General features: G+C 38.7%; 1 protein-coding gene across 1 annotated transcript; it reads right to left on the bottom strand.

The window, feature by feature from the left end:
* Positions 1-64,168: 64,168 nt before the first annotated feature.
* On the bottom strand, positions 64,169-132,356 carry KNDC1 (kinase non-catalytic C-lobe domain containing 1). Its single transcript, XM_072424863.1, has 30 exons — positions 132,114-132,356; positions 117,961-118,159; positions 116,062-116,120; positions 114,946-115,092; positions 113,994-114,108; positions 111,117-112,000; positions 110,404-110,518; positions 108,869-108,940; positions 106,406-106,473; positions 103,699-103,857; positions 101,828-101,905; positions 100,774-100,834; positions 99,767-99,905; positions 98,481-99,181; positions 96,054-96,198; positions 92,951-93,183; positions 90,177-90,580; positions 89,064-89,157; positions 87,409-87,506; positions 87,011-87,210; positions 83,154-83,267; positions 82,583-82,730; positions 80,540-80,695; positions 78,000-78,215; positions 74,642-74,724; positions 71,835-71,985; positions 69,166-69,288; positions 69,021-69,080; positions 67,793-67,950; positions 64,169-66,558 (listed from the first exon to the last, which is right to left on the bottom strand). Exons 1-30 carry the CDS (start codon positions 132,354-132,356, stop codon positions 66,327-66,329), a joined length of 5,655 nt encoding a protein of 1,884 aa, XP_072280964.1. The 3' UTR covers positions 64,169-66,326.
* Between the last annotated feature and the right edge of the window lie 11,823 nt (positions 132,357-144,179).

The following is a 144,179-nucleotide window of genomic DNA, read 5'->3' as shown; positions in this document are numbered from 1 at the left end:
GCTCAGTTCAGGCTTCATGTAGAGAGAGTTGTCATTGGGCCTGATTTAATAAAACTCTCCATGACTGGAGAGAATATACTTTTATCAGTGAACCTGGGTGATCCAAAAAAATCTGGAATGGATCTGGTCCAGGATTGAAAACATTTGCTAACAAATAGCAAATTATTTTTAAAAATCCATTCCAGGTTTGCTCGTTCGCTGATGAAAGGGTATCCTCTCCAGCCTTAGAGAACTTTAATAAATCAGGCCCATTGAGGCTGAGTAGAGTTCCAGCTCTGCTCAGAAGATCCAGAGATTTATACATTTTATATTTTACTTGACTCATATCATTTTAACTTGATATACAGTGGATCTCACTGAACATCTACTAAAGTTCATATTTTTAACCATTTGTTGGCCACAGCAAATCCCTGGTGTGCCAAGGTGTAGATTTGCTGCATTAGGACAAGTCCAGACCTGCAGCATGAGCAAGAGATCCTGCACAGCTCCCAATGGCTGCCATTTCCCAGCCTCTCAAACCACAGGGATGGTTCTTAAAGAACTAATATTTGCAGATTTGCCATTGCTAAACAAATAGTTTAGTTTTTTTGTTTTTTTCAGGTGGTATAAAGCACTAGCATTGCTGAACATTTGTTAGGATCCTACATGGAACTTTTACTGCTCCAGCCTTCTCCATCCATGGACATGGATAGGAGGCCACATGTTACCCAGTTGTGGATCCTGTCAACAGAAGCCACTTGTGCAGAATTCATGTGGGGGCAACAAGCTGTCAGTGTCCCCCCCCCCCCCCCCCAGTGTCCCCCCCCCCCCTATGATCCACCTACCCAACAATGTCATCTGTGGGCAGTTTATTGCCGTGTGTGGAAATGAATGAAATGTTGATGCACATCAACATATGGGCCAGACAATAAGGAAGCTAGAATAGGAGCCAGCTGCTCCAGAGGAAGGTAAGCCTATATTTGCACCTCGCTGCCTCCTGGATAGGCACAACTTCCACATGCACCTGGCTGCCTTGATCACTAATCATGCCCTCCAAATGCACCTGGCTCCTATAATTCCTAGCCATACCCCACACATGCACCTGCCACCCTTACTTCCCCGTCTCTTTCTCCCTAGCCGTAACCTCCACATGCACCTGGCTGCCTTGCTCACTAGCCATGCCCTCTATATTCACCTGGCTACCTTGCTGACTAGCCATTCCCTTTACAAGTACCTGGAACTTTTGTTCACTAGTCATACCCTCAATGTGCATCCGCCTCCTTTCCTCACTAGCCATACCCTCCATATGCACCTGGCTCTTCTATTTGTTAGCCATACCCATCACATGCACCTGGCCCCCCTGCTTGCTTAGCCATGCCTCATTAGCACCTGGCTCCCTTGCTGGTTAATCCAAATCACATGCACCTGGATTCCTTACTCACTAGCCATAGCCTCCACATGCTCCTGTCTCCCTTCCTGGCAAGCCAAAAACTCCACATGCATCTGGCTGCCTTGTTGGTAAACAATTCCCACCACATGCACCTGCCTTCCTTGTACACTAGCCATACCCTCGACATGCTCCCGATTCCTTTGCTCACTAGCCATACCATCCATCTGGACCTGGCTCCCTTGTTTGCTAGCCATACTCTCCACATGCACCTTATTGCCTGCTTACTAGCCATGCCCTTCATAGCACCTGGTTCCCTTTCTAGCTAACCACACCCACCACATGCACCTGGCTCCCTTGCTAATTAGTCCAAATCTGACACATGCACCTGGCTACCTTGCTCACTAGCCTAAACACATGCACCCAACTCCTTTGTTCGCTGGCCATACCCTGCACATGCATCTGGCTTCCTTGATGGCAAGTTATACCCTCCAAATGCACCTGGCTTCCTTGCTCGATAGCCAAACCCTCTACATGCACCTGGCTCAGGTGCTTTCTAGCCATACTCTCTCCATGCACCTGACTTCCTGCTTGCTAGCCATGCCCTCCATAGCACCCGCCCCTTTCTGGTTAATCCAAATATGACACATGCACCTGGATTCCTTGTTCACTAGTCATGTGCTCCCACATGCACCTGGCTTCTATGATGGCAAGACATACCCTCCACCCTCCCTTGCTGGCTAGTCCAAACTCGACACATGTACATCATTTCCTTGCTTGCTAGTTCAAACCTGACAGAGGCTCCTGGCTCCCCTACAATACCCTCCACACGCACCTGGATCCCTTGATCGCTAGCCATACCCTGTACAACCACCTGACAACCTTGTTCACTAGCTATACCCTTCACAAACACCTGGCTCTCTTGCTGGAAAAGGGATACCCACCTAGCCATACCCTTCATAGCACCTTACTACCTTGCTGAATAATTCAAATCTGACACATGCATCTGGCTATCTTGCACACTAGTCCAAACAAGACACTTGCAGCAGCTGTACCTTCCACAAGGACTTTGCTGCCTTTCTGGCTAACCATATCCTCCACATGCACCTTGCTCCCTTGCTAGCTAGTCATACCCTTCATACCACATGGATCCATTGCTGGTTTTATTAAATCTGACACAATGCATATTGGTCCCCCCTGCACACTAGTCAAAACCTGACTCATGCACTTCGCTTCCTTGCTCACTAGCCATAGCTTCAACATGCACCTGGCTTCAATGCTGGAACGCCATATTGTACAAATACATTTAGCTTCTTTGCTTGCTTATCCCAATGTGACACATGTACCTGGCTCTGTTGCTGGCTAGTCCAAACACAAAACATGCACCTGGCTTCCTTGCTCATTAGCCATACCCTCTATATGCAGTTGCCCCCCTTGCTAGCCAGCTATACCCTCCACATCCACCTGGTTTCCCCGCTTGCAAGCCCTGTCCTCCATAGCACCTTTCAAGCTAGCCATAAACTCTGCATGCATTTGCTTTTTAGCGATACCCTCCACATGCACCTAGCTTCTTTGGAAGTCCTCCACATGCAGCTGGCTCCCTTGCTAGCTAGCAATACCCTCCGCATGCACATGGTTCTCTTGCTGGCTAGCCATAGCCTCCACATCCACCTGGCTCCCATGCTCCCTAGCCATACCCTCCATAGCAAATGGCTCCCTTGCTGGTTATATCAAATCTGACACAATGCACCTGGCTCCCTTGCTCACTAATCAAAACCTGATTCATGCACTTGGCTCCCATGCTCACAAGCCATACCCTGCACATGAACCCGGCTCCTTCGTTTACTAGCCATACCCTCCACATGCACTTGGGGTCAATGCCGGAAAGCCATACTCTCCAAATACATTTGGCTTCCTTGCTGGCTTTTCTCAATCGAACACATGCACCTTGCTCCATTGCTAGCTAGCCTTGCCCTGCCCTTCACTTTCACCTAGATTCCTTGCTGGCTAGTCCAAACCCAACATATGCATCTGGCTTCCTTGCTCACTAGCCATACCCTCTATATGCACCTGGCTCCCTTGCTTGCTAGCTGTAATCTCCACATCCATCAGGCTCCCCTGCTTGCAAGCCCTGCTCTTCATAGCACCTGGCTCCCTTTCTAGCTAGCTATACCCTCCACATGCATTTGCTGGCCAGCAATACCCTTCACTTGCACATTACTTCTTTGGTAGCCCTTCACTTGCACTTTGCTCCCTTGCTAGCTAGCCTTACCCTCCAAATGCACTTGGTTCCCTTGCTGGCCATCCATACCCTGCATCTGGCTTCCATGCTAGAAAGCCATAACTTTCACATGCACCTGGCTTTCTTACTCACTAGCCATACTCTCCACATGCACCTGGCGTTATCGCTTACTAGCCATACCCTCCTCATGCACCTGACTTCTCTGCTTGCTAGCCATGCCCTCTATAGCAAATGGCTCCCACGCTGGTTATATCAGTTCTGACAAAATGCACCTGGCTCCCTTGCTAGGTAGCCATAGCCTTCAAATGCACCTGGCTCACACGCTTGTTAGCAATACCCTACACACTCACCTGGATACCTTCCTGGCTAGTCCAAACGTGAAACATGCACCAAATTAACTACGTCACTAGTTCAAACCTGACACATGCACCTGGTTCCCCTGCTTGCTAGCCCTACCCAACACATACACCAAGTTCCCTTGTTTGCTAGCCATGCCATCCATAGCACCTTAACCCCTTGCTGAGTAATCCAAATCTGACACATGCACCTGGCTCCCTTGTTCACTATTCCAAACCAGACACTTTCACCTGGATCCCTTTCTCACTAGCTATACCCTCAAGCACCCCCCTATACAAGCACCTTGCTCCCTTGATCGCTAGCCATACTCTCCCCACAAGCACCTGCTGGCTAGCCATACGTTCTACATGCCCCTTGCTTCCTTGCTCATTAACCATACCCTGCATATGCCCCTGAGTCCCTTGCTTGCTACATTGTTGTACAAGAGTGTGCAGTAGTAGAAATTCCGACTAAATAATTACCAATCGATTATTTACCAGGCATAGGGCTCTACATGAGTACCAATCAGTCCAGGATAGAAACAGCAACATAGCAAATCAATTCTATGCAAATGCTATGTATAAATGAGAACATATAAATATATATATATCACAGGTTGTGACCTCTACCAAAATATCATAATAATTTATTATATGTACATATATAATTATCTTCTGACACACTGAAAACAAGAAACCTAAAAATAGATATAACATTTACACTTTCACATAATTACAAAAATTCAGTTCATTGCAGAGTATTTGTAGGTTGATTGTTGTTTTACATATAAAGATTATTGTAAAACGGCCGACGATATTGTTTAAAATAGTTATGGTTCATGACAGCTTGTGGAGGTACTGCCGTGGGTAGGAACCTTGGATTGGGGGTGTACGATGATTCTGGATAAGAACATGCCTGGGTTTGGTAATAATTTACAGGTACTGGAGGTCCATGAAAATAGGGCACAGGGTGAGGATAGCACACAGAAGGTGCCGTCATGCGGTGTTGGTGGTCTTGCATCTGCCTTTTCAGTTTCATCCTCCGGTTCTGAAACCAAGTTTTCACCTGTAAATAAATATTATATTAATATAAGTCACTTGTAAAGTCTTTGTCTTTAACATTTTGTAATAGAATAAAGCTAGAAAATAACAGCCCTGGAGAAATAATATTTAGTCTGGTCTCCTGATACTTTGAGAAGTGAAATAATAGGCTTACTGCATGTAGCGTCTCCTGGCATCGGTTCCCTGGCATGAGGAAGTAGTAAATGCACCACAATTTTATGGCCAGTGTGAATATATAATCTAATTATTTATTTTTAGAATTGCCTATATTTCAGTTTCAAAATAATGGAGTTTCTTTAAATCACTGACCATTGGGAAGAATATCTCCCTTACAGATAACCAAAAAGATTAATAATGTCAGTGGTAACTGACCCGAGAGGCAACCACTGGAGGAACCCAGTTTGAGAAACACTGATGTGTACTGATAGTATTGTGTGTGGTAACTTCCATAGACTACTTCAGTGACAGATTGGATTAGAATAAGGATATAGGATTGGTATTGCCGAACTGCTTTTGAAGGTTCTGATTATAGATCAAAGTCATAGAACAAATGGAGCTAACAAATAGGAAATGACTTAAGAAATTAATTCCAGGTTTGATGGATCACCCAGCTTCACTGCTGAAAGTGTATCTTTTCCAGCTTGAAGAGCATTAATATATCAGGCCCCTTGGATCTGGTTTACTAACCCTCCTAGTGGTGTGGCTCAGGATAAAATTTCTTTACAGAAAATGTTAACCCCAAGCCACACTAGGGGTGGAATTGACGACCTTACCTGGTCCTCACGAGCCCGTGGCATCCTCCAGCAATGCCGACCTGGCATCTAGGTCCAGTTGGTGATGCCCTGCAAGGGATTTGCCAATGGGAGGCTGATGCCTGGCATCTGCCCCTTTAACCTCACATCCGGGAGTGAGGCTAGGGGATGCGGATGCCGGCTGAGTATGCGGCGTATGTGAAGGCGGTGTGCGTGTGTCAGAGAGGTGGAACCAACAAGAAAGTATTTTTACATGTCAAATGTACCAATATGACATGTAAAAATACTCAATCATACCGCCAGGGAGGTTAAAGCTCCATAGGACTGTAGAAGATAATCAATCATGGGAGAACTTGGGTGATCCAATAAACCTGGATTGGATTTGGTATCGATTTGAAAACATCTGCCAAATATTGGCAAATGATTTTGAGAAATCCATTCCAGGTTTGCTGTATCATTCAGGTTCACCCAGGATAGTCTATCTTCTCTAGTTCTGGAGTGCTTTAATAAATCAGGCCCATTGCTATATACGTCAAATATTGTTGTGGGCTGTAACACAGCTGCATTCTGGATGTGAATTGGAGTGCCATTTAATCTAACTGTCACAGAGTGTCAAAAGGCTGCTTTAAAGAAAAACTCTTTTAGGCTTTTATAGCTGACTTTAAAAGAGAACTAAACCTAAAAAAAAAAAGTCAGCAGGCAGGCTCCCTACTGCAGGAAGGATGGGCTATGTCTCCTTTGCTATGAAACATATCTGTCCATTTACAATCTTTTCTATCATGTACACTGAGCTGTACATGCTTAGTACATGTCGGGCATAGCTGGCTACTGGCAATGAATCCTTCAACCTTGCCAACCAAGGTGGCCGAAGATCCAGAACCCAGAAGCGTACTGGCTAAGGATGCCGGTGAAGAAAGCAGATAAGTTTGTTTTATTATAGAAAAGATATAGCCAGTTCCTTACCCAATAAATACCTTGCCTGTTTGCAATTTTCTTATTTGTAGACTTAATTCCCCTTTAACCCTAAAATACTAGTAAACTGGCTGCCACACACTTTACCTAGATGCCTCTATATATTAGATCACAAAACTCAGAAAACATATCCAGAGTTTTATTTCATTCTTACCTTACATGACAGCATGATTGTTCTGGGTCATTGGCTGGGAGGATACACTTTCATCAGTAAAGTTGGGTGATCCAGCAAACCTGGAATGGATTTCTTCAAAGTCATTTGCTGTTTGCCAGCAAATGTTTTAAATCCTGGACCAGATCCATGCCAGATTTGCTGGATCACCCAGATTCACTAAAGAAAGTGTATCCTCTCCAGCCTTTGGAGAGCATTAATAAATCAGGCCCACTGACTCGGTTAATACTGAAACCAAAGAATTACCATGATTGATGGCAACTAGCATACAAATATGCTACATGTACTTACACATCAACAACTTGTATTGGGTTAATTGTACAACAGCATTTACCTGAATTTCCGACAACTGTAGAGAACTTGCTAATTTCTTTCTCTCCGAGGCCCCCAGGTATCTATGCTTCTTGAACATTTCCTCAAGCTTGCAGATCTGCTGGGAACTGAATGCTGTTCGCATTCTACGTTGCATCTCGCTCTTGAGGTTAGCTTCTCCATGGTCATCATCTTCAGGTTGATTCCTTTCGGGACTCTGAGAACAAACCTGCTCACTTTCATCTTCTGAGCAGTTGGGAGTGGATTCATCAGCACTCATCCAAACCTTGCATGGAACTGAATGGAAAATGCCAGTTAGAGTTAAATCTAAAGCACTCACTAACAATCCTTAATCTAAATATCTGCAGAACTTTACAGCACATGAAAAAAATGTCAAGGTCAGTGTCAAGGTTTTGCAGACACTGGGCCTGATTTATTAAAGCTCTACAAGACTGGAGAAGATAGACTATCATGGGCAGAAACTCAGTTAAAGTCAAAATTAAAAAAACACACTTACCTTAAATCCCACAGACCTATCGATCCATCAGGAGATTTCTTAAATTGGGTCCCGTGTCATCCTGGTACCTCTCCTTCCAGGTTTTTCTTCGTATATGTTACCCGATCGTGCACTGGGCATGCACAAGATTTGGAGACATAGTTCGGGAAAAAGATTGCCGATATCACTGCGCATTGGCAATTTATTGTCTCCCATTAACATCCCTGGCATTATGATTATTTTAGTATTTTTAATTGTCAAACGGTACATTTGACTATTAAACATACTTGTTACTTTAAATTTCCCACCAGTCCCGCTGCTCAGCACACGACACCCGCATGTAGACACATCACATGCCAGCCCGGCATCTGCACCCCATGGCCTTGGATCCCCAATGTTCACAAGTGGGGGATGGGAGGCCAGGGGACACAGATGCCAGGCATCGCCAAAAGGATGCCAATGCGGGCTGGGCATTGCCAAGGGGACGACAATGCAGGTGAGGCATCACCAAGGGGGTGCCAATGCAGGCCAGGCATCGCCAAGGGGACGCTGATGCTAGTCGGGCATCGCCAGGGGGACGACGATGCAGGCGGGGCATCGCCAAGGGGACCCAGATACCGGCCGGGATTTGCCAAGGGGACCCAGATGCTAGGCCGGTGAGAACTACACAAAGCCTTCAATTACACACAAAGCCACACTCAGGGTTACCACATTTTGTAATAAACTTTAACACCGAGCCACACTCGGGATTAGTGCTAGGGTGGTTAAAGAAAGGGCTCCTTTTGCGCATGCCCGAGATCAGGCATGCATAGAAGGACCGGACAAGAGTCTCCCAGGATGCATGGCGTAGGTATCCCAGGAGGCTCTGCACTTCCATTCTGTCTTGTTCGCCGCAGTGTTTAAGACAGAAAGGGGAAGTAAGGCACCCCCTTTTTTTTTTAAAAAAAAAAGGGTGTTGCATGTAAAACAATACAATTTTTACTTATATAAAAGGGGTTGTCTACCCTTTTATGTAAAGTAAAAATTTACATTTTAGGTACGATTTGATCAATATAAATCAATCTATATCACTTGGTTTTGGTAAATTGCTGCAGCTTACTGGGATTTTTATATATCCTAGTAAACACCAGATACTACAATATTCTGCCTATTATGACATCAATACCATATACTTCAAATATGTTTTATAGATATGTTATATACTGGTATGAATAACAAAAATAGTGAATATAAAAATGTAAATAAATTATATCATTTGATATAATTTGGTATGTGAAAAAGGAAGTTATTGAAATTAACTGTTGAATAAATATTTGCAATATCCTAATGGACGCTTCTGTTGCATTACCAATATTTGTTAAATATATTATAGTGATGATAAATGGTAGACAAATTCTATACCACTATACAAACTGAAGTCTGAAGTCTACCAAATAAGATATGTGATATAAATAAATATGCAAAATATGTTATATAAACATGTGATATATATTGAAACTTATTTAGAAAAGAATAAAAAATCTACTTACCATTTGTAGGGGTTTCAGCATACTCCAGGCAAGTCCCCTGCTCATCAGAAGCATTTTTGAAAGATTCAGAATCTCCACAAGTTTCCACAAGTTCAGGTTCCCCTTTGGCTTGATTGGAAGTTTCCGTAAATTTAAATGGTGGTTGTGGTTGTGGAACACAAGGTATGTGTGGTGTTGGGGCATCACTCCTGGCCAAGGTGTCTTTTTTACTCCCAGTAAGCAGAAAGTCAATAGAAAAACTTTGTTTGACCATGATGAAGAGCACTTTGTGTTTGATGAACCTATTTAGAAATCTTGTTTAGTCCTGTGTATGCTCAAGCTGTTAGTCCAAGCTGGGTTTCTGCTTTATAGCTTGTTCTCAATATGCAAGTGTGAAACACATCAAAGGGAGGAACCAAAAACTTGAATAGCCAGAAAGGACTAATTAACCTTAGTGTTCCAGGTTCTCACTTCCGACAAATGTCCCTGGACTTGGCTCCAGTGAGTCTGGTGGCATACTAGGTGTCACCTAGTGATTTTATACCTAGGTTTTAGTCTCCACCAATAGATTTTCCATGTCCTAATATCCATACATAGACAAGAGTGTAAAGACACCCCCCTCCCTCGCTCTTCCTTACATACCTACATAAACCCAAACAATATGATGAGTCATTTGTATGCAACCGTCTAACCGATTTCTGTACTTATTGGTAAACAAAGAAAAATTGTTTATGTCCACCCTAAATCTTCTTTACAACTTTAAAGTGGACATAACATTGAACATGTTGTGCTCACCTTAAATATAGGGTGGAGATAATCAATATAGACCTGTCTGAGAAATCAATAAACAAAAAATTCAGACCTAACTGCGCATGCATGGGATCGAGCATATTTTGTTTTACATTATAGCAAAGCCCCTTTATAACAATCTTGGACAATGCAGAAGGAACAGTTCACAGTCTCCTAGGGTATGGGTTGCAAGTATCCCAGGAGGCTGCAGGTTTCTTTTTCAGTTTATACTGCTGCAGCAGTAAAGACAGAAGGGAAAAATGTAAAGAAAAAGTATTAAAAATTAAAAATTTAAATTCTATAAAATTATTAGCCACCCTTTTCTAGAACGTTAAATATGTGGGGAAAGGTTCACTTTAACCTCCATGGCGGTATTCCCGAGTGTGGCTCAGGGTTAATTCTCAGTATCAAAAGTGGTAACCCCCGAGCCACACAATTGCAAGGGAGTTTTAAAACTTACCTTGTTCCCACGTGCCCGCCGCGCCCTCCAGCGGTGCCCGCAACAGCCTCCAGTGATGGCCAGCATCTGTGTAGCCTGGCGATCCCTACCCAGCATCTCTGTAGCCTGGCGATGCCCGCCCGCATGTGTGTCCCCGGCGTGTGAACGTTGGGGACGCGAGGCCAGGGGACGCAGATAGTGGCCAGGCAGGGCCATGCGAGCGTGCGGTTGGGAGGCGGGAAATTTTAAATATTAGGTATTTTTAAATGTTTAGCTTTGACATTTTAAAAATACTTATTATTCAGATAGTCAGGGAGGGTAAGATACGATGAAGTCAGATTTTCGTCCGAGATGAGCCCAACAGCTCGTATTGGCCGAGAATTATCTGACGTGTGTACATAGACTTATTCTGGATATTTATTATCTCTATAAGTTATAAGAGATAAGGTGAGACTTCATGTAATCAATAAGGATGTTTTTAGATGCATTGTCACTTAGATGAATAAGCCATCTTTCAATTGTTTTATTTATTTATATGGAACCAGTATAAAAGTGGGTTGTCAACATTAGAAAATTGATTGGATGTGCTGGAATGAGGCAGTATATCTGCCCAAGCTAAATTTCAATGGTGCACCACTATGATGTTCTCATGACCCAGCTTACAGATGTAAATAAAGCAAACACATTGGAATACTTGTTCTTAATTCCCAATAAAACACTTAATGAAATCTCGGGGTGCTTCCAGAAACCTTTTGAATTGCCCCACTGGGAGCCCAAACCATGGCGGCCAACCTTAATTGCCTAATTGTCACAAACTATGATTCCAAAGGCAAGTATATGAACTAAGCATAGCTTGTGAAGCTTAGGCCACACTAAGGACACCCCTACTTTTCACAATTTTTTTTAATATTTTTATTTAATATCTACATATATATTTAGGTATAAATTACATCCATCTTCACAAGTAATGCAAGTAATACACACATTTTTCAAATGAAAGGCCTACAGCTCTTCATGTTGGCTTCCTTCTGATAACCAAGAACCTAAAACTACAGTCTATCATTTTGCATTGGATGCCAGGCCAGCAGGCGAATTCATTTTCAGACAAATTAGAGAAAATCTGGCTCAGTTGCTGTTGTTTGCCCTAAGATAAGAGGATAAATTTTATGTGCTACCCCTGCCCTTCTTTATGAACATGGCCGATCAATGATGTTCAAGTGCACAGTGCATGTCATATATCTTAGGGGATCAATCAAATCATGCTTACATATCCGTCCACCTGAAGCCTTGTACAAACATCTGATGGACATCAGAGGCTGGCCGCACTTTTGTGATCCAATGACAGATGAACAAACTAGCGCTGTACTCTCTGTTCTATGGAGAGGAAAGGACAAGTGAGCGGCACCCTGTTGTTGTTCTCTCTTTTTCATAGAATTGCACAGCAGGCATTCCTGGATCTGTCCTTCATCAATCCGCCATGGTGGGTTGATGAATGACATTGGAGGACCACTGTACACATCACCATGGGTACAACCCTTTGTCTAGTGACGATCATTATAAAAACCCACTTGATACGGGGATATTGGAGTCTCAATACCAAAATTAGGTCTACTTGCCAAAATAGATGCCAATAGTTTGGCAATCAAATTTAGCAAAGAAATAGATCTAAAATTTGACCAATTAGTATAATGAGTATCTACCACCTTTCCTAACTGAATTAAACAGCCTTACTAGATATGGTGCCAACTCATCAATATATTTTTTGTAAAAGGATGCTGTAAAGCCGTCTGGCCCAGGCTTTTTATTAGGCTAGGTACGCATGTGCAATAATTATCGCTTGAAAACAAAAGATCAACGCATATTTCCGATTATTTTGAACAATCGTATCGTCCACAATTCTGTACATGCTGTAAGGATACGATCATTCAAATATAATCCACCAATAATGTACACACTAGATACGATCGCTCAAACGATGCAGGAAGTGACATGTAAAGGGGAAAATGTATCACTGAACAATCCACTATCACTGAATGATCATACAAACAATAGATTACAAACGATCGCTGACCAATCAGATCCGCTGGGACGGTCGTTTGTTTCCAGCGGGATTCCTTGTTCATCTTTGACCAGTCGTTAATATTGTTAACAATTATTGAACGATCTGTCATGGATCATTCATTTCAAATGACAATTATTGCATGTGTATACCCAGCCTTAGCTTTAAGAGCTTTGATAGCTACTTTCACCAGTAATCTGTGCTTCCAACTTGACATTTAAACCCCGAAAGATTTCAGGCAATTGTACTTCATTGAAAAAATATTGTAATTGAGTCAAACGGGGGGGGGGGTTCATACAACTTACTGAGATTTTCAGAAAATATATTAATGATTAAGATAGGATCACTAGTAAGAGTACCATCTTCTTTACTTATCTTTCAACAGTTTAAATTGTCTATCTGGCCTTTCAAGCCTATTTGCTAGCATTGTATGTTGCTTATCCACTATATGTATAGTATTTATTTCTGGTCCATCGCCATTGTTTCTCAGCTAATGATACCAGACAATAATTAAGCTAGGTTTGGACCTCTTATAGTTTACGTTTTGTTTTCCTAGAAGGAGACACTATATTTTGAGTGCGCAGAAGATAGCATTTTATTTGGCTGCTTTTAATGTATAATTTGGTAACAATGAGGCTCTCAGGAACATGGAGAAGGTTGTTATCTGATCTCTGGAAGTGATTGCTCCCTCTTCAATGTTGAAGAGAAGAATAAATAAACAACTGAGCCTGTGCCAACGTTACCTGACTGTTGGAAGCCATTGCAGTCCTGTGGTCAAGAACCCAATGGCTTCCAACAATGAGTAGACCTCTGTACATGAACTTGATTATTGCTCTTGAATAGATATCTTACTCATCTATAGACAGCCATATGTTTTCTATTGGTCTTGGTGGTTTGTCAAGTTTAGAATCTCTGTGATAGAGGAATCGAGTATTTCAGGCTCATTCATTCTAGTAACACTCGTCCAAAAATCAACATGTTCCAAAAAAAGAGTACTTGTCATGCTAAGGTAAAATGAGCATCACAAAAGGTCCCAGGAAACTGTAAACAGAAGGTAATTCTAGATACACCCAAACAGCTGTTATTGTCTTTTTTTTGGGCTTTTCAGCTTCATTGTCCATATTTTCCTATTTTTATTTTACCTCAAATAAGCTTCCTTTATAAGCTTGTGTGACCACTTGTTTTAATGGTGTGATCGATGTGTTTATTCTATATACCCACCATTCCAACGATTCTTTTAGAAATTTTATTTTGGCCAAAATGGCTCATAATAAATGGAATTTTAATATAATTATGTGGTATCTGATCTAATGAATAAGAATTTGATGCAAACAAATTTTGTAGTAATGGTAATTGGGATGTGGCATTATATTATTTTATTATGAATTCTCCGTTAAATTGAGTTAATATTTCTTGATACATCTATAGCCATCATTATTAGTGCTAAGCATATGTAGAAGATATCTGTGAATGCTAAATTTCAATGCTACACCACTATGAGGTTCTAATGATTCACAAATGTAAATAAAGCAAACACATTGGAATACTTGTTCTTAATTCCCAATAAAACACTTGATGAAATCTCTGGATGCTTCCAGAAACATTCTGAATTGCCCCACTGGGAGCCCAAACCATGCCCAACCCGTGCCTAATTGTCACTAACTATGAATCCAAAGGCAAGTATTTGAAGTAAGCATAGAATGTGATGCTTAGGCCACACTAAGCGAGCGTCATTCCTAATCTGCCATTCATCAATCCACCATGGTGGGTTTAGGAATGACCTTGGGGGACCACGGTACACGTCATGTATGTAGCTACAGTAGTACATGTGTATGTAGCTTTATTCTAAAGATTCCTTTGGTAATATCTAATAAATAGCTTTGCAAAAATATTACATAAACAAATATTGTTGCAAAATTCTGGGTACAAAAATGATCATTATTAAATAGAAAACTCTGACCTTAATGTGGTAAAATTTTCCAACCAAAAATCATCTCCCTGTGAAATATTATCAGTACAAACAATTATTTTACGCATGGTACAATACAGGCCATTTGAAACTCATGGCTAACTGCAGTGTTCTACCACAGGCTTAACTGCGCTACCAACTACTGGGAGTGTTTGGGGAAAATATATGTGATTGAGCTGTAACTATTTAAAATATTAGTAATGAGTACAGATGCTCAGATATTGTTGCTGAAAACCTTTGGTAATGATCCAGCATGGTAGATCTCTAAACAATGGGAACACTGAACAATTGTTTCACCCAAGACTATCATCCCAGACGATGAATATGTAGCAGGTATACCATGTTTATGTAATATAGACCTTGGGCAGTTTGATATTGTTTACTGTTAGACTTTCTATTGCTCATGGAACCTTTTCTATTTACATTGCACTTTACATAAGAACAAGAAAAAGTTTTTCTTTTACTTTTTGTTCATGGGCAGGGACACCTTTACATTGCATATTGTATACAACACATTGGACTATTAGTTACATACTTAGTGCCTAAAATCTAAATATGTGTATGTATACACTTGGAAATGTTGATGTTTTAGCAATGTTTCAGTACTGAATGACCTTGTTTTCTTTTACTAAAAGGTCTCCTGCTGTTGGCTTTCTTAAGCTATATTTAGGGTGGTTGAATCAGTCTGGGAATGACAATAGTTTCCTGTTTGAATGCAACAGTCTTTTCACACATGTAAAATGGACTCCTGGTAATATGCATATTGTCAAAAGATAAACCAACTAGGGAACTTAGTATTACAGGAATGGAAACAGTAAATTCCATTGGGGTCTTAATTGTGTACAAGATTACTACAATGTTTTCAACCAGTGTTACTCCGGTCAGTTTAGGTGACACCAATAACCATATGTAAAGATGACATCCTTCGCAATACCCAGCATTGTAAGACCCACAAACTTATATTCCCTGAGTTATATATATATAACATATAATATATAACAGGGGCTCTCTGAAGACCTTAAAATTATATCAAGGGTTCCCCACATGTTAACAAGCACTGCCATGTTATGTTGTTAGTAGCCCTGTAGCTTAGTACAGGTAGTCCCCGGGTTACATACCAGATAGGGACTGTAGGTTTGTCCTTAAGTTGAATTTGTGTATAGGTCAGAGCAGGTACATTATTTTAATACATGCAATTAGGACAGATGTTTGTCTCAATATATTATTAGGCAGCGTGGTGTCAGATACTGAATAAAATCCTCACTGTAAGCTAATCACAAAAAATCAAAAACAAAGAAAAACTTTTAACATTAAAGAGGCTACAGAAAGAGCTCACCCCCTAGGATCACCCACAACCTCAGCTGTAATTAGTAAAAGATATCTTCCGCAAGTCACACAAACTGCCCCCTCCTCCTCACCAATTGGGTTTCCACAAATTAATCTGGTTTCAACTTACAATTTAAACAATAATGCTAAAATGACTGGGTTCTGAGCAAATTACCACTAGTTTATATGATGTGTGTGCTTGTAATCACTGGGCCTGATTCATTAAAGATCTCCAAGACTGGAGAAGACAGACTGTCATGGAAGAACCTGGGTGATCTGGTCCCGGACTGAAAACATTTGCCAAGTAGAGGCAAATAATTTTAGGAAATCCATTCTATGTTTGCCACTATCGCTCAGGATCTCCCATGATAAGTCTATCTTTTCCAATCCCATGGAGTTTCAAGTTTAGAATCTCTGTGGAAGAGGGATCAAGTATTTCAGGTTGCAGGAGCATCACTACCTCAATAATTCTAGTAACATTCTTCCAACGAAAAATATTTGTCATGCTAAAGTAAAATGAGCATCACAAAAGGTCCCAGATAACAAACAGAAGGTGAATCTAGATACGCCCAAACAGCTGTCATTGTCTTTTTTGGCTTTTTAGCTTTATTGTCTATATTTTCCGATTTTTATTTATCCCCAAATAGGCTTCCTTTATAAGGCTTTGTTTAGAAGGTGTGATCAATGAATACATTCCTCACACCTGCCATTCCATTCCATACAATGGAGACATGGCTGGCTAATACAGAAGGAGGAGAGGCTCCCATCTGAGCTGGGTAGCTGTTTTACCTTGGCTCCAACCTTGGTCAGAAAAACTTGTTAATTTTCTAATATATTGGAGAATATCACAGCAACTTTACTGATTTTTCCCTTTACTCACAGTTAATTATGCATGCATGTGTAGGGGTGGCTGTAGGGTGAATCTAGAAACTCACACAGACCTGCATAACTTGTCTTTTTTGTATTTTATTATATAAGCCCAACACACACAGGAGGGGGGTTGGGGGTAGCAGAGCATCACAATAGTCAAGTTCAACTGCAGCACTCAAAGACCCTATTCAATAGGCAATAGCAATCAGGTTCATAAAGAGTATGGCACCTCCAAAGCAAAGTGAGACATTGCCCAAAGGTACTTGTCCAGAAATTAAGAGCTACTATGGGATAGTAACCTTAAGGTTTGTAGCTTCCAGTCCCAACTGGCTAGGTACACACGTGCAATGGTTCTCGTCCGATAATCGGCTCAGGGCCAATATTGGACTAGAATCTGGCGTGTGTACAGAGCTCGTCGTCCATTGTCAGAACAACCGTCCTGGCGGATCCACGGACGATGGACAACGAATGATCGTAATGGAAGTGAAGGGGGAGAGTGCGCAGCGGGATGCCGCTCTGTCTATCTCCCCCCACCCCTTCTTCAGAGCAGAGCGGTGCTGTATGTACAACACTCATTCATGAATCATGCAGTCCTTAGTCATTTAAAAGGATCTTTAAAGATCCTTTCCAACAACAATTATTGCACGTGTGTACATAGCCTTAGTCTGGCATACTGAGGCATGACATGGTTTCAGGAGGGCCCCCTGAACTTAGTTCTTCTATATTTAAACACTTAAAAGTGTTTAAATATACTCATCCAAAAACCCACCAAATTGCCCACTGAGCCCAAAAATATAGTGATTTGTTGTTACTTGTGTCCACACAGGTACCACCTATGCAGGGACAGGCATCATTCTCAATATCATTCTCCTGTGGAGAACTAGGTTCTACTACTATCTGGAAACTATATACCTAAAGCTACGTACACACGTCAGATTTTTATCGCCCGATAATCGGCATCGGCCAATTATCGGACGAAAATCTGCCGTGTGTACAGTCGGTGTCGTCCATCGTCCGGACGACCGACCTGCCGGATCCACGGACGATGGACGACAGCCAATCCTAATGAAAGGGAAGGGGAGAGCGCGCAGCAGTGTACATACAGCACCGTTCATGCATCGTGCACTCCCTTGTCGTTGGAAAGGATCGTGAAAGATCTTTTCCAACGACAAAAATTGGAAGTGTGTACGCAGCTTAACTCTTTCACATTTAAAGTGGTCCTGTCTCAGGGGCACTGCACTCTACCCCTGATGGAAATGTCCCTGAATGCCATTGCAAAGACTTTTTTTTAAACAGTTTGAAAAGCTATACAATAAGGGAGCAGTTTAGCATGACAATGTATGACACACTTCTTACTCATATTAAAACCCATTAACACCTAACCTGTGGTCTAACTTTTACCATATACACAATAGTTACCATACTGAATAACAATTCTAAAACAATATTGGAGATAGACACAGACAATTAGCACAACAATTTCTGGATCAGAGATCAGGTACTGGGTAGGTTGAAATCTCTGTAAAAAGTGTAAGTGGCAGGCCAGGGTCAGGGCTGGCAACAGGAGAGAAACAAGGTCAAGACAGTCCAAGGTCAAGACAGTTCGAGGTCAGGTCAGGACAGTCCGAGGTCAGGTCAGGACAGTCCGAGGTCAGGTCAGGAAGAGGTCAGGCCTAGGTCAGATAACCAGAAAGGCAATCAGGCAGAGTACAGCTCGGTAACACAATTAGGATCCAGCACCTAGAACTACAGAGGCTTTAACCTCCCTGGCAGTCTAATTATGCCCATATTTTTATGTCAAAAGTGGTACATTGTTTTGCGTGGAAATTTATTGTTTAATATTTTAGGCCTGTAATTCTTAGAAATAACTCATGAGTATGAAAAATAATAAATTAAAACATAATAAATAAATATAAATAATAATTAGAAAAAATAATTATTTTAATAATTTTATTAAAAATTAAAACATTTAAAATTGTCCAAACAAGGGTTCAATAATAGATAAACTTTTGGATTTATTTTTTATTATTATTATTTTTTACTGTATCACTGTGTGATCAATGTTTTAAAAGCAGATTACAATGTTATCTGCTTTTCAATTTCCCACCAGGCCACACTTCCCCAGAGTACCGATGCGTCACGCATCACATCAATCAAGCCGAGGATGTGACGCAGAAGCCGGCCGGGGATCGCTAGAAGACGCCACTGGATCGTGGTGAGCAGGTAGGATATATTATGCTACCCCGAATGTGGCTCAGGATTACCACTTTTGATATATAAAATTCACCCGGAGCCACACTCAGGATAATCGTCAGGAGGGTAAATAGAAAAGCAGCCAATAGCAGGTAAGGCTCATGTCCAGGAACTAACCACTTTTTTGGCTATAGAATATACTCTCTAATCCTTTTCAACTGTGCACAGTGTGCTGGGGATGCTGAGAAGGGTAAGTGCATCTGACTTAAGGGGGGCTGGGGATGCTGCAAACTGTCAAAAAGTGGAGGTGCGGGCAAAGTTGTAACAGTCTCTTTTAAACACTTAGGCGCCAGTCTTCCCAGCTAGACAGAAACAATGACCTCACCCTCTTCTCTCTTTGGCTTAAAATGACACACATTCCCTCCTGTTCTTGCTCACCAGCCATGCATCTAAAAACCCAAACAAAACCAAAAAAAAAAGGAAAATTAACTTATTTTGAACCCAGTAACCACTTTGAAAATTGGTGAATCAGGGGCAAAGAGGGGCAGCATTTGTCCAGGTCCGCCTGCCCCTGTTCCCCCCACCTCCTCCTCCTCACTTTTATGACAATTTAACTATGGGTATGTTACATGACTAATGACAAAAGGAGAAGCAAGCATAGAAGTCGTAGATACTGCAGAAAACATTATGGCAGAACTTAAGTTTACCTATTAGGATAAATTAGTGGGCGAGCATTTTGGGATGGCATCACATCCTATGTAGATATATCTGAACCCAATTTATTATTTTAACAAGAATTTTCAGGTGCCTACCACAAAAATTCTACAATATTAAAAAAAGTAAAATACAGATTTATTATGTGTTGTTTTAAAAACAGCTTGTATTAGTACATTTTCATCAATACCTTACATATATGTCATTACATGATACATTACTTGTATACCATTATATCATTGCATTCAATTCATATTTTACTGTATTTTATCGTCCTTAAGTTTAGCTGCTTCTTGAAATTGAGCTACTTTAGGGGCATGTAGGAGTTGGCATTTACAAGGACATCATCTGCAGGACAGTGTGATACAGTAACTGTGTCTGTAAAGGCTGCATGTAATATTCTGCAACCTAACAACATTTATATCACCTAAACTGTTTGTTTTGACAACTGGAAATTTTCAGGGTACACATGGTAATCTCATAGCTGAAGGTACCCAAACTTAGCCCCCAACTTTGAATAATGTCAAGATAAGGGTTACAATTTTAAAAACTTGTAAAAATACAACATTGGAGTTGCTGCTTTAAAAGCATTTGCACCTAGGAGCCCAAAATTGAACATGCAAACTGGGGACCCTTGGGGCCAATTACATTGCATAGAGCATTTGGGTGGGGCCCCTAAGTATACATACTAGACAAAATTACAACTGTCATACTATGCAGTCCTGCCCACTTACCTTTTCTGAACTCCACGTTCTCTGAAACAGAGAGGTGTAGGAAACAAAAAAAATTGAAGTGTGGGAAAAACTTGTAGATCCCCTAATTTTTTTCTATGGCATCATTAGGACAAAAAAACTTAACCTAACAAATGAGCTTCCATGTTACATATAACTGTCCACTTTTCTTCCTTGAACCCCAATCTCTGGAGCAGGGAGGTGTGGGCAACCAACAATGTTGGTTTAGATGGCAAACTTCCCATAACATTTCATCACTATGGAATTATTAGATTACGACACAAAAAACTCTACCCATTAAAATGCACTCCCCTGCCACACAAGGCAAAAAACTCTACCCATTTCAAATAGATTGCCTGCTTACCTTCTTTGAACCCTAATTTCTCAGAAAGGGGGAGATGTTAGGACTTGAAGATGTAGTAGTAAGAACATGCCCCCCTTGGCTGTCACATGAGTTGCATTTCTCTTGAATATCCATTGAAAAGATAATGAGTTCAAAGAAGGTCAGTGGCCACCTATAACGGACAGATTGCCTTATATTGTAATTATTTGACATTAATACTTAACAGGCCAGAACTGTATAGCTTAATTTTTTATCTTGGGGGAGGATCCATATCTTCTTCTCCATTATTGGGTTCCAGCAGACCATTTCCACTGCCAAGCCCTCTTTAAGCAGCAAGTGGTCTTTTTTGCTCTCCTAAGCCCTGGCCCATGGCCCATTCTGACAAACAGGTTCCTGGACATATCGTTCAGAGCACCGCATGAAGTACTAGCAGCACACGGTTAGACCACAGGTGACTGCAGTCCAGTATCTATTAATCCATCTTGTTATCACTCTCCTTTAGACTCCACAGCTCAGTCTCACGGTCAAGTGGTAAAATATGCCAAAGTAATACAGAGCAGTACACGTTCTCCGAATAAGCGGACACATTTTTCTTTATTGGTCTGAAGCCAATTTAAATCTTCTACTGCTTGTCAGGCCCTTTTCACAGTGTCATCTTTGCAAGCTTAGTTTCTCCAATCTTGGTTTAGCCTATCAACACTTTGGGTTGCCGAATGATGTCTACTGCTCATCCCTGTAGGGGTTGCTGGGTTCTTCTTGGCAACTCCTCCAGCAACTCACACAGGCCCAAAAAACTTGTCTTTTTGAAATATTAATACATTTTAATACACACAGGAGAGAGGTCAAGGGTAGCAGGACATCACAAATGTGAATCCAACTTCAATATTCAAACACTTAATACAATAGACAGTTGTAATCAGATCCATAGGCGGTATGACACCTTCAAAGCTGAGTGAGAAATTGCCCATCGATACTTGTCCTGAAAATAAGAGCTCCAACAGGATACTATCCTTAAGGTCTGTAGATTCCAGCCTCAGCCTGATCAGCTGAATGTTCTGATGCCTCGCAATGGTTCCAAGAGGATCCCTAGCACTCAGTTAAGAGCTACCCACCCAAAAAGACTCCAAACAGCCCATTGTGCACAAAAACTCTGCATCAGAGTAGTGATTGGTTGTTACCCGTACACAGAGGTACAACTTTTGCAGCAACAGACATCTAACCATCACTCTCTGTTGGAGAATTAAGCTTTAGAAGCTTTGCACCTCCCCATTACTCTAAATAGAAGGATGTACTTGCATGTAAATAGCTGGTGTTGATGGGGAGGGGCCATGGTATTACATGCAGTTGGAGTGGGACTGCAATCCTCATTAATATCAATTGAAAGAACTGGTTGGAGAAGTTCACAGGTGGTATTCTGCCCTAGAGCAAAAGTAACCTTGCCTTACCCCCACTCCCTTTGATTTTTCACCCAGTGCTTTTCTGGGTTTAGAATCTTCAAATGTCTTGATTGGCCAGGCAACAATTATGTAATTTTGTTCCCTTATGCCGACACCGAGGTATGCCAAGAATGTACACTAACCTGGGGCACTCATGGCTAACACCCCCAAAAGTTTCATCACTATGGCTTAAATAAAACATTAAAAAATCCGAAGATTAAAATGCACTGCCCCAAAACACAAAACTGTCAATAATTGAACCCTAATTTTTCTGGAATGGGAAAATGTAGATAAAATAAAGATTTTCAGGGACACCTGTGGCTAACTGTCCCTAAAATGTCATCACTATGGCACCTTTAGAACATAAATAAACTCTACCCAACAAAACGCCCCGCTCTGTTACACATAACTGTCCGCTTCCAAAACATGAACCCTAATTTCTCTGGAACGGGGAGCTGCAGATAAATACATTTTCAAGTTAAAGTGGGGGACACTTGTGGCCAACTCTCCCTAAAATTCCATCACTATGGAATCCTTAGAACATAAAGCACTCTACTGATCAAAATGCGCTGCCCTGTTATTTCTCTGTAACCAGGAGGTGTAAAAAACTGAAAATTTAGGTCCAAGTGGGGGACATTTTTGGCCAACTCCCCCTAAAAATGTAATCACTCAAACAAATCTACTGATCAAAACGTTCTGCTCTGTTATATAGAACAAACCATACAAAAACAGTGAAAAGTGAGTTGATATTTACTAATAGTTGTTATTAACTCAACAAGTTAGTAACTGATAACAATACATTTATAATTTGGCCACCTGGTGGCACTAGGCATTCAACGTCTAGTTATTAGTATTCAGTATCTGGGATTTCCCAATTTGCCCAGATTATATCATATCATTCAGCATCAGATTTGGAATGTTAGTAGACAGTTTTCAAAATAAAAGTTGCAGCCGTCTTTATAGGACCTGACCCGTTTCGCCAGATAATTAGGCTTCCTTAGGGGTATTATTGGCTTACATGTTAATAGTACAGAAATATTAGGATGAGTGTCAGAGGACTCGTATGATCCCAACCATCCAGAGGAAAGAGTGTAATGCCATGTACACACTTGCAATTTTTGTGGTTGGAAAGGATCTTTCACAATCCTTTCCAACGACAAGGGACTGCACGATGCATGAACGGTGCTGTACATACATGAATCAATCATGAATTCCTGAGATATGCTGGTGATGGTTATCTAATTTGAGCATATTGGTCTAGTTGTCTGAGGTGCTCATAGGAATCCCCAGGAAAGTCTCCAATTTTTTTTTATGCTTGGAAGTTTGTTAAAAGATCCTCCACAGGGTCTTAATAGAACACCGGGGTTTGCTGTTCAAGGAGACTGATATTATCTGGGCAAATAAGAAGACCCAGATACTGAATAGTAATAACTAGATGTTGAATGTCTAGTGCCGCAAAATGGCCAAATTATATATGTATTATCAGCCACTAAATTGTGGATTTAATAATAATTATTGATAAATGTTAACATTTCACTGCCAAAAAACCCCTCTCTTCTCTTTTGTACATTTTTTTCTAGATACTACCCTAGGGGGTGGCAACACATATACCTTACAAACCAGTGTGTAAAACTGCTCTGACAACCAAATAATTTATTGTGCTGTTACACATAACTGTCTACTTCCAATACCTGAACCCCAATTTCTCTGAAATGGGGATGTGTAGTTAAACAAAATTATAGGTGCAAGTGGGGGACACTTGTGGCTAACACCTCCTAAAATTTATTCACTATGGTATCATTAGAACATAAAAAACTCATTTCACATAGCTTGCCTGCTTACCTCCTTTGAACCGCAATTTCTCAGAATCCGGGAAATGTGAGGAACTAAACATGTAGTAGTAAGACCCCCTTGGCTATTTGTCACATGAATTGCATTTCTCTTGAAATATCCATTACAGAGTTAATAAGAAGGTTATTGTCTCCCTATAACTAACAGAATGCCATATATTGAAATTATTTGACATATTTAACAGGTCAGCACTGTATGATTATTTTACAAACAAGCCATATCACATCTTATGAAAAATGATCTTTTAGCTCCTAGCCCATGGTTGAAAAAAAGTATAAATCCAGCCCCCATCATAGGGTACAGTCAATATCTTCTTCTTCAGTATTGGGTTCCAGCGGACCTTTTTCACTGCCAAGCCCTACTTAAGCAGAAGGTGGTCTATTTTGCTCTTTTGAGCCCTGATGACCTGTTCTGATTGACAGGTTCCATGCATAACCCTCGGAGCACCACATGAATTATTAGTGGCACACGGTTACACCCCATTTTTTGGAACCTGCATAACAAAGTTTTTTTCACCAACCAGCCATCCTGAGGTGACTCCAGTCCATTATCCACCGATCCATCTTGTTAACCCTAATCCTTTTACCTCCACTGCTCTGAATGATGACCCCATGTGTAAAGCTCATCCCTGTATGGGCAACTGTTTGCACCTGGGTTCTTCCTGGTGGGGTAACTCTAGCAACTCACACAGGCCCGCAGAACTTGTCATTTTGAAGTTTTATTATAAAGATCCACCGCACATAGGGGAGAAGTCAAGGGTAGCAGAATATCACAAAAGTCAATCCAACTTCAATATTCAAAGACTTAATACAATAGACAGTTGTTGTTGGATCCATAGGCAGTATGACACCTCCAAGGCTGAGTGAGAAATTGCCCAATGGTACTTGTCTTGCCTGAAGAGCTCTAACAGAATACTATCCTTAAGATCTGTAGCTTCCATCCTCAGTCTAGTCAGCCAAGAGTTCTGATGCCTCATCATGGTTCCGAGAGGGTGCCCTCTAGAACTTAGTTCTCCCATATTTAAACACATAAAAGCTACAAAAAGGGCAACAAATAGTCCATTGTCTATAAAAACACTGTAGTGATTGGTTGTTACCCATGCCCACACAGGTACAACTCATGTAGCAACAGGCATCCAACCATCACTCTGTCAGATCACTCTCCATTGGAGAACTAAACTTTAGAAGCTGTGCACCTGGCCATCACTTTAAATGGGAGGATGTACTCGTATTACTAGATTGTAAGCTCTTCGGGGCAGGGTCCTCTCCTCCTGTATCACTGTCTGTATTAGTCTGTCATTTGCAATCCCTATTTAATGTACAGCGCTGCGTAATATGTTGGGGCTATATAAATCCTGTTTAATAATAATAATAATAATAAAATGTAAATAGCCATGGTATTACATACAGTTCAAGTGGGATGACTTATCTCTCTCTCTCTGGCAACCCTTATGAATATCAATTGAAAGAACTGGATGGAGAAGATCACAGGTGGTACTTTGCATAAGTAAACTTCACTTACCCCACTCCCTTGAAGAGACATGTGATGTCACATCTGCAATAATAATACCATACCTGTCTGACTGCAATGTTTTGCTTGCACTCATCTGTTCTTGCTTCTATGTGGGTCCCGCAATCTGCTTCCTGGAGTCAGTTCTTCGACCATCTTAATTGACCAAGCAGTAAGGCGATGTACACACGTGCAATATTTGTCATTGGAAAGGATCTTTCACGATCCTTTCCAACGACTAATGACTGCACAATGCATGAACGATGCTGCACATACAGCGCCAATCTGCTCTATGGAGGCGGGAGGGGGGAACGACGGAGCGGTCTCGCCCCCTTTACTTCCATTGCTGTCCTCTCCTTTTGACAATTCTACTTGCCTGATTGGTATACTGACCCAATCGCATTCTGAGCCACAAAGCTACACAAAGTATGCAGATCAAAAGTTTCAGAGAAAAGCAAGAGCAGACAGTAGTAGGTTTTGCCAGTAAAAAAAATGGACACATTATTAACGTAACCACTTGCTCTGCTGAATATACCATTGAAGAAAGTGTTTTGTTATGTCTGTTCAATACGTTAAAAAAATATATGTTAATCTTGCCTGTTTTTGAATGGGCTAATAACTTTCTGTACTCTTTACCTACATTTTTCTCTTAGGAATACAGAACCAATCTCTTGTGTTATGATCAGTAGGAATGGGACAGTGACCTATTTTGTTTCTATAGTTTTGATATAGAAGGACAAGTTAATGTTGTTATCTTCCTAAAAGAAGTGTATTACTGGCAGAATCGCCAAATGGAAATCAAAGAAAAATAGTTTGAAAAAAAGTAAAGTGATGCAGCTTTTATATCAACTAGCCAGTGTCAAAGTGGAATTATTACGTATTAACAGTTTAGGCATGAAATGACAGGTGGCTGAACTAGACACTTCTGGCAATCAGAGGACTAATGTCTATGGTGGCAAGCTTGCCAATTTCTCCTTGGGGTAATAATAATCAACCTTCACTATAACCTGAGTGGTCATCTACTATGATATACTTTTCTCCACTGCAGTTTAAAGAGGAACTAAACTCAAAACTGCTGAAAAAAAAAATACACTTACCTTCAGTCCCGCAGGGCAGTCCAATCCATCCGAGGGTGTCAAGTATCTGGTCCTGCGTCGACCCGGAGCCGGCATTCCTGGGCGCTGCCATCTTCTCCTCTTCTTCCGGGTTCTTCATCCTACGTCACCCGACCCAGGTGCAAGATCGGGTGACGTAGGATGAAAAAAAAAATTGCCGATCTCACTGCGCATACGTGAGATCTGCAAATGTTTCAATTTGCGCGAAAATGCACCCGAGAGCCTCTCGGGATACGTGACATAAGTATCCCGGGAGGCTTTGCACTCCCATTCATTCTCGATTGCCTAGGCGATCGAGAATTAGGGGGCAGTCATGCACTCTTTTATTTTTAAAAAAAAAGGGTGTTGCACCTAAAAAAATGTGTCCACCCTTTTATGTAAAGTGAAATTTCTGAGTTTATGTACGCTTTAAGTATACCGTATCCCCAAAATTTAATGTATTGCAGCTTAGCAGTGCTTATATGTAATAGATCTTGATTTCAGGATCTTATATCCTTATATTTTGACCTAGAGATCCTGCCAGTAACTCCCTTTCCTCCCCAGGGTGACAACACTATACTGTAACTATAGAGGAGCAGTTGTCAGCCTATGCTGGTCTCCTGATTTATTCTGCAAACACCTTTCTTTCACCTCCATTACTTAGGGATGAGATTTCCATTAGTTCACAGAAGATAGCTGGATAGGCTGAATCATTAGTTTTATATTTTTATATATATATCTTTGCTCAGAAAGTTAAAAGGTCAAAAGATTTCTGAAATGATCAACAGGTATTATTCTGTATTGTAAAATTCTGAGTACTGAGACTTGAGAATTACAAGTTAAATGGAAATGATGGTATTTATTTGCTGCCTTTAAAATGATTATAATGAACCTAACTGCATCTATTTTTATTATCATTATTGATATTATTTGCATGTAGTTTAGCTATAAGCATCTAAGCAAAACAAGAGGAAGTTTTATAAATAATAATAAATACCAAAACACATTAATTTGCATCTCTAATTGCACATTGTAAATTGCTTTGTCAGGTGACCATAAGCTCAAAGGCAAAAAAAACATTTATTAAACAGAAAAATGTGCGTTTGTTGATATAAATATATCACTAAAAGTAAAAAAGACATTTTTTAAACAGACCATATGGGATATCCCAGGACATCAGAGATCTATTGCCTGCCCAATAAACTGCAAAGAGGTTTTGAAAATGGATCAAAGGGACTTCTAATGAGAAACTCTCACCTCATCCTGTTTGGCTTTTCATTGTCTCCAAAGCTGGCTAAGTGAAGACAATGGAGTATAGCACTTAAGTGGGTCATTTAGAATAGCACCTAATTATCTCCTTTGAATTGTCTTTTATATGTGACTGATAAGGAAATTGATCACCACTTGTAGCTCTGTCTCCAGACTGCTTGAAGTGCTAAACTGTTTATGCTCCAGGCCATTCCACCCACCCTCTGATGTTAATGTAGTAGAAAGATACTTCCATTAATGAATTTTAATATATCTAAAGTGCTTTGAGTCTTCAGGCTACTGAATAAGGAAAGAGGTCAAGGTGTGCTATGAATGTTTTATGAGAAATTTGTTCTCATCTTGAAATCATTTCTCAGTTTCTAACAGATTTAAAAGATCCAAAGATAAGGCAGTTTGATTTGTACAGTTGCCTGGAGCTAGTACAATACCTTCAGATAAATGTCTTCTTTGTTGGAATCACATTTGAATTGTCTATTGGCTAAGCACACATTGGCACGCCTAGATACCCAAGACCAAAGACTCCCAATTGTTCTATTAAGGTGTAACTTCAGATCATCGGCTCCTGATCATGTCTTTTTTGGCTAGATCAGACAAAGACCTAATGTTTATGGATCACCTGGCAGCAGAAAAGCATGGATAGGTTACAAGACCCGGCCCATTTACCACTAGTATCCTTCTAATATCCAATATTGTAACAGAGACTCATTCCCTTTCTCACTAAATACCAATGTAATCAGTGCAACCATTCATGACATCAATAGAAAATTACTCTGCATTAAGCCTTTATGGAAGCAGTGCATATAAGACTAACAGATGACCCTGATAGGTGTAATATTGCATGGACATAGAAATATCATCATGTAGATGTGAATTCACTCTACAAAGGAAATAATTGGGCGATTTACATTGTTGTTATTGCCATTTTCAAGACGTGCAAATTAGCAAGGCAGGAATGATATATTCCATTAAAAAAGGGGTAAATGTTGGTGTTACAAGAATTGGTACTGGGGGAAAGGGTTACCCTACATGATTTTAGTGTTTATTAAACAAACAGTTTGAATGTCACAACATGGCCAGTGGATATACATGATGCTAATTTGGTTGATCATAAAAGCATGGCCAAGCTCAAAATGGGCCTCAGGAGGACTAGGAAAAACAAACCTCTGGTGGGCCCCCAATTGATATGCCCCCAACATGCTCCCTGATGGGTGCCTGGCCCCAGCTGTCTTAGAAAAAAGCCCACGTTTCCTAGAAAGTTAGGCTATGTACACATGTGCAATAATTATAGTTGAAAACGAACGATTAATGACCAATCGGCCAATAATCATTAACAAAGAGTGCATAATGACGACGACGAACAAGGAATATCCCTGGAAACAAATGACCGTCCCGGTGGATCTGATTGGGTGGCGATTGTTGACTATCTATTGTGTGTACGGTCATTCAGTGATCGTGTTCTGTGATACACTTTCTCCTGTACATGTCACTTCCTGCATCGTTGAAACGATCGTATCTAGTGTGTGTACATTATTGGTGGATTATATTTGAATGATCATATGGTTTCAGCATGAACTCGTTGAACGTTCAAAATACTCGTTCAAAATAATCATTGCTCGGTCGTTAATCGTTGGTTTTCAAACGACAATTATTACACGTGTGTACCTAGCCAAACACATTCTCTTAGACTCATCTTCTCACTACCTCTAGTGGGCTCCAGGTCCCAATCGAACCCAGGCTTTGACCCAGCAGGGATAGGTGTGATTATGGGCACACATTACCTTTGCCACCACAAGGTACAAAATGACCAGCTACAGTTCTCAAATCTTTCCAAATTAATTTTTATTCAAAGCATGATCAAATCTTCTTCTGCCACCACTATTTATAGCTAATCTGACTGCGATAGGCTACAAATAGTTCTTGGTTGTCATTTCATTGGATATTTAAGTCTGGATCCAGTATTATCAATCTACCACAGCCGGAAAGCCATTGATTTGTCAGGCCTATGAATGTACAAGTTATTTTAGAGAATCAGAAGTCTAAATCATATTAATTGTAATGTTGTTAAAACACAGCAGGATGGTGGCTCCAGTATTGTTCCATTTACAATTGCAAATGGTAAAGTCATTACATTAATTGATAAGGTGATATAGATAGTAGAAACCTAATTTTGTAACTTAGCCTTGTCTCCAAGAAGATTCTTTAGCCAAATCAAACATGTCCCGTAACCCCCTCTCCTGCTCTGTACATAGGCAATGAGCAAAAGGCTAGGGAGGTAAATACTAGCTGTTTTTAGGACTGTTTGCCATCTAATTGGTCATCAAAGGGATAGATAATGTGGGGCAATAAGATCTAATGTCTTAGATGTGTGATATGTGACTAGATTAGCAGGTAACACTTTGGTTTTGCAGATGGCTATTCAGTGGCTCCACTCTGTCTGATGAGGCTTTTCCACAATCTGATGTGAATGTTAGTGACAGTTCATGAGCTGTGATAAACATTAGCATTACATCCTGCCTTCCCCATTTATGAAGAACCTGCATATTCTACATAATGCCTAAGCTTGTTTCAATACAATACTATAAGAAGGAATGAATGTGAAGAACAATGGCATCTGGGAATACCAAAAATATCATTGATTACATTTCTAACCCAATATTCACAACTGTTGATTGTATGTTTATATTCAAATACTTAAAATGCCCTATTTCTTAACCAATGTCACATGCACTAAAATATATATTTAGGATTTTGTGAATTTTTATAAATTCCTATGTTTATTAGCATTATGGTAGTCATGGGCTTGCCATCATTTTTTTCTCATTCGATATTGGATTGTTCGTCTATTTGATTGTTTCATAGGGTTCTATATATAAAACAGGAATTCATACATTCTCAAAAACTTTCCCTCATGGAATCTTTCTAGGTCCACATGTTTCAATGATAGTAATTCATTTCCACAATGGAATTTTTTATTGAATGCCAGATTCCCTGTTTTATAAATAGAGCCCAAAGAGTTATCAATCATTTCTTTATTTCTGAATTTGATTTAGCAAAAGTCATCAATATCGAGAATAGGATCTAAAGATTCTGTAGAAAATAGCCAGCTGATATACAAATATCTGACATGTTTCTGACATATTACAATTAATATGATTTGGACTTCTGATTTTCTAAAACAAAACATGTACATAATTGTGGTGTATTTTAGGCCTGGTATATCCCTCAATTTCTTGTTTGATCAAATTTGGGAGATAATTTTCATTATCTAAGGGATTGATTAAACTGAAACTATAGTGATCAATATTAATTTTAATTGCAAAAAATCCAACATTGCAGTATGGTAGTACAATTAGATTTTTTAGTTAAAAAGGTTTCATACATGGCTAGCTTTAGAGACAATCATGGGAACAATCAGCAGTCTTGTGTATATGCATGATGGTATTGTCTTCAGACATCTGTGTACATGAAAAAGAATGGGTTGACATAGATATATGCATGATAAGATACAATCTTGTTCACTTTTAGTTTTGAGGTTTACAGTACATACAGATACATTTTTGACCTATGTTTATGGGCATGTGTCCTATTATTAGTACTGCATAGGGTATGTAAATAAAATATAGTGTGGATAGATATGTATAGAGGCGTCTGAGCAATCCTAAAGCTACATATACACGACCAACGGTTCTCGCCCGATAATCGGCTCAGAGACGATATCGGGTGAGAATCTGGCTGTGTACAGAGCCAGTCGTCCATCGTCCCAACGACCGTCCTGGCGGATCCATGGACGATGGACGACTAACGATCGTAATGCAAGGGAAGGGAGAGCGTGCAGCAGGGTGCCGCTCCATCATTCTCCCCCTTCCTTCTGCATAGAACAGAACGGTGCTGTATGTACAACACTTGTTCGTGCATCGTGCGATAATGGTCGTTGGAAAGGATCTTTCGTTGGAAAGGATCTTTTACTATTATTGCACGTGTGTATGCAGCTTAAACAAAAAGAACCTTGAGTGTGTGTCCATCCTTTATTGCCTTCATGTTGGTATGCAAGTGGGTAACTCTTTCATCCACTGCTGCCATATGACAGTAGAGCAATTTCAGTAAGCATTTACCTATTTTCAATGTATCGGTTGCATTCATTTTCCTAATCAAGCTTGTTGAAAGTGCCCTAAAATGGCCAACAATAGAACTCCTAAGTTACACAGGGGAGATTAGTATAGGTTTGTGTGTATGAGCAGAATATAGATATGAAGTGGACAGGCAATCACCAGTTACATAGATTTGGTGACCATTTGGGTCTATCTTAGCAAATGATGAGTAGCTGGCAACTAAACTATATCCAAAGCCAAAGTTGTGCATGGTTTTAGAAGGAGCGGTGAAGGGTTATAAGATCTGTAAGATTTTTATTGCAGTCTGCGTCCTCTCCATGGCAGTGAAGTTCACTCTCCTTATTTGTCCTGATAACCATTTTAATGTAGATGGAAAGAGATAGGAAACCAAAAATTTGGAGTTGTCACCAAAGCAGAGAACAATTCTCATTAGGTACACTAAAAATATTCGCCATGTACCCCAGAAGTGATTTTTATTTCTGATCTGATTTCCAATCCAATAAAATGATAAAACTTAAAGTGAATATTAGACCAATTCAACATCAAATTGATCATAAGCAATTGATTTTTTTTCTAATGGGAATAACAACAGAATGGCAGAATATTGTGCCCTTGTGTGCTTCTTTTTAAGGTAGGCAGGCCCCGTGACCTGGTCAGTCAAGGTGGACTAAGTGTCAAAACCTGGAAGGAAACCAGGGGCAAATACCGATAATGAGGGGGGCTACAGCTATCACATAGTTAAAGAAGGGCACTGACAAGGTAAGCCTTGTAATATTTGCCAAAACTTATATGGCAAATATTTCTGCATGCCAACATTCCCAAGCAGTTTTATCATAAACTTTAACTGTTATGCCAATAGATAAAAGTGGATGGGATAACTAGGTGAGGAAGAAATGGGCCCATTCATACCATCATATTGCTGCAACATACACCGTTACACCAGACAAGTTGTACTAAGTTGCAGTGCTATTCATATTGATTGGCATCCCAATACATCAGAGCACCCCTGCACTACATTGCATTACATCACAATGCAAACTCTGCAAAAGAAAAACAGAAGGAAAGATTTCTTTTTTGTTGGGGGCATTTACAATGAGTCAACTATGGGGGTGAACACAGCATGCTACAATGCATGATAATGCAAGTTGTGATACCTAAACAAAATCAGGTGTGAATGGTATCTTCTATTACAATGCCACACAAGGTATAACACATTATCAATTCAAGCAATAACAACAGTATTTAGGAATCATATATCATTTTATTTGCTGAAATGTAGAATAATTTATGCATAAACAAGAACAAACATTCCAGAAAGTATTAGTATGATATACAACTGGCCTGCTGAAACGTACTGCAATTCCATAACAGCTTGATGGCCATAATTTGGACAGAAGAAAAGGTAAGTGAACATCCATTTCTGACCGGATTGTAAAAAAATACAGTTTGCCTTATTGGTGTTCTGATCCAATTCCTTGAAATACCTTTTAAGTCACTGACCCAATGACAAAAGACTGAACGATGCATGAACGAGCGCTGTACATACAGTGCCATCCTGCTCCATGGAGAGGGTAAGGTGGAGAACGACTGAGCAGTACCCCGCTGTGCTCTCTCCCTTTCACTTTCAATATGATCGTTCAGCGTTTGTGAAGCCGCCAGGACGGATCCATGAATGACTAGTGCTGTACACACACCAGATTCTCAATATTAGCCCCGAGTTGATTCAGATGAGAATCATCTGGCGTGTGTCCATAGCCACAGAATCAATTAAATGCTGATTAAATGTAGACAATTGACTAAACCCAATGAACCACAGAATCTTTACGACTTTCCTAGTAATTAGTTATGGTTAGTAATGTTAATTTATGTTAGTAATTAGTAATGAGCTTACAATTCTACAATAAGAAACCAAATTGTGCATAACACAAACCTGCATATTATAAACATCCTTAAAATCCAAACACACACAAACATACTTTAAAATAGCATTAAGTATCTATTTATAAATATATAATATTTATCTTAACACAACATGAATATGACAAAAAAGAAACATATAAAAATACAAGATATATGCATAAACTATTCAATATGAATAATGCTTTCTGTAATAAATTTTGTCTTAAAATATGTTACACATATTTGCCAGTAAACAAAGTCCCAGTGCAAATGTGCAAATGAGAGTCTTTCAGGAATGAGGTAGTAAAAAAAAAAAAGGCTTTATAGTCTTACGTGTGTTCAGCTTTATAAGATATAATTCTTTGGAATTTCAGTATCTTCCATACTGCTGTTCTTCATACTGGTAAGACGGTGGTAGAACAGACTGGTGGGGCATGTATATCATGGGCATTGAAGGGTGGCTGAATGCAGTAAGGGGTTCCAAGGTAGGTGCTTGGCTACCATAGTTAATAGACATTGGATCCAGTAGAGGTTTTGGTGCATAGAGTTGTTGCATTGGCTGGGCATAAGGGTAGGCTGGCAAAGATGGTGCTGGATACCCATATACACCATAGAGGTGAGGAGCAGGAAAGTGGCCTTGTCTCCCTTCTTGCACCTCACGCTTGTGTTTCATCCTTCGGTTCTGAAACCAGGTTTTGATCTGTAGAGATAAACACTGAGATTAATATATTGTTTTGTATGGGACATTATGGCAAATGTTTCTGCATACTAACATTCACAAGCAGTTTTATCATAAAGATTAACTGGTATGCCAACTTTACGGTACAAAACGGTACAGAGTACAAAATATTTTTATCCACTTAAACGTGCAAGCAACACGTCATGCATCACTAGTAGGCCACTAAATTGAGTCTACACATCACGTTATCAAAACTATAATGGATTTTATACGAACAAATTACATGGCATTGATTTTTATCTACAATACTATTCTAAAGTAAAGAAATAAGCACATACCTGAACTTCAGACAACTGGAGTTTGCCAGCAAGCTTGCGTCTTTCTGATGCACCCAAGTATTTGTGTTTTTGGAAGGTGTTCTCAAGGGTAGTGATCTGTTCAGTGGTAAAGGCCGTTCTCAGTCTACGGCTCAATTTACCCTCTTCATCAGATGCATCACTTGATTCCTCTGTTCTCTCTGCTCCTGGGGTTGTAGAACCAGATTGACTGGTTTCACTCTCATAGCCAGATTCACCATTAAATGTGCAGACTACTGAAATGAAGAAAGATTTACAGTTAATTTAAAACATTAACAATGAATAATGATATCATGATAATGATAGTAAGCAATGATAGTAAAAACAAACAATGCAGCTATGTAAGGCTGTGTACAAACGTGCAATATTGTTCTTGGAAAGGATCTTTCATGATTCTTTCCAATGACTAACAACTGCACAATGCATGAACTGTTCTGCTCTATGGAAAGGGGAGGGAACGATGGAGCAGCACCCCGCTGTGCTCTCTCCCCCTTCACTTTCATTACCATCCTTCGTCATCCATCGTTTATTGATCTGCCAGGACAGACGATGGACAACGAGCCATGTACACATGCAAGATTCTCGTCCGATATCAGCCATGAGCCGAATATTGGATGAGAATCGTTGTATGTGTGTACCTAGTCTTAGTAATAACTCAAATCCTATGGTTTGTCCTGCACCTAGACTAAAAACAGAAAACATCAGTAGGTTCCTATAATTGGGTTTATTTTTTAACTGCGTTGTTAATTTACTGACCCTTTAGTAAAGTGCTGCATGAGGTCAATAATACATTTAGCGATGTCATCTTCTCTGTAGGACCTGGATGAACTGCAAGGGAGTTCATTCATTCCTGGCATGTGCAGGGGAAGCTGAGATTGCTAGGTATCCTGGGAACAAAATTCAAAGCTGTAGCTTTTTCTCCAGATACCCGAAGCAATCAGGCAGGTATGAAGGATTATTGCAAGAGGGACATCCCCTGTTCCTTTCTTCAATAATGCCATGCCTGATCCTGTATTCTTAAAAAAGGAACTTATAGTTCCGTTTAAAAAAAAAAAAGATTGAAAAACTGTTCATAAACTCACCAGAATGAGTCAAGTCTTCGTTGAAATTTTTTTGTTCTGCTTGTTTCCCGGACATCTCTTGGTTGCATGTAGTAGTATCTTGAGAGTTAGTGGGTTTTTGGCTATCATCGAATAAAATATTTTCTGACTTGTTGTACAGTCCATTGGAAAGAGATTTCTCGGAGGCATCCTGGTTTCTCTGTGGTAGATCCATGCAAGGTAAAATTGGAGACAGTGTTGATTCTTCCAATGTAGCAGAATCTTCATAATCACTGGAATGATTGGAAAGATCACTAGAATGACTGGAAAAATATGAATCCCACAAGCTTTGAGACCAGGTCTGTTGCTGCATTTCTTGGTATGATACCACATGGTCAATATTAGATTGCATTATAGGGCTCCGGGGATCATTGGTAGTAGTTTTTCCATAACTTGGTTTCTCAGGAGAGCAGGGAGGGCTCATGGTTTGCTTCTTCTTTGAGCTGCTTTGAGAAAGCCATTCCACAGAGGCAAAATTGTTGGCCATCTCCTTGGAGCCCTTGTGCTTGCTGGATGGTAACTTCTTGAATGCTTGCTAGGAGGAGATCCTGACTCTTTTTATACCCTGTTCTAGGAGAAAGGCTCTGCTTGTGTAAACACACTTCAAAGCAGAGATGAACACCACCTAATTGTCATCAATTACCTCAAACAAAAGAGATTTCGTCCCTCTATTCACACATTGAGCACCACACTGGGGCCTGGCTCCGCAATGTCTGGCTTTAGTTGGTTTACTTACTTATACCAGATTTACATTTAATATATTACATCCTCTCTTGTATGCACTTTAGCAGGACGGACACTCTCACACTGCCAGACTGTATAGTCAGAAATCATATATAATTAGATTGCTTGTAATAGTATTATGTCCCATGCACTTTACCAGCTGTAAACTTGAAGCATACAGAAAGTCTGCAATGCTTATCTATAGTAGCATTTTTCCACTGGCAACAGACATCAGAAAGCATTTTATTAATATTATTATTATTATTATTATTATTATTAATAATAATAAACAGGATTTATATAGCGCCAACATATTACAAAGCGCTGTACATTAAAAAGGGGTTGCAAATGACAGACGAATACAGACAGAGACACAGGAGGAGAGGAGAGTCACTGGCCTATGATCATGGCCTAGTTAAAATGGTTGATGATTATGTGAAATGAAACCTTTTAATTACATTATAAATATGAAATTGTTCAAGGCAGGTTGAGTAAGGCTGCGTACACACGTGCAATAATTGTCATTGGAAACGAACAATCCACGACAGATTGTTTGATAATTATTAAAAAAAGTGCACAATGCCGACAAACGAGGAATCTCGCTGAAAATGAACGACTGCAATGGCGGATCAGATTGGGCGACGAACGTTCGTAAACTATTGTATGTACGGTCGTTCAGTGATCATGGGTTGTTCTGTGATACACTTTCTCCAGTACCTGTCACTTCCTGCATCGTTTGAACGATCGTATCCAGTGTGTGTACATTATTGGTGGGTTATATTTGAACAAATAGTATCGTTACAGCACGTACAGAGTTGTGCACAATACGATCGTTCAAAATAATCAGGAATACTTGTTGACTGTTCGTTTTCAAATTATATTTATTGCACATGAGTACCTAGCCTAATATTTAAGCTTTTCAAATAAAAGGTTTAAATGAGCAAATAGGAAATATTGAGTTTTACTCGTGCGTGTATGAGCTTTTATTGCTTGGGATTGGCAAGTTTATATAACAATGATACAGAGCAAAAAATGTAAAATGGCCTTTATATTATAACAATTTGTCATTTTGTCCTTTGGCATCTGATCTTGCACAAATGTCTCAATATCCCCATGGAATCCTCCTCTCCAACATTTGTAGCAGTGCAACAAGAAAAATATTCCATCACATTGGAAAATAATTCTCTTGAGATATGCCAGTTATTTTTTTTAATAATAAAGTGACGTATTTTATATATTCTAACTGATTATTATAAAAATTTGATAAACCTTTCATTACATCTTTGGTCAGTAATTCCTTAGCTATGACTAGATATACAGTAAATAGATAAATAAGTGTGGTATATGCAAAAAGGTAAATGGATAAGATGGCTTCTAATCATTTCATTGGTAATCAATTGAATACTTTATTCCTAAGCGACCTTTTGTCCGCAATACTCTCATGATCTATGGGTCATCTCTTGACCCAGCCAAAACAAGCATTATAAGCATAATTGAAATCTACTGAATCACAAGGTGGATCCAGTTTGAATATAATTATTGAAAACAATAAACCCATTTAGAATAGGATCCAGTCAATGATAACCATAACAGTAATATAAACAAAAAGCTATGCATATGCAAGCATGTGTATGCAGATCTGCAGACTTTGTGTGGTCTCTTAAAAAAATAGATGTTTGCAAACAACTGTTCTGTCTGAGAAAATTATCATTCCTATGCAATAATAGACATGCAAATGAAGGCAACAAATTGCAGACTCTGCTTCTTAGGACACAGTCTGGATCCTGTCTGGTACTCACAATGGTGCCATCCATTTTATGTGCAGAGTCAGCACTTGGCCCAGGTATTCTGGTAATTTGAACATTCATAAAAAATGGCTTTCTCCAGTATACAAGGTCATTAAGATGATTGAAAATAGGCAATCGCCCAGACCTACATATACAAGGGAAGTAACCAGAGAGTCTTGTAATACAGTAATACAAAGGGAAATGTTGTATATTTGGGCTTTGGATATTTGAACGCAGGTTGTTTTACTTACAATGACAACACATATTAGGCTACCTACACTTGTGCAATAATTGTTGTTGGAAACAAATGACTAACGACCGATCGTATGATAATCATTAACAAAAAGTGCACAATGTCAGGTCAACGACACGAATGAACGAGGAATATGTCTGGAAACGATTGACCATCCTGGCGGATACGTTTGGGCGACGACCGTTCACTATCTATTGTGTGTACAGTCGTTCAGTGATCGTGGATTGTTCTACCATACAGTTTCTCCTGTACATGTCACTTCCTGCATAGTTCAAACCATGGTATCTAGTGTGTACATTATTGGTGGATTATATTTGAACAATCATATCATTACAGCATGTACAGAATCATGCACAATAGGATCGTTCAAAATAATCGTGAATAATCTATGAATGGTTGTTAATTATTCATTTCCTAACGTTAATTTATGGCACGTGTGCCTAACCTTAGACCTATCTCCCCAATTCAAGTGTTCATGTTTATGCAATGCGCAGAAAACCTCTGCTCTGGTCCTTTTCAATAGTAGCTGTGCACATTTAATAAAAATATTGAATGAAACAAAATGTATATTAAAAAGTATTGGTCAGGAAATTAAACATTGGTCGGGAAAGGTTGTACATTATTACTTTATATCAACCCATGAATTTAGTAGGTGGTCGAAGCTGTGTACATAGCTGTGAACCACATTGAGCAATATAAAGTAGGTGGGTAGCAGCACTGTGATCAATTATTGAAATAATATTCCCTGACTGATTATCAGGAAAATTTAAATCACTTGTAGGATTCAGAAATATCAGGTTTGAGTTTCAGCTTGAAACGCAACCTAACTGGTCTAAAACCAGTTGTGCACACAGCCAATGGAAGGATCAGTAACTGTAATTTGCAGTTATGGTTTACTGGCTAGGAGTCTCTTTCGGGTTGGCCACAGACATTAAAGAACAACTGGGTGTATAGACACGAGGACCACCACCAAGCCAGGAATCAGCAATTTCAGCACATGGCGTCAGTTATCAGTTTGTGTTTTAGCCTTTTAAGCAAGGTAGGGCGGAGTTCTGTTGAGGCCTTTGATGCCATCTTATCATAAGAAGAAAGCCATACCAATTATATAGGACACAACCTCCAAGACAGTATTACTTTTGGTGGTTTTTAACCAGTGCCGTCTGCAATTTTCCAAAAGGAATTGGATCAAGACACTATAATTTAATAACTATAGGTACTTTTTATTGGCACTTCATTCCCCATAGGAAATTGGTGCTTGGGGTGCCTACAAGAGATTCTACCTTCTTTTGCTATGCAAAGATCAAAGAAAGCCAAATGTTAGTGTTTAGGTAGATCTCATTTTGGTAGATCTCATTTTATAGGTAGATCTCATTTTGTATTAAAAAAAACTTTATATATTTATACTGTTTTTATGGTAAAAACCTGGCTGTATGTTAGAGTATTAAAAGGTCACATGTTGTGAATCTTGAACTATTGATCTCATCTACCTAGGTTCATTGGAGAACATCCCAGATACTTCACTGGAGTCTCTTTGAAGTCTATTCACACTTATCTTAATCTAAAGTCTGCCTAGTAGTATTTGCATATCACCTATCATTTTGAATATCTCCATGTCTCAGCAGTTCCAGTAACTGATCAAGCAATACATGATTTTTTTTGCAGTGATGTGATTAAAACATTTTACCTGCCACATATGACAAAAAGAGAATTTCCTGGTTGGACCTTAACCCAAGTATTGGTTTAAAATACATTAAGCGTCTTATCAAACTGCACACAATGGTCACAGGCTAGAAGAAGAGACCATTTGATGGTAATTTAATAATCCAAGAAGCACATCCTCCGGGTAGTGCCTATGTGGTAATCCCCATTGTAGCAATCTATAATAGGCATTGCCCAATTTCGTTTTCTTAAGATGTTTAAACAGCAATGGAATGATGGTTGACATATACGTGGACTGTTAGCAATGACCTTTTATCTGTGTGTACTTAAATCCATCAGTCCACATCTGGCTATTTTACGTTCTAATTGTCTTCTCATCCTACAACAAGCTGGCTGAAATGGGTCATTATGGGCCTCAGTTATTTCCAGAACCAGACAGGAATGAGGACGGCTCTATAAGTCAATCATTCTATAATGTACATACTTTGCATAATGTTGCAGTGAAACAAAGACCTGGAGGTATTATCGAACATTTATCACAGTTAAAATTGACGTGGTGCACTATCAATTCTATAAGTGACATTTATTTTCTGTACTATACCTGTATATGACTACCATAGGTATGCAGTCCTTACTGTTTAATAAAAGTGGTGCTTAGCAGATTTAAAATACACAATTTAAAATACAGATTTAAAAGTCTAAATAAGGTTTAGGTCATTGAGAAAATAATACCATTTTGTCAAGATTTTTTGGCAATATTTCTTCCAGGCTATTTATAACCACAGCTATGGCTACATATCATTGCCCAAGATGAGTATTTTTGATGGTGGCTATTGTTGAAAGTGTCAGGGGGGCCATTTCCCAAATGACCTCATAATAGGAAACAGGACTTTATTAAAAATATCACCAGATATCCTTTTAAACAGGTTTAAGAACTCCATTTGAATTACAATACATGCATGCTTCATTGCTCCTATAGAATGGAGATATAGGTACAATCCATGATAGGTGTAGACAACCCTAGACCTTTCCATTTAGGAACATGGCCTGATCTTTTTTGCAGAGGCCATTTGCATCACATTTGCACATTTGTAGGCACAGACTTCTGCATTTATTACCTTAGCACTACCACCCTCTGCCATACCTGGTTAGATTGTCAAAGGGCTCTATTTATAAAACAGGGAATCTGCCGTTCACTCAAACACTCCCTGGTGGGAATCAATTACTGCCATTGAAACACAGGAACCTGAACATGTTTATGGGAATGTCCGATTTCTAGTTTTATAAATAGAACCCAAAGAAAGCATTATAATCCATTGGGGCCCTGAAACAATCTTCTTGCGTGCTTACTTTAAAGGCCCATTAACTATATTATCAGGAAGTCCTATTCTCATGCAGCAAGTTGGATAGCAGTTTAGTGGCAAGGTTTGCACATGAATAAAAATCACACCTTAACTACTGGTCTCATTATCTGTAAAGGATCAGTTTCCCCAATTTAAGGTGACATTGGAGAACATCACAGATAAACCAATGGAGCCTCTTTGAAGTTTATTCGCAGTGATCCCAATCTAAAGTCTACGTCCAGCTGTGACTGTCCCCATGCCATATATACAGTATCACAGGGGTCAAAATGGTTTAATGAAGAAAAACAGATTATATGTGTGCTAAAGTAACTGTGACAATTTATTTGCTGATTATAGAAGTGGTGACAGGTGTTTATTCTGGGACAATTTGTGTCCCTGTGTCACCCACAGCGGCTTATGCAAATGTCTCTTTAATGGACAAACCTGTCTATCCCCAGGAGGCTGGAGCCAGCATCTTCACCATAGTAAGAGACAGAGACAGTAACAACTTCCTATCCTAAACACTGTACATCAAATACATTAGATTAGAATTGCCAAAGTGTTTAGCACCTAGAATCCAAACAGAAAATCAAAGGATTTCTTTGTCGCCCTACAGCCTGTGGATGTGCATTGCATTGGTGGATTTACAACATATAGAGATATAATATATTATTATACATATTACAGTATTTTACTTTGGGCCAAACTAGGTGGCACATGACAATGATAAATGAAGTTTATCCAAGTTCAAAATCATAAATTCATAATTGGAACTAGTAAAAGGTCTGGCACTGCATCAGACACAGATCCGACAAAATCAATGAATTGATGAATCTGATTTACGTTTTCAGTCATATACTACTGCCAATCTGTTTTAATATTAGAATATTGACCTATACCATTTTTATTTTGACTTTTTTTTAAACTATACTTAAATGGAAATATATATGTTTACTATTTGTTTTTATTTTTTAAATGTATTATTTTACAGCCATTGTTTGTCTTTATATGGTTTGTGGACATTTAGGTAATGGAAATAGTTAAACTTTTCTTGGTTACTTTTAAATTAAAGGCAGAGGAACACCTTTTGTATTATATACATGCTTCCAATCTAACCAAACCCCACCAATCCCTAAAGCTGCGTACACACGGCAAATTTTTCTCGCCCGATAATCGGTATCGGCCAATTATCGGGCGAAAATATGCCGTGTGTACAGTCGGTCGTCGTCCATCGTCGACGACCGTCCTGGCGGATCCATGGACGATGGACGACGACCCATCCTAATGAAAGGGAAGGGGAGAGCGCGCAGCAGGGTGCCGCTCCGTCGCTCTCCCCCTCCCCTCTCCATAGAGCATGAACGGTGCTGTATGTACAGCATCGTTCATGCATCGTGCAGTCTTTTCTCGTTGGAAAGGATCGTGAAAGATCCTTTCCAACGAGAAAAATTGCAGGTGTGTACGCAGCTTAACTTTATGTAAGAAGTCTACAATAATGACAGCAATTGTTATTAACATTAAAAAGGATTTATATAGCGCCAACATACTACGCAGCGCTGTAAATAGGGGTTGTAAATGACAGATGAATACAGACATCGACACAGGAGGAGAGGATCCTGCCCCAAAGAGCTTACAATCTAGGAGGTGGGGGAAGTATCACACAATAGGAGGGGAACCCCCAATGACCTCAAGTCAGCCTACAGCAGCCTTATTAGGTTGATTGGGTAGATTGGTTAGTTAGTTTGCATTTCTATACTATTCTAGCAACCAGTTTTGTAATTAAAATATTTTCAAGTCTCATTTTTACTGACATGCTGTGTTTATATAATGGAATGAAGCAAACCAATATAATTGAATAGCAGAGTCAATAAATACTAGGAAATTGTATAGAAAAGACATTAGGGCAAGGACAAGACTAGACACGCCATAGAGGATTTAAGAGATTCTTAGACATTAGATGCCCTCATTATGGTAATTCATCAATATCAATCAGGGCAGTATCTGTAAGTATCTTTTGACTTCAATTCACCCAGGGCTAAAGTGTTTATTATTGCCAGTTTAGAACGATTCTTTCAGTTTACAGAGTCGTGCTCACCAACAATTGTGTCATGATTATGTGGAAATGCTAGTGGAGAGAGAGAACACAGAAATGCTTTTCAAATGTCTATTACCAGATATAATATACATTACATGCAATAGTTTATTTGTTGTCCCACAGCACCCTTACGGGTACTTTTAAACCAACCCATTTCAGTGGTTTAAATGGAGATGTTTAAAAACTCTGGAGACTTTATGACCATAACACACCAATTTTTCCATTATCCCTTATTACCATAATTAACCTTCAGATTAACCACACTTAGTGGCAATAGTGGTCACAATTTGAAAAATCAGATACTATTATTATTATTATATTATGAAAGCCTGATGTGGATAACCCTGTGAGTAACCCTGCTCTAATAATCCAGCAGTAATTCAAGCAGCTAATGCCTTTGTCCTGGTCACTGCTGGAAAAGTGAAATGCTTTCCTTTGGATGTGAGCGGAGATGCCACTAGGTCTTGGATCATTTAGCTAAGGTTTCTTTACTAATAGCTTGATAATATGCTACATTGCAAGACAAAGGAACTTGCTAATTGGCACTCCATTTTCCAGAAGTCCTCCTTTGAAAGAGAAGCTGTGCTTACAATTCCAGATAATCTGCTGTAGTTAATGAGTTATTTAACATCTCAACAGGATACTGATGAGATGTGAAGCAGAAGTCTGTGATCTCTGCTTAGTATTCAATTAGTGAGGCTTTGAAGGGACTACACCTTTAGTGACTGGATGCCTGGAGCTCACCCTACAGCAAATCAGCTCTGTGTTCACAATAATCACTTGAAAAGAGGTAAATTTAAAAAAAAACAATAAAATCAATCCCTTGTTGTTTCTTTCCACTGGAAATATATTCTGTAAGTGCTTACTGACCAATGCATTCGGCATGGTAAATGTCCTAAAGTAAAAATATATATTTCATAAATAGAATTTGTTTTTTTCACCCAATTCAGCCAAATGAACAGAAGAATATTTGTATAGTTTTGGGTTCCTTTATGATCTGTCTCCAACCCAACTTGTTTGGGGCAAAACAAAGCAAGAAACTGTTCTTTCTTTTGTTACAGGCCAACACTCACATTGTTCCCCCTCCCAGCTCCATAAACACAGAGAATCATTTAACCTGAAATTACACATGTGGAAATACATGTCATTCTGACCGCTGTAGGAACAGCTGCTTGTACCCGGGCTCTTCTTGGTGGAGTGATTTCGGAAACACACAGGCTTCCAGAATTGTCTTTTGGACGTTTTATTATAAAAACCCAGGACACAAAATAAGAAGGAAGAAGGTAGCAGAGCATTCCAGGTTACAGTCCATCTGGAAGCAAAAACGGGTCCCAAATAGAACAGATATTTGTGCGTAGATCCAAAGGCAACAATAGTACTTCCTGAAATTAGATTTCCTGTGGGTTACAATCCTTAGGGTTAAAACTCCCAACTTCTAGCAGCAAAGAAGGGTCCTGAATACAGTGGAGCTCTGAAGGCAACAATGGTACTTCCTGAATTACGAGTTCCTGTGTTTCAATCCTTAGGGTTATAACGTCCAGTCTCAGTTTTACCATGCTCCCGTGGCCTTCAGGACCAACAGTGCAGGGTCGAAGTGGGTCCCCGTTTTTCTCAGTTCTCGAATACAAAAGTTTAGTTCTTCTCCAAAATTTTGCATCAGAGCAGAGATTGGCTGTCACCTATGCCAACACAGGTACCACAATGCAGCAAGACATCCAGCCATCATTCCCTAGAACCAGGTTCTAGAAACTCTGAACTTAACCTTTAAACTAACCATATAACTCTTATTAACACATAAAAGGCTATACATACAAAAAGCTGTAGAATTTGTGTGGTCCATCTTATCCTCTGTGCACAGAAAATCAGGCACATACGCTGAATTCATTGGTTGTCTTTCCTTTAGGAAATTTAAGGAAATTGGGTTTGCAGGGTCTATTAGCAAGAGTTCTAGTTTTCTTTATATATTCTTCATTGGTGGACTGGAAATAGCCATCGACTGAAATAAGGTAGAAGAATCCAGAACAAAAGTGAGAAAATGCTTCCACATCTTAAGAAGGTTGTGACATTTGTTCTTTTATTTTGGCCTGATATATTAAAGCTCTCCAAGACTGAAGATGCACGATATTGGGTGAAAATGGGGTGAAGAGCTTTCCATTCAGGACCATTGAGTGAATCAAAGATATAATTAAGTCCGAAGGACACGGGCAGATAAAAAATCTTATCCTTTTAGAGAAGATGTGGCAGCTCCTCTGCTATTTCCCTCAATGGTTGACACCTCTGTTATGAGACTGGTGAGGTATGTCACTTTACACATGAAAGGTGCTGTTACATTCAAAGGCTCAATCATTGACTTTGACCTGTTCAACAACTTTTATTCCTCTCCTTTCTAGTCAAAAGTAGCCAGAGCCATAAGTCCAATGCTGAACTGGAAAGAATCTTTCACGACCTTCAGAAATGTTATATTAAAGACATCCTTTTACCAAGTTTTGTAGGTAACTGCCCATGTTCGTGTGGGTTTTCCTCCTAGCATTCTCCTTTCCCTGACACCTCCAAAGACATACAGATAAATTGGCTCCCCTAGATATTGTCTTTAGTAAATTCAGCAAATATAATAAGTGCATTATCTCACATGCATTAGAAAATCCAGAAGAAGAATCTACAAATCTATGATATGTTTAAATTATAACTATGCAAAGCAAGCTAGCAAAATGGGATGAACACAAACCCTATAGATATTAATAGTTAATAATGTGTGCTTGCTTAACATACATCTGGGCTCCCCTTTAACTGTAACCTTCTACAAGTGAACAAATGTTTTAGAATAAATATTTTTGTGGGCTTTGGAAGTGCACTTACTTCCTGGTGCTATCTACAGAAATAATGAGCAGAAATGCAGCAAGCTGATGGAAGTTCATAATCTTTTCCCTTTATGCGTTATCTTTTGGCATTCATTAAATTCAAGGCTGAAAGCAACAGAGAGATACAGCGAATCCACAGAAGCCAGGGGATTTACTAAAAGCTATCTAGTCAGAGGGCAGATAAAAGGGACAAGCAGAGTAGCAGTGAACATTTAAATAAGACGCTGAACTATGGCAGAAAAGGCATATGATGAGAAAATGACTGCAGTCAATGAGCACAAGCTGCTTGCATGCACTGATTGGATGGCTAAATTACGGTGATCCTTCTTTGATGACTAATAAAATCTGCAGGCTAATCTTTCCTAATGTGTTACCTTCCAAAGCACAGACACTTTAAAAAAAAAAATGGAACTCTGGGCATCCACATGTATGCACATAGGTGGGAATGAGCCCCAAATAAAAAACTGTATTAGTTTATAGTATATGCGTACAGACATATTTTCATATATTCTGCCCTGCTGTAAGTGTGGCATGATAGAGTTCATTTTTAGAAACATTTTTAATTATTTTTTTCTCAGGAATATATCATTTGGCAATAATTGACAGAAAACCCAAAAGTAATATTTCAGGTGGAAGTGACATCTGGTGGATTTAACTGTGTTTTGGGGACACAAACCAGACCTCCACTAATATGGAAAGAGCTTCTATTATTTTTTCCTTTCCTAATAATTTACTCCTAATTGCTTAAAGATTAAAGAAAACAGTCACAAATAAAATTATCCCCATCTTCTGCAACTATGGGTGTTACATCCCTGTCCTTCCAGGAAGATTCCTGCATAGCAGCTGAAGTTTCCTGAGAAGATCTTCTTGTCATAAACTAAAGCAGTGTTTCTCAACCAAGGTTCTGTTGAACCATAGGGTTTCTCCAGAGGTTTCCAAGAGGTACTTTGACCAATGAGCACTCTCAGGTCAGTTAAAGTGACCCCCCTCATTGAATTTTTTAGCTGTCTGTAAAAATGAAATTATGCCTACTCTCCACCATGTTCAAGTACTGTGAGCGGTGGATATAATAATTATAGCAGGAGCTCCCTGAAAACCAGAAAGTTGTTTGAGGGGTTCCCCCAAGTTTAAAAGTTTTGGAAACACTTAACTAGAGTGTCTCCTTGTGAGCTTTTGCCCTTTCTGGATTACACAGGAATCCACTTGGGAGTATGGTGATGTCATACCAAGCGATGTGAAAGTCAGGGGTTAAAGGACAAGTTCTTTTTTTTTCTTTTTAGGTACCAGAGAGTGTTCATGGACCTTCTATTTCAGTTTAGCAAAGGTTCACTTTACGCCAGAGGTTTTACTAAGTGGTCACCCTTCAAGTCCATGTCGAGTCCCAAGTCATTAACACCAAGGCCCAAGACAAGTCTCAAGTCACCAAGAATTCTCCCAAAGTCACTTCATTTTTCAAGTCGCTTTACAAGTCGTACTTAGTCTGTTATAATGCCTTCCTCCCCTCATTCCTTGAATTCAAAGTCCACTAAGTTTGGCTTTCTCCGGTGACAGCTGAAGGGGACAGGGAGGAAGGCAGTGAGGTTTCTGTAACACCACCTTCCTCCCCGCCCCCTTCAGCTGTCAGAGGAGAAAGCGGTGGACTTAAAATGCAAGGAAGGCAGGGAGGAAGGCGGTGTTACAGAATACTCACTGCAAGTCGCTGGACAAAACCCCCAAGTTGATTTGAAAGTCGTGGACAAAACCCCCATGTCAAGTCATAAGTCGTTTATTAGGCGACTTAAGTTGGACTCAAGTCTAAGTAGCGCAACTAAAATTCCAACCTCTGCTTTACACCACAAGATTTCTCCACCTAGATATAACCTACATTAATAATACAACATACAACAGAGAAAATCTATTCAGAGTTGGGAACAGGAACTTACCCACAATGTACCCGATCAGAGTCACCAAAAACTGTGGATATTATCCTCCTGATGTCCATGAACTTGTAAAACTTGGAAGCCCATAAAAAGAGAATGACTTCTCACTTTCTAGGTAGCTGAAGCCCACAGAAATTAGCCTCTTCTGCCCAGTTCTGGTAAAAGTAGTCAAAAGACTTTCTATATTTCAAAATTTTTAAAACAGTTTATATATATTTTTTTCTCAAACAAAATATGCGTTCACAAATTTACTTTGAGATCTGAAATATTTTACATTTACTCTGAGCCAGATAAATATCTCTAGCATTTTCATACAGTTTGCCTTTAATAAAAGGGGTACAGGTGAATCCAGGTCACACATAATTCTGATGATAGGTCCATTCCTGGGACACATATACCGAGAACTGCTCACTTTAGTTCAAGATGGCAGAAAAAAGAAATGTGTCAATCATGTATAAGACAAAGGTAACACTAAACAAAATTCAAACATATAGGAAATATGCATAATGAAGTCAAGAAACAATGGAAAATTTTAGGGTGCACAGGGCACCCTCATAGCTATCTGTACCCACAGTTCCATCCTAGCTTTAAAGAATGTGGGGTCACTAGTTAAAAAACTTGTGAAAATACAACTTTGGGCCCTATATTGATAATGAAAATTGGAGACCCCTGGGGCCACTTACATAGCAAGGACATTAGGGATGGGCACCTACATTTTTACCTGTCAGCTCACAAAACTCTGGTATACTATGCAACCCTGTCCACTTCGCTCCTTTGAAACCCAATTTCTCTAGAATGAGGAAGTATAAGAAATGTAAATGCAAATGGGGAGCAGTTGTGGCCAACACCTCCAAAAGTTTCATTACCATGGCATCATTAGGACATAAAAAAACTACACCTATCAAAACACACTGCTCTGTTACAGATTACTGCTCACTTCCCTGCTATGAAACACAAACTCTATTTGGAGGGGGGGCATGTAGATAACCAAAAATTTTGAAGCAAAGGGGAGACTGTTGTGGGTAACAGCCCCTTTCATCACTATTGGGCCATCTCCAGATCAAGAATCTCTGGAACGGAGTGATATTGGTAAATGAAAATGTAGTAGTAAGCAAATCTCACATTTTAGCCCATTTAGCCCAAAAATAACATTTCTATGGAAATAACCGTTGCAGAGATAATGGGGTTCAAAACACGGTTAGCAGCCCCCCTGGTCTCATGTATGGTGCGCATTGTGTGGTGCAGGTAATTTCTGTATTTTAGTTCAGAAATGGTGATTAAGTGGCAATGTTTGATAGGCTAGCACTGTATGATAACTTTAGTTTTGAATCCTATGCTGCAGGTAAGGAAGGGGCACAAGCTCCTGGCCTAGGGGAGAAAAAAGTATAAATCTTGGGCTGCCAAAAAGAGCTATCAAAAAGGCATAGCAGTGTCCAATCTCTGAAAATGTTAAATTAGTGAAAGAAACTTGGCAGAGCAAACAACTTTAGAACAGATAAAAAAAAAAAATCATACTAGTTACGCAGACTTGAAGTGGACCCATCATTGAAAAATGATGTAAGCAGCCATTGCTGAACTCAATGTAAAGAATGTCAATTGTCTGGATTTAAAGTTGATCTTTTGGTTTTTAGTAGTTGCAGACACACACAGAGAACAAGCATTCAGATAGCTGTGTGACAAGTTGTCTAACTTATGTCTAATTAGATGACCATCTGAGATGTATCCTTATTCTTTTTCCATGATTCAAAAGGTATCAAATACAGAATATCAGAACACCAACATGGCAAGCCAGATTTTTTAATCCAGGTCACAGATGGCAGCTTTCATATCTAAATGAAAGGTCCAAATATATCAGGCTCAGCAGAAAAATGTATGTGACCTTCCCTTACATGATTGAAGCATGGAGATGATGTGATTACGTTTCCACACCCAAGTTAATATTATTTAAAACTCAAGAACATTTTCACTTCCCAAACAAAACCTCCTCACTTTTTTTTCCAATTAGCATACATAATAATGATGACATGTTCTCTAACTATTAATGTGTTGCTGTGCTGTGTATGTGTAGATAGGCAGCAAATATGTAACCAACCTGTGCTGCTGAAAAATTTGAGGATATTATCACACAAGCTACTTTGCTGACACATTGGCAGAGCCACCCACTTACCTCTGTAGGATCGCACCCCCACTGGTTCCAAACAAAGCTTACCCTCTATTGCAATAGGAGTAAGATCTCGCTGGGCCATCAAGCAAGCAGTTAATTCTATAGAGACAGGCAAACAGATAAGACACAAATAAATGCAGCTCTGTATTAATGAATAGGTGCTTAATATATTTTATTTATTGCCCACAGTATGAATACTAAATTTAATATCCAGCTTTTGCAGCCCCTGTACAGAAAAACTCCGGGAGAGAGAGGAAGAAGCCGCACAAGGAGCACAAGTTCAGAGGGACAGAGAGATGAGCTTATCATCTGTTTGTTTCTTTTTTCATTGCCAAATCCCAAGGTAAGTGTGTAGAGACCTGTAGGTATTACATAATTGCAGCATAGAAAAATCTTATCTTCTCTACTGCTGGACAAGACTGTGCAGCGTGGCAAATTTGTATAAAAATCTTGAGACATGATGGAAAGAAGTTCAAATCGTTTGGCAGGCTAAACAACCCCCTTACAGCGGTGCTTGAAAGTTTAAACATTATTTGATTTTCAAACAAGTTCTAAAAGTAGATCAAGAAAACCTAGTTAAACAAATGAAACAAAATTTTGTATATTTGGTCACATACTCAGTGATAAAAGCTCCAATAACACATCTATGTGTGGCAAGCGTAAGTCAATCCTTAGAATTAATATAATCTGAAGGTGATATCGGAGCCTTGTGTTTTTATTCAATGGGGTGACAATCAGGTGTAAGAGACCCAATTTTATTTAGAGAATGGGGAACCAAAAAAGTCTGATCATACAGAGAACACATTTGTGGATGTGTATGATGGCTCAGAGAAAGGAAGTATCTGAGGACCTCATCAGAGATGACTCCAACTGCATGACGTGTAATAGTTTGAGAGGTTACAAAGGAACCCATAGTAACTTCTAAGCAAATGAAAGTGAAATATGATGGTGGGAGTGTTCTGATTTGAACCTGTTACTGTATCTGGGCCCGGGTCATTTGCCATCATTAATGGAACAATGACTTTAGAACTATACCAGAGAATCCTAAAGAAGAAAAATATCAAGACATCAGTCTGTGAATTGAATCTTAAGAGAACATGAGTCATGCAACAAGACAACTAATCTAAAAACACACGACATTCTACAAAAGAATGTAAATGTCCTGAAATAGCCAGGCCAAAATCTTGACCTTAATCCAATTGAAATGTTGTAGAAAAACCTAAAGAAAGCAGTTCATTGTACTAAAATGCCACTGAGTCAATGGCCCTGTTTTATTAAAGTTCTACAAGGCTGGAGAGAATACACTTTCATCAGTGAAGCTGGGTTATACAGAAAACTTGGAATGGATTTCCTAAAAGTCATTAGCTATTTGTTAGCAATTATTTTCAACTCTGGGCCAGATCCATTCCAGGTTTGCTGGATCACACAGTTTCACTGGTGAACGTGTATTCTCTCCAGCCTTGGAGAACTTTAATATATCAGGGCCACTGTGCAGGACTGAACAGTTAACAGTATAGTTGCAGTTATTGGCACACAAGTGGGTCACAGAAAATACAGAGAGCATGATTTACTGTGAAGATAGTGCAGGATTACTTGAGAAACAGAATCTAAGTGACACCTAGTTTTTACTAGAGCACCTCGCAAAGGGTAATGGGCCAGTAACCTTAGAGGCAGCCCGGCTCTTTGCTGCAAGGTATCACTGGGTCACAGCCAGTGTAATCCAGGTTCAGTAAAAAAAAAAATCAGTAATACAAGAAAATCATATTCCAGGTCCAGGCAAATGGTCAGGGCAGTTGGCAAGCAAAGCGTAATCCAAGTGCAGGCAAACAGTCAGAGCACAATAACAATAGTGTACAAATGCAGATCGCCATGACAAGCTTCTAGGCAAACTAAAGTGCTTTAGAAACCAAATAATCTTTCTTTCATACTTCTCAAGGTCACTCATTCTTGAGAAGTTGAGTCCCGGGTTACATGGGTGGGAGCAAATAGCCCTCTTGATATGTTCTAGCAGATCAGAACAAAGCATCAGGAAATTCTTTGTGGCTAAAATAGTATCAAGCTAAACCGGGGTTAGGGCTTTAGTATTCTTTGCCCCAGGGCAGAAAGTCATGAAGAAATGTAAATGAGAAAACAAAAGAGCCCAACTGGACAGGCATGTTTAAAGCCTTTGACCGTTTTCAGGCATTTCAAGTTTTTGTTTCAATGTGAAATTGTGAGCATCGTCAGGGGGTAAAGATGGTGGAAAACCCCTTAATAAACTTCCATTAAAGACTGGCAGGCCCCAAAAATTATAGTATGCTTTTATGGTTGGTCTGAGCTGGCCACTCCATTACAGCCGATACCTTCTCAGGATCCATGGCTTTACCTGGGGTTAAAATGATGAGGCTCAGGACCTGAATAGTGATATATTAAAATGTGCATTTTCCAGGCTTGGCATATAGCCCATAAACCCAGGGGGTGAACCGAGGAGACCTTCTTGACATGGATTCTGTGCTCTTCCAGGGATGAAGAAAAGGAAAAATATAATTTACAAAAGGACTGGAAAATAGCAGAGGCATTGCAGAGCCCAAAGGCTTGCATATTCGAAATGACTGAAAAAGGTTCTAAACGCTGTCTTCAACCCCCCCCCCCCCAACACACAATTTCCTACTAAATTGTGGGCTCCATGTAAGTCCAATTTCATGAAGGCTGATCTCATAAAGTGGCATGGGACCAGGCAAAGAGAAGAGTTTCTAACCTTTCCATCTTGCGCTCCTGTAATCTGGTCGATTTGGGATACAGAGCCTGATTAAGTCATTAAGGGTCTTTGGAATACATACTTCAGGCCAAAGGTTGGAACTCAAGTCGGACTTGGGTGCCTAATAAACAACTTGCAACTCGACTTGAGACTTTCAGCTTTCTCCTCTGACAGGAGGAGTACGGCAGTGTTACAGAAGCCTTACTGCCTTCTTCCCATCCTCCTTCAGCTGTCAGAGGAGAAAGCCGTGGACCTAGAATGTGATCCTGTGCTCAAGAACAGGATCAGAGCTCTGTTTCTTTATGGGGAAAAATGGGGATAAATGAAGTGACTTGACTTGGAACTCGACTTGAAAGAATTCTTGGTGACTAGACTTGGTGTCAATGACTTCAGACTTGGGCTTGAAGGGTGACAACTTAGTCCAACCTTTGCATCAGGCTAATTGAAGTACCCGTCTTCTGCCTTGTTGAAGGCTGCAGAGGGCTGCTTCAGACGTGGAGGCACACTGGGGTTCATCAAAGAAATTCTGCTAATCTCTCACTAGGCATTGACATTAGACAGGATCTCATTGCAATGTTCCAAAAGTTGGACTTTGAAACTTGAAGTTTAGTCTGTTTGTCTGCAAAGGTTCTAGATTGAAACGAAAAATAAAGTTAAGACAGGCAGTGTCCAGCAGGGACACCACCGTGAGAAGGGGTTAGAGCTGGAAACAAGCATACATAATCCCAGTTCCATGTAAGGATCATGGTAGGTGGCAGGCAGGTGTAGTCCAGGTAAGTGATCAGTGCAGGCTGCAAGCAGGCAAAGTCCAAGGTCCAGGCAAGTAATCAGGACAGGCAGCAGGCAAAGGTAAAGTAAGTTCAGGCAAATGGTCAAGGCAGGTGGCAAGCAAACCGTAATCCAGGTCCAGGAAAATGGTCAGGGCAAGAAGCAAACAAAGTGTAATCTAGGTCCAGGAAAATATTCAGGGCAGGCAGCAGATACAACCTAATCCCAGTCCAAGCAAATGGTTAGCGCAAAATAGCAATAGAGTACAAATGTTAAATAGCAAGGTAGCTGGTGCAAAGCTAGAGCACCCATTATTGCTGATGCTAGAATACACTTTGTTCTTTTAAGCGGCTCCCCCTCCTTGGGGTGTGTTAGTGTGTGCATGCCTGCCCACAGACAAGAAAACCCAAGTGCCCCTCCCATCTCTGTCACAGAAAACAAACATAAGTACTTTAAATGTAACTAGTTTTAGCTAGTTTCACCTAGTTGTAACTAGTTTTACCTAGTTCAAATTCCAGAGTTTAAAAGAATAAGGGAAACATAAGGTTCCAGTTAGGCTCATGGAATTCACATGTTGAGAGGAGTGAATAAAGGGATGTATTTGTCCAATCAGCAGACTGGGGTGTGTGTCTCACACTAATTTTGCAGTAGAAATTAACCTAGATATGTTAATTCAAGGCTGACTAAACTGAATGGCAAATAGTTTGGCAAGTAAGCAGTGTACCTTTTATTTAGCTGCATGGTCACATAATAGTACTGAAAACACTCAACTTGTAGCACTGGAGGTCCTCTTCATAGGGTTTGTATATTCTTCTCATAAATGCATGGGTTTCCTTTGACATCCCAAACATACCGGTAGGTTAACTAGCTCCCCCAAATTGTCCCTAGACTAGAATTTACCAACATCAGATCATACTGTGAACATGGCCCTAAAACTTAAAAAAAAAAAAGTTTCAACTGGTGTTTACACTTCAGCACAAATGTTTGCATTCACTAGAAGCTTTATATTTGGGTTTAGCCTTTATTTGTTTGGGAACAAAATGTAAAAGAACAGATTCTTCCCAGTAGAAATTAACTTACGTAAACAAGAAGACAACATAATTATTCATTTAATCTTTCACCGAGATGTCCCAGTTCAACGCAAGGACTACACAAAGCCTTGGTGCCAGAGCTTGATGAGAACCTTGTCTGAAAAACTTAATGTTATTTCATTTTTATTTCATTTTATCAGCATAGTGGCATGTTGGTGAATTTAATGTGCAGCTGCAGTAAATGAGAAATAGGCCTTTTGTGAATCTAGATGATTGTTGTTAGATTCTAATTGGTGGGTTGGTTGTAACGTCTCTGAACATGTTCATACCTCTGAAGACCCTGGATGATGGATGCTCTTAATAGAGAAATCCAGAAGTTACCGTAGACTAGAAATGACAGGTTCTATACCCTTTTTCACTGGAACAGACAACAGTCTAACATCTACAAACTACCCATAAATGTTCATCTGAGTACCAACAAATGGAGACAAACCTAGCCTGATCTTTATTGCATGCCCCATATAAGTAAATAGAGAAGGTCCATGCAGCATGCATGCGCCATCTCTCGCCATTGAAGACTGAATTTGTTCCGATTGTAACAGCCTATATTTTAATGCCCATGGCCAGTTTATAATCCAGGTTGGAATTTCCAGCAGCGTCTATCGTTCCTCTAACATTAAGATGGTTTTGTAGGTGATTACATGGATTTACCTGGTTGTGCATACAAGAAAATGTTAATGACTTAACTAATCTGTACGTGAAAAAAAAAAAAACAATGTGCCAGGAACATGTCCATGGGTATCTGTATTTCAGATGTATTTTAAAAAGGCCCTGAGCGAGATAGGACATTGTACACAGTATTGAGGAGTGTGTTTTCTATTACCTTTTTTAATGTTAGCAGTAATTCTGCAAAGCATTCTATAAGCTTCACTTTTGTTAATTATTTGGCAGATTTTTAAAGAAGCTTATAATGTTTCCAATTAAATTATTACTAAAGGAGAATGGAAAATCAGGTCACCTAGTCATCCTGGCAATCTTTGCATAACTTATGTTTTTGCATTGTAAAGTCTGTTAATGGAAACAGTTACTAAAAAACACAAGGCTGCCATCCAATTTGACTAGCTGAAATACTTTCGAAATTTACTGACCTGAAACAAGCATGCAGATTAGTCCAACTGATTGAATACAAATCTACATACTTGTTCCTGGACATTGATTTAGTAAGTGCTAAGGCCACAGAACAAGCATGACAGCCATTGAAATATATTATCACAGTGGGAGTTTCATACTTCCCCAGTACAGGTGGTATTCCTATATTTATCCATTAAATATCTATAACATAGAAATGCAATAGTAAATAAATATAATACAAATCGAATTTTCTTACATCAAATTGGCGGTGCATATTTATTTTACAAATACATATACAGAAAGCAACAAATTAGCATTATAGAAGGAAACAGTTATAACAAAAACATCCATTTGGGAAATATATTCATTTCTTTAACATATAATACTGAACAAAATGATTATACATATAAAGACATAAAGACAAGAGAGTAACGCTGCATATAGAAGATGCTGTGCAGAGTCTGTGGCACCCTTAATTTGAGCTGAGTACAGTAGCTAAACACAGCTCACACATACTGTCTACTGAGTCCTATCTGTCAGACTAAACTAGGGAGAACTTGCTGTTCTTTCATTGTCTCCATGCTACAAGGAAGAACAATAAAATATCCAGCTAGCTGCTGTAAACAGCTTCTTCTCTGGTGGTCTGATGCCAAGAACTGACCCAAACATCACAATATGTTTTTAAGTTCTACCAAATCTGTGTTCCATGATGTATACAGTGTGCTAAACTCTACATTTATATAAAATAATACGTTATCAAATGAAAAGTGTTAACCTACTTGACAATTCCCCCTTGATAATTAAGGGTAAATAAAGCAATCAACCATTTTTTTGTTGTGCAAATAAATATTATATTCTTTGTGATTACATTTCCAGAGGGGAATCACTGGATCTGCATACACAGGCTGGTTGTTGGAAAAGACTGTTATAAGCGACTTACCTCATCCCCAGTAGTGGACTTAGATTCAAAGGATTTGTAAATATAAAATTTAGAGCACAACCATACTGAAAAAATGTCTTTAAAGCATATTAGAAGACTTTGAATGCTTACAGGGAGTACATGCACTTTTTCAAGATACTCCAAGACAACCTTTCTGATTTGTTTTACCCTTGAGGAACCCTTGGAATTCGGTTTAGATCTCAGGTATAATCAATTCATTGGGGGTCAGCGGGTAAAAGCCTCACGCACTAGTAGCCACTGGAAAGAATGCTCAATTACATTTGTGGCTTTCACATATTGCTGGTTCTAGAACTATGCAGGCATCATCAAAAATTTGGTCAATCAACCATAGTTGGAGGAACCTCAAGCAACCTTTGGATGAATGTTTTAAATGAGGAGAGGAAAGCTCCTGCTGCCGCCATAAAAGTACTAGGCTGCAGATGCGTCTTCTTCGACCTTCTTTTTACCCGACACTTGTGGATCTCTTCCACTTTTGTTCAACCTCTGCCTTTCACTACCACGGATATCAAACAATTTATGATACTGGGTAACAAAATACTGCAAGTCTAACTCAATCCCCTGAGGAAACCTTCCAGGCGAAACGCGACGGTACAAGAGACACAACACTCCCTACTACTGCTACCCTGTCAGGGATAATCTCTGTATAGTTACCAATCTTTATGCCTATAAGAATTTATTAGGCATGACCATATACTGCATTATACTGTATCACGTTTTATATCTTTTGTGAAATAATTTAATAGTTATTTTGCCTAAAAAAACCCAGCTTTCCTCTCTGCATTTAAAACATTCTATCTACTTTGGGGTGGCAACTTTATACAACCACATGCTTGTCCTACCATCTATAATTAACCATTGGAGGAACTCTAGTTGAGACTTGCAGCTCTAAATGTACATGTCTTTGTGATGATTAAATGTGTACAGCATTTTTTTTTTTTTTTTTAGGTTGGCTTGTTGTCGAACATACAGTTCAAAAAAAAAAAAATAGATGACAAGGGCTTAAGCATGGGCTGTGCTAAACTAGTAGTTAACTTCAGCTCAAACACAGGGCCACAAAGACACAGAAACGCTAAGCAAATCTTAAAAGGTAACTCCATCAAAAGCACAGTATGCCACAGGATAAGGTTCCATGTTCCACCCACCAGTCACACCTACTACACAGGGGTCTCATTCTTAATGATGGGTTTTTCATTGATGTAACATTACAGTGAACAATTAATCATTATCAAATATTTAACTGCATACCTTCACATATGGTACCTTGTAGAGACCCTCAGGAGCCCCCAAGGCTGAGAGGACTCCTAAGCAAATAGTAACTTTGCTAATTGTTGTCCTCATCACCTCATTATTGTTTAGTAAAGTTAACCAACAAAAAGGTTTGGGAGTCAAATGCATCTTTATCATCTTGAAGTCACTACTATAATTGATATAATGATGTAATGACATTTTGGAGGTGTGAGTAGGTGTGTTGACAACGTCAGGCATTTGCTATACATTACTATCTGCAGATTTGATGTGAAATGTTTTTAGAAGGAAGACCGAGATTCCGCCTGTGAGGAGCCAGATACAATGTTTTTAGGGGCAGGGCTGGTATATTTAGTGAATCTCACGTCACAAATATCCTTAAGCAACATATCAGCATGGGATAGATAAACCTTTTAAGAAAAGTGGGTCTACAGCACAAGTAAAGCTTGTTCACTGAAGCAGTCCAACAAGTAATTAAGATGTGCACAGTGCAGTAACTCACAGCAGCCAATTCAATTCCAGTATAAAGCAGTCAGATCAGTAATTGTGCTACAGGTTACAGCATTATCCCCATCATTGTTGCTCTTTGCATCGCCTTATTTAATATGCTCAAAAGACTAATTACATTACAGCCATCATATGAAACATACACTACAAATAATACAAAAGAAGGTAATTAAAGTTTTCAAATGTTTAATTATTACATAAATCCTACGTTTTTAGTTTGATGTGGACTTGGTCTGCTACAAATACAAAATTAAGTGGTGATAGCATCTTTTTTAGCTCATCTTTTGATTAACAGGAGACTCACTAACAACTTGAAACCTCTATGGCAGCAAAACACGTATTTGATAATAAAACAGGCATTACCTCATGCTTATATCAAGCAAATAATTATTTCACACCGGCTCCAGTGCCAATTTATCAGGAAACATGCTTTAATATTCTTGAGCGTGAATGTTATTGGTATTCATTTGATTGGGAGCTTGAACTTTGGCTTTTTCAGGCACTCTAGGATATGCAACAACTGCTGTAAAGCCTAATGAAAGCATATATGGGTCAAGGTTGGCACAATAGTGGTGACTGATGAGGGAAATAAGAATGTGTTGCCCTTAGCAATCTGATTCCAACTATTTGATGTACAAAGATATACATTAACATGCGATTGGCTGGCAAGAGCCAAACCTTCACCTAGCTTCAATAGATTTGTAAAGACTAAGTTTAAAAAGAAAGGAAAGCAAACAGAATGGTTACTACATGCATTGGATAACTTTTGTGTGGTCAAGCCACCAGTTTGGGACTCCTCCAACACCCTGACCTTTACCAGTTGAGGTTGCTTGGGCAAAGTTGATTGGCTGGGAAACTTTTCTAGGCAGATCACCATTGTTTACCCAAGACAGGTCAGTGTCTGCAGTGCTATACCATCCCTTGTCCATAGGCATATGGAAGCAAATCTGAAACTCTGTAGGATGATTTTCTGATAGGAAGATCACTTGGGTGAAGAGGTTCATATTGGCCAAAACAAACATATTCAAGCTCATATGCTTTTAAAACTAAAACTATATTTTAGGTGAAAACTACTATGGGGTTTTAGGAAGTATGGGCAACATAGTGGTTAACCTTATTTAGGTTGTCACCCATGAAAACCATGTTCCTGCTGTTCTTTCCTAGTTTATTACATATTGTTGGAAACAACACAAAAGTACTAGAACTGCCAAGCTGCCATATACATTTATGATAACAAAACAAATGAGATAAGATATATCTCGAGGATGAAAAAGTATCACATACCAGAGACTGATATGCATTGTCACCTGCAGCCTTGGACCTATTCTGTCCCGTGTCAAACTTTTCTGCCCAACTATGAAACTACAAACTTTTTCTCTGCTAGTTGAATAACTGGTACACACTGAAAGACCAGCAACTAGTAATTTTTTTGATAGAAATCAGAGAAACATTTAATACAGGCAGGCTTTTAAACAAGTATGATTATAATGTGTCAAGCTGACTGCCCACCATTGGCAAGTAAAACACAAACAAAATAAAAAAGAATCCAAATAAATTGAACCTGTTCAGATAACAAATTGGACAATGCACACCCGTTTTTGAAGGTGCAAACATCACACAGTCTGTCATTCCAATAATTGCTTCACTACCTAACAGGTATAGAGGCATGGAAAACATAGCCAGTCAGAGGCATGGAAAACGTAGCCAGTGAAGCTTAAGCTGTAAACATGCTTACTTATTTTGTGTTAGCAGTTACATATTAAACCAAGAATCCTTCTTATCATCATTATCATCAAAGCAGCAGTTTCACCTTCCAGAGCTCTGTCCTAAAAGCCTCTGCTCATGTCAAAGCAGCAGATATGCTTTCATTTCCCCATCCTCTGCAGAAATGTTTCTTTGCTTGCCCGCTAGTTTCAATTATCTGTTGGGAGCAAAGAAAATACCTTCAAAGTACATAAGAGTTTGTGACAGCACTGGACAATCAAAAAGCACCAGCTCGTCATATGGGAAGAGTTCATAGCCCTGTGTATTTAGCAACTTGTATCTTACACAGGGCACCTTCTGCTCTTGGAAGTCGAACAGAGTTGATGCAAGAAAATGATAGGCGGAATGTGCAGTTAAGAAAAGGGGCATTAAAGTCAAACTGTTGCTTTGCCCTTGCCCTTATTTTAAAATGATCAGGAACCTGAAGGAAAATGCAGTTTTGTTTTATATTTTCAGTTCAAGGAGGATGGGATAAATCAACTAATTTGCTGCTAGGGGCAACACTTCTATTTTACCTCTAAAAATCAACTTTACAGTAACAAAAAATTCTACTAAAGTTTACGTACATAAATGCTGGTGACAGCTGGTATACATAGTGGTAACAGTCATATATAAGGCATGGCCAGTTCACATTCTCAACTTAATTGAAAAAAAAAAATGGTTAAAATTCAATTTTTATATGTTTCATTCCACTCCGAAAAAAATTCCATTTTAAAATTGGAAAATAAGATTAAAAACTTAAAAAAATTTCTAAATTTTAAAATTAGTTCCAGCAGCCAATTTGCATATATTTTAAGCACCGTTCAAGTCCATAGCAAACATGTAAGCCAAAGTGCAAAAAGTTGTGTCAGAATAATTACACTGGTTCACAACATGCAGATTGGAATATAAACTATTTCTCTGTAACATCACAACAAAACCTGATACTGTAAATTTAGGGTTCAGTGGGATTTGCAGGGCTGTAATAAAATTACATCAAAGTGTTCTGAACTTTGCTGGAATTCTGAGGACCTTTAGAAAATATTATAATGATAATTTTGCCCTGTGTGCCATTTGGGCTTTTCCAACAGTTGTTTTTGATAGACAATTGGTGTTGCTACTTTTGTGTGTTTTGCTAATAACTCTAGACACAAAGACCTAAACAACTCGTATTATCATAGCAAACAAAGACACTAGCAAAAATGATGACAAAGCAGTATAAAACGTCCTTTTGACTTATAAACAATGCAAACTAAACAACTAGTGATAGAACCAAACACACAAAATAACAACATATCATTATATTTTAGCTACAGGATTCTAAAGAAATGAGAACATCTCATTGTTTCGCTGTTCCTTGTTTAGTGCATATTATAAAATCCTATAGATCACACTAAATGAAATGTAATATATATTTTTTTTGCTGTACATGAATATATATTTATATAGTTTAAATTTTGATGTGCTAAATAAATAGGCTATGAAATATAAGGATCTTGTTGTATAAAAGGGTAAAGATTCTTTACATATAAGATTTTTTTAAGGCCCTATGTAAGGAATGTATACAAGAACAAGACTTGCGTCTCGATTCCTGCAAAGGCCATTTGATACATCAGCTCTATTATATGTCTTTGGGCAACTGGCCAAAAATTTAAACTTGCTATCAAGTTATCTTTTGTTAGAAAAATACAAGCTACATTTTTTATTCTCTGAATATTTATTTTTTCTGTTTATTTTAACCGCTAGTATGTAGTTTGTGGATGAACTGTAATGAAATATAAGCACATCATTGTGTACATGGAACTAACAAGGACCCATCATTCAAAGCACTGTACGATCCAGTGGATTAACAATTGGTCACTATGCTTTTTGGCACATTGTTGCCTTCTGCAACGTGCTACTATAAGTGTATAAACCTAACTTAATTGGCTCTTTATGTCAGTTAACTGTAGAAATGAAGCTTCTATAACTAATTTTATTGTAAGTTTAGGGAAAATTGTTAATCCTGCCAGTTTCTTTTGTTTCTGTGTTAAGGTGATGGCACTAATCAAAGGCTACTAATGCTGTGGTAGCTTTGTCAGTCTGCCCTGTCCTGCTTTGATATAAGGTTAGGAGTATGGGAAAGGGGCACCAAATCTCCTAAGGAAATATCATACAGGAGCTTGACAATAATGGCTGCTCCATTCACCCTGCCCATTACCCTGGCTATGCATGTGTGCAAATCTTCTAGCAGCTATGTGTCTTCACTATATCCTGATATTAAGAAAAAAATTTTTTTTAATATATATATATCTATCTATCTATCTATCTATCTATCTATATATATATATATATATATATATATATATATATAAATAAAAGAAACCCACATAAATGGCTGGTATAGCAGAGGGAAAAGTCCCAAAAAGTTTTAGTGGCCCGCAATGGCACAGTATAAGCTACGCTTGCAATAAAAAGGGAATAATTAAACTAAGTCAGAGTTAGACGGACATTCAACTTCAGTAGGTTCATCTTCCTGCTGTATATTTTTTGTGTAATGTCTTGCTGAAGTATTGCAAAAATATCACACAATATAGATGTAAGGTACAGTACTCGTGCTAACTTTACCGACTCAACAATTTCTAATTACGCCATAAACCAGCCTGATAATCATCCCCTGCAGGAAGATATAATCAAAGACCAAAATTCTGCTAAAAGAAAAACTTGGCAGATATCCATGGCCTTGACTTGGAAGAAACAAAAGCTACAGAAACACCTGGAAAGAGTCAACAATCTATACAACAAACTGGAAGAGACATCCTTTGGTATTACCTGCAACCTCCAATCCGATCACACTTTATTCCCTAGCTGTATAGGAGGTCTATGACCAATTATATTTTCAAACATTCGATTCGCATAAACATTCGATTATGCCATCGAAAGATCACAAATATACAAAAACATTTGCCCTTTCTATTTTAGATATTATAAAATGAAAATACTTAAACAATAACAGTCATTTATATATCAACTGGTTGGCTGCCAACAAAATGAAGGGGAAGCTCAAGTCTATAACAAAACGGTTATTAAGGAGCCTGCTGGTGTTGCTGACATCATATCTAATATGGTGGCACTCAGTAGCCGTTTTGCGGCTTTTAGAAGCAGGGGTATAACTTTTATTTTTCTTATTTTAGCAAAGGGTCAATTTAACAATTTACTTAATTCTGGCCCACATGATTTTAATGAGATCAGACAATCATTATATATATATATATATATATATATATATATATATATATATATATATTACACATACATACATACGCACACACAACTGTAGTAATGAGATACTGGACAAAGACCACTGAAACAGGTTAAGAGACCCTGTCCTATGACTTCCATTTCCACTTATGAAAAGTTAAACCAGAGGTGCCTATAGGCGCCTCCTTTTCCTTGCTTCAAACCAATAAATGTGAACACTACAGAGACCCCTTACATTCTATGAAGCTGCAGCTAAACCACTTTAGATGTCTAGATCCAGCTTCAGTTTTCTGAAAGTGCCCTAAACAAGAACTTCTTATATAAACACACAGTGTTGTGACTCTAGCTGATGTGTATCTTTTGGCATTTTTGTCTTTTAATTATATTTATAGGAGGTTTAAACAGGTTTATGTTAGTTATAAAATACGTTTTACTGCACTCAATTCCGATGGTTTGTGATCATTATTATATATTTTTACTGCTGCCTTATGGCAAAAATAAAGCTCATGCTGAATCTATTCCAGCACATATATGAATATGATAAGTTTCAGTCTGCATTTTGATATCCAAGTCTTTGTTTCTGCTAGCTGTCAGCATCACACATGGACATACAGAATACAATAATGATCTTGCCTTTACTAGACAATGACACAGAAACCTACAATTTATTATAAAAGGTAATTATGTTCCTGAAGAGCTGTGTAAATCACAGAACTGACTAGACAAATACAAAATCCCTTGAAAGGTAATACAATAAGAACCTATGAACTTCAATAGTGTGTTTATTTAAATCTTATACTCCAACACTGCTTAGGGCAACTTTCTTTAGCCTCTGCCATGGTTGCTAGCTAACTCAAGGCCTATTCCCATTCCTTCTTCCTTCAACTGGTATGCTCGTACAGCTAAAGTCAATGTTTATTGGGAGGTTAGTAGACCTGGGCATTGACACCCCACCTTACAACTGAAGCCCTGACATATTTTCTCCTATTAAAGTCAGGTAGGAAAGAGTAGTTGTACTTGTACTGTTATTATTAGAGCCAGACCTGAGCACTCCATGTTTCAGGAAACTGATCAAATAAGTAGTGATGGTGGTGAGACTAAAGGGAGGGTATCTGCAAGGCATTTTGCTGAAGGGCAGGTGAACACAAATAAAAATTTATGATTAAATAGCGTTGCTTTTTCTATGTACACTCAAGCTCTGAAAGTGTTTGCAGCTTGCCATCAGATGATGATGCAGGCCCCATCGATTTAATGCATAGCCAAGTGTTTGTTTCTTTGGGGCTCCAGTATGGAAATAAGTAACTACTGTAAATGCAGAGTTTTATTACCTCTGTGTGCTGAGAAGTATCTGTACCATTCATACCACAATCCTGTATGTACTGTTGCATGGTTCCAATCATTACACTGCTCCTTTTTATCCAAGGAATCTACAGCTGGGATTTAATAGGAATATGTATTACTGCCTGTGGTTCACAACACAAGAAATCCTTTCTGACTGCATTTTCCACAAGAATGAGTATGAATGTCTCAAACACTGCAGCATGTTTTTGGATGCAGCATTTTTTTGTTTTGTGATTGACATATAACCCATACAGAAAAATCTCATTGAATGAAAACGCACGTACTGACACCTGACCAGAACAAGCACATAAAACACATACATTTCCAGATGTACAGGAGTGTGAACAGACATGGGTACATGACTGCAGTTTGCTTGAACAAGCCCCTGTGGAAAAGTGGACGCTTTGTCCATAGTAGCCTGTGAGGTGTCAGTTCTTTGCGTTATCCTCAGCCCTCCAGTGTTAAAGGTGCCCTCCTGATCTAAATTTGAGTTCATATATTGTTTTCATTCAGTCAGCAGTAAAAATATTAATATAGATAAACCATCTCATTCAAGAGACAGCCATAAATTACAAAATGGGAGATCAATAAGATTTGGCTAATACACTAACATGACTACCTGTGCACACACACAAGGCAAGCGTATATAAATTATTGCACTCTGCAATTGGGCAAACTCTACTCAGCAACAAAGGCTGGGAACAGATATTGTTCTACTGCATGAGCCCTTTGTAAATCTTTGTGTCCCTTCAATCACCATCACTGCTACTCTGCCGATACCTCTGACCATCAATCAGAATGCAGGTCCTTGGCTACAGCTTTCTCTTTGGTTCTCTTGAAGGGAGACAAATGTAAAGTGCTGTCTATGGCTTTCACTGAAACGTAGCCTTCATTCTGCGCAGCGTGTCCTGGATCTTACGAGAATGTTTCTCAGAGTTTACGTGATGGAAATTGGCATTGTTGTCAGCAGCCAGGGCGGAGATATCGGCCTCGCTGAAATGGGAAATGCGCTGCCGGAGGTAAAACTGAAAATCTGGATCTGAAGCAAAGGAGTATGGGATTTCTTGAAATGCGTGAACTTGGCTTATAACTTTTGCAATATTCCTATAAAAAAAAAACAAGAAAATAGAGAAAAATACAAGTTACTGAAACAGTGTACCATACAGGAAACGGAAGGCTATGGTAATGCAGTAGTTATCTGAGCTACTATTTCGGATTATGTAGGTGATCTGGATTTTTCTTTGGCCACACTTACAAGCAAAAAAAATCAGTTTAAACCTGCCATTATTTGGAAAACAACCAAGGAAGTAACGCTAATCATTAATAGTTCTAAATCCAGGTATCTAAAAAATTGTGGGTGGCAAGTTGTATTAGTTTGGTAATTTTTGCATTCAAGCAAGGATAGCGAAGACCCATTCACAATCTTGAGTGCCAAAGGGAAGAGGAGACCACTGGTTGCTTAACAGAGGCACGTAAAAGTACTTTTTAATAGTACCCTAGCCAATGTGAGCATTTAACCCCTGCTTTCCTGGAGTTTATCTTGAATAATCTGATTATTCATTGACAATTTTTATTACAGCTCAAAAAGAAAAATCCAAAGTATCTCTATATAAACAGCAGCATTTCAAATGTGTCAGGTGTTTCCACTTCTCCCCCACCATACCATGCAAAATGCTTTATTACTGTATGTTAGTTACTGAGGAAATATGTCTCTAGCACCACACAGATGTGAAGGAAAGTTCAATGGACTTTCTAACCCTCCCCACAAAGAGACATTTGTGAGATTTCTCCTGACTTCCTGTCCTGGTGACCACACAGGGTAAAAGAAATATATCCTTTGTAACAATGAAAACATGTAAAAAATGGTTACGTGTGGTCAATCTGCTGGTGATCACACAAGGAGTGGTTTTCCTGTGTTTCTTCATTTACCAACTGGGAAGCTCTCCCCATATTCTCTAGGAATAAATTATGCAATGTGAGAACCTGCGCAGGGGGCTCAAGAATTTTATCATTGCTCTTTTGCAGAACAATGGCTGCTACTGTTTTTCAACTTACCAATGTGTGTGACAGAGAGAAAAACTAATTCATTTTAGGATTGGAGGAAAAGTAAAAGGGAAATGTTACCATTTACGGTTAAAATTAAGTTTATGCATAAACTACAGCTAAGAAAATCCTTGACATTAAAGGTATTACATTTTATTTTTGAACTTCAAATCGAGCATTTTATGATAATGATATGATGATTTCTCACTGTGGCACTCTTACAGGGGCACAGTTAATTTACCTATGTAGTCACTGTTTGAAAATGAAAAAAAAGCTCCAACTATGTAACCCTCACCTTAGCTTATTCCATTTAAATGCCCCATTAGCCATGGTGAATCCTCCAGTCTCAAGCTGCTGAACGTGCATCGCTAAGAGGTAAGCGGAAGGAATTGTGGGCAATGTTCTGAATCTGTCTCCTTTCATCAGACATAAGCTGTCACTCTTCAAAAATACCTGGCAAGAAGGAAGATCAGAAAACTGCTATAAGAACAAAAGATTTATATGAATGCAGACAACAAAAGATCAACTATAGACACCTTCTTGGAAACATCATACTTGCGTAATACAATTAAAAAAAAAAAAGCTGTAGGTAAAGCATGAATAGCAATACACTCGCTGCCCACTAATCAGCACCCATACACTGTGGCAGGACTGGATCATTATAGGAAAAGATATGGAATAAATAAAATACATATGACCCTAAGACTGCAAAAAATTAAAATTTTCAAAAATTACCACCCAGTTCAGCTTTATTCCTTAATGTAAACAAAAAGATCAAAGCTAAATTACATATTCATTAAAATGTAATATCATTTTAGATGTTCTTTTAAAAATTTGCCAATTTGTGCTTTACTTTTTAATAATAACTAGGGATTCGGACACAAAGTCCATTATTATTTATTAAGCAAGATTTATATAGCACCAACATATTTCGCAGCACTGTACAATAAATAGGGGTTGCAAATGACAGACTGATACAGGAGGAGAAGAGGACCCTGGCCCGAAGAGCTTACAATCTAGGAGGAGGGGGAAGTATTGTACAATAGGAGGGGAGATATGTAGAGGGGGGACGTAGTGAGGGTTTAAGAAACAGTACAAGACAGGTAGGCAAATTTGAAAACATGGGTTTTGAGTGCTCTTTCAAATGAGCAGAAAGTAGGAGCAAGCTGAATAGGACGAGGAAGAACATGATTGGGCACATGTAGTTACAGGGTGACGATGCAGGGTTCTTGTCTCCTTCCAAGTTCCCCTGCGTTGTCATTCTATTACATGATCTTTCAATAGTGACTACAAGTCACTGTTTCAATACAAATAACACATAGGTATGTTCCACTGCAATCAGGAAGCTATTGCTAGAGTACAAGCATGCAGACCACTCTTTCCTGTATTCAACTGTCTACAAATTTACAGAATAACAGCTGGAATGGAAAGGCCATGCTGTAAATTATTTATATGCATCCCTTGAAAATGTCACCAAACTACATTTCATATTTGTACCAAAAAGCAAAATCTGTTCCAGTTACCTCGACAGCTTTCAGTTCTTCCAGAATTTCGGAAACTTTGGAAGGTAAATTCTTCCAGGCCTTTAAAGATAAATAAAAATGAGATGCATTTGTGTGGGAAATATGAATAAACCTTTTAAAACAAGACGAAGAGAAGAAGACTAACCGGGAGCTGGCGCACTATGAGGTTCTCCAGTCCTCCAAGGATTTGCATGGCTGTGGAAAAATCTCGCTGTTCATAGGATAATTTTGCAACAAGCAGAAATTTTGTCAAAATGTTTGCCTGTAACTAAAAAGAGAACAGGCTTTACAAAGGCAATCAGCGCATCAGATTAGGTGCAAATTTTTTTTACAAAATTTTGTAATTATTTTACTTGCATTGACTGGGAAGATTGCGTAAAATTAATAAAAAATAAATGGAATCGTTTTTCTTTTTTGACCTTTATTTTTGTAAAAATTATAGAGGAGAAAGAAAAAAACAAAACAAAAAAAAACTTAATAGTCTCTATCCAGTCATCTTAAAATAAACCTATACTCAAATGCAAGGATAGCTTGGTCATCTGATTGCTGCTGAAAGAGCAAATTGCTAATTTTCACCTCCAGCAGAGATGTATATAGAAGTGTCTAGGTCATAAAGCAAGTGGAATAAAGGCAAGAGGATTTTCATACCATTGTATCATTGTACTTATGATAGTTCCTACTGGAATGGAACTGGACTGCAGTGGGGCACAGCCTGCAGAAGGTCAGGGCAAAGTTGGCATTTACAATTAGGAAAAGGGTGTTATGGTAATTGGTGCTCAGGGTATAATATTACTCCAATACAACATACACTAGTAACCTTCTGGTCCTTTGAAAACCAATATATGATCAATTCTTAGCACTGTCCACCAATATAAGATCATTCTTACCAATGACCCACTAAGAAAAATAGTCCCTTTTACAGTGGTCATCAATGTGAATGGGCTCATGACTGACCGCTAATATATTGGGGAACATGTTTTATTTTAATGTAAGTGAAGATTTCATCACTGATCATCAAGTACATTTTTTTCCTGTCTGCATTTCTTTTCAGGCCATATAATTAATTAACCCGCAACAAGCTACCATTCCATAACCTGTTCCTATTGTAAATTACTCTGACCCAGCTTTAGGGCTATGTACAAACACCCTATTTTAGTCGCTGGAAACAATCTTTTGTGATTGTTTCTAGTGACAGCTAAAAGAACGAGCGCTGTACACACAGTGCCTATTCTGTTCTATAGAGAGGGGAAGGGGGAAGATGAGGGAGTGGCACCCCGCTGTGCATTCCTCCACTGGCATGCATAGTGGTCATTCCTGATTAATCTTTCATTAATCCACTAAAATGTTGGGGGACTGCTGTACACATGCCAGATCCCCCCCCCCCCCAAGATGAGCACAACAGTTTATCTCAGACAAGAATACATTGACGTGTATGCAGCCTATTAATATTTCAAGGGTTCCTCCATGTTACAACGGTTAAGAATGGCTGAACTAAAGAAAATCAGATGTAGATGATCTGCAAAATAAATATAAACTATCTAATCAATCACATTTGTAAAAAAGTTATTCTGATTACATATTCTAAATTTTTCACAGATATCACAACAATTCACCACTTCATATGATTATTAAAACTGATAACATTTCTTACTTAAAACCGTAAGACCATCTGAAAAAGAATGTCCACCAAGCTGAAAAAAATAAGCTTTATTTCTGCCAGCTCATTGGTTACTTGTGATCATTTTTGTATGAAACATGTGATATTAACTTTTCAGGTGATATAAAAAAAAGGCAACTTGAATAAGCAACTGAACATGACTTAGTATTGGCCTCTGATGGTTGAACTGTTGGCAAAGCACAAACCAACAAAATAAGGGGAGGGAGAGGGGGAGGGAGAGGGAGAGGGAGAGAGAAGAGAGAGAGAGGGGGAGAGAAGTAGAGGGCAAGGGAAAGCAGAGAAAGAAGGAAAGAAGGGAGAGAGAGACTGGAGAGGATGGAGAAGTAAGAGACAGAAAGAGAGGAAGGGGAAAGCGAGAGACTGATAGGAAGAGGGTTATACAGATATGAGGAAGAGAGGGAAACTTGAATAGAGAGAGGAGTGATACCTTCAATACAAATGCCACCCTGACCTGTATGAGACCTCAGTATGATCACTTTCACCTTCACTTTGTGCTTCTTGCTGCTGTAAGGTTGGTCAGCAAGCAGCAGCAAGTCCCAGTCCCAGAGGTGCCGTAATGCCGCCCCCTAGTGGTCATAGTACCTTAAGCAATCGGGTCTGCTGAACTTTTACTGTCCATTTACAATCTGGAGTTGGAAAGTGACCAGACTGTATAACATACCTGGAGTAAAGGTATCTTGGGTCACCAAGGGCTGTGTAAAATACAGGACAGAAATACAATTTCAAAAGCAGGTAAAACAGTATTTCAACTGTATATGTTGCTGTCAGCTTGGAGTTCAGCTTTAAGAGCCTATATCCAGTGTGCTGTCAGCCTCCTGTAAACCCCTGCAGAGCAGCACTCTGACAGTAGGGAGAGATAATGCTGTGGACCAATCAGGGTTGTATTGTTAATTGCAGCACTGTACATAGCACTGTCTTTGTCAGAGGGCAAACGTACAAAATCAGCAGGGGATCAAATACTTCTTTCCCTCACTGTATTTATATAAATGGAGACTCTATTCTATAACTGCATCCAAGCAATTAAAAACAGCTCCCGCTTATATATTTCAGCTGTGTATTTATTTGATTGCCTGCATTCAGCTTTAAGGGCTACGACTTTATAATGTAAGATCATATTCAATATATTCAAAACAAACCTTGGACGTGTGACATGTAACAATCTCAGCTGCCACCCACGTACTGACATTGTCTGCAAACCTCAACAACTGCAGCAGGTACTTATCGTGTGTAGACGCTGGAGAGAACAGACTGCTAACTTCAGCTGGCAGAGCCTCCGATGAGAATGTTCTGGAAAGACAAAACAAAACAAAAGACAAAAATTTATTGAAATAAAAGAGAAAAACTAGCTGAAGTGGGGAAGGTATTACATAAATCTCAGAATAAAGAAAGATAATGGATGAGGTTTGATAAAGAATACATTGCAATGTATTTGAAAAGCAAATATTATCTACAGAAAAATAAAGGGACCACTGTGTGCATGACATTTCTTGTCCGAGCGTCTCAGCTGATAACTATCTAGCATGTATATGTAGCTTAAGTTACATGAGCCTCAAATAGAAACTCATCTAAAAATAAGAACTACTTGCATTTCCCAAAATTTGTACTCTGGTCTTTAGTGGTAATTTAATTCTTATTGGTGGCCCTGCCCAGTCCAGACAGTTCTTATGTGAGGATTTTAGATATATAGCGTTCATTTTATAAAACAGGGAATTAGACATTCACTTAAACATTACATTGTGGGAATCTTCCAGGGTCAAGTGTTTCAATGACAGTAATTGATTTCCACCAGAGAATATTGGGTTCAGGTCTGTGATAATCTCACAATGCACATAATTTTTTCTAACAAAATCTTAGTATTTTAGTATTTATTGTAATTAGTAACTTGTAATTAGTAACTCAAACCAACAGTTTTTATAGTTATTAAATTCTAAGAATGTCAGAGCAGTACAACATGGGTTCTGATTGGCTGTATCTTTAACATGCTCAAACACACTCTGACATTGAGCCTGATTTATTAAAGCTCTCCAAGGCTGGGGAGAATACACTTTCATTAGTGTAGCTGAGTGATCCAGTGAACCTGGAATGGATCTGGTGTAGCATTCAAAACAATTGCTAGCAAATGATTTTGATGAAATCCAATCCAGGTTTGCTGGATCACCAAGCTTCACTGATGAAAGTGTAATCTTTCCAGCCTTTGAGAGCTTTAATAAAACAGGGCCATTGATTGAATACTTACCTGTGCCACTATTCATTTCCGGAATCTTTGCCGTCCCTTCAGATCAAAGTTCCCAGCAGAATCACAACTTTTTGCCTTTATTTAAACTTGTGAAGGGTGTAAGCAGAACTCTTTACTGACAAGGCTGATTTTAGCTACATATACACAAGTATACTGGTGATGCAGACTGATGAAGGCTTTTTAGTTTCCAGATACACCTACAACTTTTATTAGGGTAAGAACCTACCGACATCTGCAGAAGCTGAACATGGTGACATTTTTGTGTAAGCTTCAACACACATTAACAAATATGTTTCAAAGTAATATGGTTCAGGTTTCTAACAAGACTTTACTGAGATTTTTCTAGTTAGGCCCCTCCCAGTGACTTTCTATTGTATTTCAGGCATTGCCACACTTGTCATCTCTTGTAAGGAAAAATTCTGAGCTTTTATAGGGTTTGTTAGCAATACCATAGAATTAAATAGGAGCATAAGGCAGGCTTTTTCTGATGCCCTTCTGCACAACAAATTGGGATTCTATTCAAAACCATGTCATTTATTCTTTGCAAAATCCTGGATAAATCATACCTAAAAACAGAATAAAAGAAAGGAGAGCTCCAACAAATGTCCCATGTAGTAGCAAATTAGAATGTGTACCAGTTATGTCAGGGTTTAATACAGGGATGAGGTCCTTTATTACTGCATACAGTGTTAAAGCTGAATTCCAGGTGTATTCTTACTTAAACCTTGATGTGCAGTACTAAACTTTGCCTCCGAGACCCGGCACTAGTTATTTCTTGTGAGGTCCTCCATTCACATACCTCTTGTAGTCTTCTAAATGCAGCTAAAATCTTCTGAAATAAACTTACCTGCCTGATCCCTATCATCTGTCAAAAACTGTCATATCCTATCCCTGCTGCTGTCCAGACTAAATGAACTCCAGCATGCCTGTGTGGGAGTTATATAAACCTGGCTCAGTCAGCCAAGATGGCCAAAGATCAAAACCAGGAAGAGAAGAAGGAAGATGGTGACACTTGTGATTGAACAGGTGAATGTATTTAAAGTACTGCAATCAGGCAGGTATGATTATTAATTTATTTTACAGAATGACATCACCTGTGCCTACTGCAATAAAGGACCTGCCTGATAGCACATTTTTTTTTATTAGGAGGGTTTAGTTCTGCCTAAAAGGGCCTGCTGGGTCCTCCCCATAGCTTTGGTCTACAGAAAGGCTGCATGCAGCAGATGTCTCTAGCTAATAACTGAGTTTTCAAAGATATCTGGTACACACAAAATGGTTTTATACCCTTTGTGGCTACTGAAATACATATTAAGGTGAAAAGTCCTAATGCCACCTTTAAGGCATGGGCAGTTCCCACCCCCTTCTTGCCGGAGTTATCCCCTTTCCCTAATTTTCACAATGTGCCATGAAATTGTAAAATGAAACCAAGCAATATTGATACAGGCTTTATTCTGTACAAGACTGAAGTTAAGCTAAAGTTTAGCTTTAAGCTGATCTGCAAAATGTATACATAATCATAAAAAAGCGTGAAGTTCTCCTTTAACCAGAGCATAGTTTCATGTAGCTGCTGCTCATCTGTCTCTGCACATCTGGTCCAGGAATTCAGCGTACCTCCTCCAGCCCACAATGATATAGTAAGGCCCCCATACACCGAATATGAATACACTGAATACATGACTAGCCTTGATCTATTCTTGTTATGCTTACCTTGCCACAATGCTGGATTTGTCTTTAACTCCTAGTGCCCGAGAGTTCAAGAAATGTACAGGATGGCACTTCTGAAACATCTCCTAACAAAGAAATAAATATATACATAATAAATAACAGGAGCATTACAGATTATCTATGTATGAAGCAAGTACAGACAATTTATTTTGATCTTGCCCGAAATGCAGGCTCCTTGCTACTTCTTATAATTGAAAAACTCACACAATATTATTTTCCATTTAAACTTTCTTCTATTTATTACAAATCTCCCCACCAGATATGTAATATAGATGGACAAGAAGAGGTATGTGTAGTTTAATTTAGGAGAGAAGCCTAGTTTGGCCCCCACCTTGGCCCCATCCAAAAATACAGAGTGTTGTCAGCCTAGAAAAGGTTGTTTTTTGCAGGATCATCATGAAAATATGAAGAAAAAAAAGTCTTAAAAAATGAATGCAGCCACCAGCAGGCAAAGATTTCTTACTAGAAATATGAAAGCAACAGTGATAACTGTTATTAAGTTGGCTTCAATGTGGGAATCTATTCCTGGATTCTACAAGTACCCCTAGACAGGCACATAAACTGGACAATACTTATCAACTATATACAATAACACTGTTATTGTTAAAACACCTCCTAAACTGTAAGCTCTTCGGGGCAGGGTCATCTCCTCCTCCTGTGTCATTGTCTACATCGCTCTGTCATTTGCAAACCCCATTTAATGTACAGTGCTGCAAAATATATTGGTGCTATATAAACACTGTATAATAATATTAATAATAATAATAATAACAATGGCATACAAGTGTTTGAAAAAAAAGAGCATTTGCTTGTGCTAGCAATGTTTATGCCCATCATTGGAGTAACTACACTGTAAATGCAGAAAATGTCATATCTAAATGGTTTTTTTTATAGTATCATCACACGTAATGGTGAATTTATAAAAGGGCTGTTTGGCCTTATGCAATGTTCTCGACTGGTCAATGACGCCAATGAACGAGGAATGTCACTGGAAACGAACGACTGTCCCAGTGGATCTGATTGGGCGACGATCATTCGCTATCCATTGTGTGTACGGTCGTTTAGTGATCGTGGATTGTTCTGTGATACACTTTCTCCGGTACACGTCACTTCCTGCATCGTTGAAACAATCTTATCTAGTGTGTGTACATTATTAGTGGATTATATTTGATTGTTCAAAATAATTGTGAATAATCGATTATTGTAACCATTTGTTTTCTAATGACAATTATTGAACGTCTGTACCTAGCCAAAATTAAGCAGCTCCACCCTGGCCTAGTGGGATTGCTTATAAATGGCTATGGTTAGTTTAAGTGATAGCATTTGGCTCCCTCTAGTGCTATCAGATACTTTAGTCTTGGAAAAAAAAATAATCTGTACTTCTACTCCCATTGAACGCTGGTTCTTACAACTTCTGCTTACCATCCATTTGCATATGTTATCAATGTCAGAGTGACTGAAAGGACAATGAAACAAACCCTAGTATGCTTTTCATTAGTCTAGACAACAGTTACACCTACAGGCCATGCAAACCATGTGCAATCAAAACTAGATAAAGATTATGACCCAAGTTGAGGCGTAAGGTGTAAATTTTAGGCCATGACACATTAGGAAATTTTGAACCCTTTTTAACATTTTTCCTTAAGGCCCATTCACACCCTCATTTTGGTGAGCTATGTAAAAAATTACCATGTGTTGTGTTATGGAAGCTCATTCAAATGCACCAGAATGCTCAAAAAATACTGAACATGCACTATTTTTTTCCAGTAGCACATTAGCATGCCCTCTGGTGAACTACAGCACATCTGATCTGGTCAATGTGTGTTGACAATGAATTTCAAAGTGGCTTAACCTATGTGCCATTTATTGTGCTTTCACAATGCACAGGCAATGGCTGCACCAACAATACATTTTATATTACATGAAAATATTAATCCAAACTTGTGAACTGGCAGCTCTTTCACGGCAAAATATTCTTTAATCACTGAATAAAGTCAAATAATATTCTTACAATTTTTCTTGTAATTATACAGCTATCTAAAAGCATTAGGTTATTAAAATAGAACAGATGTTGTGGCATCATGTTACAAGGTGTCAAAAGTCAATATGCCATGGTGATTATGGTAGGGACATTAGATTGTGAGCTCCTTTGAGGGACAGTTAGTGACACAACTATGGACTCTGTACAGCGCTGCGTAATATGATGGCGCTATATAAATACTGTATAATAATAATAATAATAATAATAATAATTATGTCTTATCAATGAAATGACGTTATTATAATTAGAAGTAAAATGGTGAAGGAAACAAGCATGAATAGACCACACTACACATCCTGGTCCATTTGTGGTTTAACATGTTATCTTAATCTTATTGTTTAACCAGAAGACGAACAATAAAAGTGAATATAAAAAATAAATTAATTATATGAACAAGGAGGTATCTTCAAATTCCCAATCTCTTTAATGCTTTGGTTTAATAACATTATTTGAGGATGCAGTTGATCCCATTGTTCTATTTGTGATCACTGTATGCAACCTATTGGTCATTTATATTTAGTGGAAACAAAATTATCAGTTTCCTAGCAGATCAAATGAAGATAAAATATCCAGGTGCCAAAGTAGCTGATAACACTTTAAGTATATCTGTAACCAGAAAGGATATAGGCTACGTATACACGTCAGATTATTCTAGGCTAATATGAGCCGCAGTACTGATCTCGGAAGAGAATCTGACACATGAATAGCAGCCCCCTGATGTCGTTCATGGATACATCTTGGAAGATCCATGAACGAGAGAAATAATGACCACAATGGAAGTGAAGAGGAGAGCGCACAGTGGGGTGCTGCTTGCTAGTTCTCCCTCCTTCCCTCTCCATAAGCCAGAATGGCTCTGTATGTACAGCACTCGTTCATTCGTCTTTCAGTTGTTTGTTGTTGAAAACGATCGTAAAAGATCCTTTCCAATGACAAAAATCTAGTGTGTGTATAAAGGTACTGATTCTTGCACTGCAAAGGTTGTATTATTTACTATTATAGACAATGTCTACAACTACCAGAATAATGGTAAGAATATTTGTTAGCTACTTTCTTCCCATAATTGCTCTCCAGCCTAAAGTACATAAATACAAATAGATCTACTAGTACCAAATGCAAGCACTTTAGCTTTTAGTGTTATCCAGAAAATAAAATACTTACTTTCAATGGGGAATGATGCAACATTGCTCTTTACCTATTACAAGCAGCCAATGTACTTTATTTTTTAACACACCAGACTTGCAGAGTGTATTTTGGGTGGTTGTTGGGCAAGTTGTACAAATAATATCAATCCATACTAACCTCCTGGAGTAAAGTGAGCTGTGATGAGATCTGCTGAACACTGCACTCGTGTATGGAGTATGGTCCGGCCTCCTCTCCCTTCACATAATAGGATGACAGATCTTCTACAGTGCCAGGGTAACACGGCCGAGGTAAAGCTGCCGATATTGTATACTGCTTATCCCTTTGATTGGTTATTTGCAGTCCATTACCTCTGGAGAGTTTCCAGTTAAAACTCTACAACAAAACACAAAATTGGTAAAGTTTCATTTCAAGCACCAGCTACTACCACATGAATATATCCTATAAATGGGAACATGACTTTCATACATGATGATGTTTGGCCTCAGTGCCAATATCTAGAGAGCCTTGCCTTAATCTTAAACAAAAAACTATCCATAATGGAACTACCAATGCTATGACCTCCTTTAAATACATCTTGCATTTTCTGAGAGTATCTGCTCAGGTGTAGCAGCTTTCTAAATAAAAGTAAACTGTAAAACTCTGAGGCATCTAGAATGAATTTAGCTGATTCAAACTGAAAGTTCAATTGGGAAATATTGCTACGGCAATTGCAAGCTTTTAACCTTGTAGCAGCAGTTTGGAAAATACCCTTTTCTGTCCCAACATGACTGTGCACAAAGCCAGCTCTATAAAGACAGAGATTGATTATTCTGGGGTAAAGGAACATAAGTGGCACGCAGAGAGCTCTGAACTCATCCTAATAAAAGCCATTGGTTTGAATTCTAAAACGGATTGTGATCCATGTTTTTACACACCTACTTTTTTCATCTACTATTAGGACTTAGAAAAATCAGATAATGTTTTTGATCACATTTATAGAAAAATATAGAACATTTTAAAGGGATTATAAACTTTAAGGCACTACTGTAGGTGTGGTTGTCATATACCCACATGTTTTTGGCCATAAAGATACAAGTCCATCTGAATAAAACTAACTGCTACTAGAGATGCAACAAATTGGATAAATGAGAACCTTCATAGGCAATGCTTTGAATCGTTTTTTTTTTTTTTACATGGAACACTACACTTTTGTGAGTTTCTATAGTTCAGAAAAATAGTAACAAAATTAAAATAGAACAGTGTCAGACTTCCTGTACAGAGGCGAGACACTGGTTAGCCGAAACTGAATTTAATAGGCACCATGCATCATCACCTTTTCTGACACTATGAATCTTAGTAAAACCAACAGCTTTTGGCTGTTGGCCATTTTAATAACAAATTACACATCAGTGAGATTAATAACTTCATATGTGTTCAGGGAAAAATCTCCCCAGGTTGATCATTTTACCACCAGTCTGAATTTTCTGCTCGTATACACTACTAAATATAATAATAGATCTTTTTCATTACCCTTTACCATATTGCACCATAATCCACAGTTTTTAATAAGTTTTAATTCATTACCTTTATTAAAAAAAATCCTATTAATAAGTGGTAAGAAAAAAACAAATTTATACATGTATTTGCAATCCTAAGTATATAGTGATCAGGACATTTGTTCTTCCTGCATTCCTGCTTGCAGTGCTAAAAGTGGCTGGTGTTTTACTGCTTCTTTTCAAAATGCAAGTCTAAGTCTACCAAAACACTCACTGGGTTGGAGTCTGTACGATTTTTTTATAATAATCCCCCAGCAGCAGTCTCAAAAGAAAAAACTTGTTGCTGCAATACACACTCTGGCAATGTCTTCTGCTGTAATTCATTTCCACCACTAGATGGCCTCAGTCTTGCAGAATGAATGATAGGGGGTCCAGAGGACCTTGTATGTACTGTAAGTCACAAGGCATCCTGCACTCACATACAAAGAAGCAGCAGTAGTGTTGGCATAAATGCCCACCGCTGCAGATCTCAACTGGACTGAGAGTAGGGAGTTGTACAATAGGATTTGCCCTTTAGGGAAAAGAAAGAATACCTATGCTAAGAGCTTTCACTAGTGACTACTGCATTTGTTTGTACATTTAAAGCCAAACTAGAATTGTTAAGTAAAAGCAAATACCTTCCACACTGCTGAGCCCACTTTCAATTTAGTCCAAGGTTGGAGAAATAGTAATACCTAAGTTATTCCTTACACCCCTGATCTTCTGGGAACATAGACCAGGCTCTAGCCATCCTCCCGATCAAAGTAAAACTTACCACATTGTATGTAATGAGAGCAGAAAGTCCGAGACTGGCAGCACAGTGAGGAGAAGCAGCTTTGGGGGCACTGTTAGGATGTAATTTTTAACTTACTTTAGGTGTACATTTTAGTTTGCTATCCATATCTGTACATCGATTTAAAGCCCACAAAGTTCCCATATAACTACTTGGCCGGTTTTTTTAAAGCTCTCCAAGCCTGGAGATGATACTCTTTCATCAGTGAAGCTGGGTGATCCAGCAAACATGGAATAAGTCTGGGTCAAGGACTGAAAATATTTGCTAACAAATATCAAATTACTTTTAGGAAATCCATTGCAGATTTGCTGGATCACCCAGCTTCACTGAAAATACTACAATAGCAAACACTGCCATAACAATATAATTCTCAATGAACCAAAACAAACCTTCCTGGTTATGGTATCCTCAGAAAACTTGGTGCAGAGTGAATGTAAAGATTTGGTGTCGTCCTTTTTCTCAGGAGAAGAGATGGTGTATTTTTTATTTGTTAGCTCATGCAGCATTGATACCAGGTGTTCACCACGCTCGTCTTTTGGAAGACTCTAAAAAGGAATAAAACATTTTTAAAATGATTAGCTGTAGCAACCACAAAAGGTGGATGTATTCAATCAGCTTCTTTTATACCTTCACAGATTCCCTAAAGAATATTAGAACCCTCATACTACTGTCTGATTACTTCATCAGAAGAAATAACTAACAGGAGGAGCTGGCATACGTAATTTCACCAGCAAGCAGTACTGAAGGTAAAACTGTCAATCATAGCGCAGAAAATCTTGGTATGCTTTTTTGTGTTACAGCTAAAGAATATAGAGGTCTACTTCAACAAGATTTGAAAAACATATACTATTTGGAAAAGAACTGTATAGTATTTCAGCTAACAAGGTAAAACTCAATGAACAGTAACAAGACTTTTTGTTTTGCCAAATGTCATACCCGTGCTATAAAAAGTTTTAGAATACAAAAATATAATAAATCATGCATTCTGCATACAATCCTATCCACAGTAATATTTTTTGAAAAATAATGGAAAAATAGGAGGAGTTAAGAAAATTATTGTCCTTATAGAGACACAGTCGCTTACCTATTCAGCTTACTTGGTGTAGATTGTTACAGTAGGAATGCAGTGAGGGAGCACTGAAGGTGTCCAGGACTCAAATACTACAAAGATGGGGCTTTTTCAGTATTTCTAAAGGCTGAATCTGAAATTCTGTAATGTGTGGATGTCAACGTCCCATGCTCACTGTTCCCAGGAGCTTGTGTAAATATCTCACAACAGGGATGCTATAAGAACACAGCAAGTAGCATACAAGAACTGGGCCAGCACTTTGGTAAATATCCAAGTTGCAGATGGGAAATCAAAAGCCAAAACCATGCCTCCATAGAGACAAGAAAGTTTGTGGTAAGTGTCCTCTATGTCTACAGAAGGCAGAAGATTCCTCTAGTAAAGGAAGGAGACAGCTGATGGGTTGTTTTTTTTGTGGAAATTCTGAACATTAGTGCAGGCATTCAAATCAAAGATATGGTGACGTCACCTTTGGGTTTGGTAATGATGAACAGAAGCAAACGGTGATAGGCACCGTGGGCCAGTAGACCAAAAAAGGTTAGGTGGAAATATGACAATCCTGTTTATTATTATTAATATTATTATTATTAATTTGGTAGTCTTGAAAATATTACCTTGTGCACTCAAGCTTCTGAAATCGAAATTTGAATTGTATGCAATAATTAAACATGCAAACACTTTGGAGAACCCACTTTCCTTTATACAAGGAAGATTTATATGAGAATTTGCCAGACTTTGAGCAAGAACTTGTGGGTAGACTGGAAGCCTAACATCTTGGCGTGGAAGGTGCCAGTGGAGAAGTTCTTTACATTGCAAACAATATGAGGCATGCCGGTAGTAGGAGAGGCTAATGCTGGGCTGGCCTACAGTTTATTGCAATTTTCAATGCTTCTCTAGGTGGCAATATAACCTGTAAGTGAAAGACTTCCTCCAAGGATGAAAAAGAAACCAAGAGTCAACCCATGGATGTTGGGTACCTTGCAGGCATGACGTTAAGCATCTATACTCATCCTTAGTGCGTTCTCCCTGCATTTGCATGGGTTTCTCCCCACATCCCAAAAACATGCAGTTAGGTTAAATGGCTTTCCCTAAAAAATTCACCTTGTTAATGATTTTGGTAAGAACAATAGATTGTGAGCCCCCTTGACATGACTTACGGCGTCGTCATAAGCGATGCGTAACATCAACGTTATAGAAATACAAGAAAGTATAAAATGATCTGCAGACCCATGATTCAGCCCACAATGTAGTAAACCAAACCATACAAAACTGGATAGAAAGAAAAATAGGAGTCTAAAAATACAGATATGAAAGTTGTAGATACAGCACATCCTAGATTTTTTAGTTAAAAAAAAAAAAAACTCACCTGGGAGTTGCTCAGATCTTCTACCTTGTCTAACAAGTTTGGATTCACAGAGAAGTCAATGTGCCAGCAGTCTTCGAGCCACGTTTGCAACAGGATAAGTGATCGATGGTAGATTTTTGTATTCAAACAGAATAGGTCGGTATCTTCCCTGGGGGCACACAAAACCATATGATTATAGTAGAAGAGCAAACAAAAATGGACCTAATTTAGCCGTACCACACCACTGTCAACTGCAAATGTCATGAGATCCAATGAATTGTGACAATATCTAAGACTTAAACAACTGAAAGTTTACTGACAGGGCATTGGAGGTCTAATAATGCAAGGAATATTCTGATTATTATGTGGACTGTTATTTAGCAGTTGCAAAAAAAATGACACAGATTTTAAAGAACTAAGATCTGCATGAATAGGGTATACTTCCTCTAAAAGATAAAGCGGAATACTATTTGCAACACAACTAGCACAGGAAATGCAATGTACAAAATAATATTTCACAGTCTTACCACAGATAAAACAAGTAGGCTACAAGCTTTCAGGTATCAGGTGAGTGGATATAAGTAATTAGTACCTTGGCATGGTGGTATTAATACGGTCAATAAGGAAGTGCAGCAAATCTTCCTGGGAACAGAAATATCGGAAGGTGTAGAGAAATTGCTGCACATAGCCATCCAGAACAGCATTCCTGTAACACAAATGGAGGCAAGGGACACTATAAATAAATACTGTGTTTATATGTGATATGTTAGCATGTTTATCCATGATTTTCAATTTACTTTCTTCAGTCATAAAAATTCAATGACATTTCCTTAAAGCATAATACAATATACCATATTCGGATACATCAGTGTGGTGGAATACAGCTAACAATCATCTAAAGGTCTTTATTTAGTATACAAGAACAGTGTTACGCACATGGAACAAAATGATGCATAGGTGCTCATTTACCTGGCAAGTGATGCTGATAGATACATCTGCATATTTTTATAATTAAACAGTATTTATACAGCCCCAACATTAGTAGGACTGTAGCGGTGTACATTTAATAGGCATTTGAAGCAAGCCGACCTTATTTCTCTGCCCATATCATGTACACTCTGGCCCTGATTTGTTTAAGCTCTCCAAGGCTGGAGAGAATATGTTTTCATCAGTGAAGCTGGGTGATCGAGCAAACCTGCAATGGATTTCTTCAAAGACATTTGCTATTTGCTAGAAAATGTTTTGAATCCTGGAGCAGATCCATTCCAGGTTTGCTGGTTCACCCAGCTTCACCGATGAAAGTGTATTCCTTCCAGCTATAATAAATCAGGCTCTGTATAAACCAGTTGCCCATATAATGGCTGGAACTTACATTTATGCAACTACAAAGGTAGTCCCAGTGAAAATCTGCATCACAGATTACAACATTGTTTGCAACAGGCCTTGAAGAGTATCTAAACCCAAGAATGAAATATATATATCAACTTACCAATTCTTAGATTTGGCAGCTGCGTTAGTTATATTTGAGCTTTTATGGTGCATCTGGGTGTTTTGCTAATAACACACTTCCTGTTCTAGGGTGACAACACTCACTGTAGCATTGGATACCCTAGGATATGGCTACAAAAGAACTTGCTCTTTCTTCTTCTTAGCATAGAGATGAGCAGTCTCTTGTCTAGGGATGGATAGCAAACAATAAGAATGTAGCATAGACAAGAGAATAGGAAAAAGGATGCTCCGATGATTCTTGGAAGGGTTTTTTTTTGTTTGCAAAACAGACACTGATTGAAGTAGCAAAAAATATAAAGATTTTTTTGTCTTTAGGTTATACAGAAAATAAAATTTTTATTTTTATAAAGACAAACAAGAAAGCTTTGAATGACCTGAAAAACATCAAACATATGTTTATCTTAATATTAATATTAATTTAGAAATTTAATTTAAGAAATGTAAAAAAATTACAGGTGTATACCGGTATAAGGGCTAACCTACTACAGATTCTATGCATTGTGTGGTCCCTTATTGTAATCTTTCTGTCCTTCTTCTGGGTAAAAAGAGGATTTGCCAATGCCACAACAAAATGTGTAATTTCAGATGTGGCTTCTTGTGGTATAACTGCATGAAAACCATTTCTAAAGGATAAAAAACTTGTGATCTGCTGGTTAATAATAACAACATGAAGTGCTCAGCTGGGCTGCAGTTTTGGGGACTTGACAACAGGAAACAAGCCACATAAAATCAAATTTAGAGGTGACAAAAGTGGAGATTCATAAGATGCCATTCTACTATACTGTCATTCTTACCCCCAATGTGAAAAGTAATTAGTGACCATCATCTATGGATGATCCAGAGAATAAGATGTGAAATGGAACACAGCAGGTTGTTCAGATGTGAAATAGTAAAGCATATGGACAGTGCCCCTGGCTGCCCTGCAGTGAGCCTTTTATAAAAGCATTGGTGCACTCATACAAAGTAATATTTTGCAGATTAGTAGTCATTAGATATAGTGGTCACATTAGGTTTCCCTTTTTAAGGTTTGGCTTTTTTATTGACACCTGGTGATTCAAAAAATCACACACTTCCTTCCTAAAGGGGCCACAATCATGCTATATCTATGGAGCAGCCATGGTTGTCACCCAAGCTAGACTACAAACACAAACATGGATCAGTATTTTCCCCAGAATTTTTTTAAGCAGGGTGGAAAGAATCTGTAGGCAGTTGGCAGCCCCTGTATTAAATCATGTTTCTAAGCAGTGTTTCCAACATGGTTCTGAAGTTCTACGTTTTAACAGCATCTGCAGGTCCCAGCTGTTACTTTGAACAGCTGGGGAGCAGTAGCAATGAAAGAAGAACAGGACGTACTACATATACCATATTTACTTTGATGAGGTGTTTTGGGGCGAACATAGAATAACAAAGTTGCACTGCTGGATAAATGTATTTTCAGTCATTGAAATGCATAGCAGGGAAACAAACATATGCAGAACATCTCTGCAACACATGTACGTTCCCATGTTTTTTTTTTTTTTTTATTTACCAACATCACAAGTACAGCAAAATACTTGTTGGTCTGCCACAAAGATGAATAAAAGTAAGATACAAATTGTGCTCCTTCAACCAAAAAGCAATAGAAATGACCGGCAAACTGCACATGATTAGCTAGTACAGGACAAGACTTTAAAGATATGTCACTAGAAACTGCTGTCCTTAAAACATTACTGGTTTCCAGCAATTACTTAGTGCACAATAAAAGTGCCTGTTATCTGCAAATTCAATTTAGTTATCTTTCATTACTTCTAGCTCCCTGCAAATGCAATTTTTGTATTTGTATTTTAGATTCATAAAGACATTTTAATTGGGTACATAATGTTCTCTGGTACCTAAAACAGTACCTGGGTCAGTAATGTGATAAAGAAACTTAATCATAATTGCAAGTTTGTGTTAAAATTATTCCAGAACACAGACAAGCAATAAAGCACCTTTGTTATTATATATTATATGTATGTGTTGTGTTGTGTGTGCGCACATATATCCTTAATTTTGCACTTTATTGTCTTTTTTTTCTAGCCTTTATACATATCACCCTTTAAAGAAGGATCGAATAACTGTCCATAGAACTGTGGGTTACTTGACTTACAAACTGAAGATTAAGACTGGATGTCAATTGTTCTAATGGTTTCAAACAGTTTTGGTCTGAAGAAAATCTTTTTTTATGGCAATTATGTGTACTTCCATTTTGCTATATATAGGATAACGTTGGGTACACACATTCAATATTTGTCTTTGGAAAGGATCTTTCACAATCCTTTCCAACAACAAAAGACTTAACAATGCATGAACATGCGCTGTACATGTGGCCTAACTTTAACATGTTAAACAGTGGTTAATAAAGTTCTGCTATTTTTATTTTTATCTGTTTTTATATTAAATCATTATATATAATGTGTAACTTGTGCCACTTTAAAATGCCATTGTCCTCAAATTGTTTTTATTGTTGTATTGTCCTAATGATCTATTACATATTTATTATACTCAAGAATAAGGCCCTGTTTTAAGTTTTTCAGTGATGACCCTTTCATCAGTGAAGCTGGGTAATCTAGCAAACCTGGAATGGATGTTGTCCTGGTTTTAAAACATTTGCTAACAAATAGCAAAATACTTAAATGTATTCCTGGTTTGCTGGATCACCAAGATTAACACTAATTAAAGTGTATCCTCTCCAGCCCAGGGGAGCTTTAAAAATATCAGCCCTCTAAGAATCAATCGAGTCTCTTCTTAACTGATGAATCTTTCAAATATAGCTCTGTAGAACAAGCCTACACATAGTAATATAAGAAGCCACTGCTGAAACAATGTTAGTATTCTCACTTCTTTCAACACTGAAAATTGTTTTCTGTATCCATAACTGAAACAAGTAAGGAATAGATTTATTTGTAACTTGAAGCAGACCTGCAGTAAAGGTAAGCCAACAATCCAAGAGGTGTTCCAGCTTGCAGGTTTTTGGATGTGTTGTCCCGGCTATGGCCTCGGTCATTATAAATTAGAAGGAAGGCGTCATCCTCTGAAGAGCTCAGTGACTTTTGACTTGCAAGGTTTGCCACTGTAGGAAGGTCACGCGGCTCAACTCCCCATTGTTCTGCATAGGAAACCTTTTGCACAAAGGAGATGGTTAAATCCATGATTGATAATAAAAATACAGCCATAAGATTCTGAGAATTAGTTTTTTTCCAACATTCCATAAATCAACTTTCTAGCTTAATAATTGTGAAATGAATGATTCTAAATCAGCGTTCAGTTGCAGAACATTTCCACTCACTTTTGTACTCATCAAGTTAAAACAAGATTACCTGCAGTAATTTTTTGGCCAGTTCAAGGAATTGCACCTTGGATTTCATTTCTTCCAAATGACCTTTAAGCTTGGGTAGCATTTCTTTTACATCAGAACCTGAAGGAGAAAAAAAATCATATTACTTTTTATCAATCCCGTCCTGAAAATGCTGAAGCAGTGCTTGTCCGGGCTTGCACAGGCTTGCACAGACGGCAGAGCATTGCCACTTCAAATGATCTTTCATGATCACTGCAGTGATGAATAAACAAGCATTGTACACACAATGCTGTTCTGTTCAATGCAGAAGGGAGGACAAGCGAGTGACACCCTTTTGTGCTCTCCTCCTCCATAGTGGTAGTTCCCAATCAGTTCATCAATCTGTCATTGCCAATAAACGTCAGATTTTCAACAAAGACATAACTGTTTATCTCAGTTTATTATCTAAATGTACTAAGTGTTTTAGCAACACTATAAAGCTACCCAAGTACATAGCCAAAACAAACTGCTAGTAGGACTTGTGGACGGGTTTGACTTACACCATCCTAAAGTTAGAGGCGTAAGAAAGGTGAGGGCTGCAGAAGCAAAGTTAGTACTCTTCAGACTTCTTCCTTTGTAGAATCTTTTGTTTACCAACCAAGAATTACCCACTAGAAGTTGGCCTTTCAGAACCTTATGAAAAAGGTTAGGCACAGACAAGTCCCATTTTAAATGGGATCTCTGTGTCATAACAAGCAATATAAACTGTTGATCACTTATTACCACTGTTTTAAAGAGGAACTGAACTAAGCAAGTTAGGCTAAAAAAATAGAGAGGGCAAGTTTCCAGCTTAATCTGTATGTCTTCTTCCAGTTTATCTTTCCCCATTACTGACTTACCAAGCTTTGTTCTGTATGGAGGCAGCCATATTCGTAGAGAGAGGGCATTTTAGAGTATCTTACATTAACAGTAGTGACATTTCCAAATATCACACTACACAGCTACGAGTCTGTAGGCACAGGATTACCTTCACACCTTTATATATCAGGAGGTTCATTGCTATGTTTTAGAAGGAGTTTTGGTCAAAAAGGTAGATTTTGCAGCAGACTGCTTAGGAACAAGTTATATTTCCAAATAATCTCTATAACTATGCTAATTTTCACCTTTTGAGGATAGGTCCACTTTAACCCCTACGTTACCAGATTGTCATATCACTTCCATGTAATAACGGATGACCCCAAGTACATAGCTAAGAATTCCTGGCCAGGATGCTATCTGCAAGGAGTTTGTATGTTCTCCCTCTGTCTGTGTGGGTTTCCTCCGGGTACTCTGGTTCCCTCCAATATCCCAACTTCCCATGCAGTTAGGTTGTCTTTCCCTTAAAATCATCCTTGGAATATGTTAATGACACATGATCATGACAACAGATTGTGAGCCCTTTTGAGGGACAGTTAGTGATATGGCAATGGACTTTGTAAAGCGCTACGTAATATGTTGGCGCTATTTAAATACCGGCTAATAATAATAATAATGCCAGTGTGTATCACATACCCTGGCTCCTCCTTAGTGATGCATAATAAGAATTATGACAAGGTAAAGCATTTTAATCTATACTTCATGTCTGAATAACCTTCAGTTTTTTTTCGTTTTCTTCAGTCCTGATACAAAGAATTATCATAATATACAAAGTCCCTTTACCTTTATTTTTCCTTCCTTTCTGCATTAGATTTTGGTAGAGCTTAATGGTTTTCCTGTAATTCTTTGTTTCAATCACAAGCTGCTGTTCAAGTTCCTGGAAAGAAATTACATTTTTATTTTCAGATTTAAATAAAAAGCAGTGTAACTAATATATGGCTGTAAAAGGTTTTACCTCCCTGGAAACAAATTACAGTATTCAGTCTATAATTATTCATACTGTATACCATCTACAGCTGACCTGGAACAAGCATGCAGCTAGTGAAATTACATAAAAATCACAACTCGTGATCTGCAAGCTTATTCTCATCAAACACATTAGATGAGCATAGCAATGAGAAACCTGGCAATGTTAGAGAAGTAGGTGTACGTAGAAGTAGCAGCAATGGCAACCCCCTCATCTTTTCAATTTTTCAGCTCTGCCCATCTCTCAAAGACATTTTGGTGTTGTGACATACTTACTTCTGACTTTAATTTTTGATTTTCAAGTGAATATATGGACAACAGTTTTGATTCAAATAGTATAGGGAAGTACTGAAACCCATTTTACTTTTTTTGGGAGTTTATGATCTGTTGGGGGATGGGGGGGGGGGTCCCTACATTTCCTGTCCTGGAAAAACAACAGGAAATTAGAAGAAATCTTCCCAAAGCGAGGGAAATTGCCATAGATAGATAGCTGTCACAGTAACAGATGTCCCCAGTGCACTAGGATTTTTCTCACTGGTAACAGCAGTCATTAGGAAAGAAAGAAGGATGACTCTCTCTGGTGGACATCTGTAAGATTCTAAGAGGGGTTGTTCTCATACATACATATATATATATATATATATATATAATAACTTTACAGACTCCCTTGCTTGCCTTTTTTAAAGATCAAGAAAGAAAATTTATTGCTGCTGAAATCCCTAAATATATGAAAAGACTGACAGTGATTCAACCAAGCCAAACTGAATCATTAATTAAAATATAACTTGCAACAATATTATTTTATTATTAAAACGTGAAATAAGTCACACTAGGAAAACTGCATAGCACAGTACTTTTAATTTTCATGCCACAACATGCTTTAAGAAAGAACAGAATTATTAGCATTTTATTTGACATTTACAATCTTACCAGCCGTTTGGCTTCTATGCTCTTAGAACACTTCTCCTTCTGTCTTCCAAGTATGCTGACATAATGTTGGACATCAGGATCAAACAACTCAGACCCAAAAAATGCACTTGACCAGCCTGAACCACACTTGTACACCTCAGATGGAGAAACGGACATATTCTCCCGCTGATTCACCAACGACAACTCGTTGGCGTCTTCATTGTCTTCGGTGAAATCGGGACTTGTACACAAACTGTTACAATCAGAGAAGACTCCGTACATAAATTCCTCTTCATTCTCTGCTGGTGCTTGAGGGCTTTGTGGTTGTTGATCCTTTTCAGTGGTCTGTGGTTGGAAATCAGTCATTTCTGTCTCATCAAATGAAGTGTGACTCTCCGTGCCAGACGCCACCTGCGTCTCAGAACCTTTAAAGCCAAGATGGAAAGGTCATGTGTAGGAGATTTCACACTGTGCATTCTTAAAAGGCCCAAAATACCACTAAATGACACATTAAACACTTGTCACTGATATTTTCAATATGTCAAAATTTAAAACAAATGTATATACAGCTCTTTAGAGAGAAATTATCGCCTATTGTTTTTTTTAGATATGCATGTAAAAGATCAGCATTATGTAAATATAATAAATATGTATAGTATATTCAAATTCGTGTTGCTATGGATGATTTAAAAGTCTATATGTACAATCAGGCATGTCCAAAGTTTCCACCGGTCCGCAGCCTCGATCATAAAATGAATATTATGCGGCCCGCCAGCACTGACCATAGTATAAAATACACGAGTACAAAAAAGCTATTTTATATTTCATTGGAGTTGATCAACCCCCTTGCAATTATCAGCCCGCTACTCGGCAGGCGTAATCGGCAGGACAGGAGTCCCAAACATCATTATAGTGGGCATGTGCTGTGGGGGACCCATACTGACCAGGCCCACTCTGATTCCAAGAACTTGCTCAGCACAGAGCCCGCACCGACACCGGACACTGCACTGACCATGCACAAGGAATCCCCCACATCACCCTGGTGGGCGTGTGCTGTGTGGAACCCACGCAGACCACGCCCACACCAACCCTGGTAAGTGGTGTGCCCCCACACATTTTCACCTCACCAAATCTGGCTTACTTTACAAAAAGTTTAGACACCCCTGATGTACACGGAGTGAGCTATCTTTACCCACTTGAAGCATCAGCTGTACTTCTTGCTTTGCAGTGCTTCATAACAGATTTACTTTACTGCTCCCTATAAAAATGTCTAGGAATCAGGGAACTCACTGAAAACAAACCTGTGTGGTTGACATCTAAGTAATATACGAAAAAAATCTATCTTCTACTAGCTAATGTACAACCATCCACATTTATTAAAATACAAAAAAGTAACAAGCAAGTATGTAAAAATGTGCCATACTATCACATCTGCCTGACTTCAAAACTAAATACAGATTGTACCACTTGGTCTATCCATCATCACATCTCCCTCTTAAATATAGAATGCAAAGATCCTGGCCTAGAAACTTAATAGATATAGAAGTAAACTAATAGGGAATGATCAGGCGGATTTAATGCTAACCATGAAGCTGGAGATGTACGTCTTTTAATTCATCTTACACAAATAACTAAAACAAAAGTGCCTTTTCTAATATTCTTGGCCCTAAACAATTAAAAAGGCCACTGACATCATCATCTAGTCTTAAATATATATTTTTTGTGGTTCAAACCCCCCTATACAGAGCAATAGACATTTATATTATATTTAGAGGGGAATTCGACAGAGTTGGCCTCTGAACTATTTAGCTGCACATGGAATCACATGGTGTTATCAAACACAAATTTAGCAGGATACCACCATAAACTCTGCTTGTTTACCACCAAAAAAAATCTTACGTGTAACATTTACCACTGATTCGCTAATTGAACTTACTGGCTGGAAACTTTTGGTACTGTCCCAAGTCCTTCTGTACTTTAAATCAGCAGTAGCCAAACGGTGGTCTGTGAGAAAATTTTGGTGGTCCGTGGCTCTGGCCAGTGCGCCCTTCCCCCCAGCAGGAACAGAAGGACCCTGTTGGGGGGGCGCACCAGCCAGTGGCACGAACCATGTCCCTCATACAGATCACAGGCTCAGGGAAGTGGGCGGGTTGTGTCCCAGGCTCATAACTGCGATGGGAGAGTGGGCAGGTTCTGGCATCATGATGTCACTCTGGGGGAAGTTTCTTCCCTTTTGAGTGACGCACATATCCCTGCACATGCACGGTCCAAAGTCCGTGTATTTAGTGGTACAAAGGTACGAAAAAGTTGACGATCACTGCTTTAAATGGTGCATTCTGGGGAGGATTTTATATGTAACCCTCCCCAAAATGTACCAATAAATTACAAAGGGGTTAATGGAAACCTTATATGAGTTGTGTTTTACCTTTACAGAAAATCACAGCAGAGCAAGTTGAGAAGATAAAAATGTTTCTCCCATGATGTAAAACAATTTTTACCACATTTTACTCTACATGTAATGGATAAAATTGACATGGTATTTTAGGAGTGGTATAAATGGGATTTGCATAGAAAGAATAATGATACTACGAAGGCTGCCATTGCTGGGTTCTTGGTTGTCATGATGATCCAATGCTCAAGTTGATCAGTATACAAATTAGCAGATCAGGAGTTACAACCTAGTTCTGGTTTATTCAACAGAAAACAGAGCTTATGGCCCACTGGTTGAGGGATGCTTCTACCAATTCTCACTGACCTAACAGTTGAACATTCAATTTCATTGTGTTTCTCTCTACCTGCCAAAAGGTTAATCGCAGGAGTCTCTTCAACCCCTTTAGAGGGCGGATGCTGCGGCTGCGCCTCTTGTTCTGTAATAGCCGGACTGGTTGTAGTTTTGCATTCATCTGATATATTGTTCTGCTCATTTGTGGTCAGCTTTTCATGTTTTCTCTGTTTTCTTGCTTTCTTCGGAATCCTTTTTAGAAGCTGTGAAGGTTCATTATCCTGGGAAGAATCGATCACAGCTCTTCTGTAAAATGGGAAAGAGACAGTGAAGTGTGAATAGTACAGTAGAATATGTTCTATTAAGCGTTTTTAAACCAGAACAACATTATCAGGCAAGTATTAAATATTTTCGTGTACATGTTTATTCCCAGTTGTGTTATACCTGTAATCATTATGGTGCATATACTTGTGCAGTGGGGTTATTTTTGTTCGATTATTGCATTGCAAGTACCAGTTGTGTAGTTTCAGGGCACACACTCTTTCAACTCCAGGCAATGTTTTATTTTCACAACACAATAAAACCACATCTGCCTGCCAGATACTGGCTTAGGTTGAAGCTGAACTCCAGGAAGATTAGAAAAAAAAGTTTGAAATTAACCAATTACCTATGTTTTTATATATGAATGTTTTATGTAAGTGCCTTTCTATTAAGCCTCTTAGCAACCTTTACATACATATAGAATGTAAATACTTACCTCTCCTGTCGCTCCACTCCCCTCCCATCATGACAGTAGGACAGGTGAAACCAAATCTTCAAATAGTGACAACATCCTGTGTCCCTCACAAGGCTTAATGGTTTTTCCCACTGACTGCTTTTGGTACTAAAGGGCAGAGGTGATGGAAGGATAGGCTGACGGAATAAATGAGCACTGCTGAAGATACAGAAGATCAATACTCCTGGAAGAATCTTTTTTTATATATTTTTTATTTAGTTGAAGCTAATGATTTTTCTTGATTATATTGGTGTTCAAGCAGTACAGGGTGACAAAAAAGCATTTACATTTTATCAGGTCTACTTGATAAAATTCCTTGCTTTATGTCAATTAAACTGTCACTACATACAAAAAAATGATTTTAATATATCAAAAGCATCTGATTGTATTGACCTCTTCTCCACACCACGTGTAAGCTGGTATCCCATCATTGTTTAGGATCAGGATAAGAACCCAGGCATACTTATAGTCGGTTCAGAAGTATGTCTCTATAACAATTGGAAGTTTAAACCCTTATTTAACAATAAATAATTCATATATTTTAATCTTTATGTTTTTATTTAAAGGGGATATTTATTCCTAGCTCCCTAAGCTCACAAATGTGTGTGTGCTTGACAAATGTTCCTGTATGGCAGTAGTCCCCAGACTGAGTCTTTATGCTTGCTTTTGACCAGCCATTTAAGTACCATTTCTCTGACTCATAACAATGGGCACACAATTTTTTCAAATAAACCATTAATGGGTCCCTATTCTGCTAACCAATGATAGGCACTATTCCTTTCACCATCACCAATGATGTGCACAATTCTGTCCACAGATACAAAAGACATGAACAATTCCTTCTGACATCTCCAATGGGAACAACTCCTTCCATTGAAACCAAAAGTGTGGCTATATTTCTTTCACAGACACCAAGGCATGGGACACCATTCCTCCCATTGATAACAACTATGGGGTACCGTTTCTTCAGTTGACACCAAGGATGGGGAATAGTTCCACCTCTAAATGACCACGGGCTTGATGTCATAGGAACTGGGGTTCTTGGGATTGGGGGACATAAACCAGAGGCTACTAGGAAACCAATGACCTATATATAACTGGCAAGTAGCCCACTGATTATATATGGAGGTATATACTAGAACAGTGGTCTCCAACCAGTGGTCCGTGGCTCTGGCTGGTGCGCCCCCCAGCAGGCTTAGGAGAAGGACAGCTGCGGATCATAACTCCTGTACGAAATGAAGGCTCAGAGCAGTGGGCAGGTTGTGTTCTAAGGCCACAACCCTCCCACTCTGCCATCGCAGGCTCAGACCTGCGATGGGAGAATGGACGGCTTCTTGCATCATGACATCACTATGGGTGAAGTTTCTTCCTCTTTGAGTCACATGCGCGGTCCGGTGCCCGTAAGTTTACTGGTCCGTAGGCCTGAAAAGGTTGGCGACCACTTTACTAGAATATACCATAGTTAAGGGATAACAGATATAAATAAGAAAAGCAAAGATTTACAGAACAGTATACAGCTTTGAAACGTTGTTTTTGAAACAGTTATTGAATTAAGTACAGAACTAAAGGATATTCATCATTTTATTTGCATTTCCCCAAATAGCAACAGTGAGAATGTTCCTGACTTATCTTAGTGACAAGATAATATTTCCTATTCAGTGCTTTGTTTCCTGCTCTTTCTGATTTCTCTCTGTCTAATGACGCGACCACATGTTGCTATTGTATGCAGAAGCAAGTAGATTGTCTTTTTTCGTTATGCCTAGCCTGTGTAACTCCTTATTAGCTACCTTTAAAAAGGACATTTAAAGCCAAACTCTATCTTTACCTTTAGTCTTACGCTGTAAAACCTACTCTGATTTCACCGCACGCAACTAGACTCATACAGCGAGTGGTAGAAGATGGAGATAGAATCTGCCTTTTTTCCCGGCTGAATGACATCCAACATCATCTGTTTATCTGTCCCTAGCCCACATCTTTCATTTTTTGGATTTCCCTTCTGTCAATCATATATACTCAGTATTGCATGTGGATGTTACCTAGGACAGTTGGCACGTAAAGGAAGTCTACTTAGTAACTCCCACTCCTCCCCCATGAAGTCCTAAAAAAATTAGAATCAGGGTGCTGTAATGTCTTCAGAAAGCTATGTAGAACATTCCACCATCACCACCCACCAATCATAATCTGCCTACGCTGCACAAAGAAGACAGAGACCCACTTATAAGGTCATTGGGGTCTAAAAAGAAGATCATAAAAGTGGAAAAGGTTTATTTAAAAATATAATTAGAACATTGATTGGGAGTAAAACTTTAGCTTTAAATGTATTTATTTGGCAGGTGCTGTTCCAAGTAATTTAAATCCTCACTTTCAGGTTCTAATTTCAAAGTTACACACACATACATACCTGGTAGGAGGGGGTGATTTCCCATTAATAATCTTGTACAGGTTTTCCAGAAGACTTTCTTCCCAATAGAGATCACAGAACTTCTCACAAACGGCGCTGCAGAATGTAGCGTGCTGAAGACCCTTCAAAGCAAATATATATTCCCCTGCACAGGAAAAAATATGGACTGGTCAGTGGATAACAAAGTAAATACAACTTTAAACTTGGAGAATTCATATACAGTATATCTGAATGGCCTAGTGTGCTCTGTATTGGGGGAATTGTGCAATAAGGTAACATTAAAGAAGAGCTATTGAGAGACTTAGTGGTCAATGCTAATGTTCCCATCAAAAATAATTTTAGAAAGACCCAAGGTAGAGGGGAACTGCACCAACTGCTTAACTAGTAAAGTATGTGAAGAACAATATTTTTTTTTTTAATAAAAAGCACAATTTTTTTTCTGAAGGATGACATCACATTACAGCACTGATCCCCTTCTTTAGGCATGTCATAAATCAAGAACTTTCCCAGCAGGATTACCACTAATTATTCAAATAACATCTTTACATTTTAATGCTGGGGATGTTGGGGGTTGTTGGTTAGACTTACATTACATTAGGTCAAACTAAATTAAAATAAAACTAATAAATAGTTAATATCTTGATCTGAGAATTAGGAATTTTTTTACTGCAACAAAGTGAGTTTTATTAAAAATTCAGTTAATACAGCACAACAGCAAATAAAATATGAGACAGCTGTGTTCTCAATAACAAAAGCTCAGAAGTTTGCCTTATCGACTTAATCGGTTAATGACTGTACAGCTTGATATACCGCATTTAATCAGCTTGTCGTCCCTAAAAATTAAAACCTACCCAAATATTACAGTAAACAAATGTGCTTGGGAGTCCCAATCCAAAGTGACTTACTGAGCCCAAAGTGAAATCTATCATTTAGGTTTTAATATCATCATTTCTATGGTAAAAGAGAATTCACTCAATATTTCTTCTATATTAAATTTCACCATTGAGTATATGGATTCTCAGGAAACCGGGAGGTATCAAAGAATATTTTGGCTTGGTTCACCCACAAGAGACAAATTATTTCTTCCACAACACTACTATGTGAAGATCGAAACAGGAAAAAGAACACAAATAAATTGGCAGCAATGTGTCAGTATAGGCGGTTGTGCATTATCTAGTATCCTCCCATTTGGGGAAATGTTCTTCCTGAGAAAAGGATATTACTAATTTACAGTAGAAACATTTACACTTCAATTTTGAATGTCAAAAAAAAAACGTCTTTTAGAAGAAAAAGCTGCAGACTACTACATACCACTTTTTATGCTACCGCTTTGTTTGTAAAGGTTCCCATTAGATCGAATACACTCGGCCATCCTGCCAGTGACAAACACATGTAACAATGCAATGCAAACCTGTTTACTGTGCAATGGGAATAGATCTGGTCTCTGCACTTTGCCCCAATTCCTGTTTACAGTTTCTGTGCTACACAATTTACAGATGGGCATTTCTTCTATTCTTGGAGCGCATGGATTCCTGGACAACGCCTCATGTAATTCCATTGATGGCTTTGCACTAACCAACACTTGCTTTGTAAGCTTTTACTTGTTCAATTTATATTTTGTTGGACCTTGGGAAGAATCTACCCTTTGTCCCCTATGTCTATCGAGTCCCAACATATGCTTGTTTTTGCCCACTTCGGGCTCCCTGAACCCCCACCCAGTTTGGTGAAAATAACGCATTTAAGGCTTTGCACTAAACTTGAAAAGTTGGCAGGTAGCTTTTAAAAGGTTAACATAAAAATAATAAAAAGGTTAAATGACAATACCATGTACATGTTAAATGGCAAAGCCTCTGAAAAGTCATCTAGTTAAAATTCAGAGATTAGTCGGATTCCTATAAAAATTTTTTTACCAACAAAAACAGTATTTTGTGTCACAATCAACTTCCCAAAAATCACTAGGCTGTGTCTAATGATAGGCCTACAGGGGGTCGTAAAAATGGCACATAGGGGAAGGTTCATGAGGTTGGAAAAGACACCATTGTTTGAAAGAAAATCGGAGTGGGAGCAGCAATGTAAGGGATCGGGATTGTGGATAGTCACCATTGGGCCTCCCCAATTATCTTCCTGCACTAAGTGATTACATGCATCCATTATACATTCTTGCAAATGTGGGCAATATTATTGTTACACTAGATGTTAATCAGAGCCCAACTGTAAGGCAGTATAAGTTACATACTGATATAATTTTTTTTAATGTGCCCCATCAGCTAGGTATTGCACCCATATCACTCCCACCCAAACTGAAGCTGCCAATGTGATACTCCACAGCATACACACATCACAATACTCTGACAATGTAAAGGAATTAATGGTAAAGTAGATCAATACACAACCAATTCAGAAAGTTGATCAGAACTATTCACATACCCATTGCAATGTCTTCAACACCATTTTCTAAGTAGCCATCAAATGCAAATTCATCATGTAAGAGTTGGATCACTTTCTGCAGTGGAGTAGATGTCTCCTTTCTAGTCTCCCCATTCACAACAGTGTCAGGTAATGGTTTACTTGACTGGTTATCCTGCAAACTCTGGGTATTATCAGGATTTCCATTAGGTGTTCTATTAGCGGTTGGTAGTGTATCCACATCATTGTCATACTTCTCAAAGTCCTTATTATCAATGTTGTTGTTCCTAATGATCTCTAATGCTGGAGAATTAAATGTCTTTGGGCTTTGGGATACAGGATCAGCCTCCAGAGACACACTTGGTATATGATCTGGAATACTAAGATGCACCCGTACTAGGGTGAGGTTACCAGTCTTAGGGTCTTGTTTTAAGAGATAATTGTTTACAATTGGACTGTTGGTCAGGGTTGAAGAGTTTGAAGAAATGGACGATGCTACTGAGGGAACTTTTTCTTTGCGATCGGCAGGGGAATCCGTGAAACTGGAATTCAGATTATGGGAAGTTCTTGAAGCTCTGCTAGAAGATTTACTCATGTGACCTAATTTATCTTCCTCTATACGGTTCTCTATATCAGATACACTAATATCTTCTTCTGTAATTCCTGGATCTTTCATGCTGACACTTTGTTTGGGGGACAATTTCTGACTTTCAACTTCATTGCTGGAAGACAAGATACATATGTTTAAACTAAACACAAGGTATTCAAATAATGTTTTTTGCAGCTCAGCATTTTTGACATGTTAAAGGAGCGTTTAGGTAGGTGAGTATGTTTTAATGCTGAAGTGACATCATCTGTTGATTTCTGAAAAAAAACCCAGCCTTGTAGCAAACTGGTAAAGTTCAGTGGACATGATAGGTTTTGCTGCAATACTCATATTCAGTCAAGAGCTTTCCCCTCCTTTCCACTACTCTGTGTGAATGACAGCCAGTGACATTTAATTCAATACAGCGGGAGTGAGGGAGAATGAGCATAGAGCACCTTGCAAAAATATAACAATTGCAGTTGTTAGTAATCCAACACAGCAGATTACTAATAAACCTCCCTAATGTTGAGTACACTTATACACAATGTAGATTTGCACCCGAGATGGTTACAAATGATCATGTCAGGTAACAGGTGTGTATGGACCCCAATTCTTTTAATATGCAACTGACTATGACTGTCTTCTGTAAACTCCTCTTACTTATGATTGACGGACACAGTTGGCTTAATTCATAAGCATAGACAGGAAAGTAAATGAATACCTGTTGATGTCTGTATTCTGCATGATGACAATAGGTTTGAAGTATGTGGCTGGAGATGTGAAGGCAGCTGGCAGATCAGTCAATGGAACCGGACCTTTCACTGCCATCAGTTTACTATTCATGGCAACTGGTACAAAACCTATGACAAAAGGAGGATTTAAAATGTTATTAAACATGGAACACAACTTAAATAAGCACATCTGTCATAATAATAACAACTTTTGGGTTTGGGATGCACTGCTAAGCAGAAAAAAAAGGAAAAAAAAAACTGGACACAATTGCATTGAAATCAAAACTTTTTGTGTAACGAGAGATATTTTGATTGAATAGACTCAATGCAATTCAGACCAATTATCTAATTAATTTAAATAACGGAGAGAAAGAAAATCACATGTGTATGCCCAATTTAAAATAAATCAACTTCATGATGAAATTGCAGCTGCAAAGAACTGAATTGTAAGTTTCAGACTATTCCCATATACAGAGGCTCACATTTAAATTAGTCGTTTCAACTGCATTTAAATTAGAAAAACAAAATCTTCCTGCCATGGATAAAACACACCCTGGTCTTTGTGTGGAAGCAGTGGCTTCTTGGTAGAGGTGCAAGATACCTCTGTTAGAGTCAGAGCCAAAGCTCTCCAATCAGATTTTCCAATTGCAAACCTAAAGGTCTGATTTAGGAGGGGGTGTATCGAACTAATGCAGAAAGATCATTGACATCTTGCAGAGAACATGTGTCTCACTCTGCACTATGCTGATAAGGGATAGGCTTTTCTACTCGGACTGTGGCTGCTTTCTAAAAAATACTAACTCCAAGACTTCTTCCCCCTTTTGTTTTGATACACCTGGTGGATTTTCAGCAGGTTCAAACTGAGCGTTCAAGTAGCTTTCAAACAAGAAATATAAACCCAATCTGAGGTGCAATTACTAGTGAATTTTTTATCACCAGATTGTTATATAAACATGTTATATATATGCTAAATATAAAGTTCCACATTGCACAATACCTGAAGAAGACTCTGGCACGTAGGGAGCAGATACCTCAGATAATGGACGAGCCTGCATAAACTACAGGGGAAAAAAAAAAAAACAACCGTCTCCATCTTTGAATATTTTATTAAACAGAATGTTTCGTTCTCCAAATGATGCAGCTTGTTCTGCCCTAAAAAAATAATGTCCAAATCTTTCACTTTTTACTAACAGATCCATGGGCAGCCCCAAACTGATCATAGATGTTCAGATCTGACCGTAAAAAGATAAATGCATTTACGCAAAGTTTTTGCAAAGCACTGCTGTATGTCAAAATGGATAAGATAATCAGATTTTAACATGAACGGAAGATTTAGATCAGCGTTTCTCAAACTTTTTAACATGGGGGAACCCTGGAAATAACTTTCAAGTTTTCAGGGATCCCTGCTAAAATTACTATATCCACAGCTCACAGTATATTAGTATGGTGGTTATTGTGCAGAATGTCTCTTACATTACTGGCCAGTGGAATGAATGCCACCATTACATATAGTTAAAAAGATCATTGGTATCTGTAAAACTGACCTGAGCGTCACAAACTGCTCATTAACCCTTAGCAACCTCTGTAAGATTCCCAGGGTTTCATGGAACCAAGGTTGAGAAATACTGCTTTGGATTTACCAACAACCACACAGGGGTTGAATGCCCTTAATCAAATTATTAGTTGCTAGTGGTTTGTTTTCAAGAACTGAATTGATGGTGCAAAAAGTTAAATTACCAGTACAGCATTTTGTTGGTGTGCTCTGCTACAAATCACATTTACTTAGAGCTTTGTAGCCAAGTCACAGAGGTGAATGGTGAGTGATTTGTCGTTGGCACTCGTAAACAAACATGAAACGTTGTGGCTGATCTACAAGATTGCTGTAAAATTATCAAGTCCATAAAAAATGATTACCTAATAAGAAATTGCTTACAAAAAAAAATTGCCTTAACTAAATAGCTGCTCTGTTCATTTTAATGCTGTAAATGTATGAAACGCTTTAGGCAGACAAGCATGCACAGGAAACAGTTCGTCCACACAGAACTGCTTACCTGTTCCGTAAGGCTGAGTAAATGTGACCATATTGCCTTACTGTCCAGATTCTTTTGGAGTAAATATTTTCTGCAAATCTGAAAAACAAAAATAAATATTTTGACTGTTAACAAGCAATTTTTACAATAGCATTAAGAACAGCTTTTTTAATGCTATTATCTGCATGATCAAGATCATTTTGCACAGAGGGAATGCTCAAGTGTAGCATATTATTGTACATTATAAAGTATTATTTAAATAGTTAAAATGGCCTTGCTTCCACTTTAACAGATATATCTGCGACAAATGGACGTGAATAGTATATGTTGTAGATATAGATGGGGTTGTGTGTCGCACAAAGACTGAGATGGTGGTTTATAAAAGGTTACAGGATATATAAATTGGCAGACAGGAGCCAGATTATCTGTATTCTGGCCAGGGAAGGAGTGGGTGAGTTCTCTGGCTACCAATATACTGCAGGACTTTTGGTGTGGTGGAACAAAGTCTGCTGAAGCCAGCAAAATATCAAAATAAAACAAGAATGACTGTGAGATCCCCTAAATTGAACATTACAGTGTATTGCATTTACTGTACTCCATAAGTTACATTTTTTAGGCATGAACAGGAACCCAGCTGACACTTTCTAGATGATGCTACCTGTGGTTTTCTCTTCTTAACATTGGCTAAAAATATGTACATCTTCACTTTTTTCCCTTGCTATTTGATAGAAATGTCTCACAATTACTATAGTCATATTACCAGACTCTGGCTGTATCAGCACTTGCAGGATTATAGTATTGAATCATTATTTTAGGAAAATATACTTTTTCCCCAATCCTGCCTTTTTTCTCAATAGTTGGCCTGCCTTGGATCAGCAACATTTTCTTATTTGGGCTTTCTGGATTTTATGGAACTGGCAGTCTAAGAATATTAGTGGAATGTTACATATACAGCCCAGATTTGTCTTCTGTGCCTTTTTTCTATAGATGTTCCTGCGAGAGCACACAAAATATAATATGTATATATGCAATATTTTTCTCTCAGTCAGCAGCTTGGAAAGGGAAACATTTCTAGACCCTGATAATAGAGAATGCAGAATTTCTAAAGTTGAACCCCAGGAAACATCTTCGGTAGAAAAAACAAGGGTTAAATGTAATGTAACTACATCTTGCCAGGATAAAAAAAACTCAGAAAACTGTGGAGGGATGCAAGCAGTGTTACCCAGGACATTATGAGTTTACCACTTCAGGTTCTTGCATTTTTTAATGGAATTAGGCCCTGCAAAGGGCAGCCCCATAGATATTGATTGCCTCAACTAAATGATGTGGGGAGAGCAAGAAACAAAATCACTGCGCTAACACAACTGCTGCATGACCCAGAACAGTTTAATAGAGCTGTATCTCAGAAAGTAAAGAAGTATAGCGAACACATTAACAGTTAAATTCTGCTGTACTCTCCATGGATAATTCCTGAGGTCTTTATGCAGAAAATAAAGAATAAGGAATTATATTCAGGAATAGCTCAAAAATCTTTGTCGTGAAAGAACCGTCACTATGACAAGTTTCCACGGGAGATGAAAGAAATCTGTTGCTGGAGTCGAAACCTTGCATGGAGGTAAGGTGAGAAGGCAGGCCAAAGGGAAGCAAAAGCCTTCTGCTGGAAAATGTGCAAAGTTTGGTTCTGACTTCCTAAAACAGAAACACGTAAAAACTTCAAACAACAAAAAAAAAAAACAAAAACAAACAAGAGTATTAAACAAAGATTTTCTACATCTGCATCCCGCAGTAAAAGTTTTTCTCTACTTGATACGAGCCGCCCTGCAGATGCTGCGGCTTCTCCTTCAAGCCCTTGTAAAGTGTAATTGACTGCTAACATATCTTTGTGCAATTACCTGCAAGGCTTCATCTAAACTTGGTCTCTCTTCAGAGTCTTTCTTTGCCATCTGCAGTAGAAACCGCTTTAGTTTTTTCGGCAGTGCAAGCTTGTGATTAGCAGGGAAATTGAACTTCGCTGCTGACCATAAAATTGCTGCAATCCCGTAAACACAAGCCTGTAAAAGTAAAATGTGCACATATTAAATCTGTGGAGAGCTGAAACAGAGCAGCAGATAAAAAAAAAAAAAAAAAAGTAAACATTACGAGAGTGGAAAAGTAATGGAAGTAAATAAACCAAGAAGTAAATATAAACCAAGAAGATTATACCGATACGAACAAGATGCAGATTTGACTGAAGCTGCACTGGAAAGAAAAAAAACTATTTATTAGCAAATTATTAAGACTGTCTCCATTTATTATTTCACTGCAGGAGGCTGCTATTGAAACTTACCTTAAAAAAAAGTAATTAAGGAAGACCTCCAAGTTCATTTTGCATCTGGCTGCAGAACTTAAAGGAAAGATGCACTGAGAATATTTTTGCGTTGCTAACATCACTTTCTAATATTGCCTGTCACCCAGCTGTCATGCAGATCTATTGATGGCAATACGGAGTTAAAAGCAAAGGTGTAGCTTTTAAATTATAGATTGCTTTTCTAACAGGCATACTTGTGTCAGTGACTCAATGAATTGAAGTAGGAGGTAGCCAGGCAACTGGTATTTATTGAGGGTGGTGAGCAGTTAACACGCTAAGAATGTGTGTTGGGCAGAAAACCTAACAAAACATAAGTACCGTATTTTTTGCCGTATAAGACGCACTTTTTCTTCCCCAAAACTTGGTGGGAAAAGTTAGTGCGTCCTATACGACAAATGTGTTAAAAAAAATAATTAAAATATTATACTCACCCGATACCCGGATCCTGCGTGTGTCTCTGGCTGCAGCGTGTCTCTCTTCTCTCCTCTGCCAGCATCGTGTTTTCTCCTGTCTGTAAAGCAAAGCGAAAGAAGCCGGCACAGCGCCACCTGCTGTTCCCTGTCCTAACTGCCGTACAGTGGAAAAAAAGCACAGAGTGAAAAGAAGGGGAATTTGAATGACAGAGTGAACAGAAGGGGAGTTTGAATGACACAGAGTGATCAGAAAGGCAATTTGAAAGGTACAGAGAGATCAGAAAGGGAATTTGAATGGCACATGAGTGATCAGAAGGGGAATACCGGTATGAATGGCACATGAGTGATCAGAAGGGAAATAATCTTTCAAAATCTTTTTTTCTAGATTTTCCTCCTTTAAAATTGGGTGCGTCTTATATTCCGGAGCGTCTTATACGGAAAATACGGTATATTGTTTTTTTTTCAAAAAATGACAGTCTGGGATAACAAAATAGCATTGACATAAAACATGTAAGGTGCAAAGAGATCTCCACAAATTGCAAGACCTGCACAGACCAATCAAAATTAGCACTGAACAGACTAGACTTCATTAAAGTGAATTCCTATTGGCTGCTATAGGCTTGTGCATTTGCTTTTTGCATTATTTTTTAAAAGTTTTGTGATAACAGTGATGAAGCAATCATGCAGAGGGGCAATAAGGCAGATTTTACAGTCTCCACTCATTTCCATGGTTGAACGGATAAGTTATTCAGACCCTGATGTTCATGCAGGCACAGAAAATATAGTGCACTGGAAAACATTTTATTTTCGATTTTCTGATAGATTAGTTCCCACACTAACACCGATATGTGTAAATGACAGGCCTGTTAATCTAAAGAAATGTGCAGGACTTTAAGATCTGTTTTGCTGTGTTTTTAGCCCCTTTATATGCTGTAAGAAGTCAGAACAAGAACCAGCCTCTAGAAACACAGCTCAGTGCCTGATGCTAATGAAGCCTTAATCTGTCAGGGTGTATAGAGCCAAAGTGCTACTGATCTGCATAGTAGCAGAGCCAGGAACCCAGCAAGGATATGCTATGCAATTATAAGATATAAGGAGATTCTCTTTCAGATTAATATACGCATAGCTTTTTTAAAAGGGGCCCTGTCATAAAAAATAAATAGCATGTTACCTGTAATAAAAGACCATTACAGGTAGTCCCCGAGTTACATACGAGATAGGGATAGTAGGTTTGTTCTTAGGTTGAATTTGTATGCAAGTCAGAACAGCTAGATTATCTTATTAAACGCAATAAGGACAGATGTTTGTCTCAAGATATTATAGGTCAGCGTGGTGTCAGTTACTGTAAAAAATTCTCACTGTGAGTTAACCACAAACAAAGCAAAAAAAAAATCTTTATGGAGCCTAGAGATTCATTAACTTCTGGAGCAAGCTGTACTTTGATATGCAAAAAGAATCAACTGCAGAGTTTGTCTTGGTCATTAAAGAGTTACAGGAGGCTGCAGAAGAGCAAATAAAAATACACAGCTAAATAATAACTTGTGTGACTAATCCATGGCAATTCTACCTATGCATTTGTTAAACAAATAAATGCATTTTATGTGCAGATGGTACAAAAATGATTTTTACTTCCTTTAACCCCATGTACAGCAGAACTCAGGAAAAGGATAGGAAATACTTGGGGCCAATCAGACATATTGTATGATAGAGTTGTACATATCTTAGGACTGGAGAGAAACACAAATAATTTGTAAGCATTCCCATATATGTATTTCATGTGTGCATTATGCCATCTGCCCAAATGTTCACTATAAATGTAGTTAGATGATTCAGTTATACCTTTTCTGTTCCAACTCCATCACCATCATTAGAATACTCCGGGGGAACACAAAATGCATCAAAAGACTCTGGAAAAAAATATAAAAAACAGAAAGTTTAATGCGTAGGCATCTAACTTGGGAAAGACACACATTGTATGGAAACTTCAGCTAATTCATCTGTATGATTTTGGATTAAAAAAAAAAAAGCGTGCCATAAGAACCCAAACAAAGAAGCATATTACATACAAATATATATTACAGCCTCTCATTAACTTTCTGATTTACAGAGATGAATCCCCCATCCATTTGTAGCATCCTTTTTGTAAATTTACACTTAAATTCTTATGTTCAGCAGCTGCTTTTCATTTTTCTTGCCCTGTGTTACAGCTAAGCTTTGCTGGGCTCCCTGCTCAGGGCAAAACATCACCTCTTTGTAACAAGAGAGAATTGGTTGTATTAAGAAGCAGGAGAGCTGATTGAACTAGAAATATGTACAACTCTATTTAACTTAAAGCAGATGTTCCAACTAAAAACCACATTGCCCTATTTGATTCCTCCCCCATCCACAATATTAATACAAGTTGACTTCATTTTTTGGTCTGTTTATTTCTTTGGTCTTTTTACAATTATACCTAATCCAATTGAATTTGCATGAAATAGTGCAACTGAAATGCAAAAGAGACCCCCAAAGAGAACCTGGATCAGACAGTTATCTTCTTATTAAAAAGATGGAGGTGAGAGTCCAGATTTGCTGCAGCAAGTGGCAGATTTGAAGAGTAAAACAAGGGATATGGTGGACTAGTTAACGTTTATAATCAATATATAAAATAATCATTGGTCAAGGATTTATGTGGGGAGACGGGAGATCTATTTAACATTAAAACCAGTATCTCCGGTTTTACTAGATTGCTGGAATTTGAGCAAACTTTATTGCAGATTTCTATCTGCCTCTATTCAAAAAATAAAACCAATGCCTTTTTGCTATGGGATGATATTTTTTCTCTTATTAAAAAGATTTGTGGGCTATGCAGAGAGTGCAAGATCATCAATTCAGTAGTTCCATGTCTGGAAATAGAAGTACCCATTTCATCAACCTTGAACTTCTCAGGCTTTCCAAAGCAGGCTTAATGATAATGCAGCATGATAATGAACTTATTAATTTTATTATCTCTCATAAGGATGTTCATTATAAGTTAGTATACTATAAAAGATGGAAGTTGTATCGCCAGCTTGTATTTTAAGTTGAATGCCCCTACAGTTAGAAAGTCCTGTTTTGTAATGGCTGTCCTATACTTTTACTAAAAGGCCCTCTTTTAGAATCTACAGAAAACCAAAGAGTTAGGATAGCACCACTACTCTTAGGGATAATTACCACTGGCTATGGGATTGCAGATGTTGGTTTATGGCTTCCTCATGTCAGGAAACATTATCGCTTGGGGAGACAATACATGTAGTGTTTCCTTTCAGCAGACCCCACAGGGAATGAAGAAGGGTTGCAGTGAGGGGTACTAGTACTGCAGTGTTCTCCCCAGCGCCTTTTAGCCGGGCGCAGCGCCCGGCACTTTTCAGCAACTACCTGGCTGTTTTTGGGTGGTTACTGATGGGTTGGGTCACAATACAGGGGCTTGCACCCTCCTACAATTTCTTCCCACCCAACTTAAAAACCTGACCTCTGCAAATATGCAGATGCTGATTCTTTTTTTTAATCAAACAAGTGCTTGAGTGTCTGGCAAGGTGCAGCCGTGCATTGTAAAGGCAAGAGTGAACCTGCCCCTAAACTCCAGCGCTGCCTTCCTGGTACTGCTCTGTTGTCCAAAGGTAGAAATGTTTAAAAAAGAGTTTGGAGGGGGCTAGTAGGAAAAACTGAAGATAAACAGTCTCAGACTTCTCTTGAGAAGAGAAAAGGCAAATTTACCCCCCCCCCCCCTCATTAGTACACCTAAGCATTTTGGGGACAGGTGATGTGATGCTCAAGAAAACCTTTGAGATGTCCTAAATTAAGAAGCTTTTGGCTAGTGCAAGTGTGCTGTAAAAGTTTTGCCCTACAATATATTTCTATTTTTAGTTGGATTACTGCAAAAACTGACAGTGCACAGGGTTCTTCAAGGTGTCCCATACTCACACAGTGAGTGTTTCCATTATCACCTGCTAGATTCTCCATAGGAAATGGGGGGGGGTTGAGTAATGCTACTATAAGTTCTGTTTATATGCCCCCTTGCAGTGGGATCTCTTTGGCAAACCTTGAACATGTTAAAACACCAATTGTGGGACTGCCCTGTAGATAACCAATAAAAATGGAACAACCCATTCTAGATAGTCATGTCCTTCAAGGTAAACAAAAAAAGACCGGGAAATACAAACAACTTTTAGGAAAACTTCATAACATTTTTTCCAAAACTCTTATAAAGTTTACATTTTGCTAACGTTAGGTTTGGTGGATGACATATTGAGACTTTCACAGCCACAAGACGGATTGGCTTACCTTCATCTCCATGGGTGACAAAGAGGACTTCCCCACTGTGACTGACCAGTACTGAGTCCAGACATAAAATGGCTGCAAATTAGTAATAAGAGACATGGACAGTTTACTATATCACTAAAAACAAGATTACATGCTGTAAAATTTCATCATAATATTATCATGTATTTATATAGCACCAACATCTTCTGCAATACTTTACAAAATGAAACTCACCAATAGTCCCTCTGAGGAGCTCACAATCTAAAGTCCCCGCTATAGTCAAAGTCTAAGGCCATTTTTTGTGGGGAAGACATTAATCATCAGAAATTACATACGACATGAGTTAACTACAGATATAATATAGTAGTACTAAATGGCAGCAGCTACAGATTAAGTAGAGCTGACTTAAAATCAAATTTTCCTGAGTATTCTGAAAGAAAGTAATGACAGTGCCACAAATGCAGAGGTCATACAATCACAATACAGTATAGTGGTTCTGCCAGGCAGAATACAATACTTTCACACAAGCCAGTACCAGGCCTGGGTTCCAATGTGTGCCATTACGTCAAAATCAGTTGATCATCTGCCAGCAATAAAAGTCTTTTGTACAAGTGGCACAAATGCCCTCTGTCAGTAGTCCTGCAGGAGACAGCCATAATAAGGGTCTTATTTCCAAGCCAGGAGGATGGCCCCCGCATGAGCAGGATTTCCATTCTATAGATAACTGTGTCACTGAAGGCCAGTCTGCTGCAAATTATAACTCAAAAAGCATATCTGGTCGTTATTACTTATATCATATGAGCAACAAAATGGCTAGAAATGTATGTGACCTATTGACAAAAAATAATTGAACTTTTTACTTTTAAAATGAAAATTCACAGTATATATATATATATATATATATATATAATTAGATTTTTATTTTTAGCCAGCAGGTAGATTTAGCTTCCTCGTTTTTACGTGCAGTTCATCTCATTACAGTCAATTGTAAAAAGCCAGTTTGCAAATAATGAATCCATGACTCAATGCCTATTGAATGGCTCAGCCTGAGGTTTCAATGACCTCAAGGAAAACAGTTACTGCTGTGCTGTCTGCTAAACTACAGGACTCTTGGAAATGTATGCAATAAATAGGTATTTGTAAAAGAATGATTGTATAAACAGTGCACAAACAGGCATGAAGCATCACACTTAAAACAAATACCTAAAATAAAGTAAAATTTATCTTTTTAATGTATTAAAAATAAAGATATAATAATAAACTTTCCCAAGTCAGTGCAGCTGTACTGCAGAGGAATGGACAGCAGATCAGTGAAGGAATATATACACAACTGCCAAATTTAGTGTTGGATCTTGGTAACTACTGAATTGTGAACAGAGGGGAGTGGGTTAAGTCAGTGTATGGGGCAAAAGGAAAAAAGGGAAAGGGAAAATAAAGGGGACTTGATGATTAAGATTAAATATATGGGCTAACATGCATTTTTACTAAGAACGATTATCAAAAGAACATTATACAGCAAATCATTATAGAGAAGGATGGAATGTAACATAATATACCTGGATAGTCGATGTAGGTCTTCAGCGTACACAAACACTCGTGACACAGTGCCCACAGTTCATCTTCTTGTAAAGGCTTGCCGTAATTTATTAAAATGTCTTTCAGGTGAATCCACTAAAATAAGAGGTACCCAAAACATAACAAGGATTACCACATGCGGGTTACATATAGATTCATGATATCACCCTCTATACATCAATGGCAGGGAGGATACAGACCGCAGAATTCAGGAGCTTTTCTAAGCCAGCGTTTTCCAGAAGCCAATAAAATACAAATTCCTTATAGTCTGCTATCCTGACATTAAAAGTGGAGCAATATCATATCTTTAAAATTTGAGGGGTACATGCAAAAAGCTTATATTTTATGAACAAATATCTTTATTTTTAGAGCGTACAATATTCTAATACTGCACTGCAAATAATGTTAGAATATAGAGCAAATCCAGGCTACATGTAAAGCTATTAAAATCATACAGCAAACACTGCATACCTTAGTTCAGTATTTCTCAATCAGGGTTCCTTCAGACGCTGCTAGGGGTTCCTTAAGAACAATTTGTCTCTCTCAGGTCAGGTTATGCTCAAGTTTTTTTAAACCTTCATCTCTAGCATATTACCAACTAGTCAAAACTGACTGACTGTTTTGTTAGCATGGGAGTATATAATGTGGCATAACCAAGTCAATATCTTAAAATATGCAAAAAAAAAAAATGTACCTGCTGCTCCTCTTGTAAAGTCTCGGACTCATGTCCATCGAAGCTCACATCCACCTCAGGACTGTTGACATGTCTCGAGATACAGCCCATATCCTCCTGATAAACTGGCGGTGATATCAATGTTTCATGTACTTTGTGTTGCGTTCTATTTACCATCACAAATTCTGGATCTATATCCAAGGAATCTGCATATTTTTGCAGAGATCTTTTTTCCGTACATAACATTTGTTGGGTTTCCTGTTCAAGAGCCATGACTAAATTTTCATATGAAACTTGTGAATGGCACTTAGATTGTCCAAGAGGAGATAGACAATTTGAGTTGCTTGGCAACTGGAGACATGAATTATCAAAAGTGACATGTTTTGACTGATTTGCTTGTCCATTGCTAGAATTTTCTTGGTCGTCCGTACTTTCATTTGGGGATAAACAACTGGGTACAGAAGGCCAACTTTTTAAGGTGACCATTCCTCCACTTGGTGGAGACGGTGACAGAGCATGTTTATCAACCTGGGTAACCACAGAGGAGTTTTTATTTCTGCGCTGCCTTTTTAAAGAAAGTTTTGCTATTTCATCTTCAATCTTTACCCTGTCAAAGTTCTCAAACTTTTCAAATGATGGCAATTTTGTCCTTTCCCGCTTGTTTTTCTTAAGGTGGTAGCCAAATGAGTTTGGAGAGGAACATGGCTTATCTGTTCTTAATTCCACTTCCCGCCATCCGTTGTGAAATTCTTCTTCATGCAATGAGGTAGAATTATGATTTATGCAACTGTTAGACAAACTGCTATCATTGACAGATATAATATGGTTGGCCCATCCCTTTGCATTTGTTGATTCTTTAGAACTGTCCTTTGCATTGATCCCCTTCCAGAGACTGTCCCAGCCATCTACACCGGAAGAAATAAATATACTTTAAAATACATATCAGTAATTGTAATTATTACAAGTTAAGGTGTTTGGTGAATTCAGATTTTTCAATGTCATGTTGTAGAGTTTACAAATCCATTCAGGGACTCATACCCTTAGGGCCATAGACATTGGCTTTCCTGCTGATGTCACAAATGTTTTTTCCTCTAGCACATAATTCCTAGCTACTACACGAAACCTCAAAAACAGACAATGATGTTCAGGGCAAAGTTGTTCTGTAATATCAGGCCAAAGCTCAAAATTAACTCGTAAAGTAATATATATATATATATATGTGCAGGCTTTCATTATTGGAGCTTATTCAGATTGGGACAACTAAATGAACTCCTTTCCTTTTCATTGAACTGTATGTTACACACATACATATGGCCAATAGCTGTCCTCTACAAATCCAGATTATATTTCTTAAAAGTAAGTCTGGGGTAACCTGATCTCTATTTATTCATTGCTATATATGTTCTAATTTTGGTTCACTCATACATTAGTGAAAGGATCACATTTGGAGAGGCACCTTAATGTGGTATGTGGCTTTTACATATATGTCTCTGTGTATGCACCAGAAACATCTGTTTTCAATAAAATCCAAGAAACAGGTTGTAATTTTACCTCCATGCAGGCGAAACGGGCTGAGCATTGGGGAGTTTAGTTTTAAGCTAGGACAAAGGTTTCTTGGTCTATCAGACACAATTCTTTCTTTTCCAAACTATTACTAGTGCAATTCAAACATGTAAATATGATGGTGCCCGCAGAAAAACTAAGCTAAATGTAGAATCTGAAATAAAAGGTTGTTATATATTTGCATAAAGTTGAACCTAGTTATGTTGACACACCAGTTCCTTAAATGTCCGTGTGCTGCAAGGACTGACACACAACCGGTAATTACTGGGTTTATGCAAGATCCTGAATATTAAAGTAACCTTTTCTTAAGAATGTAAGCACGGTGGTATACAGATAATCTGCTCTGACAATTGTTTACAATGCAATCATCTCTTTGACACGAACAGCCCAAGTAGACTTAACAGCATTGTTAATGATTTTCAAATGCTTGGTTGTGGGCATTTGTCTGCAGCTCTGCAGGAAATCAGTGACATGTGGCTGCCACGGGAAGTGAAGAGGTGTCCTTGATGTGTGGGCTGTAACTGATATCCTGGCCTTACCTTCCCTATGCTATGAAAATGTAGCGTCCAAATGTGAAATAACTGGAGTGGAGATAGAATAAAACAATTACTCCAACAAAGGCAAATATAAAAAATTTTGCTGACAGCAATAGTTTTTTTTTTTTTTAGACCACCTATAAAAAGAAATAGGTGTTCATGCTTTCTGGCAGGAGCCAACTCAGTTGGTCCCTTTTATAGGACCTATGGTAACCAATAATTTAAACTCCTGGTACACTCCTGGTACATAGATAAGCACAGCACACAGCAGTGCACTGGATGTTTGATAAACCGAGAATGGCATCGGATACGGATCTTTGGCAGAGACAGCATCTAAGCCAGCGACAGAGACACTATTCTTATACAGTGGGTAAAGGGGATGCCATTCTGATCAACACCTGATAAATTTCAGATGAAGTCCAATTGATTTGAAGTGGAACACAGTGGCAGTTTAGGTAAATGATCAACATCAGGAAGATATCAACCATTTACATAATTGTGCCAAATAAATCTAAGCCTATGGCCAGCTTGATAACCTATGTCATTTGCCCAGGATATGTCTGACATCTCTAGGAATTTTTTAAACCGTCATAAAAATAAGAACAAACCCATGAATTTTTTTAACAATTATCCTGTACTGAATATAGTTTCCAAATACAACAGTTGGGGGGATTCTTCAAACAACAGAGAAGCATAGAAACATACATTGATTATCTGACTACACCATGGTTCTTACATCACTATGTGGATTATTATTTCTGCAGCTATTGATCAAGACACATGAGTAGAGAAGATTTACCTTGTACAGCGCTGACTGATTCTATAGAGAGGACTCTTCTTCCAATAGATGAAAGGCTTCGACAAACAGACGCAGAGGAACAGTTAAGCTTTTCTTCACACTGTGATATAATGCTCTGTATGCACAGAAGATTTATTTCATATGAGATCCATAAATATACATTTTGCATGCTTCACAACAATAGATCAATAAAGTTATGTTTTTCTTTGCTTTTTAATTCTACCAGAACAAGTATGGATAAAAAACAGTGAGATCATTGGTATAACCTAAAGAAGAGCTCCTTGCTTGAAAATGCACAGGAAAGGTATAGGAAAAAAAAACAAAAACACATTTTGCCTAAACTTGTGAAACCCATCAATAACACACAGTGGCTAAAACGTTTTAAGCAGTACCCAGTACTGCATTCACACTTCTGTCAATTAAGTGTGTATTATGTGCAACTGTGGAACATTCAGATATTTACATATTCTTCAGCTGATCAAAGAAATCATGTGAAAAGAACTTTTTAGTTTGGAATGTTTGTAAGAGGCAGAAGCTGTAGTCCACCGCTGTGCTTTTTGGTTCTGTCCATTGGCTTCACATCATTACAGTAAATAGGAGTAACATAGGGGCCAGCAAAAGAAACCACAACACACAGCTGGAGGGACTAGATATCCAGCATACCAGAAGTCTACTGGATGCCAAAGATTTACAGAGAGATCCATCACGATCTTTCCCTTAAATGCACAGAATTTCAACAAGAAGGGATCAGAAAATATTCTTGGCTGCTGTGCAAAATAGCAACAAAGACAAGTACAGATTGTATTTTAACGTATATATTATTGGAAGGCAAATAATTGTATTTCTGATGCAATAACTAGTGGCAGTTTACCTAATGAAAAACTAAGAAATGCTTAAATACATGGACATGCTAAGCTACGTCTATGGTGACAAAACAAAAGTATTCTTTTACCTCAATGTCCGGTCTGTTTGCCGGGTTTTCTTGTTGCATCAAATCCAGCAATAAGTTTAAATCTTGGCAAAATTCAGTTTGTGAATCTGGGTCAACCACGTATTCTATTGCCGCTTTCAGTGTAGCACCCAGAGAGTATATATGCGCCTGCATAAAGAAAATGACATTTACAGATACTGAGCCATAGAACTTAATATGCATGCTGGGATTCTTGGAAAATAAAACACAAAGCACACTTGTGTTTCTTTAACCATTTTATTTTTGTGAAAGCTGGGATTATGCAGCTAGCAGTAAAAGTGTTTGTGCCAAATCTGTAAATCACAATACAAGACAACTAAAAATGAACTACGGCACATAAAAATCCAGCATAGTAAGGGCAAGTTACCATGTGTGTGGTGCATTATGATTTACAGTACAACACAGTAATGATTGTAATAAGCATCGCTGTGTTGTAATTCCTTCTGAATAACACCACAACTGAGGTCCTGCATGTACTTTGCACTCACTTCTTTTTGTACGCTGTTGTGTAGCAGGCAGTTAATTAAAGCAAAAGGCCACCCACACATAGTACAATGCACATGTAATGTGAATCAACCTACAAAAAAGAGGTCTGATGCTTTCTCAAAATGGTGTATTTTTAAAAGGGGGGCCTACTTGTTTAATTAGCCTTATGCATGGAAAGGGTACTTTTGGTGCTGTCAGCTAAGTGAGCATTATTTATGGTTTTCTGCTGACCTGGCATTAAACGTTTCTATGGTAAGATAAGTGTAAAAGTAGATGGGCCACAAGGTGCTAGTAAGGACTTGCGTTGGTCTTCATACTTCTCCCTGTGTCCCAGTACAGTCCTTTGCATCCCATTTCTAGACTGAATATGTTGCCTCATCCGTCACTGGAAACAATCACAAAGATTTTTTCCAGCCACAATCTTCTGACATCTGTACAAGGCTTAAAACTATAAACAACAATTATGGGTGGCCCATTGCTGCATCACCCAAGGGACATGAACAAGGTCTAGTGGGTTCAGTTTTTTTCTTCAATCTGAACAAATAAAACAATTTATTTAGAATGTGGATAGCTGCTTTCGTTTTTTTCCTCAAGCTGCTCTTACTGACTTACCTCTAAGGTGTTACCAGTCAGATCAAATTCTGGAGGTACAAAAGCACCCTCTGGATCATCTGCAATGAAAATATAGCCCAATTTAAATAACTAGATCACTAAATACTTTGTAGTTTGTGTCACAGTGACAGCTGACACACCATTCATAAACTAGATCAGAGGAAATAATGTTTAAAATATGCAAAAACACATCACAGTGAATTTTTAATATCCAATATCAACACATGACTTCACATATGGGTTTTCATCTCTTTTACAACTGTCACCGAGAATGAAAATGGGGGAAATCCAAAATTTGGAGTTGTCACCAGAACATTTTAAAAAGGCTTCCAGTTGGGACAACTATGAAAGACAATTTCTCTTACTTCTTCTTAGGTCTATTACTATAATAACAGTTGCCCTTTAGAGCTCAAATCTGGGCTAAACAAATATAATCTTGTTTCCTTTGTGTTATTTTTCAGCATCACAAAACTCCTGAACATGATCTCTGTGCTAAATTTTCAGTAAACAGGTCAATGACAGACTCTCATGGATATAAGAAAAGGCAAGTAAGAATATAAAAAGACAGAAGCTAACAGACAGCAATTGGTTCCCAGCTTCTGAAACACAAGCTCATACTGCAAGACTACATAACTAAAATAAAGTTTGAATATTCAAGCACTAAATATTCAATGCAATTGAAAGTGGTTCTGTGGCAGTCACCACTTAAGAATTGATATTCTTACCAAGCAGTAAATGGACTTTAAAAGAGGCCATCACTGTAGTTGCAGGTACTGTGAAGCAATTCATCCTCAAGTGGACAACACAAATACAAGTCATTCACAGACTTTCTCCCCCCCTCACATAAAACCTGCTCTGAATTTACAATGAAATAAGAAAATAATTTGTAAGTTACTGCACAGAGATACCAGCAGGGTGAACTAAACTGGATTTGAGGTTTTCGGCACTTCAGCTATGAGGATTAATTGCTCCACAGTGCTTTCAGGAACAGGTTATCCAGATTATGCAACAAATCCAACTGTGTTGGATGCCTAAACCCCCTTTAGCTACTGTACACCAGTGAAGTGGAGGCAGACATGTGGAAACAGATGTTAGGTAACAGGCATCAAATTATTTAGCAACCAAAGCTGTTGGGGGTAAACATTAGGGGCCTTTTAAACCCGTGGTATACATGTGTATGGTTTTCTGCTCCTGAAAGCAAAATTGCTGCTATGTAGGCAAAGAAGTACACCATCAGACCTATACTTGGCTGAGAACATGCTGCAAATCGTCATGCAACAACCACATGGACAAAAACAACAGAACCATGCCACAACCTGTGGCAGCTGAATGCAGACAATGGTTCCTATTGCAGAATTTGAATGGTTGGGACTGTGGTTGAGCCTACTGCAGAACTTTATGGCTCACTGTGAGTCTGAAATGGCCTAGAGTTTTCTTTTTCAGAGAGGAATGTTTTACGTATTTTTTTACATTGATGCATTTAAACTTGTTTTACTGCTTGTTAGGAATATACAAACATTTTATTTCTCATAGCCTGCTCAAGCTTACATTAAGGCAGTGTAACCTAAAAATGAAAAGTATTGGAGAACCCCTTGCCACTTTAGTGCTTCATACAAAAACCAATGTGGTCATGTTAGTAGCAGGTTTACATATAGGAAACTGATCTTCACTAAACTAATAGAAAACACAGTCAGATGATTGTATTTATCAATATTTCAGAAGAGGACTTTCATTTATTTATTATGCTGGTTTGACATGCTGTTATGCAGTAGTGTATATTGTACAGTAACACCATTGCTTTTTGTTTATTACATGAGAATTTCATAAACGATGCACTTTTGTCATTGAAAAAAAAAAAACGGCCTCGGAACTTGGCTGGAGCCGATGGCTGAGACTTACCGCTAAGCTGCTCCATAAAACAGACGTTGCCGCTGGTGTTAAAGGCCAACGTGTCTGGTGTAATACACAGAGTCTGGAAGATGGCTGAGTGAGCGATGTCCTTCATGGAATAGCAGCATTCCAGGCAGATTGCCCAAATGTCCTGCTCAGTGAGACAGTTATCCCGTAGCGACAAAATATCAGCCAAGGAGACGTTTTCCTGCCAAGAGATTTCACAGTAAGTCAGTGACGGTATAAACAGTGCTGCATCACGTCTTCATTTGTTACTAAACTCCATTACCAGTGAACAATGCAAATAAAAGATAATCTGGATAACACATAGTTCTGCCAATCACCATTCTCCTTTAGTATAGTGTGGGTTATAGGGATGAAGTATAGTAACCTATAGCAATTAAATAAGGAGTTTTCATTTCATAAGTGCTCTACACTGACCAAAGATCCAAAATGGTTCAAAATGCTGAGGATTCCCTGGCAGCGGTAGAAAGATGAAGATGTGTTGAAGATCGGCTGCCAAACATTACTACATTCACTAGAAATCAGTATTTATATAGCACCAACATATTAAGCAGCACTGTACAATAAATAGGAATTGCAAATTATTATTATTATTCATATTATTATTATTAAACAGGATTTATAGAGCGCCAACATATTACGCAGCACTGTACATTAAATGACAGACAGTGACACAGGAGGGGCCCTGCCCCAGAAGAGCATACAATCTAACATCTGTTAGTAAAGTCTACATTATTTTCTGTAGCTTTCATTTATTTTGTGTTGTACTTTGAAGAAAGATGAAACTTGAAAAGATATAAATTATTTCATACTCAAACATTCACAGTAGGTGTGTGTTCCTGGGTGCATATGTTCAATCGATAGGATGAATAGGATCAATTCACCGGCAGTGAATGTTAGTCTAAGGGGCATATTACCAAATCTGTATATGTGTCCTGAAACTAAGTTAAGCTAAATAAGGGGGGCAATCATTAACCTTTTCTGTTTCAAAGATGGGATTTTCAGATTCTTGCATATTTTAAGTAAATTAATTATTATAATTCTATATCCAATTGTGGTATGTGTGGAGAGCAAGACATTAAAGTGTAAGGAAACTTTAACGTTAACCATTCTTTATTGGTCGTTTGTGTGCTGTTAAATAAACCATTGGAAGTGTTGTGTGATATCTGTTAGATTAGAACAGGAAAATACCTTTTGGCCCTCAGAAATCTAAAGAACAGATTATCTGTAGTGAACATGTGTTCTCTACATGTGTGGACTACAAAACCACTTACCCATATTTTATGAAGATGAAAAGAGGAGGCAGAGCTGTCCAGTAGTCTAGCCTATGGTGTAAGTGTTTTCCTCTGTGCAGTACAGTGATAATTGTTAGTTATTGCATGCTAACAAATACAGGTAGTCCCAGAGTTAAGGACATCTGACATACAGACGACTCCTAGCTATGAACGGGGCTTCCCTGCTGGCTTGTGTGCATGAAGAAGGCTTGATGGGGGGGGAGTTGCATGCTTTGCAGAAGAAATCTTTTGCTAAACACAGCTGAAGTTGTGGGTGATCTTAAGAGCTGAGCTGATCTGTAACATCTTGTAACTCTTTAATGACCAAGACAAACGCAGCTTTTTCTTTTTAAATATCAATATATATCATATTTTTTTTGTTTTGTTTGCTTTGTTTGTGATTAACTCAGTGAGGATTTTATACAGTAACTGACACCACACAAACTTACATACAAATTCAACTTAAGAACAAACCTACATAGTCCCTATGTCGTATGTAACCCGGGGACTACCTGTACAGTGTTTTCCCCAGCTCCTCTTAGCTGGGCGCACCGCCCGGCACATTTCAGTAATCACCAGGCTGTTGTTTGGGTGGTTACGGATGAGTTGGGTCAGAGAGGGAGAGAAGGTTTAAAGTGTAAAGGAAGCAAATGAAAATGAATGTATATCATCTAGAGGACAGTGAGTGTAAAACAAAAAAATCTTGGTTTTAATTTCATAGGATTTCCTAAAAGATAAAATGGATGAATCCGGTTACTAAGTCTAACAAAGAGCCTTTTATTTCTCAGGTGTTAATATAACATAAAGAGAAGTATAATGCAAAGTCACTGAAGCTTTGTATTAAAGTACTGGATTAACCTCATTGTAATGTATCCTCATACAACCCACTCTGTGCTGACCTACAAAATATTTCCAATGTGCTGAGAAAAAGATGTTCTCCCATATTGTGCGTGACTGTTGTGGCAGATGTACATACATAAAAACATTTATGATAATAATTGAGACTGATTTGTCAGCGAGCAATAAATAAATCAATGCAAAAGCCACTCTTCACTTCCAGACAAAATATAAACATGGGGGATTCCTCGTTTACAGATGTATCCAATCTCCTCCTAAACCTGCCTATATTTCAGTGCCATTCTGAATAGGAAAGACGTTTAATCTTTTCACCGCAGCCATCTGTAGATTAATGTCCCATGCTGAGGATAGCAATAATCCAGAAATTCCATTTTAGAACTAGTAGTGTGTACCTGTGCATGCTGCTTGTCCTGAGACCACTAGGCATTACAGTGCGTATAGAAAAAAATAAATTCGTTTACATACTTTAAGTACATTTAAAAACTGGTAATTGTATAATGTGTCTTTTGTGCGTTTTCAGCTTGTAATAAAAATAGGCATCAAAAGGCAGCTCTATAAACCAAAACAAATGGAGAAGATCAGCATTCTTAGACATTAGGACCAATGACCCATTTCTCTTCTCCCTGACACAGCTGAACAGGTATAAAGCATAAAATATTAATCAAACAGTTTTTTTTCTTAGTCATATATAAGAGGTCAGAATGATATAGTACAGGCAGTGGAAACTTGAGTTTTCCAGGGTACCATATGCTGGACTGTACAATATGTGTTCACCAATTAGATGTAAAGGTGAATAAAATGTTTATATCGGAGCATCAACTGCACACTTTTTAAATCACTATGCTGCTTTTCCACTACAATGTAGTTTTCCTTCTATTCTTCCCTGGCCAGCCCTTCCCCTTTCTAAATCACTTACTATATGAAGGTGCAAAGTGAACATATAAAAGAAAAAAAGTTAGAGGTATACTTACCTTACCCTCGACCGCCATGCATTAAACAGAAGACATTGCTGTTCAATAAATGTGCATCTGCTTGAGATATTGCACCTGGTCCATAGGACTCCTCGAATAGGCTTTAACACTATGTTTGCCTGGACGTTGAGGGTGGAAGATGGAGACAAAGTATTATTTTAACTTTGCCCTATAAAAGGTACATATTTGGAGAGGGAGTCTGGCTATCTTAAATGGACCCCAAGTTTAGTGGAAGGTCCAATTTAAGCAATACAACTAGTTCTTGTCCTTGTCCCCAGTGTGTGAAGCAGCAGACTAATGGGCTCCATATACCTACCCAGCTCCTTTCAGCTGGGAACACCACTCGGCACTTTTCAATAACCAAACAAGCTGTTTTGGGGTGGTTACTGAGAAGTTGGGTGACAATACAGGATCACTGGACAGTTGGGGCATAATACACAGACAATGGAAAAATGGGACATACTAAGAGGGTGGGCATTTGAAAGTTGGAACAAAGTATAGGGAGGCTGTAGAAAGCTGAAAGAATTATAGGCTTTACTGATTTCCTTTGGCAACAACAACTGGGAACAATAAATTTGTCATGGGTTGCCCCAAGTTTCTTCCCACCAATCTTAAAACCTATGGGGAACATTAAGCTCATCCCTTTGTAATTCTGCGTTCTATCGTCATGCTCTAGCAGGGATAGCTTCAACAATTCTTATAATCTACTCCACTTTACGCTCCTCTTTAAAATTAGATATTCTTAAGATTTTACTACCACAGCCTGATCAGGACTTGGTGTGGTTTACTTCCAACCCAACTAAGACCTGGGCAGGGTCTTCCAAGCTTTAAAATAGACCTTATGCTTATATCCATGCTGTAGATTATATACTTCTTACATCCAAATCTTGTATCTCTTTTGAATTACAGTTAAATACAAAAGAAAACTGGCTTCAACTATTTTGTAAGAATAAAATGCATTCCATCTGCACAGTAACACAAAGTCTATATACACAATAAAACAGTCAAAGGCAGAAGGAGATGCTTAGGAAATCAAATGTAAAGTATGTCCAGTTCAGTTAAGGTTATCTGTCTTTCCATATGTACTGGATAATACAACCTCACTGGAATGAATATTGTTTTTTTTTCCTTGCTTATACTGTTTTAAAATAATCTCGTTCAGTATCCCCGTCAGAACTTTGGTAAGCTGGGTGGGGAAAGCTGTAGGCGGGTGATGGCCCCTACATTGTGACCCAAATCAGTAACCAGCTGGGCGGTTAGTGAAAATATCGGGTGGTGCACCCAGCTAAAATAGACTGGGGATAACACTTAATTTTTTTTTTTAGAAATGTGGTTGGGATGCCAATAGCAAGAGATTTTGAATGGCCAGCTTTAGAGACTGTGCTCAGTCTTTGCCTTCTGCCTGGTTAACTGGCACGATGAAGACACTCAACAGCAAAATAGCTTCATCCAACTCCACCAAACACCATCAGATGAACATCTCTTTCATCACAGCAAATCTCAGACTTAAATGAAAGCAGAGGATGTGAACTTTTCACACAACAGGGGTCACTGACCTTGGCACAGCATCTTTTTATACTCAGAGCGACTGGCACTTTTTAAAAACTGGCTGAAGAAAGTAACTATTCACAACACAAAAGAAGTCATAATTATAGCAATGAACAAGACATTAATTGGCATGAATGAATAAAAAACATATGTACTAAAATGTAATGGAAACAGAAGACTTCATACTACTTCAAAGCGTTGACTGCATGCCAAATAAAAAGAATGCAATATTCCCTCTTCCATATCTTAAAATTCCAGTAGATATTGAGATATTGCAGCCCTTAATAGATCACAATTGATGCACAAACACAAATAACTGTGGGGAAAATGGTATTACCAGTATGTTATACATATGTATAACAAGTAAAAGATTTCTAATGTTGTCAGTATTTAGTAGCCTTTATTCTGTAAAATATCTTTTGTGCCCAGTGGGGAATGTTCAGACTTTGCTTGCTGTCATGCAGAAATTAGAAGTACAATGGAACAATGTGTCTATGTTAACATTCCACATTTAGCTGTGTATGCGGTACACAAAATTCCAATTCCAATGCCAAAAAAAAAAAACTGGGGTAATGGAACAATATCAGCGATCGATGGTTGATGTGGACTTCCGATCTATTCCAAGGAGGCTCGTAGGAGTTATGTTCAGAACCAAGTATTGTTCCTCTCTTTCAACAAAGGCATGCATTCCAACACACTGCTGTTAAAGTGAGAACCCATTAGCATTTATATTATAATTGAATATTTTATTTATTGTTGATCTCTACATGCTCCAGTGATGTCCCTGATCTCATTCTTACTCTAGCGCTGGTGGTCCTTGGACAGAACTCTATTTCCTGTGAGTGTCATCACACTGGCTGGGCTCACAGTACTCAGTGATGATGACTGCAACTCATACATCATAAATTTTTCCTTCTACTGCTGTCCACATGACAAAATTTGGGATTTTCCCTTACTTTCAGTGCAGTTGACAAAAGTCATCAGGACGCATACATTGGGTATGATTTATTAAAGATCTCCAAGGACAGGGAGAATACACTTTTATCAGTAAAGCTGGGTGATCCAGCAAATCTTGAATGGATTTCTTCAAAGTTATTTGCAAGCAAATGTTTTGACCAGATCCAATCCAGGTTTGCTGGATCACCCAGTTTTATTAAATCAGGCCCATAGAGTAAATCCCTTCCTAACAGACACAGCCAGTAAAACAAATGATCGTAACCCTTTCCATCAGCTGTAAATCAGTCGTTATGAAAGTATATATGTGTGTATCCAAAATGGCCAAGTAAAATGACCCCATCCTTTTAGAGACACGGCAACCCTTTCTGAGAGATCAAAGATACGTGCACAGCTTGGGCGTGCCTCTGACAAAGGTAAGTATTTGAATTACTGTTCCTGAGTGTGGTCACTTCTAATCTTTAGCAGGTTTCAACAAGGAAACACAATATGTAAGCCGACCTGTTAGTTACTATGATGTAGTAGATGTCGTCAGCGGAGGCCTTTGAATCATGGACTTGTGGCAAATCCTGCAGCTGTACAGCCAAGCCAGACAACTGAATGCACAAACAGCCCCATAGCGACCAACTTCCTAAGTCTCTGATATCTTCGGCAAGATGAAATGTTGTTATACAATGGAATGATCATAAATCAAAACAGGGAGATATACATTCTCAAAGCATGCAAATATAATTGACAATGGCTTTGGTCTAAAAATAATAAATCTAACATAAAATCATATTTTCCTGCAAATATTTATAATTTGGATTGTTTGCTTCTCTTTAAACTTGGCTCTAGTAACAATTCATCCTTTACTAGCATAGCAGCAGATGATTTCCCAGTAAGACCTAATGGAAAAGGCCCAAGTGTCATTGTATGCAGGTGACTGCACTCGGCTGTGACTTGATACACAATCCAAGTAATGCATGCTGGTGTCATTAACAAACCTGTCCATAAGGATATTATCAAATATGGTGACACGATAGCATACCGTGAATATTTACAGGACACAATTACATCAGACACTGGTATATTTAAGGGTTTTATACTGTTGGGCCAGTATTCCTACTTACAAGAAATCACCACCAGCCTGTCGGAAAAAACAAGCTGACATGCTGGTGGCGAGTTCCTGCCTATTCAAGCCCTCTTCACACTGCAGAACGAAGATATACTTATAAGTTGTTCTCAATTAAAACACCAAAATATACTTTTGGAACCGTCCTGTACTTGCACATATGTACATATATTTATAAGATCAGAGGTTAACTATAACCTTATCTTGGAGTACTTCTATCCAGAAGCAATCTATTTTTCTTTCTTACACCATAAGGTCTAAGTACTAATCCTATCGAAGTCTCATAACCTTCTCACTATTTCATCACAACTTTTTACCCTTGGAATTACCTACATCTATTTTCTTCAAACTAGAAAATCCCTGGTTATCATTAGACTATTAACACCTACCATTGGATCACCTATGTAACTAAACATACCAAGTCTCTTTAACTAGTGAATATTATACATATTTTGAATCGCCTCACTAACTCAAATGCTGCCCCTCACATGAACATTTTGTTCTAACAAACACTTTGATTTTTATTAAATCCCTTGAGGAAGCCCCTAAGGCACGAAACGCGTTGGGTTAAGAGATCTACACTGACTTTGCTCATGCCAAACATGTAACTATGTTAATGTGGTACAGTTTAGCTCTGAAAAAGTAAGAGCCGAACCATCCTCAGTTGTTCCCTATATTGTTCCTGTTCATTTATGTTATTACTGATAAATAAAACTGAATCTTAGAAAGATATACAAATAACTGTCTGCACCTAAAAGCCTGCTTTTCTGTTCATTTCTCCTACCCAAAATAAAAGAGCCTGACCAAAACCCCACAATCCCATCATTCTATACACATTGTTCACCGCAAACAAAAGCCAGACAGGGAACCCACCATCTAATCATCCTGCAAACTGTGACTCCAAAATAAAGGGTCCTAGGTGAGAACCCACCAGCCCATCATCCTCTACACTGTTCACCCCAAAATACAGGAGCCCAACAGAACCCACCACCCTAACTCCAAGATAAAGGAGCCCGACACCCACCCACCACCCCATCATCCACTAAACTGTTCACTACAAAATACAGGAGCTTGACAGAGAACCCTTCCTTCCCATCACCGTCTATACTTTTAACCCTAAGATAAAGGAGCCTGACAGAGAACCCAACAACCCCTCTATCCACTACAGTGACCCACAAGATACAGGAACCCTACAGAGAACCCACCACCCCATCATCCACTACACTGTTCACCCCAAGATAAAGGAGCCTGATAAGGAACCCACCACCCTTGACATTTCACCCCAAGATTCAGGAGCCCAACACAAAACCCACCACCCCATCCTCCTCTACATTGTTATCAGGACTCTTTCAGGAGTCTGAAAAAGAAGCCACCACCTCCTCATGATCCAAAACTGATCAACCTAAAGAAAAGAAGATCGACAGAGAAGCCACCACCCAATCACCATCCACACTACTTGCCAAAGATACAACAGTTAGAGTAGTTTCATGCATGCTAATTGGAAGAAGAATCCTTGACCTTCCTTGTTGCTTCTTGCAATGGCGATATTTCCATTAATATTATTATTTAGCAGTCTTTGGAAGGATTACCTAGTCTGATGTAGGTCAAACTGTATATTTTGCTATGCCATACAACTAAAATCTTTTACTCTTTTTCTTTTGTATACTGAGCCATAAAAAAAACACAGGAAGTATTTTTAGTAGGTTTACAATGAAGTCTATTGCATAAAACAAATGCACAGGAACAAGAGTTTGTCTACATATCCTAAGGGAGATTCCATAAGCAGCACATTAAAAGAAGTACAATACAATAAAGAAGTGTTACATTTATACTGGGATTGCCACTTCATCCCTTTAATACCCCACATACACATTATACAGGATCTCTGGATGGCTAAACAGTTAATTGGATTCATTCAAAGATATACCTGCATTTAATCAGCCACAGAACATGTGCAATTCATATGAGTTAGGTTTAAAAGGGATGAGGTGGCAATCCTACTTTATACTCCTGCTAAGCTACATCAGTACAGATAACAAACTGATTGGAATCAATCTCCTAATCATACAAACATGGGGGAGAGCAACCATCGTTCAGGAACATGATTTCTTTTCTTTATTGTGGAACCTGTAAGTAGCACGGATGCTTGTAGAAAGTCATTAAAAAGCACTCTAAATAAGATCTGTCCTCAACACTACCAACACTAATAAAAGAGCTTTAAACAGAATCTGTACTATATGGCTATGAGGTTGCAGTGTGATTATAGCTTCCTAATGCCTCAGGAGGAGACACTACGGGCAGGTACACACATGCCACCTCATTGCACGATTTCATGTGGCTTCCAGCGGCCGGCACTTTGACTGCTACTTAAGCATGTGCATGGCAGCGCTGGTTCAAATAGAAATGGTGTCTGCTGGTGGGGGTACTTGTAGCACTCACGGCAACCCCTAATCATTCCCTATGGGACTGCTGCAGGGTAATGCTACATGTCTCCACAGGTGGCAAACACACCGCAACCTCACTGCCAGTGTGAATCAGACCTAGAGGTCACTTTCCCCCACACCAGCCCCATAGCAAATGAACGGGGGCGGCATTTAGGAGTACTGTACCACCCACTGACTGTCAAATGTGCAGTAATGGTTGTAAAGACACCATAATACTTATACTTGTCAATGCTACCAAACATGCACCTTTCCTAATCCTCGTCCATCTTCTTTGATTTAATTCCTCTAATAGCAAACTAATCAGATTATAACACTTTAACATTACATTTTCTATGACGGCCAATCACCCATATTCACCCCTTGGTACCCAACTCGCCAATTCTATTCTCATGACTTTAGTACTAAATATTACCTAGTTCTTCCCATCATGCCCAAATCTGAACAATTAAAATTTCACCCACCTCCTAGACGGTAAGCTCTTTGGGGCAGGGTCATCTACTCCTCCTGTGTCATTGTCTATCTCTGTCTGTCATTTGCAACTCCTATTTAAAGTACAACGCTGCATCATATGTTGGCGCTATTCTTTAGTGCTATACTGGCACTGTTTATTAAAATTATCAACATCTAAAAAAAAAAAAAAAAAAAAACATTTCCTTAATTTCTATTCCTATTCTGAAATGCCATTTTTTTTTATTCAAAGCTAACCTAGCAAACAGTGTTCAAGTTATTCCTGTATCTTAAAATGTATTCTGTGCTGATCTCTCCAAAATCCCTAAAATGCTAAGTCATGGATCTCGCTCTAACTTTAATGTGCTATTAATCTTTCTAATTATCTTACACCAGTACCTCCTTAGCTTCAGGCACCTCCATAACAATTGTATTTAACCCGCCCTGTGCATACCACGACATAGGGAATCCTCCCTCCAACAGTTCTAAGTAAAAAATCTGGGGTACAATATAGAACTGCCTGGGCTTCTGAGTTCATGATACTACATCTATTACTAGTATGGTTTTATCCCATGATTTATCATCTAACGGTCCTAAGGTATTCTTCCCACCAATTTAATTATACCATTATTCTACCTAGAAATTAGATTGTTTTATAACCATTTGGTTTAAGTGATTCAGTCCGCACCACATGTCATAAAGCAGAATTAAAGTTCCAATTTTAGGATCAGACCTGTCATTATTGCAGAAAGGGTCAGGCGATGTCCCTTCTGCAATAATCTCACCAACCTGCCTGATTGCTCTAGATATCTGGCAAAAAGCTGAGCTAAGCATCAGCATTGGTTGTCCGGATACCCGTCCATCCTGCCTTCCCAAGGGTGTGCCAGGAATGAATGAACGCCTGCGTATGTGCACGGGGGTTAAGTCATCCTGGCCAATCAGGACAGCTGCAGATCCTCAATGGGAAGAGAGGAAAGTAGATAATGGCAGCGCCCTTTGAAGAATGGGCACAAGTAGGTAATTCGGGTTTAGTTCTGTTTTAGGAGAAGGAGCTCCCATCAAAATATGTCCTGGTTGCTATATATTGGAGGGTAGAGAAGAGACCACACTTCATAGAGGTGCTCTGCATGTCACTGACTTTACACATAAATTATATTTAATTCATCTCTTTGTGGTGAATCCAAGTAATGAGGTCAGAATCGACTGATCTTCTTCATACATATTTCCTTCCAATTCAATGGAACAGACATAATAAAAAATTCAGTTTTGCTGTCACATATATCAGTACATTTATTTTTGTTACATGTATGTTACATACAGGGCAGCACAGTGGCTCAGCAGTTAGCACTCCAGCCTTTGCAGCGCTAGGTTCCAGGTTTGAATCTCGGCCAGGACTCTATCTGCATGGTTGCAGTATGCATGTATCTTGCAGGTTCTTCCCGTTATGTGTGGGTTTCCTCTGGGTACTCTGCTTTCTACCCACATTCCAAAAACATGCAGTTTGGTTAATTGGCTTCCCCCCAAAATTGCCCTTAGACTGTAATATTGACATATGACTATGGTAGAGACAATAGATTGTGAGCCACTAGGGACAGCTAGTGACATGACTATGAACTTTGTACAGCGCTGCATAATATGTCTGCGCTATATAAATACTGTGTAACATTAATATTAATAATGCAAGAAGTTTAATTATTTAATTGTGACTCGATATCAGCCTCCTGCACAGCTTAAGGAGTCAATCAGTTGTGGTGCAACGATCATATTGTAACAAGAAACATGCCAATAGAATAAATTATCAGTTATCAGATCAGAAGAAGCAATATAGGAAGCAGAAGCCGATATGGGTGGCTTCTATGGACCCTCAATACATCCACTTGTCTCATGCAACTGATACACTTTCCATAAAGTTTTATGAGGTCATATGAGAGCGTTGTCCGCTGGTGATTTTATATATGTTACCTATCAAGATTTATGATTCTCCACAAATACTGGCAAGTGGCAAAATTGAATGTCACTACCATGGATTTCACAAGATGATCAGTACAGAGCCCTCCAAATGAGCACTGAACAGACACGGGTATGTATGATTTGTTCATCTGGGCATCTGTGCCCACAGGGGGTTCCTGTACGGTGGGTGATGGCATGAGATGATGCATTCTGCACCATGGACATCTTTTACCTCTTACTTATCTACATAAAAAATATAAAGCTATATATAATCCAGTAAATTATGGTAAAGTCTTATTGGAAAGGGATGGGGTAAGGACGAGACAGAAGACAGTATACTCTTTTAAAGAAATCCATTTGAGTGCCATTTTAAAAGCCTTTTGTCTCGTCCTTACCCCATCCCTTTCCAATAAGAATATACATAATTTAGGCTGGGCACTCCCTCTACTTATTAGTGTTTTTATCCAAGTTCTCTTATACCACCCTCCCCCTTCTCCTTAATTTTAAATTACGGTAAAGGTAAAATCTAGGGAGATATAAAAGTCAGAAATTATTGCAGCTCTGTAGTCATTACCACATCATGATCTTTTTTTTGGCAAAACAAATGGCAGAAGTACCCGAACCTGACCAGGTATCAGCCTCTTGCCCTCCCCGCACAATAGAGTTGGCGACTGGGAGGAAGAAGCAGCACTGGAAGGCAATCTATCCATGTCCTGCAAGAAATATTCCGGCTCTGGATATGAGATGATTCATCACTGTGCGGCTTCTCTCTACATTTTTAATTTGGGGGGTTTGGGGGGTGCAGGACCACCCGGGCTCAGAAGAAATGGAATGAATGATGCCAACTGAGGACATCCACTGGCATAAAAAAGTACTGCAGGGGATTTTGATACTTTTACTCCGTTTATTCTTCTGTAATTTAGGAATAGAAGGACTAAATTTATGCCCAGCCTTAATCATGCACTAAATGCTGCAACCTATAGGACTATAGAAACTAACTGAACTTAACATGTACAGCCCAGAGAAAAGAAGGGAACGTAGGGAGAATGGAGGGTGAACCATTAATGATGTGAAAGGTGTGAATATGGATCAGGTGGGTGATTTTTCTAATATAAAGCACCTCCAACAAGCAGGAAAGGTCAGAAATAGATCTTAGAAAGTATTCTTGGAAGAGTAGTTGATGCTGGGAATGACTTCCAGCACAGGTAGGGAATCAGCCAACAGTAAGTGAATGTGAAGATGTCTGGGAAAAACATAAATCTATAATAACAAAACATTATAAAAACTCAAAACAGAGTCACTCATTGGACTTCTTTGTCTTCTTCTGTGATGCATTTAGGTTTTAAATAGAAACCGGATAAATATCAAGCAGTGAATGTGACTATCGCCAAACATTCACTGCTTGTGGATCAAATCACAGTTATTTAAAAATCATGCACCAGCAAGTGCAATGAATGTTTGGTGAATGTTACATTCACTTATTCATACTTTAGCCCTTTTCCTTGACGGATATCCCTCACCATGGATGTGTAGGGCACCCTGCCAGGGAAAAGAACTATATAAGTGATTGGCTGAGGGCACATTCACACCTGGGCATCACAGGACACAACTATGAACATGTGACGTGCACGGCATGCCAATCATTGCCAATGACGCCCCAATGCATAACTCAATCAGAGGCTGTGCAATGAGCAGTGTGTGACCCTCAGGTCAGTTTAATGATCTTCTTGTCTATCTGTAGGGTGACATTCTTCCCACCGGCCAGCAATGTAAGAGACATTCTTCCCACGGACCACCACACTAATGTACTGAGATCCGTGGATATATAGGCGGGGTTCCCTGAAGACCTGAAAGGTATTTCCGTGTAAAAAGGTCAGAAATAAGCCCATGACAGAAGCATTGCAGCACATGCCACCATGCTTGTCTGATATTGTGCTCCATTCTGGTACATTGGCATCTCACTGGCACAATATTGATTGGCATGAACAGTTGCACTGTCCACATCTGCCTGGCTTAATCTTTGCACAGACAGTAATTTTCTGTTGTTAGAAATGATCTCATGTGATCGATTCCATGACACTACATTGAACTATATATATGTATATATGGGGGAGATGAGCAGGAGGCATCCACTGCATCCCCCCCCCCCACTGGTCATTTGGTGATCAGCCATGGCAGACGTCACATGACTGCTGTACACATGTTGGAGGTAGCAATCATTCTGTGTGTACGTAGTGTTAATATTATGTAATGCAGCCCTTCTCACATACTCAGCAATGTGTACTTACCTGCACTGCACCTACAATCCCATCATCCCCCTAATGAGGGTCTGGGGGTCCAGGCACAGCACCCAGACTTGCTAATCCATCACAGATACATTATAGGGATTTGGATGCAATGTTACAGGCCACATACCCTGGGCATCAGGGGAACCACAAATCCCAGCATGACCTGCCAGCCTCTGATTGGCTGGGCCTGTGAAGCCACAGGTTGTCTGTGTCTGGTAATGGGATATGGGGCACCCAGGAATCCGGGTGATGGCAGCCACTGATCAGCATTAGATATGGGCATTGCTCACCTCATCCTCCAGCAGGGTTGGCAGAGGCTGGAATTCATACACCTCTTTTCCTCCTCCATTTTCTTCGCCCCCCTCCTCCTCCTCCTCCTCCTCCTCTTCGTCCTCCCTGTAGTAGTGGGGCACCTCCTCGGCCTCCTCCATCCCCGCACACGCCACAAGCACCGGTACGAGCCCGGCAGCCCGGCCAGCTCCGCGGTTATCACAGCCGCTTTGAAAATGTTCTGAGCGGTCCTCACTGCGCATGCGCTGTGCGCAGCTTCTTCCGCATTTCCCCTAATCTCAGCGTCTCTCCCGTCACCTGGTAACGTGACGTCAGCAGCTGCCAGCTTTCACGGACCCTTTCTAGCCTTAGCGCCCCCCGGTGGGCAGTGAGGGGTGTGCGCGGCCCCTAGTCGTTGGGATTTTGGTATCTGCTGCTGTCCCCCACGTAGCTAGCACAATGCAGGGTGATAATTTAGTATATATTTATTGTATTATATTACTATCATATATTATGATTTTCAACATGGTATTATATTATCAAATACTTGACTATATTACTATTACATATTATACTTTACTATATTGTTATTATATTATCATATACTTTACTATATTACTATTATAAATTATACTTTACTATATTGTTATTATATTATTATATACTTTACTATATTGTTATTATATTATTTTATACTTTACTATATTGTTATTATATTATTATATACTTTACTATATTGTTATTATCATATATTTTACTATATTACTATTACATATTATACTTTACTATATTGTTATTATATTATCATATACTTTACTATATTACTATTATAAATTATACTTTACTATATTGTTATTATATTATTTTATACTTTACTATATTGTTATTATATTATTATATACTTTACTATATTGTTATTATATTATCATATACTTTACTATATTACTAATAAATATATACTTTACTAATAATATGCTTTATTATATTACTATTATATCATAATATACTTACTATATTAATATATGAGAGATTGTTACATAGCTGTATGTACCAAGTACTCAAGCTGTTTTACTTCTTTGTAGACAGGCATTGAACAAGCATGCAGTGACTAAAGCCACAACTTGCTATCTGCATGATGTCACTGGGTCAGCACATTGACAGCCTGGTTATAGGGGTTGTTGCAGACTGAAGGTTGTTGGACATGCTCTAGGGATTGTAGGAGACTGGGGACATGCTCTAGGGATTGTAGGAGACTGGGGACATGCTCTAGGGATTGTAGGAGACTGGGGACATGCTCTAGGGATTGTTGGAGATTGGGGACATGCTCTATGGATTGTTGGAGGCTGGGGACATGCTCTAGGGATTGTTGGAGACTGGGGACATGCTCTAGGGATTGTTGGAGACTGGGGACATGCTCTAGGGATTGTTGGAGACTGGGGACATGCTCTAGGGATTGTAGGAGACTGGGGACATGCTGTAGAGGTTGTTGGAGACTGGGGACATGCTCTAGAGATTGNNGGAGACTGGGGACATGCTCTAGGGATTGTAGGAGACTGGGGACATGCTGTAGAGGTTGTTGGAGACTGGGGACATGCTCTAGAGATTGTTGGAGATTGGGGACATGCTCTAGAGATTGTTGGAGATTGGGGACATGCTCTATGGATTGTTGGAGGCTGGGGACATGCTTTAGAGGTTGATGGGGACTGATGACATACTGTAGGGGATGTTGGAGACTGGGGACATCCTATAGGGGTCGATGGAGACTGATGACATACTGTAGGGGTTCTTGAAGACTGGGGACTTACTTCTGTAGACAATATTAACCTGGAGACAAGTTGTATTAGATTGCTAGAGATGACTGACTTTACAGCCCCTTTACCAATCAATGCTTTCACAGAACCCCCACATTTCTCTCAACAAGCACATAAAAATAGTGTGAAAGAAATAAACCAAACCATTTAAATACTGGAACATGGTCTAAGGAATATTTTAGCTTTAATGGTTTGCATGAACACCTAGCTAACTACTGTCTGCAGGGGCCCTGAAAACACACCATAATGGATACCAGAAAACTAGTGTCTGAACAGATTACAAATTGTAATCGGATTGTACGACATGCAAATTAAACATTCTGACCTTTTATGATGTGATCTGTATGAGGATACCAAGACAGAGTCGAAGGTACCTACCATGTCAATTTAAATATTACCTTCTCATGACCAACTTTGATTTAACCCGCCCATCCCCAGCAGCCCATACTTACCTTTCCTAACTTCCTCACTACTACATTCAGCACAGGGGGCAGTCAGCACTGTGACATAAAGAGTCCAAAAACCTGATTAAGCTACAAATGTTGTGACTTGCAATGAACACCGAAATTGGCTTTTACCCCAGGCTACTGCAGAACAGAGTTTGGATTTGGCAAAAGAAAGGTAAGTACACATCAGCATTAATGAACAAACTTTGCATGCATGGGCAAACTAGACATTTACTTATTTGACAAGCAGTGGTGCATGCTGAAAATAGCAGCATGTGTCTTTTGTTCAGCACAGATGAAGCCAACGTCAGGCCAACACAACCTCTTACGTAAATTGCAGGGAGGGCTGTCCACTCCAAACTATGCTGCAGGTTTTATTTATTTAAAGAGATGCGTATGTTGGCTACAGGTCCAGAAATTTGACGGCATCAGAGTTGCCAAGTCATCCCTTTAATTACTAACAGTTATATCGGCAATGTGGTTTATTGAAGTGAGTCAGTGTCTTTCTGGAATTTACAGAACAGCAGTAATGCATTAGCTCTGGTTGAGGGAAGTGAAATGGTGCATCACACTTAAAGTAGCACCTGTGGCAATAGAATTATGGGGGCTGCCATTGCTTTGCTAGGTGCAGAATTCAGACTGGTCTCCCAAAACCGGCAATGCCCTAAAAGTCACTTAATTTTTAGACTTTGCATGCTTGTTTACTGGTTTAATAGGCACTCAGTCTATGGCTGGAAAAAGAATTCAGAGCCTGCACCTCTGTCAAGCAAGTCAGCAGTGGCTGCTCATATCCATTGATTATTTTTATCGCCAAGTTTAATTGCAGACTTTTCCATCTGCAATGTTTCCTGCCATTATGCAGGAGCTTATTATTGCACAGCTGCAGCACTGATAATTATTGCAGTAAGCAGGGGAACATTGCATGGATAGTCTGATACTACACAACTGACCATTGAGTTCTCCCATTCACCTGGGATACCTACATCACACATCACGGGAGGCTATTGGCTGCTCCTTCTGCACATGCCCGAGATGCTCGGAGCCCTTTCATCAATAGGGGAAAAAATTGCCGATCTCACGAATGTGCAATAAGATCAACAGTTTTTGTATTGTTTTGGATTAGATTTGCGTTGACCTCCACTTTAAGTAAGGTAAGGTTTACAAGGAGCGGATATAAAAATTCCTGGCCTATATGGTATGTAGTGTGGTTGAATGCATTACAGCTGAAAAAAGTAATGCTGATAATACTAGTCATTTAGTATTACACATTATAGAATTATTAAACCACTCACTGGTGAGTACATAAGGACAAAACAACCATGAAAGTAAAGTGTTCTTCACCCAGTTCTACCATTTATTTATGCTGTATTCTCTACCCTGTAATATCTATGGCCCATGTACGAACCTTCCTTACCTTCCCTCTTATTGAACCCCCCATTAGCATTTTGATTGTTAGCTCCCCTGGGCTGTAAACTGTAAAAACAGTTGAATGTTTTGTAACACAAGAAAGATCACAATACCAAAGGCACGTGTCTCTTTCAAACCACAACAGTTGCCTAAGGGAAAAAGTTGTTGTTGAAATAGGAAACCTTCCCATTACTTCCCCTGTCCATAAAGTTCACGGATTTAGGATTTTTGTCCCTCCAGTGCTGAATTTACACATTTGTTCCCATCTCTAGTGGGAATGTATAGCCATTTTGTTTATTTCCACTGAGCTTGACAAAGTAAATTGTTGAAAAGGGGGTCCCCCCGATTCCAATTCCTGTTATGCTGAGTATAGTGAGATGCTTCGAAATCTGTCAACACCCAACCAGAATCAGTAAAATGCAGGGGCCAGAGCAAGTCCCAAATATAATTTCCCATTTAAAAGTTCAACCAAGTATGACTTCCAACCTACAACCATAAATGTTACTCTGATACTAGGTTGATGCACATTGACATCTGATACAGCCCCAAAAAAACCTCCACCCTACTACATCCCCTTTTTTCATTATCAAAGGTGCCGTGCAGCTGCAGGGGGTTGTCATTGCCATTTTGGTGACAAAAGCTTGTCTAGAAACAGAAAAAAGGACATAAAATGATCCCTTATTGGTTTAGCATGGACATGCCTGGCTGCTGACTATCAAGTTGCTAGGCATTTTGAGTTTTATAGGCATTTGTTCCAGCATTGTAGTGAGTTTGCATAAAACTCACTACAATTTTTTGAGGCATTGGGGATACTTCTTACCACTTGCAACAAGCATTTTCCTGATTCATTTTGTATACCATTATACTATATTAGGTTTATATAATAATATTAATGATAATAATGGTGTTCTGATCCTTTGCTTTTAATACTTTCTGAATCACTGAGTCAAAATGAGTATACATTATTTAGCTAATTGTCACACAACTTGTCCCACCATGATTGTTTTATCTGTGACTGATACTACTAAAACCAAAAGATTACCTTTATATCCAGGTAAATAGCATTCTTTACATTGAGCTTCCATAATATCTGTGCCTAGGCACTCATACATACCGGGAAGTAATTCTTTTTTTTACAAATTTAGTAATTCCAAACAAAAGGTATGCTGTTTAGTGTATGGCAAGGGTGCCAACCCACCCACGGTCCACAGCAGACCACAAAGCTGCTAGATCCAGCCCTCTCTGGATTCCCTCTCTGCTTGTATTGCGGGGGATGGGGCGCATGCATCTCCTATGTGTCTCTATGAGATTGTGCTACCAGGAGAGGGAGCTTCCTGAGCATGCTCAGTGTGAGCTCCCTGAGAGTGGGCGTGTACTATAGACCTGGCAATCAGCTGTGGCTGCTCCCTGCCCACCTTGTACTGTGAGATAATCCCAGCAGCAGCATGAGAGCTGTGTCTGTGTGCATGCAGCTGTCATTATCCTTATGTATAAACCTTTATATCCCCTACACTGATTATCACAAAAATGTGACTTTTTTAGGGTACAGAGGGTACCCTGAAAGCTGTGATTAAAATTATTTCAGCCCCCTAAACATAACAAGTTGCCAGATACGGGCACAAGCACAAAATTCCAATAACAATCGGGGATATTTTCACATTAAAGATGGCTACTTCAAAACCAGGGTCCCAAAATGAGTTTGCATGTTGGGGACCCCCTGGGAGCCACTGTCATGGCAATGAAAATTAGGGCACTGGCAATTGTCTGTGCGCTGGGTCCCCCTTAACGTTCACAAAACTTCAAGGCCGCTTTCAGGTTGGCGGTAAGGTTGCAGTGTGGTTACCCCCACCTTGTGCCATGGAACCCTGGCTCGGGGGAGACCCTCAGTAGCGCTCATCATATCATGCCTACCCTGTCACACATTACTCTCTATGAACCCCTGTTTCTCTGTAAGAAAAGGGAAATGTGACTGCAAGTGCTGGACTCTTGTGGCTAACTCCCCCTAAAATTTCATCACTATGGCGCTATCACAAGATATAAAAAAACCATACCTGTTATACCGTGCTATCCTGTCACACATAGCTGGCCACTTACCTTCTGTGAACCCAAATTTCTCTTTAACAGTAGAGAAAGAAAAATGTAAGATAAGTGGGGGACTCTTCCCCCCCCCCCCCCAACTAAAATTGTATCACTCCTACCATACCATGGTGCCCTGTCATGTATATATAAATGTCCGCTTATGTATTTGTTTGCATTGTGGCCCGCAAGTTTTATCCCAATTTCAACAGCTGCCCCCAGATGAAAAAAAGTTGGGCACCACTGGTGTATGATTAAGGCACCTTTAAACACATGATATCTTCAATTTTTAAAATTAAAAAAAAAAAATGGTATAGCACCTCCCTTTTCAGTCTTGATCGCCTAGGCGAATGGGGGCACGGAGCCTCCCGGGATACCTACGTCACACATCCCAGGAGGCTCTGGGTGCTACTTCTGCGCTTGCTTGAGATCTCAGACATGTGCAGAAGGGGCATTTTATCTATTAAGGGAAAGAGATGCCGAGCGAGCTACGTCACCTGATTTCGCACCTGCGGAGTGCGAGATCGATTGACGTGCCAAGAAGACAGAGGAAGAAGAAGAAAGTGAAGACTGAAAATGGCGCCCCATGAAGAGGAATTCCAGGACATTTCAGGACCAGAACACGGGAAGGACCAACACTATTCAGGGACCTACAGGATTAAAGGTAAGAGTGATTTTTTTGTTTTCAGCTTAGTTATACTTTAGAGTGCTTTGCAGTCTTAAACATTTCTACACCCAACAACTTCATGCAGTGTGTTAGATGTAAATGGGTTTTGACCAAAAAATGACCTCCAAAACAGTATTGCCTAAATTCCGTAGCATTTCACTGATTGGCCCTCATATCTGTACTCATGGTAGTGGAAACTGCCTGGGATACACACTTTGATTTTATATAATATATATTTATATATATTACTGATTCAAATGTAAACTCTGTCATTGCAAAACACAAGGAAGGTGTAGCAATGTGGTGACAAAGCAGGACCAGGAAGTATATTAACAACGTCTGGATGACTCAGCCAACTATACTTCATTGGGTCTATATATATATAGCAATGAATCAACAAACATTCTCCAGTAGAGAACCCATGAGAACCAACGACTGCCAATAAAACACACAGAGCTAGAAGATCCTCCATCATAGAATGTTTGGTGAATATCAGATTAAAACACAGAACTTGCATTAAAATTTGTTTTTCACTTATTTTTCTTGATGTAAGCCTTCGATCAATATACTTACTGGACCTAGCAAATCCTGCGCTGTGAAAGCTACCATTTTTTTTCTTTCCTAGGATACTTCTGATTACCCCTTTATCCTAAACTGCTGTGGTGGTAAAGATGAAAAAAATGCAATTAAATATTAAAATAGAAAAAAAAAGTATTTTTTAATTATATAAAAGGGAAAATTACGCTTTTACGTATTGTTTATTTTTTGATGATCCGCTTTACCTGCTTTATAAACCAATCCCTATTGGCCGACCTAACCCTAACAGCACAGATTGTATAAACACTTTCCTAGGTAGGTTTCTCATATTTCCCTTTCTATGTATTGTGTAGGGATTATTTCTCAATTGTTCCCATGAACAGAGAATACAGATAGTGAAATATAGCACTGGCTTTTACAAGCAGCATACAGTACATGTCACTATACAAATCACACAATAGATCATCTGGAGAGCGGGGTCATCTGTGAGAAGCCTGTACAGAGGACAATGCTCTTCATTGATTGCATTCTATCTCCTTTTCTTGGTGTCATTTTCTGGTGAGCGGACAAATCTGCTTCTTGTTCTCTTTAAAAAGTAATGTGTTTGATAAAATCTTAAAGCATACTTAGCCTTTTTAGTTATTGAAGTGGAGTAGACATTGCTGTACCTAACAGGTCACTTCTTTTGATACATAATATCGGCCTATGATCCAATATCACACATGGGTGCTGATGGAACAGAATAATCAATAAAAAGAGGTAATAAAGAGGTAATAAAAAAGTCCTTAAAGAAACAGTGTCACAGCTCTAAGTTTTGTCAAAGGCTGGGTACACACGTGCAATATTTGTCGTTGGAAAGGATCTTTCACAATCCTTTCCAACAACAGAAGACTGCATAATGCATGAACGAATGATGTACATACAGCACCATTTTGCTCTCTCTCACCTTCACTTGCATTACAATCGTTCTTTGTCCATAGATGGACAGGACGGGCGACGAGCACTATACATATTCCAGATTCTTGTCCAATATTAGCCCTGAGGCGATTATCAGACAAGAATCATCTAACGTGTGTACATAGCCACACAGAGTAACTATATAGATATTATATATATATTTGGTTTTATCTGCTTAAAGATTTGTATATCTGTCCCCCAAACTTAGGATTTACCCATTGTTGCACAGAACAATCCTTCCAGGCAAAGGATAGGACATTCCAAGGTCTCAGGCCACAGGATTCCTTTCCGATAAAAGGAGAAGGAGCTCACTAATAGGCTTGTATCACTGTCTCCCTGCTCTCTCCTTATATCATTATATGTGCACTGCAAAATACCTGATTGGCTCCTTCTGTGCTTCACCCCCTTTCCTCTATGAACTCTGCTATAGTAGCTGTCAGCTCTGCTTCCCTGTTTGCTGTTGCAGTACTATGTGTTCCTTGATAAAGTTTCTCTATCCAGGAACACAGTGTGAGTCTCGTGGCTGCTCATGAATGAATGCAGCGTGGGAAAAATCCTCTGATTTTTCCCACGGCCAGGTTCTTTCATAAACGCAAGCTGCATGACTCACTCGGAGAAGGGGAGTACCGCAGCTGCATTTATGAATGGAGCCGTGAGACTCCTCCTCTCAGTGAGAGATCCCCGGGCACTACAGGTCAGAATGATTTCTACTGTACTGTCATGTGCAGTTTAAAATTACTCATGTACAGTCATTTAGAGAAATTACACCTTCTATCAAAGCTAAGATTTTGCATTTCAAGACATAATGAAAATAATCTGGCTTTACAAAGTTTTACAATTAGGTAAATACAGGCTCAAAGAAACAACAACACACTACGTATTACACATGTTGTAATTTGTTATTTATCAAAGACAAAATGCATAAGTAATATGTGAAAAATTAAGTACACCCTTATCACTCCTATAGGACTAGTTAAGGCATGTAGCAGACAGGTGCTAATAATCAAGTGGGCTTGGTAATTTGATCATCACCAAGTGTGACCGCTTCTATAAAAGCAGAAATTTTGGTAATTTGCCGGTCTAAAGTATTCAGGTGTGTGATAACAGAAAGCTAAGGAGGAAATTAATCAGCAATGATCTTAGGGAAACAATTGTTTCTGACCATCAATCTGAGAGGAGTCATTTCAAGGCCATTCCCAAGGAATACGAAGTTCATCATTCTACACTAAGAAAGATTATTCACAAGTGGAAAACATTCAAGAAAGTTGCCAAATCTTCCCTAGAGGACATATCAGCAAATTCATTCCAAATGCAGACTGTGCAATGCTCAGAGATATTGCAAAGTAAAAAAAAAAATTACATTTCTGACTTTACAGGCCTCGGTAAATGTAAAACAGAACAAAACTCCGCTATACTCACCTGTCTCCATTCCATCGCTGGGTGCCGCCATCTTCTTCTCTTCCGTGTTTTTTAGCCATTTTGATTGGCTGGGTGGAAAGTAAATCCCCTGCAGGCGGACAGGCGGGAATTTATTCAGTCCCAGCAACCACATGGGAAGCTGGGATTGTCAGGTATCCTATGCAAAACTCAGGGAGGTAAGAATGCTTTTTGCAGAAGAGACATTTCCTGTCTGATATAGCCCTGGCTAATACCACATTTTTTGTTCCACTATAAAGTTCATGACAGTACAGTTAGAAAAAGACTGAATAAGGATTGCTCATCTGGAAGTGTGACGGGGAGAAAGCCCTTTCTCTTTAAAAATAACATGGCACTGTGGCTTTGGTTTCCTAAGTTGCATCTGAACAAACCACAGTACTTCTAGAACAAAGTCCTTTGGGCAGACAAGACCAAAGTGGAGATGTTTGGCCACAGTGTACACTATTCCAAAACCAGCATATCAGCACAAGCATCTCATACCCATTGTCAAGCATGGTGATGGATGGTGATGATTTGGGTTTGTTTTGCAGCCCCAGAACCTGGGCATCTTGCAGTCATTGAGTTGACTATGAACTCCTTTGCATATTCTAAAGTCATCAACTGGGGCCATCTGTGCAACAGCTAAGGATAGGCAAAAATTGGGCCATGCAACATGACAATGATCCCAAGAAAACCTGAAAATCTAAAGCAGAATGGCTGAAAATAAAAAGAATCAAGGTGTTGCAATGGCCTAGTCAACATCGGGACCTCAAATCATAAACAAATGCACACAAACCTCAATGACCTGAATCAATGATGTCACCCTAAATTCCTCCACAACAATGTGACAGACTGATAACGTCATATAAAGAACACAAGTTCAACTTATTCCAGCTAAGGATGGTTCTGCAATATATTGAACAATATATGTGTACTTTTTCATACATGGCTTCTCCATTTTTGATTTATTTTTGGTAAATAAATATCTGGCAATTTGAGAACCTGCTAAGGACTGGCCATTTTTTTAATATGGCCTATTAGTAAAATTCTTACAATTTAAATAAGTATAAGTGCTTTCGCTGTCTTGCATAGCTGGAGTCACCATTAGAATATTAGGGCTCCCATAATTCTGTGTTTGAAACTTATCCCGCCATTAGGATTCCTTTCTCTGTCTGCTACATTGGTAGTGTGGTCTTTCAGAGCCGTAAGTACAGAATAGTTAGGTAGGTAGTAGGGTAGGTAGGTGGAGCCAGATGGCACAGCTGGCAGACACGGATATTTCATTCTTCTAAATATTTTTAGTTTTATTTTAATCAAGTATTTTTATTCTTGTTTTTTTATTAATTTGTTTGAAAATAAAATGCTATTTATTATTTATCTACCTTTCTGCAAAATGGAGCCAAAATGTACAGCTATAAATCTATGCTGGACACTGATGTTTGTGCATGAACCAATTGAGACCAGACACATTAGAATAGTAAATACAAGTATTTATATAAATAGCAACTAATGCGCTACTCTTGACCAATCACATTTTTTTTATTTAAAACATTTTCTTGAGAGAAAAATGGTCCTAGGTTTGCAGGACACTATCTGCATGGATTTTGCAGGTTCTCTCAGAGTTTGCGTGGGCTTCCTCCTTGTACTCCGGATTCCTTATGCCAAAAACATGCAGTTAGGTTAATTGGCTGCTGACTATTGACATTGGACTGTTTTAAAGACATATGACTGACGTAGGGAAGTTAGATTGTGAGCCCCTTTGAGGGTCTGCTAGTAACTATGGACGAATCAACATGTGGAGAAAGTGTGTAAATGGGTACTTTCCTGCTAATTGGTAGGGGTTTATATAGTAAATAAAATACATTTTTGAAAAAAGATCAGTAGAAATATGGATAGATATAAAAAAAAAAAAAAAACCTATTTAAATAAATTTTATTTAACAAAATATAAAAAGTACCGTAACCTCAGCTGCTAGTAGCAACAGACCGGCCAGTGTCAAAATCATCTGGGATTAGTTAGGGGGAACTCTTGCAAGCTGTTGAAAATTCAGGTGACTAACCAGAGGACCATACAGGAGGAATTTTTTTGGTGGATCTGCGTTGATCCATAGCATAGCAAACACTTCTATAACACTGGGGAACACATTTTTTGTTGAGTTATATCTTACACTTGTTTTTTGCTAATTTTTGGGTGGTGAATCCAGAAATGAATCCAGGTTTTTGCTATCACATCCAGTTTTTATGATACAGTGTACCCTCCATTTTTGTCAAAAAACATACAAATTTTACATACAATGAAAAAATAATGAAATAATACCTTGAATGAACTGTTTATTTAAATTTCTTTTGTTCATAAAGGATTTATTGTTACTCTATGACTTTTTTTTACATTAAAACATTTCAAAATTTATTGGGTAAGTGGTTAAGGTAAAAATTTACGCCTATAGCTTTTCCTGGAGTGTTCAGTGTTAGGACAATCAGCCATCATATATACATCACATCTACCCTGATACCATCCTTCCATTAACCTTCAATTCTTGGTGGAATTCTTCACTGACTGCACCAAGGTTTTTTCCGGGAAGTTAGAAAGATGCCATACAGAAAATGCACCTTGATGCTCATATTGCAACCAAGCATTTTGTAGCTCTCCAAGAGTTTCTTGACAATTTATGTGTAATTATTTGCTTGTGTGTTTCCAAGAGAGTCCTTGACAAAGACTTTGAATGATAACCAAGCATTCTTTTCGACTTCTGACATTGTCCTGATGAAA

This window comes from Pyxicephalus adspersus, chromosome 10, assembly GCF_032062135.1.
Source record: "Pyxicephalus adspersus chromosome 10, UCB_Pads_2.0, whole genome shotgun sequence".
Taxonomy (NCBI): domain Eukaryota; kingdom Metazoa; phylum Chordata; class Amphibia; order Anura; family Pyxicephalidae; genus Pyxicephalus; species Pyxicephalus adspersus.
Note: the sequence above shows the minus strand (reverse complement) of the source record. Positions and strands in the feature narration are given on the sequence as shown.

What these genes read in the sequence shown, in the direction of transcription:
- KNDC1 (XM_072424863.1), bottom strand. Translation starts at nt 132,356, where the DNA reads ATGCGCAGTGAGGACCGCTCAGAACATTTTCAAAGCGGCTGTGATAAC. An exon ending in AGCTCACTTTACTCCAGGAG is followed by an intron (nt 74,725 to 77,999) that starts GTTAGTATGGAT and finishes TTTCTTTGTTAG; the next exon opens with GAGATGTTTCAGAAGTGCCA. An exon ending in TTTAAATGGAATAAGCTAAG is followed by an intron (nt 66,559 to 67,792) that starts GTGAGGGTTACA and finishes TTTTTTTTATAG; the next exon opens with GAATATTGCAAAAGTTATAA.